Below are 144,179 nucleotides of genomic sequence, written 5' to 3'. Positions count from 1 at the left end.
AGTTGTACTTTGTAACCTCTCATTTTCATATGAAATATAGGATCTTTCTTCTAACAATATATTTTCAGAACAATAGAATTGTGTGTGTGTAAGGAAACAGAAACCATGAACTACAGATAACCCAAACCATCCTCCACACTGAATCCCTGCTCTTCCTTTCCCCCACCTTTCTTCTGAGATTTTGCCTATAAGCCGGTTTTCCCATTGTCATCCATGGTCTGCTACTTTGTTCTTTACAAACTTATGTCTGGGAGGCCAAATTCACTAAAGCATACACAAGAGGGATTACAGCTATTCTGGCTTCAAAAAGTTTCATTTGTTTTATCCTTTCATTCAAACATGCTGGATCAGACTCCCACTGCTCCTTAGCCTTATCAGCTACCATGTCTGTCATGGATTTTCAGGCAGTGGAGGAAATAAAGGCGGTGGGGGAAGGGGGGAGCTTACAGTTGGCTGCATTCTTACCATCCTCATCACATATACAGACAGATTGTCTTTCCAATGAACTATCTAAGCTCCTTCCCACTTACACTTTCTTACATGGTGACCTATGGAAATATACCATATGGTTGTATCTTCATATGCATTTAAACATAATGATTAGCCTTTAGCACTCAAAAGTGTTGAAGCTTTATAATTCATTACTCTTTAGATAAATGGGAAAGAGTACTGAACTTGGATTGAGGGTAGAATTCTGAATTTCTTTCTGTTCCTGCCAGTAACTGTCTGCAGTCTATGTGATCTTGGGACAATGTCTCCTTGCTGCCTCCAAGTTTTCAATATACAAAGTTAAAGAGGGGAATTCACTTGTGAGAGATATGTTGCATATGTGTTGCTACTTCCTACCTCCAAACCCATAGAAGCCAATCTAATATCAGAAATTTTCTATGTTTGCTAGACATTTTGGATTAAATGTTTGCATCCCGCAAAATTTATGTTGAAGGCCTAACTCCCAGTATGATGGTATTAGAAGGTGGGGAATTTGGGAAATGATTAGGTCATGAGGGTAAAACCCTCATGAATGGGATTAGTGCCCTTATAAAAGAGACCACAGAGAGCTCTCTAACCTTTTGTCATGTGACAACACAGTGAGAATACAGCAATTGTGACCCTGAGGAACTATGGCAAAAAAATATTTAAACCATTTAGGCTTTGGAATTTTTGTTATTGTAGCCCAAATGGACTAAGACACTAACACAGTATTGATCGCTTCAGGCTGATAATTTAAGAATTGAATGGCTTTTTAACTGGACCTTGAATATTAAGTAGGAGTCATATAGGTACAAATGAATGTAAGGCATTCCAGATGATGTCCAGAGGTAGGATAGAACAGCATATTCATTTACTCACTTCTCCCGCAGTGGTTGAATGTCTACTCTGAGACAGTTGCTAGGGGATTCTGTAATGAATAAGACTGGCAAAAGTCTCTGAGCTCTCGTGGCATTTGCATTCTAGTTGGGAGAGAACTTGCAGTTCCATTCAGCTAAAGCAGAGAATGAATTAAAGAGTAGTTGTGTAGAATTATACTAGAGTTGGACAATTGGAAAACCTTCCATTCCAGCCTAAGTTTGAATTTCATGGTGACCCATTAGTGCTATTCTTAAAACCTGCTAATGGGCCATGGGATTCTTAAAACCTACTAATGGGCCATAGAGATTTTCCTAACTAGAGTAACGGTGCAGGGAAGAATGTGCCTTATAATGATATGACCTCTGAAAGTGATCATAAAAAATGAAGCTATAGATGTGGGTTGGTTGAAGAAGAGAAAGTGGTCCATCTGTAGTGGAAATAACTCAGGCTTTGGGGTCTGATTGATCCTTACTAGTGGTGGGACTCTGGAGGAGTTATTAATCTCTCTGGTTTCTTCTTTTGTAAAATAATGCCCAATTTATATACTTACTGTGAGGATTAACTCAAGGGACTGATTTGCTCAAATCTATCAACGTGCCCGGTACCTAACTGCTTAATAAAATGGTAATGGAATATTTTAGGGCCAATTTCTCCTATGTTGGTTAAGAACATAGTTGAGAACTTGGAAGAGGGGAAAATCTTGGCAGATACTGCTGAAGGAAGAATGTAAAGATGGTATTACACTAAGAAACAAAAGAAGGGTCCTCTTCCTTAGCTGAGAAGACTTGCAGGTTGCGCCTTGCTTTGCCAAAAAGAAATGAGAGAAGTGGTCTGTTAAAATATGGCAGACACAGAATTTAGACCACAAGTACATCTTTTAAAATATTTCCATTGTGAGCTATGAAAATTTTAATTGAAACCTCTGCCAGCAGATCACATTCTCTTTTTCAAGAGTCTGTTCACGAAATGTGATCTTTTCCTCACTGGAAACTTGTGAGAAAGGCAGAGATAGATGGTAGACTCTCTCCTACAAATTAAGAAACAGAGAATAGGTTCACATTTCAGCCTGTGGCCAGCCAGTAAAACATGGTAGGCCCAAGAATGTTAAGATTTCTGATTTGGATTCCAAAATTCCTTCTACTAGATCCATCCACATTTTTGCTGAGAAGCCTTGTCTAATGAGGAATAAGAATCCTTTATGCCATTTCATTAAAACAAACAATTGGAGAACATCAACACGCAGAAGCTATGAATAAGGGACTCATGGATGCCATAAGCTGGAAGATTTCAAATAAAGCCTGCTTCAAACCCTAGCTCTGAATATTGCTAGTTATATGAAGTAGATAGGAATCTCATAAATTTGCTGTGAGCTATGATAATTATGTATGTGAAATCATTTAGCTCTGTGCCTGGCTGGTAAGTATTAATCTATGGAAGGTACAAATAACTCTGCTAAAGTTTCATCTAGTGAATTATACTGTACACTACCCCTCTCCATCTCCCAAAGCTATGCAGTTGGCATTGGTTTGATCAAGCCAAAGATAGATGGCTTCGTTCTTCTAGGGCAACTTACTCAGTTGCTGGAGAGCACTCATTAGGAATGGCCTTCCTACAATGAGTTTAAATATGCTAGTGCTTATAGGTACTCCCTGTTCTATGGAAAATAGATTCTAGACTCCATTTCGACACACGGTATTTCCTTTAAATTTCAGTTCTTAATGTATCTGAAATATATATCATATTGTACCTAGTCTTCTTTAAGCTTAACATTTTAAGCTTCCTCAACTGGTTTATTAAGTAACATAATCTTGAGATTGTTTTCTAGGCCTGTGACTCATTGGGATAGCACAGCCCTTTCAAAAACTAAAAACTGGTTTGCTTGTTTGTTTTTAATTTATCGATCCTGCCAGTTCCTTTTTTTAAAATAAATTGTATTTAAAATTTTCTCAGTGTTCCAAAATTCATTGTTTATGCACCACACCCAGTGCTCCATGAAACACTGCCCTCCGTAATAGCCACCGCCAGTTCTGTGTGCCGGTAGCCACATACACATTTTTCTTCTAGACATACTTACTAAATACAATCTTCTTCTTTATTGTCTCACTTCCATATTGTCCTCTTTCTCCTCTCCCAGCCCCTCTGTCTCTCTCTCAGCTTAATCATGTGTGCTCTGGGCCTCTTAGAGTCCAACTCTTCCTGTAGTTCGTGTAGTTGAATGAATTTACTCTGTGTAACATCTTTACTTGGTTCTAAACCTTTCAAACATGTCATCCTTTCAGAGGTTATATCAATGGGTACAAAGGTCATATCTTTAATTTTTATCCTTGATGCAAGTCTGAGTTTTAATCAGCCTTTACTACCCAAAAGCCTTCTCAATTTTATTCTTTGCCATTTGGTATTGAGAAGTAATTTCCTTTTCCAGTTCTAAAAATCCCTGAATTAATGAATTCTCTCTATTCCCTTCTAGTTTCACTTACAAGCTGGGCAATACTTTTCTGAAACCATCTCTTTATTAATACATTGCCAGATGGATTCAGAAGTACTAAATTCTTTCTCATGGTTAGTTCTCTTAAACTCATGAGTTCATAAGATACATGATTTTTCCCCCCCAAGTTACCACAGATTTTTTTTTTTTTTTTTTTTTTTTTTTTTGCCAAATGTTTTGCCTTTGCAAAGCTGATCATTTTTCTTGCCACCTATCAGACATTACTAGGTCAGGCCAGTGCCCCATATTTCAGAGTTTCACTGCAGGAGTGTCTGCTTTCTAGATATCCTCTGCTACATCAGTCAGGATAAGGTAAGTTGTGCTTCAGGAATCAACAATATAAAACTCACAGTGAATTAAGCCAGAAACTTATTTTCATTCATTTTCCATGTCCACCTCAGGTCACCTGAGGGCTCAATTCCATGTCCCCCTCAATCCAAGGCTTAGTATGATGGACACTGCTGCCCGGATTTTGCCCACTGCTATGGCAGGGTGTTAAAAGCTGCTTGCTACAAGATATACAAATCACATCCATTCAAATTGTGTTGGCCAAACCAAGTCAGATGATCATAGATGACTCCAAAATTGGATAGAAGCAAAAGAATCATAATGCAAAATAAGGAGAGGCAAGAAAGGGAAACTAGCAATCAAGAGAGTTTAATGTCCTAGGAATTAAAGAGTGAAAATATTTCATCCAGGAGAATGTCATCAGCAACAACAAACAAGAGTAGGAAGTGAAGTAAGAGGAGGACTTGCAGATAAAATGGTGACAAGATTGGCAATATCTGAGGAACATGATTCTAAGGACAAGATCATTGAGACCCTCATTAATACAAATTTAAATTTACCTAAATTGCCTGAACGTTTGCCTATATCCAGTAAGAAGTTTTCTATAGACTCAGGATTCCAATGTGTGGAAATCACTTTTAATTTTCAAATAAATAGACTCAGACCCCTATTGAAAATTGGCAGCAAGTTCCATATTTTCTGTTCAGAGCTTTCTGACTTCACCTGGATTGTGGAGGAAATGTAGAGGCCCACACAGCTCAAAAGTCTAACTTCCTGAGCAGAAAGTCAACCACTGCCAGTTCCAGTCACTACCACACACAGTCTTGTAAGAATAAAGAGACTCAGCCCCACAAATGATGTCCGTCAACTGCTGATCCAGTTCCCTGAGCAGATTCTCAGACTTTCAAGGAAGGCTCGTTCTACTTAATCCTTCAGTGCTACAACCAACTATGGGGACCCCTCACTAGAGTTCTTAGATCTGCACATCTTGTATTTGCTTCTTTCACTCGCATATGCGCTCATGCCTTGGAAGCCTGGTCTTCTCAATAATGATGTCCTAATTGGTTTCTGTCTTCATCCCTTGCAGACTAAGAAATACTTCCCCATTTTTCCCCGGGGGGTCCACACAGCAGGTCTTGTGATGTATCACCTTTCCAACCCTTGAAATCCTAACAGTCCTGTTTCATCCCCTTTCTCAGATAATAGGAATCCACACACATCCTCCTAGGGGCTGTTCAGACCTCTCTAAGGTGTTGTATGTGGGGAGATTGGGAGAATCCTGCTTTCATGAACTCAAAATGATTTTATTCTTATAAATGTGACTGTGTTGACTTTCTGTCACCATCCTCTCCTAGGTAAAGCAAAACAAAACAGAAACCAATCAATAAACAAGCAAAAACTACATAATCCTGGTCTCATGCAGAGCCTCCCACTAATTGTTCGGAGAAGGATTCTCCATCAGTGACCATTTCTTATCTTCTAAGTCATGTTTTTAAGAGGCAGTATTTTTCTAATGGGAAAGTAAGTTTAAATATTCAGATGCATCTGGCAATCAATGTTTGTTGAATGAATGCATGAAAGAAATGTAGTGTATCCATTATTACAGACTGTTTATAGCTCAGATGGCATCAGTAACATGTAGAAGTGCCTGAACTACCTGGGAGCATTACAGCAGCTGCTGGGTCAGCAGTTATTTTGCCAGTTGTTTAGAGGCTGTGAAAATTAACACAAATTGGCAGAAAGACTGGCAATATATCTGGGAACCATGTTTGCCTAAAATAAAGGTGATTTCTTTTTTTTTTTTCCATTTCATTTTCTTTTCTTTTCAGTGTTCCAAAATTCATTGTTTATGCACCACACCCAGTGCTCCATGCAATACGTGCCCTCCATATTAAAGTGATTTCTTTAGATTAAAACACTGCAGGATCACAGACCATGAAAGGCACCCTGAGCAGAGATCAGCATCAGACAAGTAGCAAGAACAAAAAGCACCATAGGAGAACTCCACACCATGTGGACTGTGAAGAAGCTCTGTTATCATAGAGGCAAATATATAATTTGCTTTCCTGTAACAATGGGGCATATAAATATCGAGGCAGTTTTAAAAAAATGTTAAAGAGAGGGCTCCTGGGCTGATGGGGGAGTGGGCACACCCAGCCCTCTTGAAACACACGATTCTGTATTTAGTGCACACTTGATAAGAAATTCCCTTGAGGAAAGCTAGCAGAGGGTAAAGAAAAATCAGAATGACTTCAGTCCCATGAAACACTCTACTCTTAGACCAAAAACCTGAAGTCAGATGTTACCCCATATTCACCAATACCAGTTCACCTCCCATATTAGAGCCTTCTCACCCCTTTTACATGGGGGCGCACATACCTTCATGGGCTCACTTTTGGTGACCGGTGGACACCCCAATAGCCTTTGTGCCCATTCCCTGCTGGGTCTCCAGTCTCCTTTTTCCTCCTCCCTTCCCAAACTTAGTTACTCTGGGATCGCTCACCCACGTCTCCCTGAGGCACTTTTAATCTAATCTTTTTTGTAACACTGAGGTGAGGGTCATTTATAGATATTTTTCATAAAAACAATATTTCAGAGAAAATGAAAACTAGACCTCAGTGGTCAAAAAGCCCATCAGGGCAATCTCTGAGGTTTGTCTCCCTCCGCTGTTCAACCAGAGAATCATCAAGACGTTTCTCTGCTTGCTTAGTCCCAGCTGCATTGAAGGGTGCCTGATTGCCTCTTCAAATAGGGCAAAACCTGGGAGAAGGACTAAATGGGAGAAACACCGTGCTTTGGGTTGTCCCTTTGATAACCCTAAAACTGCTACCACTGATGCAAAATTTCAGCTCTAAAGAGCTGAAAACATGCATTTTGCTTTCACAAACTAAACCTTTACCCAAACCCTTCCCCTTGGTAACAATCTCAGAATCCATCCGGGGGGATGACTGGCTAAGTGATGGAGGAGGAAGGCAGAGTTAGCAGAAGGAAAGTCCCCATTCAGACTCTGTCACCCTGTAGTCATGTGGCTTGCTTGCCTTTAGGGAGGTCACAGTCCCTACCTAAATCTCAGCATCTTCACCTGTAAAAGGATAGAGGAATCTGCAAAAAAAAAAAAAATGAACAGAGCGATAAAATTTAGGAACTAGTTGTGACTTTAAACATCATGTACCTTGACTTCCGTGCCACCTTAGCAAGCAAACCAAAACACAGTGTTCACAAACCTGCGGCTCCTTAGAATCACTTGGGAAGCTTTTTATAAAAGTACCCATGCCTGAGCCCAGTTTACTACAATCCTCATTTAATTGATCTGGAATAAGGCTCCATATTGTTGTTTTTAAAGGCTCCCTAAGTGATGCTAATGTGTAACCTGAGATCAGAACAACAGAGTATCAAAAACTCAACACAAAATCACTGGCTTATGGAGAAGGGACACACTGCTATGTATCTGCTGTAGGAGCTCCGAATGAACTGGGATATGAATGCATATTTAATATATTCTTAAACAGTGCTGTTTCTTTCTCTTCAATGGGCAGATGACCTACAGTGTATTCTGACCAGCTGGGTGCAGTTTTTCCCTCCAGTAAGCTACCAGTACAGTTGTCACGTCAAGTGATTTATTTACATCTTTATTTAGACTTTATAAGAATGTAAGCTTCTTAAGAATGGAGACCCACATCTACATCATTCTATACATTCCCTGTTTCTAGGGACAATTGCTACTGTGCTGTGCACAAAGAAATATATGCTCAATGCCAGGCTCCAGCAACCCCTCTCTCCCCACCCCTTTTGTACATCTCCTACATGTACATCTATATGCCCCCCCTTCTTTTCCCTACCTTCCCTCCCTACCTTCTTTACCCCACACTGTCTTGTCTCTAGTATAATTCACCCAGATTTTTTCCCCTCCCTATTGCTTTAATCTCTACAAACATTGTTCTTTTCTTTTTCTTAAGGAATCCAATCCTTTGAGCATACCCCCAAATTATCAGCTACAATGACTCAAACAATTAGCATCTCTTCAGTATCTTGGGATTAGTTTCACTCTTACTATTCTTGGGATTGTGGTTAAAGGGCCATGAATGGGTAAATTCTTTTCTCCAAGGAAGCAAATGAAATTCCCCCAAGTCAGCCCCATATCTGTTGTACATTCTGATATTTGCTCATGTTCCATTGTCCAGTTACGTTTTGCTCTTTCCTATGAATATTACCTGTCTTCCACCTGCCGCTCCATTTCACACACACCCCTAACTTACAGTACGTTGATTTTAAATTCCGTTGCTCTTACTATGTATCCACTACCCCCTTTCCTTTTTTCATTAGCATCCTTCTTGCCCATATTTTCAAAGCAGGTAAGATTCCATCTCCCTTTTTTTTTTAATTAGTTAACTTATGTATTTATTTGACAGAGATCCCAAGTAGGCAGAGAGGCAGGCAGAGAGAGAGAGGAAGGGAAGCAGGCTCCCTGCCAAGTAGAGAGCCCGATGTGGGGCTCGATCCCAGGACCCTGGGATCATGACCTGAGCTGAAAGCAGAGGCTTTAACTCACTGAGCCACCCAGGCGCCCCACTCCTTTTTTTTTTTTTTTTTTTTTTAAAGAGCTGACCTCTCTAGCCCCTATTGATAGCTGTCATCTCAACACAGCTGACTCAAAATCACCTGTCTCATCAGGTGAGCACTTACAGTTTTAGTAAGAAACTATTTTCTTAACTGTTTTTCCAACCAGAATGTAAGCTCAAGATATGAGCTCTTTCTTCTGCTGCTTCTCTGTTCTGTGTCTTCCCAATCCTGTTCTGGGAAAACATGGTTGTCTGAAGCCAGAAGTACTGTGCACTGACCCTGTGCTAGATTTTAGTTGGAGCACTTTTCAAGATTGACAAGTGTAATCCCAGCAACCCTAGGATGTTATCTTCCTATTACAGAAAAAATGATGCACAGGGAAAGCAACTAACCCAAGTTTACACAACTAGTAAGTGGCAGAGACCGTACTGGGCCATCTAAATTCAGAGCTCGTGCTTTAAGTCACTGTGTGGTGCTTTCGTGCTCATTGTGTGGTTATGAGGAACAAAGAAGGTGGTAATGTAAGCCTCTTAGTCTAGGGCCTGACACACAATTCCTTAGGAAACAGTAGATGTCGTTATTACATGGAATCGTCCTGGCTCGGCTCCCTACAGTGTGGTCTTGCACAGACGCCAATAATCTTGCAAATCACCAATAATCTCTGACACCACGGGTTACACACAGGATGGAGTTAGACAGCTGGGGACATCTCAAATGCACGGTGGACTCACTTTCACATGAGCATTTCTGGTTGCTGTAATGACCGACTAATGCTGTAACGACCGACTGAAATGCTGTAATTCCTCCCCTTGAGAGGGGAGGAATGGCAAGGACTCTAAATATTAGTCCCTTTTCAGACCTACACAACAGAGGTCATTCTTGCCCAAACCTCAAACGGCCTCTAAGTAACACGGGGCCAAGTATTTTTATGGTCCCTTCAAGATTTTAAATACCACAGTATTAATATTGGACATTTTGCTAAGAGATGATTGCCTGTCAAAGGTTCTAACCTTTATCACTTACTAAAAAATCAGCTCAGCACTACTCATCAACTAGCCAGTATTTAAAAACACAGGGCTATGTATTTATAATTAATATGGATTAGATACTATTTTCCATGCAGCCTGGAAGGCAAATCAATTTGGAGAGCCACAAAGCTGCTCAATAATGCAAATGATGCCTATTTAAAATAGTGTATTACTTAGGGTGCCTGGGTGGCTCAGTGGGTTAAAGCCTCTGCCTTTGGCTCAGGTCATGATCCCAGGGTCCTGGGATTGAGCCCTACATCAGGCTCTCTACTCAGCAGGGAGCCTGCTTCTTCCTCTCTCTCTCTGCCTACTTGGAATCTCTGTCAAATAAATAAATAAACTCTTTTAAAAGATAATAAAAAATAAAATAGTATATTACATTGCTTTTCAAGCTGTGGGAAGCAGGATGGCATAGTTGGAAAAGTACAGTCCGGAAGCAGAGAAACCATTTCCCAATTCTGGATCTATCAGTTATTAGCTATGTAAATGTGGACGTATCATTTACCTTTGTGGGACACGTGTTTTCCGAAAAGGGAAACTGGAGAACAGAATCTGTTTTAAGGATGTCGTACGAATTAAAGTGACTGTATTTAGAAAGTCTGACACATATTAGTGGCTCAATGAACAGTATCCATACACATTTCTACTACTAAAGATATTTGTTGGTTTTCTCTACTGTACTTAGGGAATGTGATTTTGGACCTGGGTCTTAGAAGACAATTAAGCTTTTGTTTGGCGATAAGTGGGCAACTTTGTGACCACAGAATACAATGGCCCTAATGTATATCTTCATTCATTCCATAAATATTTCTTGAGTTGCTGTGACTGACGAAACGCTGTGATAGGCCCCTAACAATAGAATGAAGGTGCTAGAGCTGGCACTGTGGAGAACTTTATTTACCTTGTGTCTCCACAGGAAGGGTTGACCGTGTGCTCTAGGTTCAAAACGTGTTTTCCAACTTTCAGAAACATCACCCTAGACCTATTGAAATGTTTCTGTTCATCAGTCTTGTGACTTATGCAAGGAAAGAATGAATCCCCAAATTCATTTAATCTAGAAATTTCACTTTCTATAACATAGCACACGCATGTATGCACACATGTGTGTGTTAACCATGTACCTCACTAGCATGAATATCAATGGACACATTACTTATGGTTGCCTTGATTTTTTTTCTCATTATTAAGCATGGTTTGTGAAACTCCTTGGTCTATTACTTGAAAAAAACTGATGTAGCAGTAAAAAATGCTTAGGAAATGCAGTCACCGGGTCTTTAATGTGCATCTGGATTCTCTAAGAAGTTGAAACACTCTATTTAGCATTTCACAAATGAATTTGACCTGGGGGTCCTTTTAAAAATATTTTCCCCATTACATCTGACTTGATAACAAATGCTGGTAAATTCTTATATACCTATTATTCTTATCTCATGGCTTTCACTGACATATTTAGTGAACATTGTTTTGAACGCACAGTATATAAGATTATGTTTCTCTTCCTGGAAAAATGGGAAATAATTTTAGCTTTTAAATCTGTAGCTAGAGCAAGCTAATTTTATTTTCAATTTAAGGATATCAGGAGATATTGCAGCCAATATTCAATGTTTGAATTATTTCATTTAGGTCTCTTATTTGTGTCTGCCACAAAATGTCAGTGATCTTTGAGTGATAGCTAACAAATGAACCCCATAAATTTGCATTCATCAAATAAGATTTGGGTGTCTATTATAATACATGTGTTATATATTGTAGGCATTGAAGAAAATTAAATTATGGCTCGTGCCTCAAGGAGCTTATAGTCTAATAGAGAGGACAGTTATGTTAATAGGCAATTATATTATAATTATATATTAGAAATATGTCACAGGGAAGGGAGTGATTATCTGGTTGGGGAAATATCTGGGGGGGGAAAGTGCTTATGATCAAGGCAGATGATTTATTACAAACAAGTAGATACTATTTAAACCAAATCCCCTCTACTTGGAGCTTAGAAAGGAACAAGAGAACATCATAACAGCAATAGGTCAGGATACTTGAACTTCTCTTATCCACCTTCAAACCTTTCCAGGAATGGCTGGATGAAGACTTATTGCTTAATAGAACCTATGAGAGCAATTGTACTTTGAGAAAAGATTATGACCACCTAAAATGAGAAATGTCTACAAACACACTTTGAATTCCACCTGCACAGAGCAGCACTGAATGACATATCCTCACTCTAAATTACCTCCCCATCTAATAACTATCAAAACCTCTTCTCCCACAAAACCCTCTAACTTTGCTTCCCTTAGTTAAGCCCAATTCATGGAAAATGTCTCTGAAAAACACTGATGCTATTGGTAAGATAGTAATACTCCATAACATTTTGCAGTGTCCCATACTCTCATATTTAATTTGAACCCAAATCCATAATCTACATTTTATAATTAAGAGTAGTAAGGCTCAGTGACCTCAGATCAGTAACTCCAGGTCACACAGCTACAAATCAATGGCACGAAAATGCAGTTCCCATCATTTGACCTAAGTTTGGTGTTTTGTTTAACCAAATTTTGTGAAGTTGATCTGTGTAAATACTAAATACTAAATCTGTCTAAATACCATGAAATCATCTTAAATAGGAATTGTGACTTAGGGCTGTTATTATTTGTAAGCTAGAAGTTACTTCTCTTCTGAAACTATTGTTATGCAGAAGGGGACATGAAAACTATTCTCAGACAAAACCTGCCCATCAGCCTAATAGACCCATTAGATTTTTTATAGTGTTATAATTGAAACTAATAATCTTCAAAGTTATATAACTCACTTAACTGACTAGATCATGAATTCTGAATGTTAACATGAAACAGATTCTTGAGATCTTACTCAAGGTTGTGTGAAATTGCCACCCAATTAACTATAAATCCACCTCTTCCTCACTGAGAAAAGCATATCAGAATTCAAGTGACAGTGGTAACGCATAAACATAAATGTACATGATCATAAAAAGTAAGCTATTGCAAACTTCTATAGTTTAATTATTATATTTAAGACACAAATACTCTTCACAACAGATCAAGTCTCACTAGCGTGCAACAATATGATCATTTAGGAGATTGATTTATTCACTTATCACATAATATTTGTGGGGTTTGTTCTGTCTTTATAAAGTAATAATTTAAAAGTACCTTCAAATATCAACATAGTTATTTAATCCTTGGCTTTCACTCAATCCCATTTAAAATTCACCCCCAAATCTGATAGTAATTATAAAAATAAAATGACCAGATAACTAGTCTTGCTTTAGTGCTTTATAATTCACCAAGTATTTTCATGCCTATTACACTCAATCCTCAATAATCTGTAATGTGCTCAGCAATTCCCATTTTACAGATAAAGAAGCTGAGAATCATAAAGGAAATGCAGGAGATAAGAGAAATTGTGCTTATTGGCAATTTTATCATTCTAAGGTTATTGCACCTAGAAAAGAAAGAGAAAAAATTAGAAACATACAAATCCAGGGAGAATTATCTCAGCCACCAAATCAAAAAAACTAGCATTAACCTGGGATTCTTAATTCCAATTGGTTTGTTCTGCATCAATACAGTTAATTAATATACAACTCCAAATTAGCTTTTGCAGGCAGGGAAATGTCAGCGGGTTTCTTCTTGTCCTCCTGCTAAGTGGAGGACATTAAATCATTATTACACATAATAGTTCCTAATTTGCAGGTGGAAATATTAGCTCCCAAATGCATAAAAATCTTTAGAAGCCTGAAGGTCAACAGTTGCATATCAGATTGTTTTGGTTTCCTGCTGGTCACTACAGCATGGTTTAATGGTTAACATAGTACCTTTCTTCCAAAGTGAATTATGACCTGAACTTTAATTTTTCATTTTTGCTTACCTATGAGGTAGCTAGGAGACCAGATTATCAACTGCATTTTTCTAACATGGGAAAAGAAGCCCAGAGAGGTTAAGTGACTCACCAAAGGTCACACAGAAAATCTGACTGTTCCGTGAATCTTCCACATTGGTGCAAGCTTTAGAAGGAACTGGTCCATCTATTTCTCCTGCTTATCGAAGTATCTCTTCTCTGCCCTTATAATTCTGCATCCCATGACATTCAAGGAGACAGTGGAAAATGCATGGCTTTACCAGCAGCAAAAACACCCTGTAAATAAGACCTGTTACTAGCTGCAAAGATGGGAATTCACTATTGCAGTATTTTATCTGCTGGGTGGCCAATTCATTAAAACAGATATCTAGTGTTTTAATCACTATGCCAAACCACCATCTGTTTTCATCCCTGCCTCCCCCAATTCTAAACATCCCCCCACACCTTCTGCCACAGTCCCAATCAGGTTTTTGTATAGGAATGGACAGCTTGCAAGTGGAATGTCGGGGGCCTGTATAATAATTCATCTTTTGGGCATGACAGAACAAGCTGTTGGGTGCTGTGAATATGCATAGCAGGTCTTGCTGGGCAAAATCCTGGATCTGAAAGGAGAATGCTCCCACTTGGTGGAAATAAATGTTCTGTTCCTCTCTTCACTCTACTCAAAATGCTTACCAATCCTTGTAGAAAGCCTGAGGAATATTTCAGAGGCCAGGAATAAGCCTCCTGGATGAAGGGGTTTTGAAATCCAATACTTAGGAGATGAATCAAGATCAAATGCCAATTTATTATTAGTCATATGGCTATCATTTCATAGATTCTTACTATGAGTTAGGACCAAGCCAAGCATTTGACATAAACTATCTCATTTTAATTCTTAAAAATAACCTTTCTGGGTAGTAACTTGTATTCCCATTTTACCGGTGAATCAACTAAATGAGACTCAGGCTGCTTGGGTATTAACCCAAGGTCACAGTGATTAGATGACAGAGTCTGTATTTGAACTTGTGTTTCTTTGCCCCTGAGTCCTGTGCCCTTAATGACTATGTTAACTGTCAAGTTTCACAATTCCACAGAAATATTAATAATGGGATGATTTGGTGATAATTTTGTTATATGCTATGGCTTACAAGATGGTTGCCTTTTTATTTTCATTGCAACTGTTTTTTTTTTTTTTTCTTAATTATGTCTTTTATAAAACAACAAAAACCAACCCTCAAACAATAAAAACCAACTCTGGATCAGAAGGTTAATTTATTTTGTACAAAATTATTCAGCAGAATCTCAGTAGGATAGATCTTTTGATGCTCCCGCTCAAAGCTTTTTCTAAGCAGTGTTCAGCCGTGAATACCCATTCAAGACCGTGATAAAATGGACAGATCTTTTCTAAGTTAGGAATAAGCCTCAGCCTTGCTGCCTCCCCACTTTCCTAATCTGTAGGGGCCAGGTGCATGTATTTACGGTCAACAGTGTGCTGGAGCTATCTCTTATTGGTTCAGCATTCTGCATCCCATAAAGTCAAAATGGTAGATCAGGCAGGTCCAGCAGCATAATTTGCAGGATCCAAAGAAAAATAAAAATGCAAGGCACTTAGTTACAGAATCACTGAGAATGTCACCGGAGCAACGATGGTGCATTAAACATAGCATGAGAGGCTTTTGAGTGTGGGGTCCTGTGCACCTGCACGAGTCACATGTCCATGAAGCTGGCCCTGACCTTCTAAATCTCCTAAGAATGGTCCTGTTTTCCTCTACCTTATTCCTCTCATATAACCCAGAGTAGAAAGAATGTTGGAGACAGAGGATCTAGCCCTTGGTTCTGGTTTAGGGTATATGGTTAACTAGCTTTTTGACTTTAGTTTTGTCATTTAATCTCTGAAGCTGATAGTGCTCATAATTTGTGAAGTCCTTCGAAATGGCCCAGCCTGCAATGCTTCGGCCATGTGGTTGCCTCCCTTGCTCCACTTTACTCCGTGTATCTTTCCCATTTCCCTTTCTACCAAAGCAACTCTGAAAATAGTCAGCTTTCCTAACCTGCAGCACAATCAATGTGCTCTTTACTTTCCCTCGTCTCCTAGCCATGCTGGAGACACACTCCTCCCAGTTCAATTAGCAGGTCACCATTGTTCATGGCGTATCTTCTCATTGGCTCAGATACCTACCCTGGGCCATTTAGACAAAGATATTTTAAGATTGTTAAAAAGAAAAAAAATCATGCATTTTTTTTTTTAAACAAAGATTTCTGCATCATGAAGATAAGCGAAGCCATACTAAAATTTCTTACACAGGTATACTTCAATATAAAAGTCGTTCTTCAAACCATAACCTCTAGGCTGTGAAAAATTATAGTGATACCTATCTTTTCTCCATCTCCAGTTTTCCTCCACATGCCCTCTCTACCAAAAATAAACAAAATTCTTCTGCTTTTATCTCACTCCCATTCCTGAGCCCTGACTAAACTTATTTCATTGTTACTTTAAAACTCTTTCTGAGTCTTCTTCAGATCCCTCCACCCCCCAACCACTACAGCCTACCCCCATCACCTCCTACCCATAAACTTCAGTAGCTTTTCTCTTCTCCCTGCCCTGGGGAGTATATTTCCATAGCTCTGCATTAACAAGTCCTTGCATTTTGTTTGAGCCAGATTTGGTAGTTTTATAAAATGTACTATTCTTTCAAAGAAGAGCTCAGATTTCTACTTTTTGACTAAACTTTCCTGCTTTCCATCCATCCAAATGGATGTGATCTTTTGCTTTGCACCACCCTTTTAGAATATTTATCACTTTTTAAGGTTGGTTAAGAGTATATATGCACATGCCTCATCACCCGTCTGGCTTGTAAGCAATTTGAGGACAAGGAATAAGCCTCCAGTGGTGAAAAGCTTGGCTTGATTAGATTCAAGTCACAGTGAGTGTTTGTTGAGTGAATGACTGTGAACTCTTATCAGAGAGACAAGTTAGAACAGGAACAACTGGATTAGAGTCTTATCTCAGCTGACCTCTCCCCCTTGACGTTCCTTGTTCATGTTTCTCAACTTCTGAGTCTATCAAAAGCCAAGTGAAGAGGCTGTTTCTCTGAGATCATTCATCTGTCCTGTTAATTTGTGTTAAGTGGTACTTTATCAGAGCCAAGCTTTTAAGTCCATTAAAAGTCTTACAGCTTCTCTCAAAGCTGGGAACACTATACAAGACAACATCAATCCTGTGGCTCTGCTCTACAGTCAGGACAAGCTGGTGCTTTCAGCCCAAGTCTCCAGATCAGGACCTCCAGAATGACCCCGTGGAATGACAGCAGGCATTGGAGTGTCACTTCTTTTGAGATAATAAGCATGCTCTCCTGAATTCAGGAATCCCTTATAAAGATATCAGCTGGAGAAGAAACAAACTTGCATGTTATTATCCTCAAATAACCTCATCTCTCAAGCGTTATAATGCACTTTTTAAAATCCTCTTTAAAAACAACAAATTTGACAGGCCAGACACAGCTCACTAACCTGGGAGATTTGTTTTAAAAATATAGATTTCCACATACCATCTGGAGAGAATTTCCGGGGTGAGGCTCAAAATTGTGTATTTTTAAAAGCTCCCTATGTGAGTCTTATTTGTAGCTAGGGTTTAGAACTTGTAGAAGCCTATAGCAGACTGCAAAGCAATTTAACATGAGTTATTATTTCATTTGGTGTTTACAGAAATAGCTAGGAATATTATTCCCATTTTTGGAATGAGAAACCAAAGCTTGGAGAGATCTGATGACTTAACCTAGTATGAGTCCTAACTTTGATCTTCAGTTGGAACATAAGCTCAGGTCCTAGTCCAGGACCTGCACACTGTTCACCTTGAGATCTGACGACTACAGTTACCAACTTATTAGCTTGAACCGATCTATCAGGTTGCACTACAGAGGATGAGAAAACTAGGGTAGTACATTTTCATCAGAAAAAGAACCATATGAGCAAGAAAAATTTATACATGGGGAAAGCCCTTCAAAAGCCTCTGCAATCTGTGAACCAAGGAAGGAAAAATATCTTAGTTCCACTGAAGGTCAAGCCTTCTTCTATTTCTTTTTCTCATCTTTCTTTCTCATCTCCATCACAACTTTTCTTCATTCTTCCCAGTTAATGACTTAGACCCATTACCAACACAAAAAGTGTTAGATTGCATAGTCTCATAAAAAATGAGAGGATGGGAATGATTACGCCCACAAGTTCCAAGGTTGTTGGTTCTGAGATATTACTGTCATATGGAGGGTGCCTCATTGCTCCTATTCTCATTTTTGTTGTTCCTATCCTTGTAATAGTCATCTCCTTTCCCAAAGAGAGAAGGAAGTGCTGATTTGATTGATCAGAGTTCAGGGCTTTTACTGAGCCATACTTTACTGGTGGATGAGTTTTCTTTGCCCCAAAGGCGATCACCTGTATGCATCTCTTATCTTAATAAGAATTGAATGTATACAATATACAAATATATGTGGAACTTCAGCATTTAAAACTACAAAATGCTTAAAAATATACATATGTACAGAATATGGTAAACAATGCAGAGAAAAAGTTGAAGGACTGAACCATGGGTAACTCTAAAATTTCCTGATCAGGGCAAAGAGGAAACTAAAAAAGAAATGGCCAGTGAGATAGGTGGGAAACAAGAGAAAGCAGTGCTCCAGAATCCAAAGGGAGAACATATATCAAAAGGAAAGGGTGGTCAACTCTGTCCAGGTAAAAGAATAAGACAAAGATTGAGAAATTACTATGTCATTTAGTAGTCATGTGGATGTTCTTAGAAGACTTGACGGAAGTGGTTACAGTGCATTTTGGTGAATGAAGTTTGAACAGAGTGGCTAGAACAGTGAAGCTAGAAGACGGGGAAATTATGAACAATTCTTGTGAGGAAGGGTTTTATTCTTAAATTTTGTTCTCATTTTTAAAAAAATTATTTTTAAAGATTTTATTTATTCATTTGACAAAGAGACACAGTGAGAGAGGGAACACAAGCAGGGGGCGTGGGAGAGGGGGAAGCAGGCTTCATGCCGAGCAGGGAGCCCAACACGGGGCTCAATCCCAGGACCCTGGGATCATGACCTGAGCTAAAGGCAGCCGCTTAACCGACTGAGCCACCTAGGCGCCCCTTGTTTTAACTTATACCACAGCATGACTGTATACTGATGGGAAGGCCCTAGTAGAAAGGAAAAATTTGACAATGAGGAAGTTATGTCCTTTGTTGAGTAAGCCACGAAGGGTTAACGTAAGATGGGAAAAAGCACAGCTAGACTATTAGAACTGAAAATAAAAGAGCATACATGGATATAGAAGCAGATATGTTAGTATATTTAGGGAGGGAGACTTTCATATTATCCTCTGACTTTCCAGATCTCAAATTCTATGATTATACCCTAGTACCCTTTTATAGCTGATCCCACTAATAATGGAGGGTGTGATCTCCCAATGTCATTAAAAAATTATAGATACATTCAGGACCAGAACTTGAGTTTTCTGGTGACTATATCTGCAATGTTTAGTTTATTCATAGATTTATTAGATAGTTATTGAAATCCACTTGCCAAGAACTCTTCTAGACACTAGGAATGAGTCATGAATGATATTTCTTTCTTTCAGTATATTTTAATCTAGAGTATGAGACAGACATATTTACATAATTAATTTGAGTTGCTATAAGTTCTACAAAAAACAAGATGAGTTTGCAATGAGAACAAACTATGGGAACTGACCTAAGATAGCTGGAGAAAGATAAATAATTGATGATCTGAGATTTGAAGGATAAATAGGATTCACATGTGTGAATTAAAATATATAAAGTATGAATAAGGACATTAGAGGAAGTACAAATACCATACAAGAACACCTCAAAATATTCAGGTGTGGCAAAGGAAATAAGAACAAGGGAGAAAGAAGTATAAGTTGAAGGAATAGGCTGGGGCCATATTACACAGGGATGTGATTAAAAATTCATATCTTATCTGGAGTATACTGAGAATCTGTGAATCGGCTAGAATAGATCTGTGTTACAAAAGGATAACTGTACCATATGAAGAAAGGAATTGAAGAAAAATAATACCTAGGGAAACTGGTTGGAATATTACTAAATGAGTTCACATGTGAAATGATAGCATAGACTAAGTTGGTTTGTAGAGAGATGGGGAGGATTGAATGGATTTGAGAGATATCCAGGAGTGCGGATTAATAGGATATGATGGTAAGTGGTTGGTAAGAGCGAAAGATGCTTTGGAGGATGACTTCCGGGGTTTGCATTAGAAGATATAGGTTGATAGTAGTATCCTCGCAAAGAAAAGAAGGCTTTGGACTTGGAAAAATAACTAGTTAGTATTGGACCAATACAATGTCAATTAGATGTCACTGAGATTTCCAGCTGAACATGACAAACATAATGCACCAGAAATGCCTGCCAAGTGCTATGCTGTGTTCTGTCAATAGAGAAATAAATGAAAGTCACTTTCTACACTCAAAAAGCTCATAGTTTAGCAGCTCATACTCTACATTGCTATAATACCTTTCTCTTTCTGAATTGTCTACCAGATTTGAAAGTCAAAATTTGCCCAGGAATGGCCAGAAGGAAGCAAAAACAACAGCAACAACAACAAAAACAAGTTGATATGCTTTAACTAGGCAACAGTTTCTCCTAAAAAAGATCAGAATGTGGCGTGAAATATGCTAATAACATTTATGCAAATGAAGGTTCACTGTATTAACTACAAGATCAAGGGATAACTGCAAGTAATTTGGTAATGGGCTATAATTACCCTTCCATTTATAGTATGGGGGGTGAGGAGATGCATGAATCAAACACTGTTACTAAATACTTTCCCATTTCATCAGTGCCTTTTCTTTATCATTGTACTTGAACATACCTGGAAAGCTATCACAAAATAAACATGTCATTTTTAATATTAGACTAAAGATGTTAGAATATTAGATATTAGAGTAGTTTATTCTTATTCCTTTACCTTTTTTTTTCCTTCTTATTTTTGACTTGCTAATGCCTGACAGAGAAGTCTTAAAGTATTAGACAATTCCATGTCTTCCAAGAACTAGTTACCAATCTTTGCAACTTGGTGTCCCCATTATTTATACAGAGATGTTAACATACATAATGACCTCTTCAAAATCATCAGAAATGAACATTTTTTATTTACTTAGAAATACTTAAGTCCATTTTTTTCTTTTTTTACTTTTTATTTTGAAGTATTTTTGAAACTTGCACAACAAAGAGCTTTTCTCCCAACTATCCCTCCCACCCCCACCCTGAATCAAGTGAAAGCAAGTTCGAGACATGGTGTCCAATTACTGCCCAATACTTCAAGATGTCTTCCTTCAAATATGGTCAAGGTATGGCTATCAACATTAAGAAGTTAATACCAATACGGTCTGCTTCCTACTGTTGAATATAAAAAACACATTAGATGTGTGTCAGTTGCCCCAGTAACATGTTTTGTAGCAGAAGAATTCAGTGTAGGAACACATGTTCCATTCAACCCACATGTCCCTTCAATGTGGAACCATTCAGTCTTCCTTTGACTTTTATAATCTTGGTAGTTTTGAAGAACAAAGTCAGTTGTTTCATGGAACATCCCTCAATTTGGATTTGTCTGATCTTTTCAAATACTTAGATTTAAATTAAGCCCTTTTAGTTTGGGGGGAAAGAGACAGAGATATGACAGAATTAATGTGGTCTTATTGCTTTCTATTGGGTGGTACACAGTTTCAATTTGAACCATTGATTAATGTGATTTTTGCCAAGTTTCTCTTCTGCAGAATTATTCGTTTCCTCTTTAAAATAAATATTTGTGCAGAGATATTTAAGATGTGTAAATATCCCATTTATTTTCAGAATTTTATCCAGTTTTAGCATTCATTTATTTTTATTTGCCTGACTTCATTATTACTCAGATGCTTTAAGTAGTGTTTTTTGAAATTCCATCATTTATTTGAAGTTTATTACTTGGCATTTTACTGTAAAGAAAAGCTTTCTTATCTTCTAGTTTGTTAATTTAAGTTCTATCAGTATGAACTTATTGATCCCTATTATTATTCAAAGTGTAATAATCAGTTATTTTATTTGACTTATATTGGATTTGGCTAGTAAGACCTCCTTGAGATGGGTTCTCCTCTGTTTCTGTTTTTTATTTTGTTTTTAATATGTTTCCAAGGTTCTCTGGGCCTACTTTACTGTTGGCACAGTAAGACATTCTAGGCACTTCTTGTACTTCTTGGACCCTGGCTTTGGAGTCAGCCAATTTTTCAAAGATTCCTCCTCCTCTTTAGTTGAGGCTAGTAGTTTGAAACCAAGATCTGGATACAAGATGCACTTATTGTGCTGGGTGATGTGATACAGCTGCTATAGAAATGCTGCACTCAAATAACCCTTGACTCTCAACCCCCTTTGGAGACCACCTGAAGAAAGCTATCTTGCCTAAAGTCATTTAACTATTAGAGATACCCCCACAGTATGCTTCAAGTCAGGAATATTCTGAATTATGATCTCAGTTCCAGAGCTTCTGTGAGGCTAGCTAAAGCCTTCATTGTGTCTGCATACTAGGTTAACTTCTTTCTTTGTCCAGTTTTGCTTTTCCCTTCCTTTCACAATTGTGATTTCTCAAAGCACTCCCTTCTAAATGTCCTATTTCAAAGTCTGCTTTCTAGGGAATACAACCCTAGGAGGTGTGGGATGTCACTGTGCTCATGCCCTCTTAATGGACAGCTCAGAAATATGTGTGTGCATTTCCTCTGTGTATATGTTTAGCTCTCTTCTCTTTATATTATCTCTATATTGAACATCACAAATGTGGTAAGGAGAAAATGGCCCTCCAAAGAAATCCATATTTCTGGAAACTATAAATATGTTAGGTTATATGGCAAAGGGGAATTAAGATCGTAGAAAGATTAAAATTGCTATTTGGCTGATCTTAAAATGCGGATGTTAACCTGGAGAATCTGGGTAGACCCAATGTAGTAACAATTCAGGTGTTTTTTTTTTTTTTTTAAGTTTTTTATTCTAATTCCCGTATATTTAACATACCGTGTTAAATTAGTTTCAGGTGTACAATATAGTGGTCCAGCAGTTTTACACATAACTCAGGGTTCAACTTGACAAGTGTGCTCTTTAATCACCATCACCTATTTCACACATTCTCCCACCCACCTACCCTCTGGTAACCATCTGTTCTCTACAGTTAAGAATCTCTTTGATTTGTCTCTCTTTTTCCTTTGTTCATTTGTTTTGTTTCTTATATTCCACATATGAGAGAAATCATGTGGTATTTCTCTTCCTCTGACTGACTTATGCATTGCAAATGGCAAGATTTAATTCTTTTTTAATCACTAAATAATATGCCACTGTGTATATATACCACATCTTCTTTATCCATTCATCTGTAATGGACACTTGGTCTGTAAATAATGCTATGACAAACCTAAGGATTATGTATCCCTTAGTATTTTTTGTATTTGGGGGGTAAGTAGCCAATAGTGCTATTACTGTATTGTATGGTAGTTCTATTTTTGCCTTTTGAGGAAACTCCCTACTGTTTTCCACAGTGTCTGTACCAGCTCATATTCCACTAATAGTGCATGAGGGTTCCTTTTTCTCCACATCTTCACCAACACTGTCTCTTGTGTTGCTGACGTTAGCCATTCTGACAGGTGTGAGGTAGTAACTCATTGAAGTCTTGATTTAACGTTTCCCTGATGATGAGTGATGTTGAGTATCTTTTCATGTGTTCCTTGGCTCTCTGGATGTCTTCTTTGGAGAAGTGTCTGTTTTTGTGTTCTTTCAGTATTTTAGTTGGGTTTTGTTTTGGGGATATTGAGTTGTATGAGTTCTTTATGTTTTGGATACTAACCCTTTATCGGATATGTCATTTGCAAATACATTCTCTCATTAAGTGTGTTGCCTTTTTAGTTTTGACGGTTGTTTCCTTTGTTGTGCAGAGCTTTTTATTTTAATGTAGTCTCAATAGTTTCTTTTTGCTTTTGTTTCCTTTGCCTTAGGAGATATATCTAGAAAAATGTTACTACAGTCAATGTTAAAGAAATTACTGCTTGTGTTCTCTTCTAGGATTTTATGGTTTCAGGTCCCAATTTAGGTCTTTAATCCATTTTGAGTTTAAATTTTTTTGTATGGTGAAAGAAGTGGTCCAGGTTCATTCTTTAGCATGTTCATTTTTCCAATCTTTGTTGAAGATTAATTAACCATATAACTGTGGATTTATTTCTGGGATTTTTATTCTGTTTCATTGATCTATGTATCTATTGTGTCTGGTTGCATTCCTGTGCCATTACTGTTTTAATTACTACCACTTCACAATATAACTCGCAGTCTAGAATAGTGATACCTCCAATTTTTTTTTTCTTTTTTCAAGATAGCTTTGGCTATTCAGGGTCTTTTGTGATTCTATACAAATTTTAGGATTGCTCATTCTAATTCTGTGAAAAATGTTGGCATTTTGATAGGGATTGCATTAAATCTGTAGATAGCTTTGTGTAGTACAGACATTTTAACAATATTTGTTCTTTCAGCCATGAGCATAGAATGTCTTAGAATGTCTTTCCGTTTCTTTGTGTCATCTTGAATTTCTTTCATTAATGTTTTAGTTTTCAGATACAAGTCTTTCACCTCTTCAGTTAAGTTTATTCCTAGGTAAAAAAAAATTTTTTCAGGGTCAATTGTAAATGGGATTGGTTTCTTAATTTCTCTTTCTGTTGCTTCATTATTAATGTATAGAAATGCAATGTATTTCTCTACTTGATTTACTGAATTCATTTATCATTTATAGTAGTTTTTCGGTGGATTCTTTAGGGTTTTCTATATATAGTATCATGTCATCTGCAAATAGTGAAATTTTTACTCCTTCTTTACTAGTTTGGATGCATTTTAGGTCTTTTTGTTGTCCAGTTGCCACGTCTGGGACTTCTAGCACTATGTTGATAAAATTGGTTTTCCTTCCTGTTTTACTTTGTAAAATAGCTTGAGAAAAATGGATATTAACTCCTCTATAAATGTTTGGTAGAGAGGTTCTTGGGTGACTCACTCATTTAAGTTTCTATCTTCAGCTCAGGTCATGCTCTCGAGGCCCCAGGATCAATCCCAACTTTGGGTCAAAGCTCAGTGGGGAGTCTGCTTCTCACTCTCCCTCGGCCCCTACCCCTAGCTCGTGCCCCATTCCTTCTCTCAAATAAATAATAAAATCTTTAAAAATCAATAAATAAAGTAAATGTGAAACCGTCTGGCCCTGGACTTTTGTTCGTTTTTTTTGTTTGGTTTTTGTTTTTGTTTTTGTTTTTTTTGATTATTGATTCAATCTTATTGCTTATAATCAGTCTGTTCAAATTTTCTGTTTCTTCCTGATTCCGCTCAGTAGGTATATGTTTCTAGGAATTTATCTGCTGTTATGACTACTATTATTACTACTACTGCTACTACTACTTTATCTCCTTCTCCTCCTTCTTCTACCCCTCCCTCAGCTAGAGGTTTATCAATTTCTATTGTAATTTTTATTATTTCCTTCCTTCTGCTGGTTTAGGGTTTATTGCTGCTGCTGTTGTTCTTTTTCTAGTTCCTTTAGGTTTAAGGTTAGGCTGTTCGTGGTGTTTCTTTCTTCTTGCTGTATTGTTATAAAATTCCCTCTTAGAACCCCTTTTGCTGCCTCCCAAAGGTTTTCAATCATTGCATTTTCATTTTCATTTGTTTCCATGTAATTTTTTAAAGTTTCTTCTTTGATTTCTTGGTTGACTTATTCGTTGTTTAGTAGCATGTTATTTAACCTTCATGTATTTTTGCTCTTTCTAGGTTTTTTTTTTTCCCCCTTGTGGTTGATTTCTAGTTTCATAACATTGTGATCAGAAAAGATGCATGGTATGACAATATTTTTTTTTTAATTTTTGAGACTTGTTTTATGGCCTAATATGTCATCTATTCGGAGAATGTTCTGTGTACACTTGAAAGAATGTGTATCCTGCTGTTCTGGGGTAGAATGTTCTGAATAAATCTATTAGATTTATCTGATCCAGTGTGTCATTCAAAGCCATTGTTGCCTTGTTGATTTTCTGTTTGGATGATCTGTCTATTGATTTAAGTAGGGTATTAAAGTCTCCTAATATTATTGTATTACTATCAATTAGTTACTTTATGTTTGTTATTAACTATGTTATATATTTTGGTGTTCCCATATTGGGTAAATAAATATTTATAATTTTCATATCTTCCTTTTGGATTGTCCCTTTTATTATTATATAGTGCCCTTCTTTATCTGTTGTTACAGTCTTTGTTTTAAAGTCTGTTTTTTCTGATAAGTATTATTACTCTGGCTTTCTTTTGACATAAATTTGAAAGGTAAATGTTTCTCCATCTCCTCACTTTGAATCTGCAGGTGTCTCTAGGTCTGAAATTGGTCTCTTATAGGCCAACCTATAGATCGGTCTTGTTTTTTATCTATTCTGTCATCCTATGTTTTTTGACTAAAGTGTCCGATCCATTTACATTTAGAATAATTATTGCTAGGGGTGCCTGGGTGGCTCTGTCAGTTAAGCTATCCAGCTCTTGATTTTGACTCAAGTCAGATCTCAAGGTTATGAGATTAAGCCCTACATGAGGCTCAGTGCAGAGTATGGAGCCTTCTTAAGTTTCTCTCTCTACCTCTCCCTCTGCCCCTCCCTACTCAATGGTCTCTCTCCCAAAATAAATAAGTAAATAAATAATAAATTATTTTAAAAAACAACAAAGTAGTTATTGTTAGATATATATTTATGGCCATTTTGTTACTTGTTTTGTGGTTGTATTTGTAGTTTTTCTCTGATCCTTTCTTGCTCTCTTTCATGGTTTGCTTGCTTTCTTTGGTGATGTTTGGATTCCTTTCTCTTTACTCTGTGCATATCTATTACTGGGTTTTTGATTTGTTACCATTAGGTAACAATTAGGTTCATATATAACATCCTCTATATATAGTAATCTCTATTAAGTCAATGGTCACTTAAGCTTGAACCCATGCTTTACTTCTCTTCCCATATGTTTTAGGTATATGGAGTCATATTTTACATCTTTTTATTTTGTGAATCTGTTGACTGATATTTACAGATATACTTATTTGTATTGCTTTTCTATTTCCTAGTTTTCATACTCTCACAATCTTTCCTTTCCTCTCAAAGATTACCCTTTAATATTTCTTTTGGAGCTGGTTTAGTGGTCTTCATCTCCCCTAGTTTTTGTTTGTCTGAGAAACTTTTTATCTCTCCTTTTATTCTGAATGTTAGCCTTGAAGAATAGAGTATTCTCGGCTGCAGATTATTTCCCCTTCACCGTGTTGAATATATAATGCTTTGTTCTTCTGGGCTGTGAAGTTTCTTCTGAAAAATCTGCTGATAGCTTATGGGGTTTCCCTTGTATGTAACTTCCTTCTTTTATCTTGCTGCTTTTAATTTTTTTTCTTTATTAGTACTATCTACCATTTTAATTAGTATGTGTCTTGGTGTTCCCCTCCTTGGGCTGATTTTGGTGGTGGATCTCTCTATTTTCTGGATCCGGATGTCTGTTTCTTTCCCCAGATTAGGGGAGGTTTCAGCTATTAATTCTCCAAATCAATTTTCTGCCCCCCTTTTTTTCTGTGTGGGAGGGAAGGACAGGGCTTTGTGTAAGTAAATTAGGTAGGGAGTGTTGACCCTTTACTCATTCCTGCCCATGTATTTGTGTTCATACTTGGGGGCAGGGGATGGAAATGATGCCTGCTAGCTACTTTGTTCCTGAAGAGGTCTTCATGCAATACATGCCTTTCTGGGACATGGTCTGAGATGAGTAAATAACTCTCCCTCCTATGTGCCCCGGGCATTTTCGAAACAGCTACCTCTAGGCTGTATTTCTGCTACCTGCTTGTCATGTTAGCTCCTTAAGAATGAAGCCTCAACTTCCTAAAGCCCTTGAGGCTCTCCCAGAGCTGAACCTACTGATCTTTGAATTCTAGGTTTTAAGTCCCACTAGTTGTAAGAACTCACAAGATTCTATGTCAAGCTATGTATTATGGAGATTTGTCTTTCCCTTGTAGGCTCTACAGTCTGATAGTCTGTATTTGCCCTTCACCATGCTCCCCACCCCTGCTCACTCCTGATAGCCTACAGCCTGCTCCCCTTCACTCCCAACTTTGTCTCCACCATTCCTACCTTCTTCAGTGTGGCCTCTTCTCTACCTCTAGTTGTGGAGTTTGTTTTGCCAGTCTTTGGATCATTTTCTAGGTTATTTAAACTAATGTGAGTGTTACTTAGTTTTATCCTTCAGAGGAGGTGAGCTTAGGGTCCTTCTACTCTGCCATATTCCCAGCCTCTCCTTCAGTAACAAGGATTCTTAAAAATGGAAGTTGGAGGCAGAAGATGGAAGTTAGAAGGAGATGTAACAACAGAAGGGGGAATTGAAGCAGAGTAAAGACTTGACCCACAGATGCTGGCTTAGAAGGTGAAGAATAGAGGCCATAATCCAAAGAATGTTGGTGTTCTCTAGTAGTTGGAAAAGGTAGGGGAAGTAATTCCCCCTTGAAGCTCCAGAAGAAACCTAGTTCTATGGACACCTTAATTTTTGCCCAATGAGAACTCATGATGGACTTCCTACTTACAGAAGTATAAGATAATAAATTTGCATTGTTTTAAGTTAGTGAGGTTGTATAATTTGTTACAGCAATAATAGACAAGTAATATAATAGCTTATACTGATTCTACTCATTTCTAATCCAATATCACAGGGGTTATTATAATTCCCACTTTCCATATTTATAACTCCCTTTCCAGCAGTTAGAAACATGACCCCCCATTATGTTCAATATATTTATTTATTTGATTAATCCTAAATCCACTGGGCCACTGCCCTGTGTGGTATTCACTGGGACTCTACTCCTCTGCCCAGCTACCACTGCTAATGACATTTAACAAGTTATTTTGGAAGGAAGGAAGGGAAGGGATGTAAGGAGGTGGGGAGGGAAGGAGTGGGGGAGATGAAGGGAAAGAATAGCAGCCAAGTCATAGATTTTTTTTTTTTTTTTCCCAGTGTCTATGGATAGACCTTGAGGAGTTGTATTATATACCCTACCTCTGGAATTTTCTGAAAAACCAGTACTTATGTTTGCTGACCCAGGGTATAGACCCATGGTTTTTATCAATTTCTCAAAAGAGATGCCTGAACTCTAAATAAGTAAAAAAGCATGGATTTCATAACTATTTATTCAAAAAGGAGAGTGATGACCTAAATGTCCTCCTTAAAATCCATTTACAGACCTTATAATAGACCATAATAGATCTTCAAAATACTCACAGCATGTCCACTCTTATTAGGACTTCTTAGGAGTTCTTGTTCCTTATCTCAGTTTCATCTGACTTGCTTAGGATCAGAGAACTTACCTACAGGTGCCCAGAATCCTCACATTTCAAAGAGAAATAGTAGACCAATTGGGGGGAATGCTAAAAGATTATGAGTTTTTTTCATGCTAGTGTTACCAACTCTGGCTTCTACAAGTACTTAGACCAAAGAGACCCCAAAGGATGAATTTATTGAGAATTATTGTTATATGTATTTACCTGTCCCTCCCAATCCCTGCAACTCTCAACTATGGGCCAGTTGTAGAAGAAGTTTCCAACTAGAGGTCCTAAAACTCCCCATGAACGAAAAAGACAGCTCTCAGTATCAGCCAAGAACAGATTACAATGGACCTGGCCACCAAAAAATCATGCTTTCATTGTTTTCCTGAGGTTTACTACAGAGGGATCAAAAACCAAGGCTTTAAAGAGAAAGATGAGAAGCAGCAAAAAGAAGGAGAATCGGTTGACCACAATGCTGTTGCCTACTATAGGTGTATAAGCTGAAAACCTGTGTGTGTGTGTGTGTGTGTGTGTGTGTGTGTGTGTGTGTGTGTGTGTATAAATAAAATAATAAAATTTCACAGGGAAAATTTCTAAATTAAGATTTGGCAGCTTTGGGATTATTGTGTTAAGCTGTAGATTTTACTGAAAATAGATTAATTTTGCAACTGAAAGTTACCAAAGGACTACTCTATTTTCTTAAAAAAAAAAAAAAGGATGAAAAATCTGGTACCTTCCCCAAATTGCATACAAGAAGTGGGGGTGGGGTTATGTCCACGGATTGTGTTTGAATGGTCTGTGGAGGAAAAATAAAGCTGTTTTCTGTTTATTTTCTTGGGTCAGCTCCTGCCAAAATGGCTCCTTTTTAAAAAATACGGTATCAAAACAGCAGTATATGTTGAAAAACTTACTTTTTTTTTTTTTTTTTTTTTATCATCTGGTAGAAAAAGCCCTTAGAAGCTTATTTATTCTTTCTTGTTTTTCATCTGACACATGGGTGGGCATGTTACCTTAACTCTAAATCTAGTATCCAGCTGTGACATTCTGTAGTCCTGAAAGCTGTTTTTTGAACAGTCTTTAAACATCCTAAAGGAGGGAGTTTGAGTAAGATGATGTTTCTAGAACTTTGAGAGCTGATTATGTATACATCCACCTTAGGATATTTTAGTAAACTTATTTTCCCCCTTATCTGAAAAACACTTAAACACTTTTAAAGTTTCTGAGATTGATTTTTTTCTTATTCAAATTTACTTTCTTTCTAATAGCCCAGGCCATTCCATGAGTGCACTGCCCCCCATACCTGCCTACCCAGTCACCCAGCTGGTTATTTTTTTTAAGATTTTATTTATCAACTTTAGAGAGAGAGAGAGCCTGAGCAGGGAGAGAGGTAGAGGGAGAGGTGGATGGAAGGAATCCCAAGAAGATTCTGCACTGAGAGTGGAGTCTGACATGGAGCTCCATCTCATAAACCTGAGATCTTTACCTGAGTCAAAACCAAGAGTCAAATGCCTAACTTACTGAGCTACCCAGGCACCCACCCAGTTATCTTTTGTTCCATGGAAATACAATGATTATTATTAGGAAGAGTAAATGAGTTAAAGATTCTAAAAGTCATAAGAAACCATTAATCCTCTGGAGGGATTGTTTTAGTAGTTCCATTACCTTTCAGCTTGGTGGTCTTAATGGACCCCCATAAAAAGGATTTAGTTATTGAATAAGTAAGTATTTTGGGAACATCTATTTTGAGCAATGTCTTGAGCTAGGGACTCAGTAGCCAACCTTTCTAATTGAAATTATCACCATCATCATCTAAAGAAATTCTACAAACTTTGTCACATTCCTTTCATGGTCTGACAACTTACTGTAAGGAACCCATTTCTAAGTTCTCCATATCATGCTCCAGACCTGTATTCACAGAACATTGCTACCCATTACCTTAAATCACCAATGTGTAGATTTGTCAGATATGTATGTCTATATATATATGTTTATATACATACCCATACATACACATATGCATTCACACATATGGATTGTACTATCTATAGCCTAGCGAAGGAACAAAGTATGGGTGGTCTGAAATAAGCTTTACTTTACAAGTGGGTAGAAGAAGGAGAGCTTCCTTTTACAATATTATTTAGAAGTACAGTGGCAAGTTCCCTGCCTTTTAAGTCAGACTGACTTAAGATGAGTCTTAACCTGTGTCTACTTTCTGAATTAACACAAGTCATTTATTTTCTGTCAGCCTCACTATTCTCATCTGAAAAGGGGGAAATATAACAACCTCCCTCACTGAGTGTTAAAAGTTATTAAATGAGAGGATACACAAATGCTAGTAGTATCTGGCACATAATTGATATTCAAGCAATAGAAGCTTTTTAGTGCTTGTGATCACGATAATCTTATACAGTTACATGAGTTCATTTGTCATCATCTTTTTTTCCCATATGAATATACTTAGACTGAGAAAATTTAGATGGTATCTATGTATATGCAGCTAGTAAGTGACAGGATTCAGTCCCACCTCTAGCCCTGACATTCTGCTGACTCCCTTCCTCTCCCTGGTATACATGTTTTGCACTCACAAACACACAAGGACAAATGAGCTTAGACCCTCATCTTCTTGTGATGTTTTAGAACTGAGGAATCCTGGAATTACAGAGATGTAAGAAACCATTACTGATAATATTGGAACTGTAATTCTAAATCCTTAATACTCCCATTGAAATTTATAGGTCTAACAGATTTTTGCATATTTTATGTATTTCAGTTCTGGAGCTCACCAATGTATCTGGAGCTGGACAGAGCATACTCTATGAATGCCAGTTTACAAAAGAAGAAAAAATAAGGATTTAGCATTTTCTTTGACTTTGCTTCGTTCTCAACAGAGTGACTTCTTCAAGGCCACACATTTGGTAAGTGGTAAAATTCAGACTTGCGCCCTTCAGACTTCAAGTGCAGTATTCACATTACTTAACAAATGAATTACAATACCTCTCATTTACTGACAATTTCAGTATCTGTTCAACACTCCTCTACAGTGTTGTTATGTGCCACAACTAACTGAAGCTTTGAAACACACTTAAGGTGTTTGTGTATGTATGTGTGTGTCTTGGTAAAGAAAAAAAAAAAGAGCCTGGAAAATTAAGTAAATTACTCAAGATCTGGCAGAAAAGAAGTTTAAAAATAGACACATAAATTCAGGTTATTGTATTGTGGAAGTTAATTCTTTGCCCCTCTACCACAATGCCTGAACACTAAGACCAGAAAGCTTCACCATCAAAGATTTTCCTAAGTCCCCACTGAAAACCATTGCTGTTTCCATGTATGAATTGTTTTCCAGCTTGAGTATGTTGTTCAAGGTCAAAGAGCTATTTGGTAGATTCTATCTCTTTTCTATTTAGAGTCAAGCCATCACCTAATGTGCATAATAATTGGGTTTAACTTTCATGAAATAATGCAGTGTTCCTTCTCTCTGTCCCTACATCCTTTTCTTCATCTCTACCCTCAATTAAAGATGGTTCAGGGCAGTGGAAATAACGTTTTAAAAAGCATGGTGTCCCAAATGCCTAGAGCTTTATTTTCTTGCTCTCTAGATTCTAAGAGGCCACTAGCTGAACCTGAAATATATAATAACTTCCTGTGGGACTTCTCTAGGTTGTTGTTTTAAAGGGACAAACTGAAAGGAAAGACATTGCTTTTAACATCCACTTATCCTCTAACCCATTGGGTCTTTTTGCTGTGATACATGATAAAGCAGAAAGTGTTTAAAATGGCAGTGGGTGTTGGTGGGAGGATAAATGAGAGCCCTGTTTCTGGAGGGCAGTTTGGAAACATAGATCAAACTGAAGATGTGCATATCCTTTAACCCAGTGATTCTACTCTAGAGATAAATTATAAGGAACAGTTTGCATAAGAGTAGGAGGGAGGGAGAGGGAAAAAGGAGGGGTGGAAGGAGATTGAAATAGTGACAAACTGGAAGCAAGCTAAATAGTACTCAGGAAACTAGTTGAATACACTGTGACATATCAATTCAGTGGATTTTTATGGTTTTTAAAAAATAATGGTGTAAACCTATATGTAAATGCAAGAAGAGGTTTAAGAATTTTTGATAAGTGAAAAATTAGGTATGGGTAAGTATGCCTATGTATTTATGAATGCAACAAATGTTTATTGAGCAATGATTAAATTCCAAGCATTACTCTGGTGTGATCACATTTGTATCATGGGTGTTTTGTGTGCCCTTCTGTTTCATACACATACAATAGGATAAATATCTCAAGGGTTGTTCATATAATGATAATGGCATGGGATTCAGGGGAACAGATTTTGCTTTTATTCCATTTTCTTGTCAGAATTCTTTGCATTTCAAAAATAGTTAGCATGTATTGTTTTTTTAATTAGACAAGTCACATTCACTTAGAGAAAAGGTGAAATGCCTGTCCACTGGCACATGGGATTTCTGCTTTAACAAGCCCAGAGGAGAAGGCAAGGGATAAAAATGCCAGTGACGCTCTATTCTCCCAGGAAGTGAAGAGATAAATAAACCCCCTCCCAGTTCTACTCTGTGGAGGGGTCATCTTATAGGTATAGAGAAGGAATCTAGGAAAGATTGTACTCACTGGTGAGGCAGTGCAGCTCTGAAGTTCTCCGAGTTAGAGAGCAGTTGCATTAATTTTAGCTAATGAAGTTTGCAAAAGGAGGCCAGAGGAGGGCTGTGTCCACAACTGTCCCTAGAACTCAAAGTCACTTCATTATGCTGGACCTTAGCCAGAGCTGAGATCTGTTCATCTGGCCTCTGCCAGAGACCATGTGTTTGGGTTCATGAAGAAAATCCCTGCTCTTGAATATTAGGCATATATGTACATGGGTGTATATGTACATGTATATCATCTAAATTCTGGTAATTCTCACTTCTGGTCTTAAAATCATTTGGAGGAAGACTTTTAGAAAACACCAAAGCATGAGTAAAACATGTCTGTGATTCAGTCGTCTGTTTTGAGCATAGGCATGAGCATATTTCAAAAGCTCATTAGGGAATCCTGAACATCCTGCCAACATTGACAACTGGCCTTAGAGAAAGAACTCTTCTTGCTTTCTTATCTCCAATACTTACTGGTTGTATGTCCTTGAGCATAGTATTTCATCTGAGTTGTCATTTGAAAAATGAAATGAAGATACAAATATTCATTTTATGAAACTTGTGGTTGATGAATTATGTGAGAGAATGTATACTAAAGTACTTTGTGGGGCACCTGGATGGCTCAGTGGTTTAAGCGTCTGCCTTCAGCTCAGGTCATGTTGTCAGGGTCCTGGGATCAAGCCCTGTATCAGGCTCCTCACCCAACGGGGAGTCTGATTCTCCCTCTGCCCCTCCCCTTCCCCCAACTTGTGCTCTCTTTCACCATCTCTCTCTCTCTCTTTCTCTCTCAAATAAAATCTTTTTAAAAAGGTACTTTGTAAAGTGCCAAGTAAATAATACTTCATAAGTTTAGCAAGCTTTCTCCTGCCCTGTCCAAATATGTCACATAATTCAAGGTCGGTAAACAGTGCATTGTTTCTCAATATGCAGAATGTGAATTATCTACATCAAAATCACCTGAGCTGTTTGTTAGAAATATAAAGTAAAACTTTTTAAATGTCTGGAAATAGGGTCCAATATCTGCATTTTACATGGGCAACCCAATTTGCCTCTGTGAAATAAGATTGAGAACCAGTGTTAAATTTTTGCAAGACTTGTAGCAGACTATGGTAACTCTCAGTAACAGGGCACAGATGGGCAGCAGTTCAAAAGTAGGAATGAATGAAACTGGACTGTTCTTTTACACCATATACATAAAGATAAACTCAAAGTTGATGAAAGACCTAATGTGAGACAGGAATCATCAAAATCCTAGAGGAGAACACATGCAGCAACTCTTCAACCTTGGCCACAGCAACTTCTTGCAAGACAAGTCTCTAAAGGCAAGGGAAAATAAATCAAAAATGAACTATCTGGACTTCATCAAGATAAAAAGTTTCTGCACAGCAAAATAAAACAAACAAAAAACAGCAAAACTAAAAGGCAAACTATGGAATGGGAGAAGATATTTACAAATGACATATCAGGTAAAAAGCTGGTATCCAAGATCTATAATGAACTTATCAAACTCAACACCCCCAAAACAATCCAGTCAAGAAATTGGGCAGAAGACATGAACAGACACTTCTCCGAAGAAGACACACAAATGACCAACAGACACAAGAATAAATGCTCAGTATCACTCGGCATCAGGGAAATACAAATCCAAACCACAATGAGATACTATCTTATACCAGTTGGAACAGCTAAAATTAACAAGGTAGGAAATAATAAATGTTGGCAAGGATTTGGAGAAAGGGGAACCCTCCTACACTGTTGGTGGGAACGCAAGCTGGTACATCCATTCTGGAAAACAGCATGGAGGCTCCTCAAGAAGTTAAGAATAGACCCAGCAATTGCACTACTAGGTATTTACACAAAAATACAAATGTAGAGAAATGAAGGGGCATCCGTACCCCAGTGTTCATAGCAGCAGTGTCCACAATAGCCAGACTGTGGAAGGGGCCAAGATGTGTTTCAATAGGTGAATGGATAAAGAAGATGTGGTTTATATATCACTCAGCCATCAGAAAGGATGGCTACCTACAATTTACATTGACATGGATGGAACTGGAGGGTATTATGCTAAGTGAAGTAAGTCAGGCAGAGAAAGACAATTATCATATGTTTCACTCATATGTGGAATATAAGAAATAATGCAGAGGATTGTGGGGGGAGGGAGGGAAAACTGAATGGGAAGAAATCAGGAGACCAACCACGAGAGATTCTTGACTCTGGGAAACAAACTGAAGGTTGCAGAAGGGGAGGTGGCTGGGAAGTTGAGGCAACTGGGTGATGGGCATTAACTAGGGCAGGTGATGTGATGAGCATGGGGTGTTTTATGCAATTGATGAATTTTTGAACACTATGTCTGAAACTAATGATGTACTACTGTATGTTGTTTAATTGAATTTACATTAAAAAAAAAAAAAAAAACAAAGTAGCAGCCCTACCAGCATTTGTTTAAAATTAACAACAAAAGCAGATCAGAAGATAGAAATTAACTCTCAGCCTTGACCGTGTCATGGATTTCCCTAGTATTCTCCTGATTTTCTGTACTGTGTTTTGCAAAAAGGGCTTATCTCATTCCTGTTTGACCTCAGACAAGAGTAGCTTACCATTAGTGAAACCTCATGAGTTAAATGCATGGTCTTGGTTGCTCTTACAGCATTCCACCATTACACTAAAAGTACACCCTACCGGCTCTTGTGAGTAGTTGACCTTTAGAGGTTTCTAAGTCCAAGGACTGATTCAGCACCTTGTCCAACATGATGCTTTCCTCATATATGGTCTCATTACCTCTTGTGGTATAGAGAAATGTCTACACTTGGGTTACAAATTCTCTGAGATCTTATTTAGGAAATATTAAATTCTGAAGTGTTATATCCTGCCTCCAGCACCACAAACAGAACCCCTAGACAGAAGAAGAGCTTAGGATGCTTGATTATAGCATGACCGATTCTTATTTTTATAGTACTTAGAACAATTGCCTAGGAAATAGCTCAAAGGACACAAGGTAACCCTGTCAATGATACCATGCTGTGGAAATAAAGAGCACTGAACATGGTAGCTAAAGACTTGGGATCATGTCCTTGTCCTTATCACTTATGAGCTGACCTGAGCCCCGATTTATAAATCTGTAAAGTAGGGAAAGCAAAACTTTTCAAGGATTTCTTCAGAAACAAAAGACTGTGTGAGATTACATTGAATAACTGATAGGATAACACTTGGAACACCGCTAAATGTTGTACAAAGTTCTGTAGGATTTAATCTGATGGTAGACAATGATGTGACAGTTAATTGTCCCTCAATCAATTCTCTCCTACCCAAATAGTACCCTTTGCAAGTGCTCAGTGCTTCTTGAAACTTCTTTAGAAGAGACAAATGCCCATCTGGCCATAAATTGAAGTTGTATTTTGGAGCACAAATGCCTTGTGCTCCTGCTATCAAGGGGGCATAGTAGTATGAGGCATTAAGAGCAGAACATATATTCCCCAGCAGTTCCAGGGAGAGTATACAGACTCATGGGCCCCAAAGTAAAGTTGATAAAGAAAGCAAGAAGAAGAAGGGCAAGCAAAGTGGGAAGAGTCAAGATATCTGAGTGCAAGCACGTTAGAGATGTTCTTGGGTACAAAATCCATGGAAGTTTTGAAATTGAGAATAACCTTCCTTTTCAAAACCTCCTCTGACTTGGGAAAAACTGAATATGACACAGGAGCTGGAGAGAGCCCTGTCTGGAACAGAGAGAACATCTTCTCCATGGGGGGCGTGAACGATGGGTGCTGGGCCTGACTAGCAAAGCAGATTAGTGGCAGGTCAGCCCTTTTACAAGGATAAGCTCTTTCTCTGTAAAAGTATGCTGCCTAACAGACAAGGGCAGGAAACACTAATTCACAGGCTTTTAGTGGCTGACATACATTTTGCATTCGTAATTCGCTCTCTGCTTGCCACAGCCATTAAAGCAGTGGCAGGAGGCTTGAGCCTCCAAAGAGAGCAGGATGAGCTTGGTCAGGGTTGGTGGGGAAGAGGAGAAAGGAGGAGCACAGAGAGATACTGAGATCTACTCTTATAATGGTAAAAATAGAATTAAAATAGTCTAAGACCATTGCCACTTAACCCTAAAAACTCTCACCCAGATCACCTGATTTTCAGTACAGACTCAGATGGTCATAGTCAGAATAAAACAAAAATAGAACCTAGTTTTTCCCTCTCCTTTCTAACAGTCTAGGCAGGGTAAGTGGTCTTTCCTTAGACATAATATGTTAGATAACAATCTGTTCAGTTGCATATTCAGACTGGAGATGGTAGTGTGGAGTTATTTCTTGCAATAGATCATTTAGCAGACCTGAAATTTCTACAGAGTAATTTATCAATCTATATTTTGAATGTACTTTGTGTTTTTTAAATGCTAAAAAAAGGTAAAATGTTTTGCTTAGCTATTTCAATTATAGGCAAAATACAACACATAGTTGTAATAATGCTAGTATTAAAAAATGTGTGTTGGGTACTTATTATAATAAGTGACTCATGCAGATTCTCTCATTTAGCCCTCACAAGAACTCTGTAAGTCTGGGTGCTTTGTTTTGCAATTTCTCAGAAATAAAATTAAAGTGTAGTAAGGTTAAGACACATGTGTATGATCACACAGTTAGTGGGAGGCAGAGCTCATATTTAAGCTCAACTTACAGGCCCTCAACAATCATGCGTTCAGACTTTAGAGAAAAGCAGCCACATGTCATGGCTTGAACATAAACCTTGGAAGCCAAAGTGTCTGGGTTCAACATGGGCTTTATCATTTACTAGCTATGAAGCCCCAGCAAGTTATATCATTTCTTTGCTTGAGTTTACTCATCGGCAAGATGGGGTTATTTTTGTGACCTATGCCAGAAAATTGTTAGGAGAATAAGTACACAAAGGATGTGGAACTGTATCTTTCATGGTGTAAGAGTTATACACATTAGCTAGAATTACTATTCAATAAAAAATTGGAAGGTTTTAAGAAGTGAAATCGAATCTAAAATCCAAGCATATTTCCAATGGTTCAACCAACAAATACTAAAGGCCTACAATGTGCCAGGCATTGTGACACCTGTTGGAAAATAATGATGAAAAATCCTAATAGGGAAACATAACAAAAGTACAAGTTCAATTTGTTTCTTCAATTGAACATATGAGTGAAATCATATGGTATTTGTCTTTCTCTAACCCATTTCACTTAGCATTATATTCTCTACCCTCATCCACATCATTGCAAGATTTCATTCTTTAAATGAAAAAAAAGTGATATTCTATTGTGTGTGTGTGTGTGTGTATATATATATATATATATATATATATATATATATATATATCTTCCTTATCAGTTCGTCCTTTGATGGACACTTGGGCTGTTTCCATAATTTGGTTATTGTTCATAATATTGCTATAAACATAGGGATGCATGTATCTTTTGAATTAGTATTTTTGTATTCTTTGGGTAGATACCCAGTATTGCAGTTGCTCAATTGAGGGTAGTTCTATTTTTAACTTTTTGAGGATCCTTCATACTGTTTTCCAGAGTGGCTGTACCAGATTGAATTCCCACCAACAGTGCAAAAGTTTTCTTCTTTCTCCACATCTTTGCCAACACCTGTTGTTTCTTAGGTTGTTGATTTTAGCCATTCTGACAGGTATGAGGTGATAGCTCATTGTAGTTTTGATTACTGACTGGAAAGTGAGTAACAGTTTCAAAAGAAGAAGAAGGTGCGTGTGTGTGTGTGTGTGTGTGTGTGTGTCTGTGTCTGTGTCTATGTCTGTGTGTGTGTTTGTATGTGTGAATGTTACTTAACTATAAAGTTACAAATAACAGTCTTGTTATTTGCAACAACGTGGATGGAGCTAGAGAATATTATGCTAAGAGAAATAAGTCAGAGAAAGACAAATACCATATGGTTTTACCCATTTATGGACTTTAAGAAACAAAACAAGCAAGCAAAGGGGAAGAAAAAAAAAAGAGAGAGAGGCAAACCAAGAAAAGAACTCTTTAAGTTTGGAGAACAAATGAATGGTTACCAGAAGGGAGATGGGTGGGGGGATGGGTTAAATAGGTGATGGGGGATTAAGGACTGCACTTGTGATGAGCACTGGGGGTTGTATGGACAAATCACTATATTATACACCTGGAACTAATATGCTGTATGTTAACTAAGTGGAATTTAATACAATCTTTTTTAAAAATTGCAAGTTCAATAATGAGTAAAGCTTGTTCACCTTTTATAAACCAGTCTAAGTGTTTCATAGCTAGTTTACAGATGAGGAAATTGAGGCTTAAGAGGAATACTTACCAAGGGTTATGGGAATAATGAGGGACTGAATTAGAATTAAAATTAGTTTTTATTGTTCTGATTCTAAAAATCTGTGTTCTTATCTGCTCCATTATCTTGTATCCTAGAAGTGTGTGTCCTAACTTTAAAAAACAAAAAACAAACAAACAAAAAAAGACAGCTAGTGGCCAAGGTAATGCAGAGAACTAGATCCTTGACTTTCAATTAAAAGTTCCTTTTGTCGACATGATTGGTTAGAGATATAAAAATACTAAAAATTATAAAGAAAACCCTGAAATTGTTAGAGCTTTTTGGATATCATAATGGAATTAGACCAGATTAAGTTACAGAAATAAATTTCACCCATACCTGATGGATATCCTATCTGCCCACCGTGCACCTCTTTCTACAACCAGAGGAATAAAATCAATGACTTTAATGACGTAAAAAGGTAGCTTGACTTCATAACATTCCCTATACATGAATGACCTCTGGAGGGATTGCATTCCTAAATGAGAAGGATATGTAATACAAGTTTAAAAGGGGGATATCTTTATGACTTTAACATTTCTAAAATCAAGACCTAAAAGTCATAAACCACAAAGGAAAACATTGGTAGATTTTAATATACCAAAAATTAAATATAACTTTTTAACAAAAGATAGCATATACAGAGTTAACAGATAGGTGCGAGTCTCAGAGAAGATAATTACTAAATTAATAGCTGACAAAGAATTAATTAAAATTCCTATAAAACAACAAGAAAAGCTTACAAAACCCAAAAGAAAAATAGACTAATTATGTGAATAGCACATGAGGAAAAACTTGAAAGACTGCTTACTTGGAAGAAATGTTCAACATCCATACTGATCAGAGTAATTCAAATTACAACAGTAACAAGATGGGATTTTACACAATCAGGATGGAAGCAATTAGAAAAACTGATGCAGCATGCCTGTGATGAAAGGTCAAAATGGGAACTCTCATGAACTCCTGATAGGACATAAGCTAATAAGCCACTTAGGGGGGAAAAAAAAAAAAAAGTCATGTTGTACGCATCCCATATGGAACTCTTCCCATCCCAAAATGCTAAGTAAAATATTTTACTTTTTTAGCATTTCATCCCATGAGTTTTGTCCCTACTTTGAAGTACAGCAGTTGTGTTCTTATGTGTACATCTCAGAAAAGCTTTTACAGGTACACTAAGAGCTGTGTGTTTTATTGTACATGGCCCTATTTTCACATGAGGTGGTAAAGAGTTGGGTACTATCTATGGTGTATCAATAAAAAGGCAGATTAATAAAATGAATTACATACCTTAGATTTATACTATGCAGTGATCGGAAGAACTGAACTGTATATGTGGTGATGTGGTTTGTTTCTCAAAATATATTAAAGGAAAAATATGAAAACAATATTTATTATGTAATATGACTTGTCAGAATTTAAATGCCATATACTTACTCCACAAACCATATACTATAAGACTTTCATATATGTAAATAGATATATGAAAGTGTATTGGAAGGGATTAATTGAATAGAAAATTTATAGGTTCCCATCAAGAGAAGAAAACAAGATTATAAATGTAAAATGCAGGGGAAATAATAAAATATGTGATGACTCTTTACTGTGAATATTAGAGTGGCAAAGACTGTCTTAACAAAGAGAAAAAATGATAAAGGAGTCATATATAATTTTTTACCATTTGTTGAGCACTTATTATATGCCTCACCCTGCACTTTTCATTAATTATCATTTAATACATTTAACTGTCACAAGACACTATAAAGTGGTTATTGCACAGCTGTTTCACAGAGGAGGAAATTGAGGCATCAGGAGACAAAACTGCCAAAGCTTACAAGGATAATGTGAGGTTGAGGCAGAGTTGATACTTCAGCGTTGAAACAGTAGGACACTGAGTCCAAATCCTGTGTTCTCATCTCCATTTTCCTGCCTCATGATTAAAGAGATAATCCTATATTAAAGTGTACAGAAGAGGATAATAAAGTAAAAGCTTATTTCAGCCTACAGTGTCATGAATCAGTTTAGTTTTGAATTTCCAAATACTAATCACCTTGGAAAATCAGGTGGCAAAACAAAAGCTAATCTTGAATATGTTGTGCTCAGTTTTGAACAAGGGAGCAATGGATGGGGCTAGGTCCAAACCCTAGCATTGTTTGACACATGGTAGGTACGAAGCTATGGTTTCCAGATGATAAAATGGCCCCATCAAGAGATATGCTCAAATTGGGGCTAAACTGGGGTATAAAGTGGCTCAAATTTCAAACAATAGGCATGTCTAGACTAAGAGGATTTGAATCAGAAACTAGATTAAAGCCTTCATCACAGAGGATGGACTGGCAAAGGGTTTAATTTATTTGGACATTTGAAAAGTAATTATAAGCAAATGTCAACACAGAATCAGTATAAAAGTTACTGTGCTTCCATTGATAGATAGAATTCAAGACCACAAGTCAGATACCAGGGATGATGTTCAATCAGAACCCTAGATGCCACACAGGTTTGACTGACCATTACCCTTTGTTCACCATATTACATATTTTCTGCCAGTCTCATCCACGATGCCATCCCCTGGGCTGGAAATAGTCCATGCTTCTTAAGTCAGACCCTATTCCTCAGTGTTAGAGTTTGCAGGCTCTTTCTTCTAAGGATCCACAGTCTGTGTTAAGGCTAGACTCCAAAGGTAGGTATACATTTTAGCTCGAGAAGATTTATGAAACAGGTAGAAGCTGATTGTAGGTAGTATCTGAGGATCATTCTCATCAGTGCACCCTGACTTCAGGACCTACCCATTTATCCTTCTCCATTAGATCGAAGGCAAGCCATCCTGATGCCTAGGATGAAAATTTCATCCACCACTTAGGACAGAAAAACTATTTGCATTAAAGCCAGGCCTTGTAAAAGAAATGCCCAGATTATCAATCAGGGTGTCAAGTTTGTCTCTGTTTTCATTTACCTGCCAATATACAGTGTTTCCCAAATGAAAGGACAATAGAAGGGAAGAAAAGAAAGAACCTTTATGAGGGAATAAGCAGAGGCAAGGCATGCCATCAGGAAGCATGGAGATGAAAGGAAAGAGACCCTAGAAGACACCCTGCAGATGGAGAAAGCACAGGGACAAGAATGTTAAGGTGGATTCTATTTCTCTAACTTCCAGAAATAAGGTGGTTCACATTAGATTAGTCATTTCAGCTCAGTCTGCTTCAGTTTTCTCATCTGTCCAAAAGAAACAGTTAGACTTAACTGTGTGACTCATAGGACTATTGAAGGCAAATAAGATAATATTTATTGAGGCTCTTTGGAAAATGTTATATAATTGCTGTTGGAGCCCAAGGATTATTAATAGCAATATGTGACCAGAGAAGGTGCATTTTAATTGATGATAGCTTAGATATGTCAAGAGGAAAACTTATTCTCACCTATGTGGGGATGCAGTAGTACGGGAAGTAAAAGTATCAACATGAGAAATTTAGGAAATATTTATTAAAAATAGAATGCAAGGGGCACCTGGGTGGCTCAGTGGGTTAAGGCCTCTGCCTTCAGCTCAGGTCATGATCCTGGGTCCTGTGATCGAGCCCCACATCGGATTACCTGCTCGGGCGGGGAGCCTGCTTCCCCTCTGTCTCTGCCTGCCTCTCTGCCTACTTGTGATCTCTGTCTTTCAAATAAATAAATAAAATCTTAAAAAAAAAAAAACAACAGAATGCAAATGTATTTTGTGACACAGAGCATCATTACAGTATGAGAAGTCCTAACAGCAGATGTCTTATGCCAAGAAAACATGTAGAAAAACACTGAAGACATTCAAGAAATAATTAGATGTCTTCCTTGGGGAAAGAGGCCTGTATGTGGTGAGAAAGACAAAATGGAGCACAAAATAGAACATAAGTTAATAATAAGACAATCTAGCAAGATCCAGTGGAAGATTTCTTGCTTTCCCCAAGAGGAGTTTGTTGGATGTTGTTAATGAACACCTCAGTTGTGGAGCATGCGGGAAAGAATCACATTCCACATGTCCATCCATGTTTCTTTTATGAAATGACACTTCGTATCAAAATGTTGAGAGAATTTTAGAGCCAAAAGAGTCTCAGAAATTAACAATTCCCCACTTCATGTAGAAGTTATGGATATGCATTTACTTGCTTTCAGAAAAGAGGGGCTCATACCTTGTAACCTGCCCTATGCCATACAACACTTTTTCTTCAACATCTCTACGAGGAGATGACATTTGCTCTTGTGAACAAATGGCTTTATCTTACACATTAAAAATAAACTCAGCCCACCTGTTAACGTTTTCTGAGTCCCTCTCTGTGCCAGACACTCTATAAAGCAGTAGGGACTTATGAAAAACAGATCTTTAAATGATTCAGAGATCCTGAAGTGTCAAAATGATTATAACTCTAGGGAAGGCAGAAATGCACCCTCCCCTGTGGGCCTTCAAATATTTATTAGAGTCTTTTCTTTACCTTTTATTCTGCTACACAAATAGATACAGTTTACCACAAATTACTTATTTCATTTGTTTCCAGATCTTCTCTTTTTTTTTTTTTTTCTTTTCTGGTATGATCTAGTTTTTCAAAGTCCTTAATACATAGTATCCCAAAAGTTAAGTGTTAATTTCTTTAGAACTGTGCATACTTCTAAAACAAGAAGTGCACTATTAGGAACTTATGAAGGATATCTAATGATTGTAAGGAAGAAAAAGCTTGGGAACTCACAGCCCAGAGTTTGCGGGCATCATAGTTAAACCTTCAACAGTAGAGAACGGTTGTGGATTTTAGTGATTTGGGCAGCATGGTGTAATGAGATAAACCTTGAACTTAGAGTTTAAACAAAACTGGATTTGAATCTGGTTTCTAACATTTATTAGCTGTAATACCTTAACCATAACATAACACTCTCTGAGCACATTTGATCATATTTAAAATAGGAATATTATCTACCTATTTTGTATGGTACTTAGAAGAAAAAAATGAAAACAAAATGAGATCATATCTATGTAAGTGTTTCATAAACAATAAAATATAATGCAAATGTAATATGGTATTGCTATTCATATAATCAGATGGGTTGACAGAAAGCAAAATGTTCCATTCTGTAATTACCTGGATTCAGTAAAAATGCATCATAATCTTACAAATTAAAATCCCAGTAGCAGTAATAGCTACCATTTATTGAAGTTTTGTTATGTGCCAGGAAGTGCCAGGTACTTTACAAACATCATACCATTTGGTTCCTGGGATATAGACAATTCTGAGTTTACCCAACCTGTTTTATTTTCCTTTTGGGCACAAACAAAACTACTTTTCCCAGCCTAACCTGTAGTTAACTGGGCTATGTGACAATACTGCCCTTCCCTAGAATACCCATAAAATGTCGTACATGATCTCCCACTCTGTCTTGTTCTCTATTGGTTGGAAGGATATAAATGCTCAGGTCACTCTCTGGTGCAATGAACTAAAGATCGCTGACTATTACAATTCCTTTGTCAGCCCTTGGTTCCCAAATTATGTTATGGACCAGAACCTTCTCTCCAAAGCCCTCATGCTAACCTCACATGTTGGAATGTGTTGTGAGCAAGAAATAAACTTTTGGTGTGTTAAGCTAATAAAGTTTTGGACCTGTTCATTATAGAACCTAGCATTAATTATCCTGTCTACTGGAATTCTTTAAAACATTCACTTTTTTTGCCAGAGTCAGGAACCAATGTCCATAATATCCCACTCCTTCATCTATCAACCTACTGGCAGCTGGGTTTATGAATTTCATTTCCTCCTTTCCTGACGATAGGGATATTTGTCTGCTTTGTTCATTGCTTTATCTTAATTTCCTAGAAGATGACTCAATCAGTATTTGTTGAATAAATACATAAACTTATAAAAGTCTTTTAATGTTGATGGTTGCTTTTAATCCCAGTTTTCCAGATAAAGAAGTGGTACTGCTGATGTGTATCTGTCTTATTCCAGAATCTTACACACTATGCTCAACTGCCCCATTTGACCAGTCTAAACTTGTAGTTAAAGATGATGGTTATGTTTTATCACCTGAAACTTCCTATTATCAGGATGTTCTCTGTTTGAGAACAAATTCTGTGGCTCATAATGTTGGGCCTCAAGAACCAGTAAGTTGCTTCCAGATCGCCCAGTGAAGTTATGGGATCAACATAGGTTTAACATTAATAAAATTTCATTCCTTTCTCTTTAGCCAGCCTGATATAATTTGATGTCTCATGGGCAGTCATTTCCAGGAAACTAAACAAAAAACTCAGAGAGAAAAATAAATAAGGAAATAAAATGTTTGAAGGAGGGCAGAAAACCTTACTGGTTTTCATTTTCTCTAAGCTATGATAAGGAATAAAAGGAAAGAACATTACTAACTAAATGCAGTAAATCACATTTCATCCTAATTAAGAAGATAAAGGTGTTATTTCCCTTATTTTTATTCAGATTCAACAAGTTGAAGTTCAACAAGTTAAAGGCTGCTGTGTAATTTCACAGAGCTGTTGCATGGTATAGCTCGATTCTAACCTAGTTCTTTGGTCTTAAAAACTTCAGCTGCTTCAATTAATAATCTTTCAGTAGCTTATTATCATGCATTTGCCACTACCAACTAGCAACAGAAACACTGTTGTACAGGGTGATGGTTAAGGGCAGAGTTTGTGGAAATCGGAATTGAGATTGAAATCTGGTTCTGCTATTAATTGGGTGTAAAATCTTGAGCAGTTCCATTAACTTCTCTGGACTTCAGTTTCAAGTGTGTGTTGGGGGCTTTGTTAGTGCTAATTGAGTTAGTGTAGTACAACTCTTCCATGGTGATTTTCGCATATTAAATGCTCAAATAGGTGAAACTATTTGTATCATTGTTGTTAGTATTTGAGTCAGTATCCCATTGAAAGCTTATTGATGCTAAAGATTTGTTCTTCCCTCACTAGGACTTTGAGTTCAATAATAAATAGTTATCTTCTGGATTTAGTTCATTAATATAGTTTTCCCAAGCATTTACTAAGTTCCATGTACTGTATTAGATATTAGGAATAGACATAAAATATGCTTCTGTCATCAAATCTTACTGAAATCACATACCATCAGTAGTGTTTAATAACAAACAGGGAAGAATAACAAAAAAAAAATACCTGATATAAATAACTGATTAAATAAATAAGTAAACTGGACAAATAGATCTTTGATGCAGAAGAATTCAAAATAATTTCTGTACAGACTCCGAGGTGATAAAGCATAACTCCCAACTCCTTAAGTGTGGGCTGCACACAGTGTTGTTGTTTTGTTTTATGTTGTTGTTTTTTTTTTCCAGAGTACAATGTTAAAAAGGGAGAGGATAATCTCACCATGGAGAAACATACCTCAGCTAGGTGATCAAAATTAACATCAGTAGTGATAAATCATGTTGGTGTATATTCTCAATATGATGTGATGAGAATGGTGCTTTACCCTTGTGGTCTTCCTCCTCAAAATCCACAGTTCTACTTTAATCATGAATTGCCACTTTAGCTCATCTTGAAAGTACAAGACAAATCCCAAATGAAGAACATTCTACAAAATTCCTGATACTACTGAGAACTGTCAAGGTCAAAAACAAAGTCTGAGGAACTGTTACTGCCAAGATAAGCCTAAGTAGATACATTAACTAAATATAATATGATATCCTTAAATAGATCCTGGAGCACTTGCAAAACAAACGAAAGATGTTCGGTGAAAAAGAATCTAAAGTATGGCCTTTATTTTTAAATGAGATATTAATAACAGAGTAGCTAAACCTAAAAAGAACGATAATGCTAAGTATTGATGAATGTGTGGAGCAACTGTAGCTCCCATAAACTGTTAGCGGCGTAAAGTGGTACAACCACCATGGAAACAGGTTTTTGGTTCTTACAAAGTTAAATGTACACCTGCCATGAGACCCTGATATTCACATTCTCTATATTTATCTCAAGTAGATGAAAACATATGTCCATTCAGATATTTGTACATGAATGTGTCTAGCAGTCTTTTTTTCGTAATGGTCAAAAAACTGAAAATCCAAATGTCCCTTTGCCGGTCAATGAATAAACAGATTCCTGTATATTCATATAGCAGAATACTTTCTCTGTGATACAAAGGAACAAACTAATGATGTGTATCAAAAATACGGATGAATCTCAAAAATATTACGCTGACTGAAAAATCAGGAAAAAAATGTACAGTGGCTATGATTTCATTTATGTAATAGCATTCTAGAAAATGCAAACGAATGCATCATAGCAGAAATCAGATCAGGGGTTTCCTGGGAGTAGGTGTAGAACAACAATGGATTACGAAGGGCACAGGAAAGTTTTTGAAAGCAGTGGGAATATTTGTTATCTGAATCATTGTGGCGATTTCATGGATACAGAAAACAAACTGTAAATGCAGCTGATTGTATGCTGTCTACTCCTCATAGTTTGTCCCCAAAAAGGAGAAAAGTTTTAAAAAATGTGTTCCCTACTCTGTTGTCAATCACGTCTACTACTGCAAGTGACATTACCCAATCAGTACAAAAGTTTGAAACATATTTTAATCCATTTTATCTATTTTTAATGACATATTAAAAGGAAACTATGTACATATACCAAACGAAGCTGTTCTGCTTGAGTGAGGTTGGATGTTCTGGAAGCCTTTTACTTTTTTTTTTTTAAAGGAGGACTCATTCTTAAAGATTTTTTATTTATTTTCAGACAGAGATCACAAGTAGGCAGAGAGGCAGGCAGAGAGAGAGGAGGAAGCAGGCTCCCTGCTGAGCAGAGAGCCCAATGCGGGGCTCGATCCCAGGACACTGGGATCATGACCTGAGCCGAAGGCAGAGGTTTTAACCCACTGAGCCACCCAGGTGCCCCAGGCCTTTTCCTCTTACTGCCCCCTACTCCATCCCAGTCCCAGCTTTCCTTCATTGCCCTCAACAGAACCTGGACCATTATTAAATGAATACCCGACTCCATGTTTTATTCTAAGTTGTAAGTTTGGAGGTCTGATTATGCCAATCAATGACCATAGCAACTTCATCTCTGACAGTTAATCATGATTGACTTGGATAAGTCATTTCATTTCTCTGGATCTCAGTTTACCCATTTTTTTTAAATCAAAGTAATGAACCATATTACTTACAGTTACTTACCTGACAAATATCATCTCTAAATAATTAAATTATATATATATATTTTTTTAAAGAATATATTGGAAAACCTCTCAAGGTACAGTGTGGGAAGTGGGAACCAGCTAGATATTTCAAACAGGAAGGGATTTAATACAGGGAATTAAATTCTGACAAAAATTCTGACAAAAGCTTTGGACAGAGGTAGAACTGGTCAGGGAAGATGTTGATACCACTTGGAAATCAAGAAGTACAAGAATCTCAGATAATTTCTGTCAATTATATCAGCTACTAAGACCACTGAATTGAGCAGTGTATAGGAGAATATATGCAAGTCACCAACAAAATGTCACACTTGCTTTGTATTTAAGTCCAGCACCAACTACTGTTGGAGTGATAATGGTTCCTCTTTCTTTTACACTTTCTAAATATCTTGCCAGTACTTTTCACTGGTAACCTAAATTTGAATGGGCTGACAAAAAAGTTTAGGAAATGTGGATTTTTGCTTTCCAGTTGCTATGATACAGGAAATGGCCTAATATGATAAAACACTAATGGATAAGCTAGAGCAGGCAGTATTTAATGGGATAAATTACCAAAATTTATTACCAGTAAAATACTAAGGAAAAATCACTAAGTATTTGTTCAACAAATAAATATGTTCAATGTAGCCTAAAATTATGAGAGTAGTCTTTATGGAAGAAACAGAATCCAACCAAGTCTTGAACTATGTGTAAAGAGCTTCATAAAATAAAAGTCATGTAGGAAGCTCCATGTATCAGTTGGCTTTTGCTGCATAACCATTCTAAAAAGATGAGCTTTAAAAATTGTTATTTTAGCTCATAATTCTCTGGGTCAACAGTTAAGTCCAGACTCAGCTCAGATTTCTTTCTGGTCTCATCCTAGCATACTCGTGCGATTGTGGCTGGCTGTCATTTCAACTGAGGAGGTTTATCTCTTTAGCTATAATGACTCAGTTCTTCCCCATGTGGATTTTCACCCTCCAGCACATTACACTGAGCTTGTTTTTGTTATTTTTTGTTTGTTTGTTTGTTTGTTTGGTAGCTTCTCAGTTTTCGGAGAGAGATGAGTAGAAAGATATAAAACATTTTGATGTCCAGGCTATGGGACTTACACCATGTCAATTCCATGACAATCTTTTGGTCAGAACAGGTCATAAGGCCAGTTCAGGTTTAAGGAGTAGAGAGACAGTAATATTGTGGAAGGTGTGGGTACAGAAAGTCTGAATATGACTTTTTTTTTTTGCATACTACTGCAGTATGCTAATTGTTTCAGCCAATATTCTAAAGCTGTGTATATAGGAATGTTATTGATAGATTGGAGGATCAGGTTGGAGATTACTTAGGTGGACATAGTCCAATTCTCTAGTATTAGATAGTACTAGGTTTACAGACTCCTATGCTCACAACATTAAACATAACAGGAAGCAAAGTTAATCTTTCTCAGTGACCTTGTTTTACAGATGACAGATATTTGACCCAGAAATATGTGAATTTCTCAAGGTCTCACATCTATCAGGTGTATTCAGATTGGACTGAAACTCTACAGATAAGTCTATTAGTCCACTGTCTTGAATGACAAGGAAACACTGTTTTGACTTCTTTGGAGTACAGAGTAGATTTATAAGACATATGTTGGGGATGTATTTGCATAGGTATGTGTGTGTGCCCATGTGTGTATTCAGTACATGCATACACATACATACAGTAGGAAGAGGCATAAGAGTACAATTTTGCAAGGCCTGGTGCCTAATTTTAATTTGGCTCACCTCCTAATTTCTTTTATACCCTCAGCAGAAGTTATTCCCAGAGCTAATTCGTACAAACATTGTTTAGCGCAGGCCATCTGCTTGTAAAACCTGTGGCTGCACACAACACGTGTCCTGTAAGGTAACTAGGTTCTAAGATTGTCCTAGAATAAATACAGTTCCTGTGTTCCTTTTGGAAAAGTAAAGAAATAAGTGATGATAATCCTTTCACGTAGCCATTTCCTCTGGCTTTTGAAAGACCTTTAAGACGTCCCCTCACAAAACAAACAAACAAACAAAAACTTCATCAGTGTATTCTCCAGAATGTTTATTGATTTGCACTGAAGGATGTGGAATCTTCAGCCTAAAAAATAATAAAGTCTGAATTAAGGGAAAGTACTATAGGAAAAATTTAAGAGAAGTATAATATTTTGAGGGCTATCAGAAAATGAATCATAGTTCATACAACTTTGCTGATTCAAAGCGCTATAGTTTTCAGTCCATTCAATCCCATTCTCTGGAATTTTTTTAGTTTTGTGATCTTAGATAATTAACATCTCTGAGACCCAGTGATCTCATCTTTAAAAGGAGGTGGTGAGTGATAATAGCAGTTATAGATCCTCTGATTATTGTAATCATTACTAGTGAGGAATGCATGCAGAACATTTAGTGCAGTGACTGGCACAGAGTAAATAATCAACAAATGTTAGCCAATTATATTTTTATATTATAAAACCTATGGAAAAAATAGAAAAGTTTATAACCAGGCCATTATCATTTCTATAATTCATGAATTAATTATTGGAGATAAATAAAATGAATATTGGACAGCAGAGATCATCGAGTCAAAGTGCTGGTAAACAGGAAAAAAAAAAACAGTGCCCATTATTTCTCAAGGTATGTGCTAGATATTAGGGACTTCATATAAATTGTTTTATTGATTCCTTTTCATTAACTCTGTTTTATAGATGGGAAAACTGAGGCTCAGAGAAGTTAGATAAGTTGCCTGTAACCTTTGGGTTAAGAAGTGGGATTTGAACCCAGATATGGCTGACTTCAAAGCATTTGATTTTAAAGAAGTTTGGAGGGGAGCCTGGGTGGCTCAGTTGAGTAAGTGTCTCCCTTTGGTTCAGGTCATGATTCCAGAATCCTGGGATCGAACATCACATTGAACCTCACATCAAACCCTGCATCAAGCTCCCTGCTTGGCAGGGAGTCTGCTTCTCCCTCTCCCACTCGCCCAGCTCATACTTACTATCTCTCACTCACTCTCTCAAATAAATAAATAAATAATCTTTAGAAAAAAATAAAGAAGTTTAGAGGTTTATCATATGTTTTCATACCCTTACATCACTTCCTGTTCTTTTCCATCATATTTACTCTAGATATGCATGTAGAACATGGGTCCTGGATCAGGACTACCATACTTTGCTCGCTGAAGTGTTAAGCTATAATAACATTTGATGAGTTTCCCTTATATATTGACAGTGAAGTTTAAGAGGTTATAAACCTAAGGCTGATGCAATCTTTTTCTCAGATAGAGGCCAGATAAGGAAACTAGAGCTCAGACATGCTGGAGAGTTAAGTATTAATGAAAAATGTCAGGGAAGGTCTAGAAACGTAGAGAATGCTGTTGGGGTCAGTAGCCTAAAAATCAGATTTCTCTGTGCCAGTCCATGAGTGATAGGTAAAGATAGGGCCACTGGAATGTCCCAGCAGCATGAGTAAATTATGTCACACTGTTTTGAGGATGGGATTGTAAGACCATAATTGCCACTTTCTGGAATTCTTACTCCAGGAAGACTTGCCTGTTTCATGTTATTGTAGGAGATATGAAAGGCACAAATGATTGCTCCAATGTAGTCCCTCTCAAGAGCATGTTTGTCTCCTGAGCTTTGAAGACTAATCAGCTGATGAAATCTTGGATTTGACAAGACTAAACTTCAAGGTCATAGTAGATCTGCATACATGGTCAGTGTTCCTTAAATATCTGTCACCAATGATGTAAGTTCATGTTCTGTGGAAAGAGCAGAGGATTCAAATGAAGAAGACTGGTTTAACCCTTTGTTTGTCCCAAATAATTTTAACTCTAATTTCTGTTTACTCATCTCTGAATCAAATTTAGAGCATTTTTTAGGATGAGAAAAGGAAGTAAGAATTATGAAATTATTTATATTTTCTAGATAAATCCCATGAGTTATTCATATATGTTCATATATGTTATATATTACTAAACAGACAACTAAGGTTTATATGAAATTGTTCCAATACATTAGCTCAATTTGAAGAATATCAGAGAAGACTCTGGCCCCTTGATCCATTTGACAGACCTGTAATAAGTGACAGCCACCTCCCTTTTAAGGAACTCCGCTACCTTTTTTGGGGGGATCCTTTTCCAAGGATAACATGTTGTGCATGTACTTTGTAACTCAAACCAGGAAGCTAGTAGTCATTTCTTAAAATTTAATTTAAAAATTTTTGTTGGGTTTTTTTAAGATATAATTGATTCATAACTTTGTATAAGTTTAAGGTGTACCTCATACTGATTTGATATATGTATATACTAAGAAATGATCACCATAATAGTTTTAGTTAACACCCATCATCTCACATAATACATTTTTTTCCTTGTGATGACAACTCTTAAGATCTACTCTTTTAGCAATTTCGAATATACAGTATAGATGGTTTTTTTTTTAATAATTTTATTTTTTATAAACATATATATATTTTTTTTCCCCCAGGGGTACAGGTCTGTGAATCTCCACGTAAACACACTTCACAGCACTCACCATAGCACATACCCTACCCAATGTCCATAACCCACCCCCCTCCCAACCCCCCTCCACCCAGCAACCCTCAGTTTGTTTTGTGAGTTTAAGAGTCACTTATGGTTTGTCTCCCTCCCAATCCCAACTTGTTTCATTTACTTTTCTCCTACCACATTAACCCCCCATGTTGCTTCTCCTCTCCCTCATATCAGGGAGATCATATGATAGTTGTCTTTCTCTGATTGACTTGTTTCGCTAAGCATAATACCCTCTAGTTCCATCCACGTTGTCGCAAATGGCAAGATTTCATTTCTTTTGATGGCTGCATAGTATTCCATTGTATATATATACCACATCTTCTTTATCCATTCGTCTGTTGATGGACATCTAGGTTCTTTCCATAGTTTGGCTATTGTAGACATTGCTGCTATAAACATTCGGGTGCACGTGCCCCTTCGGATCACTACGTTTGTATCTTTAGGGTAAATACCCAGCAGTGCAATTGCTGGGTCATAGGGTAGTTCTATTTTCAACATTTTGAGGAACCTCCATGCTGTTTTCCAGAGTGGTTGCACCAGCTTGCATTCCCACCAACAGTGTAGGAGGGTTCCCCTTTCTCCGCATCCTCACCAGCATCTGTCATTTCCGGACTTGTTAATTTTAGCCATTCTGACTGGTGTGAGGTGGTAGATGTTGTTTTTTTAATGATGTGTTTGTCACCGTACAGTACATCATTAGTTTTTGATGTAGTGTTCCATGATTCATTGTTTGTGTATAACACCCAGTGCTCCATGCAATCTATGCCCTCCTTAATACCCTTCACTGGGCTAACCTATTTCCCCATTCTCCTCTCCTCTGAAACCCTCAGTTTGTTTCCCAGAGTCCATAGTTTCTCAAGGTCCGTCTCCCCCTCTGATTTCCCCACTTCATTTTTCCCTTCCTTCTCCTAATGCCTTCCTTGTAATTCCTTATGTTCCACATATAAATGAAACCATATGATAATTGTCTTTCCCTGCTTGACTTATTTCACTTAGCTTAATCCCCTCCAGTTCCAACCATGTCAATGCAAATGGTGGCTATTCTATTCATAGCTTTCTGGTGGCTGAGTAATATTCCATTGTATATATAAAACACAGCTTCTTTATCCATATTTCTCTGGAAGGGCATCTTGGCTCTTTCCCCAGTCTGGCTATTGTGGATAGCGTTGCTATAAACACTGAGATGCATGCCCCCTTCTTTTCACTACACCTGTATCTTTGGGGTAAATATCCAGTAGTGCAATTCCTGGGTCTTAGGGTAGCTTTATTTTTAACTTTTTTGAGGAACCTCCATACTGTTTTCCAAACTGGCTGTACCAACTTGCATTCCCACCAACAGTGTAAGAGGGTTCCCCTTTCTCCACATCCTCTCCAACATTAGTTTCATGCCTTGTTAATTTTTGCCATTCTAACTGGTATCTCAATGTGGTTTCAATCCCCAGAATGTATTTATAATTGGTAGTTTGTACATTTTGACTACTTTCACCCATCCTCTACCTCTGGCAACCACAAATCTGTGTTTTTGTTTTTTGAACCTTTTTTAAAAAAAAATTCCCCATATAAGTGAGCTCATACAGTGTTTGTCTTTTTCTGACTTATTTTATTTAGAAAACATTTAAAAATACTCCCCTCCTCACCATGCACTCCCCTCAGTCACCCACTCTGTGACTCTGCAGTTCAATCTATCTCCACTGTCCTTTTTCTAGTCCTCTTGAACTTTCATAGGAATTTTCAAACCTGTCTTTCCATTTCCAGTCTTACCGCCTCTACAAGGAGGATGTTTTTGTAAAGATAATGTGAAAAATACCACGACCATCAAGGGTCACAAAAACTCTTAGCTTAATATCTTACACAGCTTCTCTTAGCTTTTCAGACAAAATGCAAATCTCCTACAAGCCATTACAGGACCCTCAATAGTGTGAGCCTTTCTTATCTCATCACATCAACTCTCCATTTCAGGCTATGCTCCAGCTCAAGCTCTGTTCCATGAACTTTCCGTGTACCCCTGCCTGCAATGTTATTCTCTTCCTATGACCTTTGTCCTTGTCTTCCATGCCCACAGGTACCAGTATAAATGCCACTTCTTGGAATGACTCACTAAGCTCTGGACTCCCTATCCTCTTAAATCTTCCTGTACTTCCCTTATAATCTTCAGTACTGCACTGCATATGTTAAAAGCAGAAAAATTGTCAGCTAGATGAAGAATGAATGAATATACATGTGAACTCAATGTTTTTTAAACCAAAGTTTGAATTTTTTTTCATGACAGAGATGGCCCATTCCTCCCACAGCATCATTTCTTTTATCCCTATAAAATGTTCTTGCTCTCAAAAATTTAATGAATGAATGAATTCATCTGAACTAGACTCAACAGACTGCATTAGTTCACTCCTCCTTTTCAGCAGGTCGTGAGATATGCTCAAATATGGTTCACACTGATTATCAGTTACACAAAAAACAATATTTTTGCTTCTCATGGCCAAGCTGAGAGGGAAGAGACTCAGGTCCTTCTGGGACAAGCAAAAGTGAGTCCTACATTTGAAATGAGGCCCAACATTCAGCCTCCCTGACCTCACTCTTTATCTTTGGCCTCTTAGGTTTAAGGCTTGAAAAGCTCTGGCTCCCTAGAAAGACGTAAGGCTATGAGTTAATTTATAAGATCATAGACAGCTAGAGAGTTGGTTTAATTGAAAGATATAATTACCAGGTGTTGAAGGTGAAGGGGTTCATTAATTTCTCAGACACTCTGTTGACTGAACTGTCCTCATTTTAATTTTTCATGACACATCAAGGAGGGGGACACCTGTGGGTCCTGAGCACAGACCAATCCTGGGCTTGCAGGCATTTAAAATTCTACTCCAGGGGCAAGCAATCTTTCAGAAGTGGAAGGCCAAGTTGTTTTCTCCTATTTAAAACGTCTCTCTCTAAAATTCTGAAAAGATTCTCCATTGCCCCCTTGGGCTCTGCAAAACTCTTTATAACCTGGCTTTTGCTTGCTTCTCCTGCCTCAGTTTTCAATACACTCTCCCATCCCTGTGCTGTCTGCTTCAGACACTTCAAATGGATAACACAAATAATTATTGTTATTAGAATCATTTTTCATTATTACTACTGCCGTTAATATTTACTACACTCTTACTGTGTACAAATCACCGCTCGAAGCATTCATTTCCATTTGTTCATGAGGTCCTCCCAGTAACCCATGACAGGTACTGTTCCCATTTTAAAACAGAAGCCTGGGAACCTTACAATTACTAGCCCAAATCAAACAACTTGACCAAAGACCTCGGTTAGATAGTAAATCTGTCTGACTTCAAAATCTGTCTCTTAAATACAGATTTTTGTTTGTTGCATCCTGTTGTTTCCCACCTTCCCTTTTGTATTCTTTGAGGGTGAATACTATGTCTTGGTAACTGGTGTGTCCCCAACAAATAATAGGGTGCTGGGCACTTCTCAGGAAATCTAATGAATGAAGAAGTGGACAAATGAATTTTTCTATTCCCACTCAGTGATAGGAGCAGCAGTATCTGGAAAGGAAAGGTTGGTTGTGCCATTGTCATCGCCCAGGTGGAGATGTAAACGACAGCACCTCCTAAAGAAAGTGGCTCAAAGGTCCAGGGCCCTTAACGGTGGAGTCCTCAGAGATCCCAGGGAGTCTTATTTGAGGAGATACTGAGGAGCAGGTTGGAATGTGCACACATCACCTTGCTTGTCTTGATTGTATAAGTCAGATGTTCTCTGCTCTGTACTATACCTCCTAAACATGGGCATGCCAGGATCTGTGAGAGTCATGAGATCATCTCATATGCATGAAATTTTGAGGATTTTTTTTTTGACATTTGACTACAATCTAGAAGACTAAGAATAAATGTAATGACAATAATAGAAATAAAAATAATAGCAACTAATTATTAAATATCTACTATATGTCTGGTGCTATCCAAACATCATTGCTTTTGGTATCTCTCAACAATACTATGAAGTAATTAATATCAGTTCCATTTGACAGAAACTAAGAACTAACTTTCCCATAGTTATTACCTGAAAGAGGAGAGATTCCAGTTTAGATATTTTCTGTAAGATTTTGTTTATTTGAGAGAGAGAAAGAAAGTGGTGCGGGGCGAGCAGCAGAGGGGGAGGTAGAAGCAGACTCCAGCCCCCCAGGGGCTCCATCCCACGACCCTGAGATCAGGACCAGAGTGGAAATCAAGAGTCAGATGCTTGACCAACTGAACTATCCAGGAGCCCCTTAGATATTTCTAACTGCAAAATTCTTTGATATTTTTTCAACAAATATTTAATTATTTCAGCATCTTAATTTTTAAATATATTTTTTACATGTGGCTATTGACTCAAAGTGTATTTCATATAGAGTATGAGAGTGTATAGCCAAATTAGAGAGCTATTTTATTAGGAAATATTTTATTATTTTATTAGGGAAAAAAAAAAACTGACCTTGAATTTGAATATCTGCGGTGTTACTGGGCCAAATTGTCTGTGGGCCCCAGACCACAGTAGAGACTGACAGTTCAATTAACCATATATTGGGGAAATAGCATTGGTTAAGTAGGAATCTTAGGAAGTAGTTAATTATATTTCCTGGATAACTGAAGACATTTTGTGTTTCAACCCATGTTAATGAAAATCTAAATATATCAGACCCTTTGCAGAGAACAGATCACAATGCATTTATTTATGTGTCCTTGAAGCTTACTTAATCAGGCTTTGCAGAACCTACACACTGTCTTCTTCAGTGTCTCTGCAATTGCTGTAGTGCTTAGTAATGATTTCTGGTTCTAGAGAAGAGATTGGTTCCTAATGTTTGCAATAAGACTATACTATGACATCATAACCCCTGTAACTGTGTATCACATCAGAGAATCTCTATTTAATAATTGGCAGTTCATAGATCTTCAGTTTCATTTTCTTTTTTTTTTTTTTAAGATTTTATTTATTGATTTGACAGAGAGAGATCACAAGTAGACAGAGAGGCAGGCAGAGAGAGAAAGAGAGAGAGAGTGGGAAGCAGGCTCCCCACTGAGCAGAGAGCCCAATGCAGGACTCGATCCCAGGACCCTGAGATCATGACCCGAGCCGAAGGCAGCGGCTTAACCCACTGAGCCACCCAGGCGCCCCCAGTTTCATTTTCTGAGTCTCATATATGTCTTCTTTTGAACTTTGTTTTTATATTATTCTAACCCTCGGTTAAGTCAGGTACAAGTTTCCTTTTTTAAAGGTTTTATTTATTAGAGAGAGAGAGAGAGAGAAAGAGAACAATCAGGAGAGGGGCAGAGGGAGAAGAAGCAGCAGACTCCCCATTTAGCAGGGAGCCTGATGTGGGGCTTGATCCCAGGACCCTGGGATCATGACTTGTTTTCTCAGGGAGACAACAAAACCAAAAACAAATCCTTCCTTATTCATATAGCCCTGTCACTACTTCTACAGATAGAGATGATGAGAGAGTTTGGGGCAGCATAATCTTTCTTAGGAATCAACACCTGTGAAAGTTAAACAGAGTAGAAACAGAACTGGGTATAGGAAGAAGCGGAGTGCAGTATAGGCCCAACAAAGCCTCTATCAACATGGTAGAAATCTCTGAAGCGAGCATTGCCCATGAGAGTTCCAATATTGGTCTGAAATGGTCAGGTCTTTTTACCCCTAACTGAGTCAGTCACCTGTGAACTGACTTCAGAAGGGCATGGCTCCAGTGAAGTGGTACTCTGCAGTTAAAGTCGACTCTGAAGATGATAGCTGGAAGGTGTTGTAGGAAGACAGCTTTTACTACAACATGGCAACCCTCCTTTCTTGCATTGAAGGAGGATCTGGGCTTTGTCTATCACAGCTTCTAAGCAAAATGACTTTTTTCTTTCTTTTTTAAGATTTTATTTATTGATTTGACAGAGAGAGACACAACGAGAGAAGGAACACAAGCAGGGGGAGGAGGAGAGGGAGAAACAGGCTTCCTGCCAAGGAGGGTGCTCAATGCAGGGCTCGATCCCAGGACCCTGGGATCATGGCATGAGCTGAAGGCAGACGCTTAAACAACTAAGCCATCCAGGTGCCCCCCCAAACAAAATGACTTTCACAGCTCTTTAATGGAAATAAATATGTGGGCATTGAGATGACATCTAACTCTTTTCCCAGAGACATCTGAGCTCTAGCTCCCCCCAGGGGTTTTTGCCCTTATATTAGATTTAAGTATGTACCCATTTGAGGACATATCTGTGAAGAACTTGAAGATTATACAGGATTCTTAATATGTGTAAAGTGAAATGCGTCAGCCCATTTCACTGAGTAACTGTGAATGTTCATGCTCCACCCAGATTTGGGGTAGGGCCAGAAAGGATTGTCCACTCACCAGGCTTGAGTTAGATGCACAGAGATCAAGTTCAAAATTTAAGAACATACAAAACAAAGACGGAATGCTTGGCAGCTTTAAGTGATCAAAGCCAGATTGCGTTATCAAGGCCATACACACATATGATCTCACTCTTTCCAAGATGGAGACTCATTACTGAAAGCAACTCAAGGCTAGGAAAGAACTTTTTTTTTTTTTAAATGAGGGAAGAATTTTTTTTTTTATTCTTCACATGTTAACAATAAAATTTGCTACTGCCAAATGCCAAATTACTCTTTGATATGCCTAAATGGAACATGTGTGCTAGAAATGGCAATTACTCAGAACCAAGACCAGAAGTAGAATCTAGGTCAGAGTGAGACACAAGGGGCCACTGGATTAGCCTTTTCTTTTCCTTTTCCTTTTTCTTTTTTTTTTTTAAATTTGATTTTGTTTGTGTATGTGTGTGTGTGTTCCAAAAATTCATTGTTCATGCGCCACACCCAGTGCTCCATGCAATACATGCCCTCCTTAATACCCACCACTAGGCTCACCCAACCTCCCACTCCTCTCCTCTCCAAAATCCTCAGCAGAAAAGTACATTTTGACAGGAAAGAGATAACCTGGAATCCTTTGGCATTGATCATGACTTTCTACTAATATTTGCATAAGGAACATTGATACAGTTTTTTGAAACATTTTTTGGGATCATACTATGTATAAGACACTTTATTGAATCCATTCTACATATTATCCTATTAATCCTTATACCTATGATTTAGGAATTATCCTTCCTATTGTATAAATGCAGAAATTCTTACTCATATTACAAATTTGCCCTAGGTCAATAGTTAGTAAGTGGTGGAGTCTCAGCCAGGTTCTACTCTACCCAGAGGGTAGAAGGAAGACCAATAATTGTGAGTCACAGAGAACAAATTTGGGTTAAATACAAGAAACATTATAATGATAAGAATTGTCCAAACACAGAATTGGCTGCCCTGGTGGAGATCTCTCCATTACTAGAAGGGGTCCAGCAAAGGTTAGGTAGCCCTCTGTCATGCTCATTGCAGAGGCAAATCTAACTGGCTAGGAGGTTGAACTTAATGATTTTACAATGCCTTTTCCAAACCTGAGGCTCTAATTTTAAATCCCTGGTAACCCCTGCAATTTCCATTCCAATTCTGTTTCTGAATCTTTATACAGCTGACTTGCTTCTCTAATATTTAGACTTTCTCTTGATTTAGAGTGAACACTTCCAGTTAAGAATGGAACTTGGATAATTTATACTTTAATATAATTCTTATTGGAAAAAGATAGATGCTCAACTATATACTATGCCAGCATAACCAAGATAAAGCTAGGCTATTCTAGGGCTTGCCTCAGCACAATGTCACATTTAGAAGAAACTCTAATTTTGTATGAACAAATATTTGAAAATTGAAAAGGCTATTTAAATCTTTAATAAAGTTTCTAAAAAAATAGATGCCAAGCATAATACTCAGAGAAAAAGAAACTCCTTAATGTAATTTTTCTCAATATATTTTTCTTATATGTAAAACGAGTAGCCACTGCCCCTAAATGTTCCCTCTTGTCAAAAGCCTCAAGTGCTTCATATTCTAACCCCTGTTGATCTATCACTTTATCTTAAAACAAAAAACAAACGAACAAAAAAAAACCCCTTCTCTGCCCTTTCTTATTTAAAACAAGTGTTCTCTCCTTTACCCTCCAATTCTTCATTTTACCCATTACGCTTGAACATCACTTTCTTAGAAGGCAAGAAAGGAGCCTCTGAATACTCACATTTTATAACAAACCTTCAGTGAAATGTTTAAGAAGCTCCTCAAAGAAGGGAGCATGCCTATTTGCACCACCCATAGGTCCTTCTCCTCCACAGCCTAAACCCCTATTTCCTTCTCTTTTTCTATCTCACAGAGTCCAGTGGGATCTTCCAAGGGCTGAACATACAGTCCATTAAAGTTATGTCTAACAAACCTAGGGGGTGAGTGACTTAGACAAGTCCAGAGGAGCAGCCATGTTGGTTTTCAGATTCAGTCACCTCCAAATCTTAGTTGTATTTCTCCTGAGAAGGAAGGAAGGTGAAAAGTTTATCTAGTTTTTGCCCCAAGGTTATTTGATGTTTCTCTTAATCTTTGGTTTTCCTCTGATATTTCCCCTTCCATTTGTGGGTCTACAGGGAACATTTTCTTTTGGAGCCCACTTTCTCATAGTGGAAGTGATTTAGGAGATGCAGTCTCTGGCTATCTCTGAAGCATCAGCTGATGGAATTCAAACTACTCATCTCTGTCTACCTGGGTCACATTTTGGGGTATCCAAATTCAGGAGTCTGTAGAATCTCTAGATTCTTATGTATTATCTGGAGTTTCAGTCTGAATTCTGTTATTTGATTTGTTCCAAGAGAGATATCAGGCTCACCCTTATTTTTTTCTTTTTTCTCCCTTCCTCTAATTAGCTTTACTAACAACAAGAATTCAGACATTTCGTATAGGTGGTGAAATCTGAAATAGTTTTGTAACTCTTGGCTATAAATTGATACTGTACTGACCTGATCTAGGAGTTTATGATCCTCCAAGCCACCTTCTACCACCTGCAGCCCAATTATCAGCTGCAGAAGTCCCTCCAGTCTGAATGAGTATGCAACTCATGAGTCCCTTTCCTGACCATGTGCAGCTATCAACTAGACACAAACACTGTAGCCTCTTTTTACCTTTTCTAGGAGATTCAGTCAAGCAGCCCATGACAAAATAGATTGCACTGAGTGCATAAATAAATCCTAATCCTGGACCCTGTAGACTTACTTAATTGCCAGTATTTCTCCTCTTTCCTCCACCTCTTGGTTCTCTGCAAGTTTTACCCACAACTCAGTGTTCCATTTGTTTGCTTTTTCTTCTTATGTTGCCGTTATAGTTATCTTTGCACATCATCATGTTGCTTAGAGTAAGAGAAGATTCATGCATTTTTTCGTATAAGGATTGTAACTGTAAAAACATTACATAATTAAAGACTGATCCTGACACAGGACGTCAGGCCTTTCTCTTTAACAGCCTTTGTGACCCTATCAAAGACACAGTTTATAACTCACAGAGCCCACTTTGAAATTATGAAATTCTTGATGAATTGTTTTTAATTTGAATGAGTGACATAGTTTAAATATTATGTACAAAGTGAGACATTGATATTTTATATGGTGGTATTTCTAATTTGCAGAATCCAAATTCACATAAAAGGCTATCACACTGTAGCCTGTAATATTTGTTCCAAAGTGCGATTGATGGAATACCACAGAGCTGGAGGTTAATTCTCAGGGATTTTGTCTTAAAAATTCAGTCTAGGACAAAGCCTTGAACTGGTCCATCATGCCTACCGCTGACCACCCGTCCCTTTTGAGAAAGGTCTACAATTCTTTAAGATTTGAATCTCCATTAGAGCCAGGTTAACACAATAAATGCATCCAGTCTAAAATCACGATGGTAGCCATGGAAATGCATGGCTCCTGCTATGGGGGACATAGTTGACACATGACTCCCAGTTATTAACCCATTAGATCTGTCACCCCTGAGACCTTACTTCCTACGGGATGCTTCTAGCCAAGGACTGAACGACTAATGCCAGCTCATTCCTGTGGGATGCAGCATTCCTCTAATGAGTGATTTTGACCCATCTTGAAGCCTTTCTAAACAAATGCAGTCTGAGAATGTTCTTACCTAGTCTTCCTTCCTTCCTGTTGTCCTTCCCTGGAGTCAGACCTGCATCCCAGTCTGAAGGTTCTCCCTGCCTTCTGCTTGCTCCCTTTGATCCCGCATAGGCATTTCTACCCCAGTAATCTCTTGCACATCTAATCGTGTCTTTGTATCCACTGCTACACAATAGTCTTCCTTAGACTTACTCAGTTCAGTGAACATTTACTTCTGTTTGCCCAATTATATTGCCTAAATACCATAATTCTGACCTCAAAGTGGAGTCCATGGTACCTCTCCGGCAATGAGGAGGCATTCCTAGGACCACTGTTGCTCAGGTTGTATCAGCATCTATCCTGTGTGTCGAAAGTCCATTAATTTGGCAGCCGTGAAGAAAATACCCTCTGGGCTCAGTTGAAGGATGGTGATTTTAAATGAGTTGAATCTGAATATCATAGTTTTTATACCAAACCCCAGACGTATCTTCCAGAATGAACTCAGCTAATGTTTAGCTACTCCATTTTGGTACAATACATTTGTAAGGAACATTTGTAAGGAACTCTGGTCTCTTTGTAAGGAACATTTGTAAGGAACTCTGGTCTGACAGCCAAGAAATTTATAAAGAAGTTAACATCTTATTTATAGTCCAGGGGGTCTGTTTTTAAAATACAACAAAATTTCTTGAAACTTAATTCACTTTTCCAACGATTATTATATACCTCCTTCTCTGTACAAGCTTGCTAAAATTCTTCTCTCATACTTCCCCAGACTGCAATAGTTCATACTGTTCTTAATCCCTGTTCACAGCCACCTAGAATTCCTTTTCTCCCAAGAGCAGCCATGTCCACTCCGGTGTGCATAAAACCAACATTTTCGTTCTCCATTTCACACTTCATTGACTATTTCTCTTCAAAAACAGAAAATGAGGAAAAGCACCAGCATTCTGCATTAATAATTTTCTTTGTTCCTGTTACACTCTCACACAAGAATATGATTATTCCATATCCAAGTGCTTTAACTATAGCATCTTCTCATGCTCCAGCAGGCTTTAGGTCCATGAGAAACTCTTAGCTAACTTCTGAGTCCTTCCAAGTGATGGACTCAAGAAAGTAGCCTAAACATTAGCTGTTCAGCACCTTTCATGATGAAAAATCCCTTCATCTGAGAAAATTTAGGAGGCAACAGAATGCCTGGCCTTGTGGCTAATTCAGCAGTGATCTCTCATTCGCACTACTGAGGTCTGGCAGCTCAGTTGGAGGCTGGCTAAGGCTTAAAGAGAAAGAAGTACATCCCTGCAGGCTGGTCACGGTCCTCCTCCTGTCAGTGCTTCCTGCTTCACACCCCATCATCATTCCCGGCCACCATTGCCTGCTTGCTACTCCTTGGCCTGAATTGGTATTCTTTCTGCCTTACCAGTCTGCACTTAGATTTATGATTTATTTAGAATTGGATTACATCAAGGCTCAAGGCCAAGGCTCCATAATCCGTCACCGTCTCCACCGTGGCCAAACACAAATATTTGTTTTAGCCGCATCAGCATCCCTAGACCCTGCTGAAGGATACCCATGGTTAATCGCTATAGCAACTGCATCTTCTTGTGCTTTTTTCTCTGCCTCACTCCTTCCTTGTTCCAAATAAAAGCATTGACTCCATCAGGTGATAGATACTCATAATTGAACAGAATGGTGGCAAGTCTAAGTTATGCTGTTGAAATACATCACAGCCAGAGTTGCATTGCTGTTTGTTTTTGTGCTGAATAGCAGCAGGTGTTTTAAGTTATGGGTCTTACACACACATAAGAAGAAGAGAGGAGGTATATGTAATTGTCGCCAGTATTGATGATGGCTTCTTGCTCACCAAGTAAAGTCTCAAGAAGCAAAATGAGGGTGCTGCTGCCCTTACTGGTGCTAATATTTTTATCCTTTATTATTGTTTATTAATAATTGTGGAAAAACCTATATTCGATATTCAGTAGCTCATCACAGTTAAGAAAGGGCACAATTCATCCAAACTCATCTAAACATTACAGGTTTTTTTTGCTTGGTTTTATGAATGAGGAAGTGTAATTGTAGAGGAGTGAAGTAGAAAGCCTATGCTCATAGAGCTCCTAAGGCACAGAAAACTGAAGGCAGATCTTCAGATTCTAAGCTGAAATCTCCTTCTCTGAAACCATCATTGACTCCTTCACAAAGGAGACATCTATGAGGACTAATTAGCACATTAAAATTGACTTAGAGAAGGACATCAGGAGTGTAGCTGGATGAAATATATCTCTGTGAAACTGTACAGAAGTGGAAGTACAATGGTTCAGTGACCAATGCTTTTGAGGATCCGGGGCATGCTTAGGTACTGGAAAAATAAACAGCAAATGATATAAAAAATGAAATGGACTGAGGAGACCTAGCTTTTAGTCAAGTTCATCCATTAACCCTCTTGGAGTCATTTTTCTTCTCTAAGAGTTTTTTTTGTGTATAAATTGTGAGAATTGAGAGAGATTATTTTTAAGTTGAAAAACTTGTAATATTCTCAAATTCTATCTTAAGTGCACATTGCATGCTTTATTTTGAGCTTGACACCCTGAGGAGTGAAAACATAAGAAAATAATGAAACGTCTATCCTCCAGCATCTTATAAATAATGTTCAGAGGCTCAGACGTACTACACCGAACAATGCCAAACAAAGGGATAAAAACTGTATTTAAATGTTACGTGTTAAGGTTCAGATGGAAATGGTGTAGTTGGCCAAAGAAAAGAATTCAAGGAGGTTTTGAATGATCAAGGAAGATGTCCATGGTGTAAGAGAGACCTGACTACAAGAGGAAGGACAAGAGAGATTTGGAGGAGTGAGAAAACGGACATCCACACTTAATGGGGAAGGTGAAGTACCTGGAATCCCAATAAAAGGAGTGAGCTAGAAGAATTCCATTTAGCTGTGAGTGTTGACTTTTCTGTGCCACAGCCTTCTGCTTAGTTGTGAACCTTAGAAGTTGGACCAAAAGTAGGTACAAAAGGAACTGAAATTATTATACTCCATTTATTCAAAATCCAACTTTCAAAAATTTATACAGAGCAAGATGGTAAAGGAGAGGGAAGAAGAATAGAAAATTAAAATATATATATATATATATATATATATTAAAAACCAGAATATAATTAGTATTGAAAGGGAGATTGGATCCAATCAACTAAATATGGAGGGAAAAGGAGGCCCAAGAAATGAAGTGACTCTTCCAATGTCATACAATGACCACAAACACCATGATCCACCCACCCTTTGTATCCTCATTCTGGTGCTCTAGGGCTCTATGGAAGCAGTGAAAGGAAACCAGAAAGGAAGACAGAGAAAAGTAACTAAGAGGGTTACTTAGAGAAGGCTGAAGGGAGAAGGCTGAAGGAAGAAGAACCAGAAAAATACACGAGTAGGATTCCTACTGGTGTGTGCCCCTACTCAGGTGTTGGAGGGCTGATTCAAAGCTGCCAAAATGTAGTGAGAAACTGGAATGCTGCTCATGCTCGTCCCTCATCACCTTAACACTTCTATGAGTCTCTTGATGGCTGATAAATACAGGGGATCACCAAAGTTAGATCTTTAGTTGGTCTGTTTCTGTCTGCATTGGATCCCCACTTTGGGTAATTCTACATGCACAGGCAATTGAGTCAGAATTAAGTTGGCTTTCAACAAATGGCAGTCTGAACCAGTGGTTCTGAACTGAAGCATATTAGGAAATATAAAAAGTACTCAAGTCAGTACCTGAAAATATTCTTAGTTAATCAGATACAGTAGGAATCAAGATTAGTAGGTTTTTGTTCATTTATTTACCCAGATTTAAAAACATGAAATTTAGTAATCTTAATCAGAACCAATATCTGATTATCCCAGATAATTGCATCTGGAACATGAGCCAGCAGCCGAAATGAATGGATGTGAAGATCAGAATTACGAAAGATCACTGATGATTCACTCCTACAGTAGTATTGAGGTAGGGAACTGTTTATATAGACTATCTATAGTCTATATAACCCTTTCCCATCAGCATTTAATGCCCTTCCTGAGGTGATGGGTCTCCTAAGCAAAGATCATAAGAAATTAATACCAAAGCCTCTAGAATACATCACCAAAGGTAACAAAATCCTTATTTTAAAGGATTATCAGGGTCACTCATAATCTGTAAGGTATCCGAATTGGGAGATTTGTAGCCCACTGAAGGTCACTTACCGCTGGCACTGACTGTTGTGAGATTAAAAAAAAAAAAAAAATAAGATGACTCAAGGAGGAAGTAGAGGTCCCTCAGCTGTTCATACGCTTAATTTCCCCAGGCTTACTTTGCACTTGTAGAGTGGTGGACTTTTCTAGAGCCCGGATCCTGGGACTGAATTATACCTGCCTTCTAATAAGAATGGACATGGGAAAAGAGACATTTATCTCAGCAACAGAGTGAAACAGAGTCCTAGGGATCAGTGGGGCTCCCCTTCCTATATTTTAAGCTGAGAATACCAGCACCTTGAGAAGAGCAATCAATGACTCTGACCCTTTATGAACCCAGGAATGTTGAGTCTCCACCTCTCTTCTGGGGAATGCCGACCTCAGTCAGCCCTGCTCTTCCCTGAGGGAAAGCAATACAGAATCTCTTGTCCCATAAAGTGAATGGGTTGCCAAACGACTAAGGAGAATTATGAATGTGCTTGAGGACATTCTGAAGGCAAAACATCTCAACTTCTGCCACAGTACTTCCACTGAAAAAACGCTTATGATATTGGTAAAATTGATGATGATTATAAAAAGCTATTTGTGTTTGCTGACATCTTGCTGAGATGTATATACACTAACTTGAAAACAAAGCTTTTACTATTAACATGCATTAGAATAAATACTGTTGAATTAGAGAGTTGCATATATAATATACATTTATATGGTTGCATTATTAAATGCATATGTAAATATATGCATGGTATAAGTTAAACTAGAGAGTTGAACAAAATGTTTTAGAAGCACAGATTAGAAGGCAATCTAGTCTTATAAGGCAGTGGTAGTGGTACTAAACACATTTTAGAGAGTCTGTGACTTCTGAACTGTGTTTTGAAGTTGAGGTATTTAGTTGGGTTGAGAATTTGGGAAAGAACCTCCTTACTGGAGGAGATTTTGGGAACATAGACGCAAGAGTTTTTGAATTACCCAACTATCTGGGAGGACAGTTTCCAGACCAACCTGAATTTATTCCTACCTTCTCTTTTGTAACATTCATCATCCATAAATTTACTTTTTCAGGTTTCTATCCCTATTAGATTTTGAAATAGACTGTCTTGTTTACCAGCATGCCCTTGTTACCTAATATTTTCTTTCGCATATAGTAGGTTAAACAAAAACAAAAACAAACAACAACAACAAAAACAAAAACCAAAAACAACAACAAAAAAACAACTTGTTAAAAGAGAGAATAAGGCCAGATTTTGAAGGACCATGAACAGCAGAATCAGAGCCTTACCCTGCAGGTAACAGGGATTCACTGTAGACTTTTTTAAAAGATTTTATTTATTTATTTATTCTAGAGGTGGGGAGGAACAGAGGGACAGAGGGACAGGCTGACTCCACTCTGAGCACAGAGCCTAGCATAGGGCTCAATCTCATGACCCTGAGATCATGACCTAAGCCAAAATCAAGAGTTGGATGCTTTACCAACTGAGGCACCCAGGTGCGCCTCTGTAGATTTTTTAAACCAGGGAGCAGCACTGTCAAAGCCGAGCCACTGAGAGCTCTCTTTGTTTAGTTGGTGCTGAAATCAGCAAAAGCTGAGGCTTCCAGCATGGTGACTCCCCAGTTGCATTTCTTAAGACGCCATGTTAGCCAATCTATTTCCAGACCAGAATTCCTGTATTGTCATTGCTGTTTTTACTGTAGAAGGTGATTCTTCTCCAGCCCCCCTCCCTGTCATAATCCCAACTGATGAAAAGCACAGTCCATCAGGTAAAGCAGGGATGAAGGAGAAAGAGGAAAACCCTTTCTTCAGTTGCTTCCCAAATGTCCCCAGTGCTTTGATTTGCTTTTAGAGAACTCTTTAGCTCAACAAACAATTGCAAACTACCCAGTTGCAAGGTAAAATGAAAAGCCCACAGGCATTAATTATATATAGAGATATTTAAAAAGAAGCTACTGCTTAATTATTGTTTGCAAATCTCAGTATTTAAATTGACTTATTTGCAAATGTCTGTTTAGAAATTGACTTTGTAATTATAAAGTCAGTGCAGGGATGTCTCAGGCCCTGGAGGAGTCTCTAACGAGGAATGATAATGTAACAGCCAGAGTGAGACATCCTGAGCTGCATTTTAATAACTAGAGGTGGTTGGCAGGGGGTTGTGATGCTTAAAGGAAAATCCCTAAACTGTCAAATAAAGGGGCCAGGGTCTCCCACTTTGGCAACGGATCACTGGAACAGACATGAAGGGACAGTCGGGGCATAGAATTCTGAGAACCTGGGAAGGGTGGGGTTGGAGCTCAGGGAGAGGTTAAGAGTGTGCTGTGTTGAGCATGAGAATGGGTACCCCTTCGGAACCAGACATGGAAGTTTCAAGACGTCACCTGCCATAATCCATGTCCTTCCCAATTACCGCAATCCAGGTACTGGTTTTATGAGTTGGATTGCATCCCCCCATAATCCACATGCTGATTTTCAAACCTCAGTACCTAAGCTTGTGAACATATTTACAAATAGTCACTGCAGACATTATTGGTTAAGATGTGGCCATGCTGGAGTAAAGTGGACCCTAAATCTAACTGGCATCCTTATAAAAAAGGGGAAATTGAGACAAAGACACGCACACAGGGACAATGCGTAGGAAGATGAAGGCAGAGATTGGGATGATGATTCTATAAGCCAAGGGATGCCAGATTGCCAGGAAGCTGCCAGAACCAAGGGAAAGGCAGGGAGCAGATTCTCCCTCATAGCCTTCAGAAGGAGCCAACCCTCTGACACCTTAACCTCAGACTTCAAGCCCCCAGACCAGGAAGACAATACATTTCTGTTTAAACCACCCTGTTTGTGGTACTTTATTATGGCAGCCCTGGGAAGCTAATATAGTTGGTATGTGCAATTCTCAATGACGTTACCTAACTCTACTAAGGAATTGGAGATGGACCAATCTGGAAGTAACCAGAAGTTCTCTCCAAACACTAGAATATTAGACATTGAAGGGCCCTGACCTTAAAAGGATTAAGATGATCAATGATTCTCAAACACGGTTGTGTTTTGGAATCACCTGGGACGTTTCAAAAATAATGATGCCTGTGTCATATCTCAGTGATCCGGGTTAATTAATCTTGGGCGCCTTCTGGGCATCAGTCTTTCAGAAGCACCCAAGGAGAGTCTTATTTGTAGGTAAGGTTGAACACCAGTCTTGTCGATTTTAGATTATCTTCTCCATTTAACAAATGAGGAAAATAAGCCTCAGAGAGGTAAAGGAATAATTGCCCAGGTCACATTGTTAATAACTGAAAGAGGTGAGAAGTAGCCCAGACACCTTGACTTTCAGTTCACTGTTATCACAGGGCAGCACTGTGTCCTTTTGTCTCTAGATACAGAGTGTAAATACTGATTTGCATTTCCCTGGGCACCCTCTAGTTCTAGGCAAATGGGGACCTTGGTCTTTGGTATTAAGGAAAAGTGCCAACCTCAACATGGGCACAGTGAGATTACAAAATTATATCACACACTCCTCATTCTATTACTTCACAGCAACCATATGATATTAACCAGAGCAGTTATATTTTACCTTTTAATGATTTATTGATTTATTTATTTTGGAGAAAGAGCATGAGCAGGAAGCAGGGAGGAGGGAGAGAATCACAAACAGATTCTGTGCTGAGTGTAGATCCTGACACGGGGCTCAATCTCACAACCTTGAGATCATGACCTCAGTAGAAAACAAGAGTCAGATGTCCAACTGACTGTGCCACCCAGGTGCCCCTGTTCTACCTTTTAAAGAAGAGAATAAGTACAAAGAAATGAGACAGGGCCCCAAACCACATCACTGGTTATAAAGCAGAACCAGGATTTAAACTCAGGTCTTTTAAAATTATTCAAGTATCCTTTCATCACTTGCCCACTGAAAATGAAGTTAAACTGTCTTGATTCAGTTTTAGTTTAAAATCTTTCTAAATACCCTTTATCTCTTCTCTGTCTTCAAGGGGAGAATTTGTAAATAGAAATGTACTGAATTCAATTTAAATGAATGTAATCCATTCTTTCCCAAGAGATAAAAACACTGCATGAACTCTGCGCCTTTGTTTCAAATATGATTGCTCAAGACTTAGAGTAATGGTGGAGAGTCTGTCTGTCACAATGTAGAGGAGTAGCCAAAGAAGGGTAATGCTGCCATTTTCCATCTACAGATAGGCTTGTTAACCTGCTGTAAGCTGACCATCCGGGCTCTCATTTTAGTCAACTCCACTACCACTTCACAAGGGGATTTAACTAGTGCTACTTGGTTCCTATTTGTAATGCTATAGTACTCTAAGCCTAATCTTGATAGTGGAGAGAATCCAGACTTTGTACTTTTGCAGGTATAGATCCAAAGTCCAAGCCCTGGCTTCTGTGTTCACTGATTATGGAACTGTGAGGAATCAAGTAATTTGAGGTTTCATTTTCTCAGCTGGATCATGGAAAGAGTAATGCCTATTCCAAATAATCTGGTGAATAAATTGAGATCATGTAAATATCCCATATAGCATGTAAATATTCATATTTATTGAGTCTTCAACCAAGTCAGTTTGAATCCTTTTCCCCAGATGAGAAGCTAAACACAATGGATATAAGACAGTCATAGTGGGTCCTGCTTTGCACCATTCCATTAATTGACCACATTCCCAAGACCTATCTTGTAATTTCTTGCTTGCTTGCTTGCTTGCTTCCCGGTTCCAGGATTTGCTTTCTTTGCCCCAGATCTAGATTTTTCACTAATACTTCTAATGGCTTAAATTTTGCCCATGATCCAGCTTTCAGCTCTTCTCTCTTACCCTTCTGGAACATCACCTACCGTATTTCATGTTCTTCCTCCTTTCTGTGATATTTCCTGTTCCTTCATAGTAGATGCTCCCTGGTCATAACAATTTGACTAGGCCTAAGTTTTAGTTATTTCTCAAAGAAGAAGAATATGAATGGGGCAACATTGACAGGATGAAGATCCCCTAGTTCTTGAGGAAGTAGACTTCACAACAAAGGGCAAATAGTAAGGTAAGCATGGTGGGACTCAGAAAACCAAAAGGGATTAATTCTCATATTGTTGAGGATCGAGTACCTAGAACAACATTCTGGCTCATGTTATTAATTATGGTAAAAGTTGCCTTTAATCTCTGTTGCTAGATACCCTTCTCCTCCTAAGGAGCCTCTGGAACTCTCTTTTATTCTGTTAAACTAACCTGGAGAAAGTAATCATGGTGGCTTACTCTCGGGGATTGCAGAACTAGAAGGCGATGCTAGTTGTAGAAGATAATCATTTTTGATATCTTGCAATTAGACTTGATTCATTGAACAAAACTAAGCAACTCTTTCTAAGTAAAGCTCATAATTTGGGTAAACAGCCTCAATAATATCCACAGATTCTTTTTCTGCTTGGTATACAGACCATAACATTGAGAATCTGCATATAAAATAAAGAATGTTAAAACTGCATTTTATATGGCATATCCTATGGGCCAAGCATTTTTTGAATCCTGATAATACCTATGACAAAACGCATGCTAGTCCTGTCTTACAGATGAGAAAACTGGGGCTTAGAGAAAATAAGTAATTTATTCAGTGCAAGTTAGGTCCCACCCAGGACCCTTTCAGAATAACATAGGGATTCAGCACTATTTTTATGTATATATCTGCAATCTTCCCCATTCTGTTACCCCATTTGTAAAAGTAAGAAGTCTGCATCCATCTAAAAAACCTCTTTAAGTCCCAGTGTTTTATTATTCTGATGCAAATACTTCCAGTCAAAGCAAGCAACTACTGCTGAAGGGAAGGAATTAACACTCCACAATTAATACTCCATTTCATTAACAATTAGATATGTTAAATGCCATTCAGTTTGTTTGCACCATCAAGTCCTGGGAAGGTGCCCATGCTTCTTGCAAGTTTCCAATAACTTTCTGTCACCAACTGAGTTAATTTCCCAAGCAGACAGGCATCAGATTTTAATTCCCAGTCTTTAATATTCTCTAGCCCTTGGGCCACTGGTGGACCTACATGAGCTGATATTGTCAGTTGTTGTCTGAATCCAAGTTAAGACTCTTCCTTTGGGTTAAGGGTGTGCCCTCCCTGTACCAGGAAGACCAAACTTAGCACACTCCAGGTATGGAGCTGTTCTTCTCCATGCCCCCCTCTGCCACACACCCAGTGATTTTCAAGTGGCAGGCACCATAAATTTATGAGGGTAGATTTTCAGATCCAACACTAACATCACCTCCACACTGAAGCTTATACCCACCACTGTAGCCTGAAGTGAAGGGATCTTAGAATGCCAAATTTGGAAGAAATGGCAAAAGCAACAGTAACACTAACAGCAGGAGCAGCAGGAAAAGCATTCATTTATGCATTTACCACATGCCCAACACACTAGTCAGTGCCTTATATATAGTTGTGCCCTTAATCTTGACAACAACCCAACAAGGTGGGTATAATAGTTACCCTCATTTTACTTTTTAGGAAATTAATTTGTTATTTATTGTATCAGTTATTGGTTATTTAACCCTACATACCAAATCACCCCCAATTTAGAAACTGAAAACAATAAATATTACCTCACACAGTTTCTGAGGGTTAAGAATCTGAAAGTAGCTTCATTGGGTGGTTCAGTCTCTGAGTCTAATGAGTTTACAGAAAGGACTAAAGTATAATGTACAAGTACAATGGCAGAGTGAAGTCATTTGAAGGCTCACCTGGTGCTGGAGAATCGACTTGGAAATTCAGTCACATGGTTGTTAATAACTGGGTATCCTCACAACATGGCAGCTGGTTTTGTCCAAGCAAATAAACCAAGAGAGGGAGAGGCAGAAACTGCGGTATTTTTTAGGACCTTGACTCAGAAGTGACCCACCATCACTTGTGCAGTATTCTGTTGATCATACTCACCAACCCTGATATAATATGGGAGGGGACTATACAGGGCAGAGGAGGTGAAGGTCATGGGGGCCATCCTGGAGGCTTCCTATAACACAAGCTAAGGATAAACGACTCCTGAGTGGCAGTAAGGAAGCAGGTTTACAAATTCAAGTTATGTCTGACTCTATACACCATGCTTTTAATCTAGTGCTGGCTCCCTCCTTAAAGGTCATATGCAATTTATCTTCTAGGGTCTATCAGTACCAATCAGAGATTGATTGGGGAAGCTGAACCACTAAGAGTGACTTGGAATTAGGGATTTATTATAGGAACTTGACCTTACATAGTTTTGGATGCTGGTTGTACAGTCTGTAAGGTGGTTCCGTTGGTATTGGTCGTGAGGCCTGAAGGGCTGTCTGCATGGCATTCAGTCATAAAGAAAAAATAGACCTGACCAGAGGGAGAATAAGGATACAGTGGACCCTGCAAAGACAAACTGGAACCCACAAGGATGAAATGGAACCTCTATTTCACTCTCAGTGTTTCCAAACCTTCAAATTTAATAGAGTATTTGGGTGGCCAGCAGGAGAAGCTGGTAGCCTTCATCATGGGAAGCTGGAAAAGCTTAAGGAGATCAGATGGGAGCTGGAGGAGCTGCAAGCCTACCACTGACCCATGCCTCATGGTAGACTGGGAGATCCGCAACACTGTGTTTGATCCACAGCAGCACCTGGCACCCTGCATAGACCATCCAAGTCCAAACAGGATGTAGTTACTGCTTCACTTCCTTCTTTCGGATGTTGTATGAAATGACTCTTGTGGCCCAAAGTGTCCTGAATTATCCAGGGAAAGGTATCCTTGGAAAATGAGTATTTATGTAGCTAGATGAACATAGTATAAACTCACCATGCTATTAATTCTGCTTCATTCCCCATCTCCATCTACAAACCCACTTATACATTATACCCATATACCATAATCTAACAAGACTCCAAAAACATCAAGGTTCTGCATACTAATTCCTCTCTTTGGAGTAGCTTACCCCCAGCAGGACCAACTTTAGGGGCATGAGACATGTGCACCAAGCCCAGAGCTTGAGTTAATGTTCAGCACATTTGAACCCTTCAATAAATATCACTTGAGTTGGACACTTTACAGCAGCTTTGTCACCCCTCTTTCCAGCCTCAGCATCATCATCCCAACCAAGGGACAGCTCATTGTTACATCCAGAAGCCAACTCTGGACAGCTTTGAACAGCTGTGGTTGTTAAAAAATTCTTCCTCATGAAGAAATCTAAGTTCGTTTACATTTGTCTTCTTATAGAGTCTACGCATTGGTCATAATTACACCCAGCTAGCGTAGAAAAAATGAATCTGCTCTCTTCTAATGATATTTTTCAGGTATGCAAAGGCAAAAATCATGTGCTACTTATTATACTGCTTATATTTGCATATTTAAGTGTTTCCATAGCCTGGATTCATCTCTAACATATTTTTGTATTATTCACAGGGCCTGTGAGTTTTTAGGTTAGTGGCGGTTGTAGGCTGTCCCGGTTAGGACACTTAAATGATTTGGTACTCCCTATCTCCATGTGTTTCTCATTCTACTGAAGGCTATCCTGGGCTTTTTATCATAGTGATGAAGGAAGCACAAAAGAGAAGACAAGCCCACTTAACAAGTTCTTTCTTACTCTCTGATTGTGTCTTGTCCCATTGGCCAAGAGGGTGATCAACCCTCCTGCTATTTCTGATTGAGTGATGTGTGAGATCTTTAGTACTAAAACCAAGACAATCCAGGGCAAACCAAGATCACCTACCCAGTCATGTAGCTTGGTTCAGAGTCAAGGCACTACAAAGCAATGGGGCAAAGGGTATGGATTTGAGGGGCAAAGAATTGGGGCCACTAGTGTAATCAGTCTTACTGCTGATGGGCTACATATTTCCCACATCACTTCTAACAGTGCCTAGATCAAATTGGTGCATTTTGTCTTCATTCTTTGTTTTAAACTAAAACGATACCAAACTCAGCCAAGAAAAATGGAAAGGCATGCTGCTAAAAAACAGAGTGAGTTTTTATTTTTTTTTTAAATTGTCCTATGGCTGTATTTCAAGTTGATGGCATAGGTCTGGTGGCCAGCTGCTCCCTAGAGCATTCTCCAAACAAGCCTATGTACTTTCCAATTAAGTGAAGGTGAACCTAGGCCCGACCTGTAGCTCTGAGTGTCAGTGCAACGCCAAAACCACTAGATGAAAAATGTAAATTGCAACAAGCCGAATTTTGTTTTTGTTTTTGTGTTTTGTCTCCACTATTTCAAGCAATGTTTGATTGGGCTTTCTCTCAAATCAGGTCAAACTCGTGTATGATGACCTGGTGGGCAGAGCCTTCAAGCCTTCTTCACATACTGCTTCCCACCTCTCTTATTTCTCTCTTATCCATGCAGCTCTTAACAGGAAGTGCTGTTCAGCCCATCATTCACTCATCGTCCCCATACTGAGCACCTGCAATTGACTAGATATGTAGATATGTGTTAAACTCAGGGAATGTGTGGATGAGTAAGTCTACACCAGTGACTTAAAAGGACCAGAGATTTCTAAACAGATGAGTGCAAATGTTTATATAAGGTAAATGCAAAAGGTACCACCACAGAGATATGTGTAACGTAAATGTAAGGGACAGGGCTATTCTCTTTGCCCAGAAAAAACAGAAAGGATTTCAGAGATTAAATGCCCTTGGACTAGGTCTTGAAGGATGATTAGAAGCTCACTTGTCATAAAGCAGAGCAGTTAAGAACATGGGCTTTAAAGTCAAACCAGGTTTGGAATGATACTCTGCCATTGGCTATCTGTATGACCTTGGATAAGTTAATTAACTTCCCATTTTCCATTTTCATTTTCTCATAAGTAAAATGGTCTTTTAAGAATTATACAAGGGGTAATTATGTGTGTGGTTATATATACACACACCCACATACAGTGCTTAGCGCTATGCCTCTTGGAAAGAGATCACTCATGGCATAGCTGTTTTCATTGCAGTTACTTCTGATTGAGAAGTGACAAGAATGGTTTGAGCAGAACATTCCAGATAGAGAAAACACTAAGCTCAGGAGCACGGAAACCCAGGGTATATTCTTAGAATTAAAAAAACAAAAGTCTGAGTATGGCCTTGAGGTTCATGTGTCAAGATGCATGGCAGAAAGCCTAATAGATTGCTAAAGCAATGAGGTTGAAGAGGTAACCGAGTGAAGGACTGTAATGCCACATCAAGGGGTTGGTCAATAGATAATAGCAAGGGGGTCACCTAATAAGCCACTAGAATAAAAGAAGATACATAAGTGCAAGAGTCATAACTGGTTTACCACTTTTTCTGGGGACATAACAGAGTGCCTTTCTCAGTGTAGATGTCCCATAAATATTTGCAGAATGAGCAAGTGAGGGAGTGCAGTGGCATGTGGAAGATTATCAGACAACAGAGCTTGCTGTAGCCATTCCAGTACATACGAGCCTTTTGACTTGTGTCAGTGGCAACAGTGATACTTTAAGAAAAAGTGCAAGGCAGAATTAAGATGTGGTCACTCATTGTTTGTGGGTGGTGAGAAGAAGGATGGCATTAAGGGTGATCCATCTAGGCAGTATTCCAAGGCAATAGGATTATAGTGAACTGACCCTCATCTGCTTGTCCATTTAGAATGTTTTGTCATATTCGTGTACAACACTGTTGAGGGGATCATATGAGATCATAGATTTGCAAGATCTTTATAAGTTGTAAGGAAGTATGCAATGGTGAAAGGTATTCATTCACAGATAGTTTGTTCATTATGTACGTGGCATAATTATAGGTGCAAGGGATATAGCATTAAGCAGACAATGATTCATTGCTCGTGGAATTTGCATTGTATTATAATAACTGCTCAGATTTTAAGTTTGCTGAGAATCACCTATGCTCCTCCACTTCATAAGAGCTAACATGAACTCTTTAATTGTAAAAGGAGTTTTCTAGAAAGAATTCTACGTACTTCTGGGACAACCCTCAAAATAAGTATATAATTCCTATTTTGAAGATGAGAAAATTGAGACTGCAGATATTTAAGTAGTATATCAAGGTTCATAATGTTACGAAGTGGTAAAAACCAAGATTTGAAACCAGGTTGGGAGGAGGGTCGGAAAACTGTATAATTTGGAAAGCTTTCATATTACAAATGCATATTTGGAAACCAAAATAAAGTTATTTTATTTTCATAATATAAGCTATAAATATAAGGCTCAACTAATCTTGGGGACATGGGTTTAAAAGACTAGGGAGTACTCCTAGATAAGAGGCTGATGGGGCTTTCATAAGGACCCTTCCTGATTAAGAACCTCTGCCACTTATATTTCAACCTAAAACTATTAAAAACAGCATCTCAACAACCCCATGAAGTTAAATACTCTTGTTAAAGTGATCACATACATTTCAGTTAAATAATAACCGTAGGAGAGGGCAATTAGCAGATGCGGTCAGGAGAGAAAAAGATATGTTTTCAGATGAGATTGGAAATGAGAAGGGGAGTCAATGAGGCAGAAATATACAAGACACTTTTTTTTTCCCCCTGAAGTTTCTTGAATTCTGTTACTAATGATACCTTAAGATTCTGAGGGCTGTGACCGGAAAAGACACATCATGATCAAGGAGGTTCAAGGAGACTGGCGCAGAGCCTAACCACCATTGCTTTCTGCTTAGTTCTTTCTTGGGAATGGTTTTCTTGCTTCATCCTTCTTGCATTTGTCTATCACTTGAACAGAAAAGGAAACAGGTGCTATGTTTGGGTGCCTAATCCAAAGGGAAGAAGGCACAAGTCTGCCCCCGCCGAAGATAAGGAAGACATCAACGCAGGGACAACAAATAAGGCACTCAGCTCAAATTCTTTCCCCTGATTCCTGCAAGTGAGATTTCCACTGTTTTGCCATCATTTAGGATTTAGACATTGTTTGGTCTTCTCTCTGGCTGCAGAAATGCAAATATCCATTTGTGGTCTTTCATATGGTATGCTGTGCTTTTAAGTAAGAAAGGCAGAAAGAAGATAGTGGTAATCTCTGTGCGCCCATGAGGGAAAAATAGTTCATGTTCATATGAACAAGGTGTAAATTCTGACCCTTACATTTACTCATACTTGTCCATCTTGTTCATCACTATTTCCAGTGACCCAAGAATAGTTGATGGCAATTCAATAAATATTTGTTAGAAGATAAATGTGTGACCTTGGATAACTCTCTCTCATTTTCCTTTCAGCACTCACTTGCTCTCTCTCTTTGTTCTCATGACTGAAGCCCATTAGTAATATAATTTGAAGCATTGGATGAAATAACATGTAAAAATCTGACCCAGGCCCTGATCCACAATAAATATTTTAAAAAATCTCATTTCCTTTCCTCTAATAATTGCAAAAGTTCAAGTCAAGCTATCATATGTACTAGCCCTACCCTTGACCAGATCAATCACTATCTCCGAGACTTGATTTCCTCCTTGCTACAAAGGAAAGGACAAAGGTGTTTCATCTACCTTTCAGAGTTGCTTTAAAGATTACAAGAGTTTATGGAATTGGATGCATTAGTAAGTAGTAAATTGCTATTTAATTTTTATTAGCACTATTCCTATCGTGATTGTAATAATTTGGGTCAAATTGTCTCACAGGAGATAAGTCTTCCTTTAGTTGTGGGAGTATCTGTTTAGAGTCATTATTTTAAAAATGCACTATATTTTTCTTAACTAAGTCTATCTTTAAGAGGCTGGATTCTTTCCACTACATCTAATTGCATAAAGCAAAAGATCCTAAATGAATTTATGTGGCCTCAAGGAGCATTATTAATGGGGTACCTTCTGGGACCCCTTTTGAGGGTCCTATCTGAAGATATAATTTTAGAAGCAATTTTCCATGAAATTGCTGATGGTATATATCCATAGAAATTTGAGCCTATCTGGTACAATTTTCATTTAGTCCAATGACTGCATTTTATATTTCAATAAATAAATTTGTTTTAGAGGAAGAGATGTATTTATCTATTAAATGTGTCTGGAAAACATACTTCAAACTGGATTATCAGATAAACATTTCTATGAGGGTTTCCATTTTTATATTTGCCTTCACTGATACACTACCAGCGAGACTTTTACAACTGAGTAAAGAAAAGGTCTGGGTCACTGTGTTGTCTTCAGTTAGTGCTGAAACATAAGTCAACAATAGGAGTTACATTTCATCCCATTTTATGACCTGATGGACTAACATAGCAAGTGGTTTGAAAGATGGATTTGGAACCAGGCAGACCCAGTTTTGAATTCCAGATCTTCCCTACACAGAAGATTACCCCAAGCTTTAGTTTTTCATATTTTTAAAAAGAGGTATAGTAATATTTATCTCCAAAGTCCTCCCAGGGCTGTTGTCAGAATGAAAAAGAAACTAAAAACATAGGTAAAGTGCTTAGCAAAATGCTGGGCATAAAATCCACTCATTAAATGACTGATGGTGATATCCTCATAGGATATTGATGCTGAATGGAACCAAAATAAAGTGTGTGCTTGTTTGTGTGTGTGAGTGAGACCTGAAGTCCAAAATAGTTATATGATAGGTTCAAATGAATCCAGAGCTACACAATGAATTAAGTAGTTATGCAGGAAGCAAAATGAACTTCAAAGGACTTCGAACATGACACAGGCTAGTCTCTTCTAATTCAAGTGAGGAAACTAAAGTATAAATAAGTGTCTTGCCATAACTAGTAGAAGTAACAAGACTAGACTACTAGACTTTTTATACTCATGCAGTATAATTTCATTAAAGCATTCCTTCTCCCAGAGTTCCACCTGTCTGCCTTTGGCTTATCCTCACCCCATACATAGAGGTTTTTTGGGCAGCTGTTTTCAGAAATGAAACCCGTCATCACAAACCGTATGTCTTTTTTTCCTATTTTTTCCCAAGACAGAAAGGAGGTCTTGGAGAGCATTTTTCATGTCTTCCACTTTCAGAAAGTCAAAATACCTCTCTCTCTGCACCTTAGTGTGTATGTGTGTTCACATATGTCATGTCCCCTCCCAATTAGTGTAGGTCAGCAGCAGCAATTTACAGGCTGCCATGTCTGTCCATTATCCTCAAAGATAGTATCAGTGGTGACCATGATGATGGTATTGATCCTATCAATATTGGGTGTTTGTAGTTAGTCTACTATCTTAACCCTGCAGATAATCTCTCGACCTTTGTCAGCAATCCCCATGGCCACACTGCTATTGGTTCCCACAACATGGTTCTCTTTTATGTCTCTCACAGTCATTAAGGCAGTCTATACCTTCACTGGTTCCTTCCATCTCCAGATGCTTCCAAATTAAACCAGTCTATCCTATCTTCTCCCTCATCCTTCAAAGTTACACAAGTCATTTTATAATTTTCAGAAGAATTTATTTGATCTCATTATAACCTAAGTTACCATCTTATTCCATTATCCATTCTTTGGCCTAACTTTTCCAACAAAATTAATCCATCAGTCTGCCTGTATGTCCTCCCCAATTAGTTCCTCTAACTCCCCAAGGCATGGTTTATGCCCCTCTTCTCTGGTGTTGATTTTTCTCTCCAAGATAGCAATGGTTCTCTGGTGGTAAAGGCAATTGTTTTTTTTATCCTTTATTTATTTTGCTTTTTAGAACATATGACATTGTCGATCACCTTGACTCTACTGTTTTCTCAATTTGAGCCTTATGTGGGAAAAAGTACCCATGAAGGAAAAAAGTAAGAATGAGCATTTACTGGTATGACTTACCATGAAGCCTAACAAGGAAAAATACCAGCTTTCATAGCATTGCAGACTGGCAAAATGATCCTTTGACTTAACCATAAACACTCTAGCTTCATAGCCCCTTTCCATTATCCAGGATTATCCCACAAATATGGTGACTTTTTTCCTCAAGTTTCAGTCTTCTTCCAGACTTCTTGACATTCATTTTGAAATCAAAGGATTCCACATTAGAAAAACACAGCACTGATAACTGAATCAGGATCTTCTCACTTAATTTCACTTTATTTTACCCTTATACAATTTATATTAAATATATTTTTCTCTAGAGGCGCCTGGCTGACTTAGTCAATGGAGCATGCAACTATTGATCAGGGTAATGAGTTCAAGCCAATGTTGGCCTTAGAGCTTACTTCAAAAAAAAAAAAAAATTTCTCCAGTTTGATTTTGTTGATAGTAATTTCAGCAGCCGGATTTTTTTCTGTCTTGTTTGGGTTCGCATACCTCGGTTCTGTTATTACGTCACAAGGCCCTGTCCAAACCACTTTAGTGTGTATAGTTCTCAGTGGCCCTCGCCTATAACATGGATTCAAATCATTGGTTTTCATAGTTCTTAAAAAACAGAATCACTTTTTAAAAAAAATATATCTTTTATTTATTTATTTGAAACACAGCAAGAGAGGGAACACAGGCAGGGGGTGTGGGAGAGGGAGGTGCATGCTTCCCACCAAGCAGGGAGCCTGATATGGGGCTGGATCCCAGGATACTGGGATCATAACCCGAGCTGAAGGCAGATGCCCAACGACTGAGCCACCCAGGCACCCTAAAACAGAATCACTTTTTATAACAATAATTTTTGTCTATGATAGAGAATATATTCAGTGTAATGCACAATTATTTGGAATTTTCTGAAATTCCATTTGACCTTTATCCATGTTGGGTAGAGACAAAGTTCATAAATGTTTCACCTTCTTGGTATACTGTTAGGTTTATTAATGTGAAATATTCTCTTTTTTCCCCTTGTTAGCCCTAAATTTAGTTTATCTGATATTAGTATTGATTTATAAGTCCTGGTATATATATATTTTTTTGTCTTGAAAGAAATATTTCTTGTAAGTGCATATTACTGGTTTTTAAGATTAATTTATTTCCTTTATCTACTGTTGTCTTCAAAAAAAAAAAATTCCCTCCCTGTTTCTGTTAAATTGATGCTGTTTCTATTATTTTAGTGGTTTCTCTAAATAGTGCCTAAACTTTCTTCCTAGAAAAATCTGAGTTTAATCAGTATTTATAGCTTTTATCCATCAAGACACAAAATTTAGTTATGCTCTTGTCTCTGAGTTTTATCACCTGGTAGGTGGCATTTTAATTCCAGATTGTTATAGAAACTATGTATATATTTGCTATGTCTAATCTGGACCCCAATATGTTATTATTCTCTTTATTTGTAAGTACTTATTACCTAGCATTACTTCCTTCTGTAGTCATTATTCTTTAAGAATATGATCTAATCATTACTTTGAAATATTTTTGCTGATGATTTCCTAAGTAGTTGTCCATCTGCAAATATCATTATTCTCTCTCATATTTAAATTATAACTTGGTTGGACATAGAATTACTTTTTTCCATTGAAGTGTACTTGACATACAATATTATATTAGTGTCAGGTGAACAACATAGTGATTTGACAATTATATACATTACAAAGTGATCACCATAGTAAGTGTAGTTACCATCTGTCACCATACAAATTTTATACAATATTGTTGACTATATTCCCTGTGCTGTACTTTTCATTCCCATGACTTATATTTTTTAAGGATTTTATTTATGTATTTGAGAGAGAGTATGAGGGGGAAAAGATCAGAGAAAGAAGCAGACTCCCTGCAGAGCTGGGAGGTCAATGAGGGACTTGATCCCAGGACTCTAGGATCCCAACCTGAGCCGAAGGCAGTGGCTCAACCAACTGAGCCACCAAGGTGCCTGTGACTTATATATTTTATAACTGGAAGCTTGTACCTCTTAATCCCTTTCACCTGGTTCGTACATCTCCCCATCTCCCACCCCTTGAATACAGAATTCTTATTTTAAATTCATTTTGTCATAGTCACATGGTCTGCCTTCCACACCTGTGTGTCCATGCTCCATGTTTCTTAGCTTCTCTTTAATACTTTCCACATATTTACAACTTTCTGATGTTGTGACAGCTTTGGTTTTAGGAGTGCAGACACTTTATGGGGCATCTGGGTGGCTTAGTTAAATGTCTGGCTGTTGATTTCGGCTCAGGTCATGATTTGAAGATTGTGAGATCAACCCCCACGTGGGGCTCTGTGCCTGGCACAGAGAGCCTGCTAAAGATTCTCTCTCTCTCCCTTTCCCTCTGCCCTTCCCCACCCTGCTCACATGCTCACTTGTTCACTCTCACTCGCTCTCAAAAATAAATAAATTAATAATAATTTTTAAAAGGGTAGAAACACTTTAAAAAGGATAAATACCTATGATATCACAAGGGAGTGGCATACTAACCTGACAGTCCCCGCCATCCCAAACGGGGACACCAGAACAAAGACTGCTTATCAGAGGAGCCCCACATTCTCACCCTTGCTATGCCATTGACTGGGAGCTGTCCTGAGAATAGCATGACTCTGTCTCAAAAGCCACAGTAGCCACTTATAAAACTGACAGCTGAAGACTTTCAGGTAAACCTGCCCCATGTAGCTGGACTTGGAATCCTTATTCGAAGGGGATATGGGTGTGTATCTCATGTAGCAGAGATACATTCTGGGAGATTTTTATCACTTGGTCTTCTAGATCATCAGTTTCTCTTTGACTCTGTCTGTTCCACTCAGTCCATCTCTTCTGCTGTTCCTATCATGACCCCCATTAGGTAACTATTTCCATTTCACTCCTAAGATCCCCTGCTCCCTCTTTTATCCAAGCCTGTGGGTGTGCTTCTTAGAAGTTCCACCTTCCATTTCCACTGACAGTGTTCATCATGCTTATTATAAATTTCTTTCCTGATCATATCAGCTCTGTTCTTTTCTTTCTGTTGTTTCTCTTCCATAGCGCTAGTACTCACATATCTTATAACTCCAGCTGATCAGCTTGTTACCAGTTGGCGTTGCCTTCAAGGCCACACAAGCTTCTACTCTCCTAAGAGTAGAAGCTTCTGATGATGTCTTTGCTGTTTCAGTTGCTGTTGAGAAGTGGATTGGATGTAGCATCAGGAGAAGAGGTTCTTCCCCCTGGTTTCTCCCAGAATTATTGGCTACTTAGGTTCTGCCTGTCTCCCACCTCAGAATGGTCCCCCTGATCATAACTGCTTATTCAGAAGGCCTAGAATAATGGTGGCTCACAGATTCTGGTCACCCCCCAATCCCTAGCAATTTCCTCCTTCCCACGTATGCTTGACATTCACATTCAGGGGTATGAAACACCCATAGTGCTGCCCCTGTGTCTGCTAGTACTATCCATAGCTACCAACCAGTCTGGAGCTTCTGTTTCCTTTGATCAAGTCCCACCCCCTCTCAGCCTGTCTTGTATTTCTCTCAGTGTCTAGTTTGAATATGCCTCTGTGCTCACTCAATAAAAACCTGTTTTTTGCCATTTCATGTGTAGATACAGATCCCGGAGTTAGTGGTGTGAACTCCAAATACCATGTTAACTAGAAGTCACGCCTTAATGACTTTTTCAATTTTTTTCCATAGTAGGGACATGGAAGTGAAAGATGGGGGCCTGGAGGCTTTTTCTCCAGAGGATCCTTTGCATCTTTCCTAAGGCTCCGTGAAACACAGTGTTTAAAATCATTGTATTGGATCATATTCAGGGTCACTTTTCTCATGGGTTTTATGTTTCCTGGGGTCCTTGAGTCACTGTGTTTTCTGTAAGAACGCTGAAGATAGAAAGGACAGGGTGAATAGAATTACCCCTCTTTATCTTCTTTTGTTTTGCAAGCGTAGACTTACAGATTAGGAAAATCCCATAGGCTGTTTGCTATGTCCAGTATTAAAGACAGGACCCTCACTTTCTTGTAATACTTTGATCCTCTTCTACACATCTGTCAGAAAACAACTCCATTTTTCCACATTCAATCAATCCTTCTCCCATATCATTATCGATTATGTCCATGATGGTAATTGCTGATAGATTGAGGGGAATGCAGACAGAATCGGGTCGTGAATATCAACTGTATGTTTGGTCCAGTTCAAGGAAATAGCTTTAGAAATGGTTGGCCACTTGCGAGAACTTGGTAACGTTTTTTTCCTCATTTTGGGGAAAATTATTAAGTTAAATCTTGTTTTGCTTCTTTGGTTTGTTTGGTGGGGGGGTTGATGTGTTTTTGTTCATTTGTTTTGTTTTTGATAAATTTTTCACACACTTCAGGTTTGAAACTTGAGTTTAAGGAAAGGACTCTGAAAGATACCAGGTGAGTGGCTGTGTTAAATATCTCTGATTGAATAGAAATGGCCCTATAGTGTTTGAGGGGAGAAAAAAAGTGAGAGAGTCATGAAATTTCTTGGAGAAGAAAGTGTGAGTGCCGTTAACATTCCCCATACAACATGGAGTGATGTGAAGATGGGTTTCTTCCAGATGTTCTGTGACACAGCATATGCAGGCAGAAATCTGGACAGAATAATATTCTATAAAGGGGTCGATTATTTGAAGTTGCCCATGATGAGTACCTATGTTTTGGCAATAATAATTAAGTAGAGATTATTCCACTGAAATGTCAATCTATAAAAACATTTCCCAGTATGCTTTCCACAGTATAGTTGTCTTGGGACAAGTGCTATAAAAAATGATCCTGTAGTCAAATACATTTGGGAAATGCCTGCCTTTGGGAAATCTCTCATGCATATTTTCATATGAAGCAGCTTAATTATATTAATTGTATTAATCTGGCATTCCTCAAAACTGTTTACCATATCACCTGTTCTGTTAAAGTTGCTTGACATCCGTTGATGTGCATAGGGCTTTATATCCTCATGGTTAAGAGTGTGGGTCATAGAAAGAAGGACCTGATTTTCAGTCCTCATCCTTCCACTTACATGTTAACCTCTTTTGACTTCACTTTCCTCATCTATAAATGTGGAACAGTGACAGTTGTTGTACAGAACTGGTATGTTCACAGACACTGACAGGTCTAAAGACTCTAGTCTGTACGAAGCAAGTGCAAGGGGCTCAGAAAACAGGAGTTGAATCAGTAAGTAGTGATTATCATGATGAAATTATTAATAGCAGTAGAAACTCAGCAGAAAGAAAGACCTGGAAGACTATAGAATTGTAAATGCCTGGGTAGTTCACTCTTCCTTCTTTTGCTCCTTGATTTAGATACAGAAAAGAGACCCAGAAAAAGGTTTGCTATGGAAGAAAACGAAGGGAAAGATAAAGTCCTTAAAGTCATTTCTCATTATTACTTCCTCAGTGGAGCCCTCTGTGGACCCAGTGGCCCTCCTAGCAATGACCTATAATGCTTTTTCCTTTCTGTCCCTTATTTTTATTTTTACCCCAACAAGGAAGTTGTTTTTCACAATGGCTACATTCTTCTTGCCCACTGTTTCTTTCTCAGCAATGAACTCTTCACGTCCTTAAACATAACCACTAGACTGTGTAGCTGAGGAGGTCTCAGAAGAGCCTGGGAAAGATGCATTTTTGCCATAAGTTGAACTTCGGGTCAAATTTGAATCGAGAGTTTCCAGCAGCTCTGCTTTAAATAGGACAGCTAACCCTAGTAGGAAGTGGTAGGTTTGAATTGTCCTTTTTTTTTTCTTTTTTTTTTTAATTTATTTATTTATTTTCAGCATAACAGTATTCATTGTTTTTGCACCACACCCAGTGCTCCATGCAATCCGTGCCCTCTCCAATACCCACCACCTGGTTCCCCCACCTCCCACCCCCTGCCCCTTCAAACCCCTCAGATTGTTTTTCAGAGTCCATAGTCTCTCATGGTTCCCCTCCCCTTCCAATTTCCCCCAACTCCCTTCTCCTAACTCCCCTTGTCCTCCATGCTATTTGTTATGTTCCACAAATAAGTGAAACCATATGAATTGTCCTTTTAGTTTCTGTTGTTTATTCCTGGATTAGGTAAAAATAAAATAAAGCAATAAACATTCAAATTCTTTGTCAACTAGTGTTTTAACTCCTTGGAATTTCAACACTAAGCATTATTAAACATTAATCATGATTGAGAATTCAAGGAAAAGTATGTAGTATAATGTAATGATTGAATACATGAGCTTTGGTGTTGAAGACTGGGATATTTTTGTTTGGATAGGCGTCACTTTCTTTATCTGTAAAATGTGGGAAAAAAATACCTAATTATGAGGGTGATTGCTAAGATTAAATGGATTGCCAAGATTAAAATTCTGCCTAAGATTAAATTATAGTTGCTCTTCTTTTGATTTAAGAGACCTAGATTTCAGAAATGTATGAAATATGACAGAGCTTAGTAGCTTTTGCATGAGTTACATTGTTATTGTAGAATGGCAGATTTTACTGACCATCAAGTGTGTCTATGTAGATTTTAATGCATATTCTGTCCACTAAAGAGGTTGCAGATCAGTCCAGCAACAAGGAGGTATTATCTCCCAAAGTCAGAAAAGTGAGACCAAAACAAAATGTCTGATCTGCTCCAAAACAGATCTTAACATTTCAGGGTCTGTTAATACGTGTGCATTAGTTTCTGAGGATAAAGTTATAGAGCTGTTCTTCTTCACAAAGCATATGAGGGCTGTGCTGCTAATTGGATGGCTTAGAGGGGTTTTATAAGAAAGTGCACAGGAAGTTGCATTCCCTCTGATCTAGGTCTCCTTGGCCCAGGTTATGTTCAAGCATGTGGGAGAATGTGAGATAGCATCACTAGGCTTGGTTCACAGTTTAAAGGTAAGGAGTCAGGGTCCTGTTCATCAATTCTCTCTTTGGCTGTGTTTAAACTGCTGTTCTACCAGGTGATAAGTATTTGATATCAAATGAGTATATTGATATTTATTTTCTATCATTGTATTTTAATCACTTATTTTTTTAATTCCATTTGTAGGTTCTTATTTTTAAAAATATGCTTCTTTTATAGTTTATATCATATGGTTCTATTAACTGAAGTGGGAGCAGATCTGTATCAGCTGTTTTTTGCATATATTGCCTCTTGCTCATGCTGGATCATTTCTTCTTGCATTTTATGATTTGAGGTTTTAGGCTCCTGTGAAGCCTGAGTTGAGGACATATCTCTCTAGAGAAGAACTGTGTTGGGATTTTCCAGGTGCCTAAAGTTGGCCCACAGACCAGGGATCATTAGTATGTTAATAGCAAAGCCCGTGACTTAACAAACCATAGGATATATTTATATTCAAACCCTATACCTTAAAGTGAAATAGGATTATGATTTTAATTTCATAGATTCTTAAAGGATTTTTTTCCACTGAGAGACTAACAACAGATGGTCATGTTTTCTTGAATCTAAACCATGCTAAAGGGTGGTTTTATATACCTTCTTCTTTCTATAAGGGAGTCCCACCTTAATCTTAGAACCAATTGGATCTTAGAATCCAGTTCTCATTTTTACCACTGTTGAGCCCAAGGTCATGACTCCTGTCTCTGAATATGTGCTAACTCCCTAGTCCCAAGTGTACGGGCTACTCTCATTCCCAGCTATTTGTTAGCTCATGCATATCTGCTCTCATTTACAGTTCCATTTTTATTCATGGCAGTGGCATGTTTCCCTTTGTTGTGGCAAGCTAGGCTATGCACTTAGAAGAAAGTTTGCATCATTTTGTAGAGAATGTCTAAGCTTTTATAGTAGGAGGGTTTTGAGTTTTTGTAGTTGACCATGTTGCCCCAACACAAAGTCGGCAGGGTTGTTTCACTTTGGGGTCCTTTGGTGATTCTGAGTAGTTAGCAACACTGAGGGGCAATCCACTGTGTTGGCTCTTAGTCCTTGTCCTGCTTTCAGCAGAGAGGGTTTGCTTTTTTTCTGTTTTATACACAGGGCTTCTGAATATGAACTGGTTGCACATAAAGGTTCAGTATTTTTTTTTTCAAAGATTTTATTTAGTTATTTGTCAGAGAGAGTTAGAGAAAGTGCACACAACCAGGGGGAGCAGCAGGCATAGGGAGAAGCAAGCTCCCCGCTGAGCAAGGAGCCTGATGTAGGACTTGGTCCCAGGACCCTGGAATCATTACATAAGCCAAAGGCAGACACTTAACCAACTGAGCCACCCAGGCACCCAAGGTTCAGTATTTTAAAATGAAGTTTTAAAATCCTGCCTTAAACTTTGTAATAGAAAACATTGAGGTGTGGCATGAAGAGAATTAATGTCATTGCCGAATGGCACGGACATCTAATAAATTCCAAACTGCTACAATCGTTCTACAAACAACCGTCCACACTCTTTATGTTCCTGAACAGGAATCACCTCCAAACTTGAGATGGAGTTGAGGAAGTCACACTTCCCCGGGGAGTAAACTGCTCCAGGAATAGAGTGAGCAAGGCCAGAGGCTCATTAACTCTGTGAACTAGGAAAAATTCCTTCATTAATGCTGGCAACAGTGGGGACCTTATTCTGGAAAGAGTCAATAATGCATGTGGTTACTTAAGCTGTAGAAAGAGTTCATTTCCTGTATTCTTTCAAAGTCTGTCTTCGAGGGACTAAAACCAGGACGGCAAGAATTCCTCCAGTCCCCAAAAAGCTCCTAAGTAAGGTGGAAAATTGGTGGTAGGGGCCCTGTCCTAAATAAAGTATAGCAGAGAAAACAGAACAAACATGGGAGTGTGTAAAGTTTGGTAAAATAAGGGGGAAAAAAAAAGGGTGAAAGTGTAGAGAAGAGAAGAGATGGCTACAAAAGAGAGAAAAAAAGGAAGTGCTAACATGGACAAAATCATCACATGTTGAGTGTGATGTGCTGTATGTAAGACAGAGACTTGCTGGAACCAGTTGAACAGCCTGTACCAACTAATGTACAAGTGTAAATACTTCCTCAGTCTGAAAGTCCGATTAACACCTGCCTACACAACCTCTAGTGAAACTCCCTTGTGCTCTCTGCGGTTACACTGGATCGGCCCTCACTCTTGTCCCTTTTCACACCAAAGCAAGCCCTAAACAATGCTGAAGCATTAGACATGCTCTTTCTTCTGTCAGTGACACCTTTCCACTTGGACGACTTCTTTACTTGGAATGTTACTTGCTTGCGGATGTTGTCCACGTTCTTCAATACACACCTCCGTGCAAAGCTAAAATAGGTTCCCCTTTGACAAGCTTTCTTGGCCCTTCGTAGCTTTTCTTTAACACCCTTACCACAAGAGTAGTGACATAATTGTTCTCCTCATTTAAAAAAAGAAAAAATTATCTCTCTCCTTCCTAGAATGTATATTCCACGAAGGCAGGGAGATCTGTTTTCAGTATCTAGGACAGTTCCTGGCACCCAGCGATATTTCTTGGGGAAATGAACGAAAAGATGAAAGAGTGGAAAACACATTTTTAAACGTGAAATACAATTAGTCTTGTAATAAAGTACTTCATGGAGTCAACTGCTAATTCCCCAAAAGACTACCAGAAAAGTCTATTGATCAAGAAAAACTAAGCTTAATAGATTTTGTGCAGAAAAGGACACAGAGACTTAATAGTGTCTCAAAATAGAAATATATAAGGTTTGGGGGCCTAGGATGGATGAATTAAGGGTAGGTCTTGCAAGATAGAAACTCATTGGAATTGGACAGAGATTGTAACATAACACTTTTAGATTGATGTGTGCAGCAAGGAGAGGGTCTTGAAGTAATTCCTGATAAGTAGGGTATCTATCTTGAAAAATGAGCTGTTTATTTGGTTCACTGTCTTATCTACCAGGTGCAGATATTTCCTAGAGCAAACAGTTAAATTATTTTTATTTTAAATTATTTTCTTTATTCTTAACATTGTTTAACAAAGAAACAGGTAAGTATACATCCTAGAGTTGTTCAATCCAGCAAGAGGAAAGTCTGCCTGTTTCCAGGATTGTAAACAAAGGGACTGGAAACTATTTTGGTTTAATTGCTGAGTCCTCCCTTTCAGTTATACTTTGGTCCGAGCTCAAGGATAGGCCATACTTGTCTAGAGGTTTTATTGATCCAGATTTCCACTCGCTGTTCAACTATTGTGTTATCATATAGAGCTTCAGATATTGAAAATCATCCGATTCTCTTATTCTTTTTCGCTGGAAGACTGTCAGATCATTTGATGGGACAGTGGCTTCACATGGGCACCTCAGAACAACTGCTAAGAAGATTATAACCACGTTGTGCAGACCGCTTTTCAGCCTGGACCCAAAGGGCTCAAACCAAGAGTAGAGATACAACGTATCTAATTTCATCTCTTTCTTTCTTTATGCTTACTGTCCATGAAGGACATTCATTCCTTTCAGCCCTACCTCTGAAAACAAAACTACAAAGAATCCAAGAATCTGTATTTATGTTTGCTCGCTTATCCATATTTAAAACCCTTCAGCCTTGAGGATTGTCTCTGAAGGTAAATATCGAGGGAAGGGAGAAAAGTTAGAAGGAAAGGAAGTTTGCCTTTTGAGAACCTCATAGGTGCTGGCATAGCAGTCTTGTGAGTTCTCACAATAAAACCTTGAGATGTAGGAAAAGGGAGTAATTTGCTAAAAATGGGATAAGTAATAAATACTGAATACTGGATATAAATAGGGATTCCCTTCAATTCCAGAGTCCGTGTTCAATCTCCCATTTCGTACACACTCACTTTGAGGCATAACAAGGAATGCAATGAAGTTAACACTATATATTTTTTCTATTAATATAGTTATAATCATATCACTCTCACTTGATATTTATCTTTTGAAGGATAAATGAGCTTGGGTTTTTCCTGGAGACATTGGGAAGCCATAAGATGGGTTAGGAAGGGACTCACAGGATTAATTTTTGTCATGAGGGGGATGCTAACAAACACAGCTGGAGTCACAGAGATCCCGGTTTATAAACCATAGAGGGTTAAAAATAAATGTCTCCTTAGAGATAAGGGTATCTGCATAGATCTACTGTCAGATGGGAAGGGCTGTTGTTTTCCAGCTTTAGGAAGGATGCATAATTTAGGCCAAGATAATCACCAGTGATGCATACAGTAGAGATTAATTTCAAAATTTAATATCAAAAGATTGGAGGACTTGCTTATGAAGCCACAGCTTCTAAATTATATTGAGGCATTGGTTGGTAACAAGTGCTCAGGAGCCTCAATGTGCAGAAGAATATTAAAAGATACCACATGTCCTCTAATTAAAATCACAGCAAAATGGAGTAATGATTGCAGATATGTTATTAGCAAAGGGTAGGGGGAGGACTGCAGAGCAGTGCCAGGATGCCAACAGGGGCTGGAAACCATGGCCTCCGTGGGGAGAGGCCTTTCTCCAAATTGCAGTAAAATCCCTGGAAATTAGCAGGAGCCAGAGGGAAAGCTAATGCTCATTGCTGGCATTATAGGAAATGAAAATGTTGCTCTATCACACATGATTTGGACAAAGGTTTGGTCTGTTTGTTTAGAGCAAAGTGACAACTGGGAGCAATTAAAAACCAAGCCTGAGTTTGCAAGTGACTCACACCCAACAGTAGCATCAGATGTTCCCAAACACTTGACGCTTTAGGAATTTCTGGTTTGGTTTATAGTATTGTCTTTCTTTGTTTGCTTGCTTGTTTTCTTCGTGATTTTTTTTTCCCCTTTTGAGGAGAAGGTTAGTAGGACAAAGCTAGCAAAATGGACAGTTTCCATTCATTCCTAACAGGATAGTATCAGGTCTATTCAAGAAGTCTGGCAGAACTTTTATATACAAATCTTTCCATGAAGTTGACATAAGAAAGTGTGTCATTAAGAACATATCCAGCATTTCAGAGGCATGGGTTTCTAAGGCAGTGGTATATATTTGAGATGAAGTCAGACTGTGAGCCTTCTTGATAGTTTCTTTCCAATTTGGAGAAAGCTGGTTGGAATTAGCAGGAACCATAATGGCAAATGAGACAATACAAAGGCAAATGAGAATAATCATTCTCTCTTCATCATCCCAACCCTATTAAACCCTCCTAACCAGATCCTACTCCTCTGTAGGTTGTACTTCTCAGGTCCTAACCAAAGAATGGAATGAAGGGGAGATATTCCCATATATTGCATAGATAATGCTACCTCCTATTTGGCTCTCGCAGCAGACATCACTGATCTATCACAGCACTCTTTCCTGTGACTCCAGAAGCATGCTCAGAAGCCTCAATAGAGGGTTCTAAAAATCACTGTTCATCTTTACAGATGACATGCATGCAAAGTGCTAGCTACATGCTAGGGAAACCCTGGAAATTTAGTAGATTCCTAAATACTGAAAGATTAACCATCAGAAGTCAAGGGCTTCTATTTCCTCTCTGCTTGCAGCAGGTCTTGTGATTTTGAACAATAGTACCTCTTTGATACTCAGTTGCTTCATTTGTCGAATAAAAGTAACATGTAATACTTTTGCAAATGACATGTTGATAAAATTCAATAGTTGAATATTTTGTGAGTCATGCAATGATATGAAAGTGACGTCTACTATTGGTATTAAAATCTGGTAATTACTAAGACTCAATTGTTTGACACACAGCTGCAGCAGAATGGCTGGCAAACACATCTTTGGCCCAACTTCTGTTACCTTGCTTTATACCACATTTTCTACTTCAGTTACCCTCAAACTTGAATAGCCATCAAGAATCTTCTAGGAGGGGGCTTCCTCAAACACAGAGTGCTGGACCCGACCCCCAGAGTTCCTGATCCAGAAGGACGGGGGTGGATAAGACCCAAGAATTTACAGTTCTAACAAGTTCCTAGGTGACTTCGATGTTGCAGGTCCCAGGACAATAATTTGGGAGCCACTGCCTCTAAGATCATGTACAACTAAATTCTATATTAGAATGCTTAGCTCAGGGGCACCTGGGTGGCTCAGTGGATTAAGCCTCTGCCTTCTGCTCAGGTCATGATCTCAGAGTCCTGGGATCAAGTCCTGCATCAGGCTCTGCTCAGTGGGGAACCTGCTTCCCCTCTCTCTCTCTGCCTGCCTCTGCTTACTTGTGATCTCTGTCAAATAAACAAATAAAAATCTTTAAAATTAAAAAAAAAAAGAATGCTTAGCTCATTTCCCATATCTTCCAGGTGTCATCTGCAATGAGTCTAACCTAAGAGATCTTTCATTTCCCAGAGCTGCTACCACAGAGAGTTTTCTACCTTCCTGTGAGGTTTTGCATCTTTACATTTTTCAGGAAGCACCTTTTTGTTGGTGGATGCCTCACATTAATGGAGAGACTGGGAAGTTCCTCGGGGTTTTGGATTTATGAACATTTATATATTTCTCTATAGCTAGTGACACTGGACTAAGATCCACCTGCTTTCTTGCTCCCAAAGTACACCCCTCAAAACATCTCATGGGTGCTTCTGAAGGTACCCTGGGTTGCTGCCTGAAGAGTGCTAAGGAAAACCTCCCAAACATCCTTTTCCCCTAGCCACCACACCTGCCACAACATTGCTTCTTTGTCCCAGAGAACTTAACTACCTTTTGTTGGTGACCCTTCTGCTACCATCACTCTGCCTTCGGGAAGAGACAGGTCCCCAAATTCCAGGCTGCTTTTCCTTGAAAGCCCCTTAATGAGGCCTGGCCTTTCCTTAATTTTCTGTAGTAGTAGAGATAAGGCTATGTTGTAATTGGAGGTCTGTCTAAAGGACAATGCATATAGAAAGAAGTAACCACAGAGATTAATTTGCAATTATAGCCCAGGCCTGGACCCACACTATGGTCCTGATATTCTGACTTGTCCCTAGTGATCTTCTTCATGGCCATCCCTGCCATGGGAAGAAATCCAGTTTTCTCTGCAGTTTGGTCTCCTACATCCAGAGAAAGACCATCACCACCACCCACCTCCCCGCAACCAGCCCACCTCCTGAGTCCTTCTGTTCCTGTCTCCACCTCTTCCCAGGACTCTCCGAGAGTGGAGATAGCCAGTTCATCCAGGGAAAGCCTTGCCACAACCCAAAAGGAACAGTCTGGTTCCAGGGCCCTAGTGATCGTAATCATACAGTAGCTGGACCTCAGTATGTTCCTAGGTACCTATCAATTAGTCTTAAAACAAACAAACAAAAAAAACCCTATTTTTTTCTTAAAATATCAATGGTTCCATTCTGTTTTAAGTTTCTATTTATCCAAAATTCAAAATACCACATGGTATAGTGTCACCTACAGTTACCTTATTACATATGTAGAGGAGTATTGGGGACGTATTAATAAACAGATGTATATAAATAAGTGCATATGAATTTGACCTCTTAGTCTGCGTCTAAAGGCCACTGTGACCTGGGCAACACATTCACTGCTCCAACAGAGCTGGAGACTCCTCAGCTTCTCTGCTGCTTGTAATGACATTTCTCTTCCCATTTTGTGAACCCCCACTGCATCCAGGTACTTTGGCAACAGATGAAAGTCCTTGAGTCTCTTTGTCCACACAATAGGCCATCCTTCTATCAATTCCCTCCCCTCCTGAATAATTCTGTGCTTTGCATCTGCCCATGTTTTTATTTTTTTTTTCATTTTTTTTTTCTGCCCATGTTTTTAACCAGGCCCCTGCAGGTGCTTGCTTTGAAGGCCCTGCCTTGAGCAAAGATCACCAGTTTGAGACAACGCAGTTTGTCCCCATTGCTTATTTGTGAAGATGAGCCCGTCCATCTGTCCCTGTGCCACAGACCCTGGGTGGCAAAAAGTAATAAAAGAAAACCACTCTTTGACAGCCCTCCTGGCATAATGCCGGCATGAGCAGAGGTTATTATCTTGTAATGTCACTGCTATTTCCAACAGCCCTCGATGGATCTGCTGACTGGGGAGACAAAGGGGGAGACACTGTTAACACAGTCCCTGTGCTTTGTAAGGAGCAGCTTTGTGCCCGGCTTTCAGAGTGGCTTTTACTGCCTATTGATTGGTGTTTTGACTGCAAGTTGACGCTCCTTCTCCCTCTGAAGTTGTCACTGGTGTATTTATTTAATAAATCCCGTCTTGGGCCAGGACTACGGCAGGGCTGACTTGGTTTCCATGCTTCTGGATGGACTGGGGAGAAAAACAGCCGGAAAGTGTGAACACGTTTTGCAAGTCCCTGGTCTGCCACTAAATTGCCCTGTGACCTTGGATGAATCCCTTCCCCCTCTGAGCCTCACATCCTTCCTTTACATCCCAAGTCTGACCCAAGAGGAGTTGATTCTGTGATTCTTATTTCAAGCCGTCCAGCTCCCGTGGGTTGCAGCATGAACTGCTCGAGAAAGTCCCCAAAGTAGCAGCCAAGTGATTGCGATGTATATTCTAATACCAGTAGCCGGAGGAACAGAGCCGCCCCCTCCCCGGGTTTTCCTCTTTAGGGGTGATATGCCAGAATGAGAAACAAAATTACTGTGTCTGTTCAGCAAATTCCTCCTGACAAAATCTTTAAGCGTTGACAAGAGTAATATACTGAAAATTAGTTTAGAAGTGTTTCAAGTTTCAAAAATCAATCAAAATCAAATTAGGTTCTGAAGACGCTGTCTGTTGAGTTTTAGGAAAAAATAAAGATTCGCTTCAGCAGCTCAGGAAAGTGGCTTTGACCCCAAAGGAGGTGACTCTCACACAGAAAGTGAGTGTCCTTCCTTACAGCTCTCTGTTAGGCCCTCTCCAAGGACTCGGCTGAGTATCCCTGTGTTCTGTCATTCCAGGCATTTGTAAATAACTTACCAGCTGACCTACATTTTAATCCCATTTCTTTCCCCTCTATCTCCCAAGCCCCAAGTCCCATCCAAACCAAATAAGGGGGAAAAAATGAGTAAAAAAATTAGTCTTCTCTCTCAGAATGGTAAAAGTGGTGGTGGTGAGGAGGAAAAGGAATTAATAACAGAAAACTCCCCTAATATGGTCTGATGGCCAAGTGCAAAAGAGCAGATGGAGAGCCAAACTGAGGGTGCAGGAATGCAGGCCTCTGTGGGGGCACAGAAGAGTCAGGAGTTCCGGTATGGCTTCATTTTTTCTCCAGATACATAGCTCACAAGTTAGGGTCTTCCCAGCCTTGGAGGACAACAGTGATGACGTCGATGTCTCTGCTCAAACCAGACTGGCAGCTACCATCACCACAAAGAGGCCTCCTGCCTTCTCTTTTCTGCTTGCCAATGCCTGTCATCCGTGAAGCTGCCATCATGGACAGGCCCCTTGGAAGGCATCAGCGCCAGGCTACGATGTTATTAGCCAGTGTTTCCAAGTCTTTCATGCTCTGTGTGGAGCTGAGACAATGGCTTCCTCCTCCTCTCCGTAGACAGGGCCTCTAAACATCTCTGCTTGGACCTAGAATCCCTTTGTTCACAAAATATGTTATTAAAACATTAAATCCAGTTTCTGGCAAAGCCCCTCCAATCATCAAGGCTTGGACCCAGACAAGAGGCTGACTGTGTGTGTGTGTGTGTGTGTGTGTGTGTGTGTGTGTGTGCGTGCGCGCGCACGCACGCCGAGGGTCTATACCTGATGCTGTGTTTTGTCATTATTTCTTAACTAATCTCAAAGCTTATCTTTGGGCATCTTAGCATGGATTATCTCCTCAATTATATCCCCATTATTAATGGGTGGGGTACTTATCAACAAATACTACATAGGCATCTGGAAAATTCAATGATACACAAAGCTAAAAGTTATAGTTAAATCCATATCTGAATAAAAATACTGTAAAAATATTGTTATGTTTCTCAATTTTTTTTTTTTTTTAAGAGACAGAGCACACCCAAGTGTTGGGGGAGAGGCAGAAAGAGAAGGAGAGAGAATTTCAAGTGGACTCCATACTCAGTCTGGAGCCTGCTATAGGGTTCGACCTAGGGCTATCTCATGACCCTGACATCATGACCAGAGCTGAAATCAAGAGTGGAACACTTAACTAGCTGAGCCACCCAAGCACCCCTTTTATGGTTGTTTTCTGTGCATATGATGCAATTGTATTTTCCTTGTTAAAATTCTTGTTAGTATAGTCTGCTTTAAAACCTCCCTTCTCTCTTTTTATTTTTTTTTTCAACACTTCAGTTATACCATGGGAGGATTTTTCTTCTATATGTTTTGAATTTTCTTGTAAGACATGATTTTTAATGGCTTCACAATATTCTACTGTATTGATATACTCCAATGTTTAATTTTCTATTCTTTGACATTTGAGGTTTTTTATTTTGTTTTGTTTGTCAAGAGAGATTACATGCACACTACTGAGGGAGGATGAGGACAGAGAGAAAGGGAGAGAAAACTCCACACCCAGAGCACAGCCAGATGTGGGGCTCGATCTCATGACCCTGAAATCATGACCTGAGCCAAAATCAAGAGTCAGACACTTAACCGACGGAGACACCTAGGCTCCCCTGACGTTTGGGGTTTTAAAAATGTCTTTATTAATTATAAAAAAAAAAATACCGTAACAACCTTAAGCATTTAGTACATATTTTAAGAAATATTAGGATAGGGGTACCGGGCTGGCTCAGTTGGTTAAGCATCTGCCTTCAGCTCAGGTCATGATTTCAAGGTTCTGGGATCCACTCCTGTTTGGGGTTCCAGTGCTCAGCTGCATCTTCTTCTCACTCACCTCTGTGCTCTCTTTCTCTTTCTCTCTCTCTCTCTCTCTCAAAATAAATAAATAAATAATTAATTAAATCTTTTAAAAAAGAAAAATAATAAATATTAAGATATATATGTGCATGTATATATACACATGTATCTATGCCATGTCTATCTATCATCTATCTAAATATCTACCTACCATCTATTTATCTATTTTCTATCTGTCCGTATCGATGCCATTCAGGTGAGTGCTGGTTTCACAGCACCCTCCCTTTTCTTACTTTCAGGTGCTTCTTGAAAGCGATGAGAAAAGGGAAGGCTTCATTCACTTCTAATAGATTTTCATAAATACTTTATTAAATTATAAAACAGGACAAGAGTACAGTTTTTCTAAAATTAAAAGCCAGGAATCATTCTGATTCTTCCATCTCCTTCTCTCCTGACATCCAGTGAACCATTTTGTCTTCTCTGCACTGCCTTCATAGGGTATTCCCTAAGCTTTCCTTCTTCTCCCACCCATCTGACACTGGTTCAGGCACCATGTGGCTCTCCTGAGTTATCTAAATTGCTTCTTGCCTACAATCTCTTTTTTAATCCAACATTTTCCATGGGTTTTCCATGGAACACTGGTCCCCATGGGATGATGAAGAGAAATTCCATGACAAATAAAATTATAAAAACTCACCTGTTTTCTTTATTCTCTCTCTTTTTGAGATTAGATGTTCTGGGAAGTCCTATAATTAAATAATCAAAAGAGAAAATAATCAATAAAAATATTAATTAGCTTGGTGGAAACTAAAATTTACTAACCTTAAATTCATTCATTTTTTCAGCAAATATTTGTTGTATAATTATAATGTATGGTAGTATTTTGTATGTGTGTGTGTGTGTGTGTGTGTGTGTAGGTATGAACTTATATATGAGAACACCTTTTAATCACCAGTTGAACTTGTGCCTTAATATATTTGGGGGGTACTTTTATGTTCCATTTTTCACACAGCTGGTGAAGTAATTTTCTTAAGACTAGTTATAATTATACTTCTAAACTTTAGAAAGAAGTTAAAAAGAGAGTTAAACTCTTTAAGAGAGTTACATTTTTAAAAACTCTTAAAAGAGAGAGCTCTACAGGATAGTATAAATTCCATACCCCTAACCAAGCTTTCGAGACCCTTCATAGTTTGTCTTAATCACAGTTTCTCAGACTCCAGTTTCTCTCCCAAATCACTAGAACATCCAACCATATCAGAGTTCTCTCTCTTCCCTGAAACTGCCATAGATTTTTATCTTCTCATGCCTTGACTTCTGCTGTTTCTTCTGTTGATGTTCTCCTAGTGGTGACATCTGATTTACCTCCAAAAGCAAGTATCAGAAACTTGCAAACTCTCCCACTTTCTCCAATGGTCACTTCTTTCTTATCTTTCAAATTTCAACTAAAATGGTATATCTATGAAGCATTTTCTAATGCCCTGGAAAAAACTACTCATTCTTCCTTAATAGGTTCCAGATTGGCAGGCCAGTAACCATCATCCTCCTATTTTATGATGAGAAAACTAAGATCGGAAGAGAGATTTCCTGAAAAGATGGACTAAGCAGGGAGAATAGCACATTTACCTGTTGGCATAGTTGTGGGTTCTCTGCATACTCTGTAGTCTTTGCTGACCTCCTAATTACATGTCAAGGAGATCAGAGATGAGAGAATGGAGGGCTGAGGAAGTAAGTGTCCAGGGACTGCGTGGAATCGCAAAGAGGATGAACACTTAGCTCAGACATAGGAAGCATTAGCTAAATCCTGAGGTTGTTTATGACCATCAGAATTATGCCTGGCATGCTCAGTTCAGATTTTCAGGGATTTAGGTTTTAACTGGCAAAGGAAGTTGTTTAAACCCAGAAAATGGGAAGGGGAAAACAGAGAGAAAGCCAGCTAATCAGAAGCTATTAAGCTCATAAAAAAAATGTTGGCTTGAGTTACAGTTTGAGGGGAAAATGTTAGTTTCAGCTCACTATTCAGCAACTATTGCCCTTTTGGGTCTCCAGATCAGCTGTTGACTGACTCCTTTAAGCCAAGAATTAAAATTTTCCAGGCTCTGACAAGCTATGAGCATCCTGGGGTATGCTTGATAAATACTGTTTTTCATAGCCTACATTTTATTGACATGTAACATGTTGAATGATTTTGCATCCGTCTGCTTGTTTGCTGGGATACCTGTCATTATACCCATTTTTGGAGAGTGGAAAAATGAAATACAGACATGGTAAGTAATTCTCTGGCATTGACATAAACAGGAAGGGCAGTGTTAGGACTTGAACCCAAATATTCTAAATTCTAGTGATACAGAGAGGGCTCTCTTAGCAGAGTGAATTAAGGAGATCGTGAGTCAGCAGCTATTTCTCAGTTTTTAGAACTTCTCAGGCAATGAGGGAACAGAGGCATCTATGAGACAGAGAGAAGAGGGATAGTCTAGGGGGGTTGCAGCTCCCACTGCCAGGCTACACAGAAGTTTTGCAGACAGCCACCTTCTGGGCAGAGGGCAGGGGCCAAAACCTCTCCCCCCAGCTTGCTGTCTCCTCTTCTCTGACTCTTGAATCTTGCACTCTTTATCAGGAATGATGGTTGTTATCTCTGTTATCTGTACGATGGTCTAATATTTTCCAGTCACTGGTGCTAAGATAAATTGGACTAGGATAGAATGGGTTTAATGTAAGACTTGAGTTGCTATTAACTATAACTTGTTATTTTTTTTTTAAACAATGATACTCATTCTCCACTTTAACTGAAAAGAATATTATATGTGTTCATTATCTAATTACTGATTTCACATATATTTATTAAAATTTTACTTTGTGTCAGACACTATGCAAAGCTCTGAGGTATAAAAAAAGACAAAGTTCCCTGTATTGAAGGAACACGGAGTCTGGCAGACATAGTAGTAAGGTAGGTCTTAACTTCTCCAAGGGATCCTGGAACTCTTTAATAGGTAACAAAAGTAGAGTATTCCTGTCTTCTAGAAACACCCACACACCAACACACACACACCCCCCACACACACACACACTCTTCCAGTGATGGGAGGGGAATATCAGCACCTGTTCAGGCTCTTTCCTGCTCTGTCAAAGATTAATTGACCATGTAAATGTGGGTTTATTTCTGGGTTTTCTACTCTGTTCCATTGATCTTTGTGTCTATTTGGGGGCAAGTGCCATACTGTTTTAATTACTATAGCTTTGTAATATAACCTGAAGTCTGGAATTGTGATGCCTCCACCTTTGCTTTTCTTTTTCAAGATTGCTTTGGCTATTCAGGGTCTTTTGTGGTTCCATAGAGATGTTAGATTTGCTTATAATTCTGTGAAAAGTGTTGTTGGTATTTTGATAGGCATTGCATTGGATATGTAGATTTCTTTGGGTAGTATAGAAATTTTAACAACATTTGTTCTTCCAATCCATGAGCATGGAATGTCTTCATGTCTTCGTGTAATCTTTAATTTCTTTCATTGGTGTTTTATAGTTTCCAGAGTACCAGTCTTTCCCCCATTTGGTTAGGTTTATTCTTGGGCATCTTATCATTTTTTTGTGCTTTAACAGTCTTTAGTAGTCTTTGTTATTGTAATGCATTTATCTGTTTCATTATTTTTAACTGATGGAAAATACTCCATGGTGATCGATATTAGTAACGTCCATCTGCATCAGGTTCTTATTCCCTGGAACATCAAATGATCACTGCTGCCCTGGAGAGTTTATCTAGACACCCACTGCCCTCTGCAGGAGTGAAAAGTAAAGATCTATTGGTGTTCATTTATTACCATCTCATCACCTAGCTTATCCTAGCATATTGCTTTTTAGTACTGAACAAGCACCCATGATATACATCGAAAACCTGACATGGGTCCACTGTCCTGTTAATGGATCACTGACTTGCTTGGGTAACCTTACACAGTGATTAAAATCACAGGTTTCTAGAACCCAAGTGCCTGGGTTCAAAATCTGGTGCTATAACTTAGTAAATATGTAATTTGGGGCAAGTTTTTATTAACCTTTTTGCCTTTGATTTTTCATCTATAATATGGAGACATTGCTAATACATACTTTTCCCAGCTATCAGTAAGAATACATTATTAGGATAGTATTTTTAAAATTAAAGTACTTTTTAGCATTGAAAAAGTACTCCATATGTCTTTTTAAATTAAAATCAAACCACTTGACACTAAAATTTTCAAATACAGACATCTACAGCCTGTCTGTCATAAATCCTCCATACTTGAAGGAGGATTCTCAATTTGCAGAAAAGGAAACCAAGGCTCGGATAGGTGAAATCAGTTCTCTGATATCATGGTGCTTATTATAACGAAGCAAGATTCAAACCTGTGTCTTCTGGCTCAAAGAGAGTAATTCCTTGGCTTCTTTAGTCCATAGCAATAGGGAACTCTGTATTTGGGAAAAGCCATCTAGCAGAACACGTTATGATGGATATTAACACAGGCACTCCAGAAGGAGGACATGCTGAATTCTAACTATCAGCAGGGAAGGGGCTTGGGGGATGGAAGAATGAAAGACAGGAGTGTGGGAAGGCAGTAACTGCCAGTAAGGTAAGAAGAGACATTTCCCCCAAGGATAGAGGAAAGGAAGGTTAAAGGCATATTGATCTTGAGTGGGAAAACATTCTCCTGACTTTTCATCCTGCTTTCAGATCATCTGGCATCAAAAAAGGGTCTGTTACTGAGCTCAGCTTTGGAGATGGCATGAGAGATACAACAGAGGAACGACCATATGCTGACATGGAGGGCACAAGAGTGGTTTTTGATGATAGGAACTGAGCTGCAAAGTAGAAGCGATGTGGAACCTGATAAAACATGCATCCAGTGATAGACAGGCAGCAGCCAAGCACACACATCCTCTCAAAAAAATAATCCATCTCCTGACCTGAAAGAAGGCTGACTTTCTTTTCAAAAAAGGATTTGCAGAACTAACCAGATCAAACTCGGGGAGGGGGGCACCAGAGCAGAATACAGTGGCCAAGGTGCTTCCCCAACAATTATCTTGTAGAATTCTCAACACTACCCCATAAGAGTAGGCTAGGTGCTATTTCTGATTCTCATTTCACAGATGACGAAACTGACAATGAGAACAGGCAAGGACATGGGGCCAGAGAAGTGGTAGAAGAGGTAGGAGCAGATCATGGCTTCCCCATAATTGTCAAATTATCCTCACACCAAGGCACAGTATATCTGGCCAAATTGACTTTTCACAAAATGGAGTTGGTAGCATCCCTATAGGAATATATATGAACATATCTATCAATCAAATGCAATTATATATTCACATATCTTCATTTCCCATTCATGTTTATATTCTATCATCTATGATCAGTCCTCATACCTTTAAACACTTTTATAATTATCTGAGTCAATGTATCAATAACTGATCTGCCTATATCCTTCCTGATTGGTCATCTGTATGCAGATACTCTGATGTGATGTCTGTAAGATTAATTACACCATAGGGGAAACGACATGGACGTTGAAAATGCCAATGAATGCTTATAAATCTCGCATTCATTGCTTGCATTGTCTTACTAATTTATTAATCTCTTTGAACCTCAGTTTTGTACCTTGCCAAGTAAAGATAAAAATGCCCACCTCCCAGGACACCCGGGTAGCTCAGTGGGTTAAGCATCTGCCTTCCGCCCATCATGATCGCAGTGCCCATCCTAGAGTCCTGCATCTGGCTCCTTGCTCAGCAGGGAGCTTGCATCTCCCTCTGCCTGCCACTCCTGCTGCTTGTGTCCTCCTCTTTCTCTCATACAAATAAATAAATGAAATCTGTATTTTAAAAAAAGCCCACCTCCCAGTGCTGTGAGAGCTGTAAGACAGTGGTTGTAAGGTGCATCGTGTCTGGCTCAGTGATAGTTTCTACTTGCTTGCATTCACCAGAGCACTGTATTCCCTTCTGGTCATCTAGCTTCTCCACTGTTTCCTCATGGTGTCCATTTATCTTTTCTCTGACCCGCAATATCATACATCCCATGAATGGATTATTTAAACATTTGATACGTGGTTCTAAAGATTATCCATTTTGCATCAGATGCCATGGTTTGGCAATCTGGCTGTAAGGTTCTTTAGGTAGAGCTTCTCATTTATCATTTAAGAAGGCAAGAAGTAATTCTGAAACCACTCTTTTGGATTGTCTGAAGGACTTTGCATACAGTATTGCTCATAATTGATACAAGTAAATATTTGATAGATTAGATAGAGAAAAAGTTCCTAAGTAGCACTCTTGAGCCTGGGAGAGTTTGAGAGTGGATCTTCCATGTACGTAAAAACTGGAGAGCAGAGTCCTCCACAGTTTAAGAAATTCACATATCCATTCCTTCAACCTGTGTTTATTGAGCAACGGATCTATGTTACCTATGGTACACACTGGTACTACACAAATGCATCAGACACATGTATGCAATCTGGAAGAGTAAAGAAACAATTCCATTCTAATATAATCAACACTGTGATAGAGAGATGTATGCTGAGCTTTTGGAAGCACAGAGATGGTAGACATTTGATATTTGTCTTTGTCAATATCCCAGAGTTTCTTTGCCCCTTTGGTAACAACACTCCCTTACTTTGAAGAGCTGAATATTGATCATTCTGTGCAGTTCATGGCATTCATGTGACCAGATCTACAAACCCCTCTCCTCGGCCATAGTAATTGACTCCGATATGGGTGTGATCCAATTAGAATTGTTTCCTAGAGTTTATTAGCAGAAGCTGATAGAAGATCTCTCTTTCCTGTACATGACTATTGAAAATGTAAGCCAAGATTTGATGCTATTTGCCACCTTCCTTCTACCCATTGTGTGGAAAAACTCTTTAAGGTATAAGAAAAAAGAAGTCAAACCATGGAGTGACACAGGTAATAGAATAAAGGAAAAACAGATTCTGGATAATTTTTAAGTACATAATACTCTCTGGGGTCATTTGTGTCTTTGGATTTCCCAGTTACATGAGACAATAAACTCTAATTTTTGCTCAAAATTCAAATTTTTTTATACAGACTTTTTCATACAGCATTCTATTACTCTAAGTCTAAACAGAATTTTATACCATTTCAAAACCATTTTGTGTATGTCATCTTGTGGGAGTCTTAGAACAATATTGTAATATAGTTTTCTGTTGTTTTATGATTCCACCTGGTGAGAAAACTAAAATCAGAAAAGGGGGATGTGGCTGGGGTTGGCCAAGTGAATTGTAGGTAAAGTTGAGAGAGAAATTAAACTTTCTGATATTTAGGGCTGAATTCTCACCACATTTATCCTAAGGCCTCATTACCAGACCACCTATTTAAGTGTTCAGTCCTAAACTTAACTGGCCATATGAAGCCTATCATAACATCCTACTGTTCTCTGTACAGCAAGGTGGGATAGAGTTCATTCCATCCTTCAACAGTGCTGAGCTATATATGGGTTTAATCTCTCTCTCTCTCTCTCTCTCTCTCTCCCTCCCTCTCCCTGTGTGCGTGGTGTGTGTGTGTGTACTATATCTATCACTCTTACTCAGAAAATTTGATCAAGAAGTATATTTGGGGGTGCTGATCAGAGTCTCCTGGGGAGGTTCCTATGCAAATGCCACTTGGTAATGAGGCTTTCTTTCATTGCTAAAATGGAACCTGTCAGCCTTAAATTGAAACTGGCTGATGCAACTTGATCACACTGTATCAGATTGACTTAGGTATGATGCTGTCTTTGAAATGTAAGAGGATGACACTAGTTGCAGCAATGTATTTTAAAGGTGTAGTGAGTCACTTGTTTCTGGGCATTGCAATCTCTGAATTCCTGGGCATCCTTGTAGTGCATGGTCAGCCCATGCTCGACCTCTGTTGTAAAGAAGCCAATTACCTGATAGCAAATGATGTCAAAGTACTTTCAACTGACCTTGGTCCTGGAAGTAAGCTAGTTGAAAATCTTATTATTGATCCATTCTTCCAAATATTGTTTGAATCTTTTATCAATCAGAATATCAGAATCTTGTTAATTTGGACCCCAGCCACATAAACTGACATAGTCTTTTACAGTGTTTTTTTTTTTAATGCATTTTTTAAAAATTTCAACACCATTACCTGTGTTGTTGTTATGTGGATGTAAGGTGGAATATTTGCTGGTTTGCAAGGCGCGCATATAAAAAAGAAACACTCTTAAAAATATTGATTTTTTTTCCAGCCAAAACCATTTCTAATTCATCATTTAAAGTACTGTTCATTGACCCCTTTGAACTGTCCACATGGTAACTATCTAAAATTGAATACAAGAAGAAGTTTGTGTTGTCTCAAGATTGGGTATGCTCATCTGCATTGAGCCAAGTTTTACCTGTTCTTTAACACCTTAAAGTTACAGTCCAAATTTAATGGTAAATCACAGACTTTTTCCTAAACTTATTTCTGCAACAATTATTATACCAAAACTACCACTCACTGAATGATAATTATCTGCCCAATACTTAACTGATTTCTTCCATTCTTTATCTCATTTATCTCCCCAATGGAAGTTTTATTTTTGGCTTTTTATTTTACAGTTTAATCAAAATGTATACATGCCTAGGTTTTGAAGAAAATGATCAGAAAGTTTTGTAATAAATCTTGGCAGTATCATCCCTGATTCTTTGTTTTTGTTGCTTGAAAGAAACTTCATTCCTCAGAATCAACATTGATGTTCCTTTCTAGTATGGAGTGCTGTATTTCTAAGTAATGTTGTTTGGGTTTTCAGCTTTACACATTATTTTTCCTGTACTTATGTCCTTCCATAAGCAAACATAATTATAATAATTTTAATTTGAAAAAAACATCTGTGTTAATATTATCATACTTATATAAATAAACATGAAATTTGTTTTTCCTTTCTTGCATATTTTTGGGGTATATTTTTCTAGAGTTAGTAATTACCTATCTTTACTTTCATAACATTCTATAAACTTAACATCACTGTTACATTGATGCATTCTAATTCTTTTTGATTTTTACAGATGATCTTTCCCACTCATAATGGAAGATTTTAGAATCTTCTATTTGCTACTGATAATGTTCAAGTTATGAGAGTTTATGATTATGTGGTTTATTGGAGGGTTTTTTTTTTTAAATCTGGTCACTTACTGGGAACTTTCAAAATTTTATCTTTTAATTTAAGGAATTTTCTTTTAAAAAAGTAGAATTTCTATTATCTGTATATTGTTCTTTCTAAATTGTTTCTTTAATGCTCTTACCTTTTATCTCCTACCATAACCATTAGGTCCAGTTAAGAGACCAAAATCACACAGTACTTTTAACATAAAAAGTTTAATATAAAAATTATTAATTACAGCATAGTATTGTAGTAATGGGGACTTGGGGGCACCTACGGGGTTCAGTTGTTTAAGTGTCTGCCTTCTGTTCAGGTCATGATCTCAGGGTCCTGCTATCCAGCACCACATCAGGCTCCCTGCTCAGCAGGGTGTCTTCTTCCCCTCCCCTCCCCCTCTGCTCCCTCTGCTTGTGCTCTCCTGTGCTCTCTCTCTGTCAAATAAATAAACCTGGAAAAAAAAATAATGGGGAACTGACCAGAAAAGGGTAAAGACAACTCTAAAAAAATATAGGGATAGCAGATACAAGTAGGGCCCACTATCCCTAGTGATATGACAGCAGGCCAAGGAAGAGTCCCTCCTGTAGCCCCAGGGTGAGCTGTAGGTCTTATTGGAGGGGATGTGCCATAGCTTAGTGGATAATAGGGAAATTCACTGAAGTGCTTCACCAGCAGGACTCATTTCAGGAGGAGCCCTCCATGGTAGGGGGTGGGAGGAGAACACATCACAAAACCACATAAGAGGATCCTGGGCGAGGTTTGATGTACTGCTAACCACTGGGTTCTGTTGGCTGCCAAACTCTACAAACACTGGGTTTGGCAGAAACTGCCTACAGGAACCTTGGGTGGGAGCAAACTAGAACATGAAAGTCTATTTATCCATTCACCAACTGAAGGATATCTACTCAGTTTTTGGTCATTGTGAATAAAGCCGCTATAAACGTGTGTGTGCAGGTTTTGCATGGACATAAGTTTTCAACACCTTTGGATAAACACCAAGTGATGTGGTTGTTAGTTTGTATGATGGTAAGAATGTGCTTTGTTTTGAAACAGCCAAATTGTCTTTCAATGTGGCTGTACCATTTTGAATTTCAGCCAGAAATAAATGAGAGTTTCTGTTGCTCCAAATGCCCATCAGCGTTTGGTGTTGCCAGTGGTCTGGATTGGGCCCTTCTAATAGCTGTGTAGTAAGTATCTTCTTGTTGTTTTAATTTGCATTTCCCCAGTGACATATGATGTGGAGCATCTTTTTATAAACTTCTTTGCCATTTCTCTATCTTCTTTGGTAAAGTTTGTGTTAAGGTCTTTGAATCATTTTTTCATCAGCTTCATTGTTTACTTATTGATGAGTTATAAGAGTTCTTTGTGTACTTTAGATAACAGTTTTTAAGAGATAAGTGTTTTGCAAATATTTTCTCTCTATGCTTTATTTTATTTTATTTACATTTCCTTGACAGTATCTTTTTGCAGGGCAGGCCTCGACACTTTATTTTTTGTCTTTTTCTATTCTCCAAATATTTTTTCAACTTTATCTTATAACTCTTTTATTGGATATATATGTCTATAATTTATAAGACTTGTTATCCACTATTATTTTTTATTATACTGTTTTCCTTTTTATAGATACAACATGCAGTTTATATGAATAATAAGTTTTGGTCCTGAAGTTTTACTCTCTTCCCTGCCTTGTGTATTTTCTCCCAGCTCTCCCCCTTCCTGTTTGTTTGTTTCAGATTTTCTCCCTTGTTTTAGAAGCTTCTCTCAACTGTCAGTTGATCCTTTACTGCCTGTTATTCTTCTAGACACATAAAACATATAGAAGCTTTGTATACATGGGAGAGGCTTATCACTGGGCTTTAGATCAGATTGAAGGGGTTGGTGGTCACTAATTTTATTGATTGATCACAAAAACCATATTTGAAATTCCTTTTTCTAGAATCACTCAGCTTCCCTCCAATCTCCTATCCTTGGTCTGTGTTCACAACTGCTGATTGATGAAATCTCCAGGCATGGAGTGATGTTCAGCTCCTTTGTACACAGACATTCAATCAGCCTCCCAATCTTCCCCATCCTCTGTGATATCTTTCGCCTTTATCTATTGACTTCGTAGAACTAATTGGTTTGTTTTTCATCACTGTCTCCCTCTGTAGGCACTTATTTTGTAGGTTCTGTTCTTTGTTGACTCTTCCATCTTCAATTTCTGAAACTTGTTGAAGTCTCTCATGGAGTGCCGAATCTCTTCTTCTTCAATTCTCTCGGTTCTTATGGATTCATATGACTTTTTTATTCCTTGATGAGCCACTTGAGAGATCCAGTTGGGAAGGAAAAGATAAATGGATTCCACTATTGTGTTTCATTTTCTAATTCATCAGCCTTGCTGGTCAGTCATTTATGGAAGCCAGACTTCTTAGGAATGATCTGGTCACAACTGGTAAATAGTTGTGAAATTTCATATTGAAGAAATGATAGTGTGGGACAGTGAGAAACAATGCGTGGATGATAAGCTAAGTGAATGAGGAAACAGATGAAACAAAGAAATGATTATCTTATTAGTGGACAGGAGGTTGTGTAGGAAGGGACACCAAGCTGGCAGAATATTTGTCCTGAGTTTATGTCTCACGTGTCATAAAGCCCCAGGCAAGGCATCTCTCCAACTTGGTCTGAATCTCATTTAGATAGTGGATTAGGAAGGTTGGGAGTAGAAATATGAAAAGTCCCTTTAGGACTTAAACACATCTCTATTCCTTATTCCATATCTTCTTTTTTTTTTTTTTAGATTGATTGATTGATTTGACAGAGATCACAAGTAGTCAGAGAGGCAGGCAGAGAGAGACAGTGGGGGAAACAGGCTCCCTGCCCATTGAGCTACCCAGGTGTCCCTCATATCTTCTTATTTAAAAGTTAACAAATTCAGGAGTGTCTTGCTGGCTTAGTGAGTAGAGCATGTGACCCTTGATCTCAGGGTTGTGAGTTCAAGTCCCATGTTGGGTGTGGAACCTACTTAATTAAAAAGAAAAAAAAATGCAAAGATGAGAAAATCCTGGATTTCCTTAGATTTCTAGCTTTCAACTATTGGGGTGATACAGACTCCAGTGAGAACCTGATCTTTAATTTTTTTTCCTAGAATAGTATGCAAACATACAATACTATGCAATTTCTGAGTGTTCTCAGGGATCGTGAAGCTCACATGCGGATCCCATTGAAGTAATGTTGATCTCAGAATCTTCATCCTCCGCAAAGCTGACCTCTGGTCTTTGCCTTCTTGAGGGGACTGCTGATGTGTATTTCCTTAGGAATTTTAGACTTCTCAGAACACAGCTAGAAAATTGCAAAGAAGAACATTCCTTCACATACAAACCTTGTCATGCAGGTGAACCAATTTTCTCTTTGTAAATCAGGACTTTTGCAAATGTTTCATTAGCTTTGGCCCAGATAGCTCTCTAACAAATGCATTTGCTGTGTGGTGCAGATGATGTATCAGCATAAACAGCTCACTGGGCCTCCATTAATTATACAAAGAGAATGAGGGGTTATTTAAATGGAGCCACGGAAATTCCATTTGGGGGCATATTTACCTGGGAGAGGAAAGCACTCCCATGTTGCAAGAATCCTATATGCTTTCTGATCTATTTCTTTTCAACAACCATGACATTGACTCATTCATTCATTCTTTCATTTATGTACCACTTACTGAGTAGTAGGCAAGGATGCCAGATCCTGGAGATAAAATAATAAACAAAAGACCTATAGCCCCTGCCGTCACAAAACTAACTTGTGGAGCCAACAATAATCACAAGTGACAATATAAAATTACCTTAAGTATCAGGAGCCATGAGAATAAATAAAAAGGTGGGGGAGGGTACCTAACTAACAAGGAGCGGTCACAGAAATTTGCTCAAAAGGAAGTGACCTAGGGGCACTTAGGCGGCTCAGTTGTTAAAGCAGCGGCTGCCTTTGGCTCAGGTTATGATCCCGGGGTCCTGGGATTGAGCCTCTGGCTCTCTGCTCAGCGGGAAGCCTGCTTCTACCTCTCCCACTCACCCTGTTTGTGCTCCCTCTCTCGCTGTGTGTGTTTCTCTCTCTGTGTCAAATAAATAAATAAAATATTAAAAAAAAAAAAAAAGGAAAAAAAGGAAGTGACCCTAGAGTTGAATTTTGAGGAAAAGTAGGAAGGAGGTTAGCTGACCAGGGGGAGTGAAGAGTAATAGTACTCTGGGCTGAGGCATGTGTGCAATATTTGCTGAACAGATAGAAATCCAGTGTGGCAGGAGTACAAAAGGGTGTAATTAGGAGAGGTTAAAGAGGTACGTGGGTCACCCATGTAAAGCTTATAACCATCTGAAAATTTTGATTTTTATTACAAGGGCAATATTAAGCCTGTGGGAATGGAAGGAATACAGAATTAATCTGAAACCCATGCAAGGAACTTCAGACTAAGAATTGGTATGTGAAAAGCATTTATTGAAGGCTTTCTATGTCTACATGTTCCATTAGACCAGGGACAGGTAAACTCTTGCAAAAAAGCCAGGTAGTTAATGTTTTAGGCTCTGTGAGCTACATACAAATCTTTGTCACATTCACTTTTTTAAAAAATGTTAACACCATCTTTGCTCAAAGACTATAAAAAAGGTCAAGGCAGGATTTAGGTCAGAGACTGTGTAGTAAGTTTACCAATGCCTACACCAGACAAACAGCTCTATGAGGGTACAGACAATATTTCTCTAGCTCATTGCAGGATCTTTACTGCCCATCCCAATGCCAGGCACATAGTAAGTTCTTAATATACACTCATTAAGTGACTCATTAATGACCAAAGTAGGTTTTTTTAAAATATCTAGTATCTATTCATGACAAAACCAGTGCTAGCATTGTTATTGACTTTGTGTTGTTACCATTATTAATGCTATTATTATCAATATATCCAGAAAAGGAAAACTTAAATTTTCCCGAGATTATGTAAGTGACAGAGCCAGGATTTAAACCAGTTCTGTAAAATTTTTAAGCCCATTCTCTTCCTTCTGATCATTCTGTCTCTTATGTAAAGAATAAACAACTACATGTAGGTAAACATCAAATGATAGAAGCACAACCCAATATTATGGGAGGGATCTGCCATTCAAAATAGGGGACAGAAACCACATATCAACCTCCCCTTCTGTCTCAGCCAGTTTGGGCTGCAGTAATAAATTACCATCGCCTGGGTTGCTTCCACAACAAATATTTATTTCTCAAAGTTCTGGAGATTGGAAAGCTGAAATCAAGAGATCAGGGAGCCAGCACAGTTGGGTTCTCAGTGAGGGACCCCTTTCTAGTTATGTCTTCATGTGACCTTTCCTTGGTGTGTACACACAGGAAGATCCTGTATCTCCTCTTACTTCTTTTTCTCTTTCTTTCTTTCTTTCTTTTTTTTTGAACATATAATGTATTATTAGTTTCAAAGGCAGAGGTCAGTGATTCATCAGTCTTATATAATACCCAGTGCTCATAACATCACGTGCATTAAGGAGGGCACAGGATCGCCTCTCCTTTTTATAAGGACAGTAATGCTAACATGAGTGCCCTGCCTTCAATGACATAATCTAACCCTAATTATCTCCCAAAGGTCCCACCTCCAAATATCATCTTACTAGAGGTTAGCGTTTCAACACATTAATTATGGGAGATACATATCACCTTCCTCCAGAGATCCCTGTTATAATAAAAGGGAGTGTTTAAATGCAGAACACCTAAGCAAAGATAAGGAAGAAAGAGAGGGAAGAGAAAACAAGACGGGCATGATGGCTAAAAGAAGTTAAACACTGTTCAGGATCAGATGGGACTGTTCACTGAGACAAATTGAATCATAAGCTAGGGTGTGCAGAGATGTATGGAGGACACTTTCACTGAAGAAAGAATTGTCCTGCCCAATAGGACACAGATATGAATCCCTCTCCAAATCCCTTATGACCAGGTGTTCATACAGGTTCTGTGTCCTTTATCTATTGGGTTAGGAATAGGCCAGTCTTCTCTTGTAGGCATTCCAAATATTTATTTGTTTGTTTGTTTATTTAATCAGTCTGTCTGTCGTCTAGGGGATACTGAGAATTTCCTTTGCCTTTCCTTCTTAAGGTTTTCCTTTTCCTTGGTAGGGAAAAACTATGTATCAAGAAAATAATATTTTTCACAAGGCCAACAATAACTCAGATAACTCTGATTACCCCCATCACTTTTACTACCATAGTCCTCTTCTCATGTAGTCTATGGAATAAGGAAGAGGGATGCTGGTCTCTGTGATAAGGGGATTGGTTGTTGCTTCTTGGAAAGCCTTAGGGGTCATTGGACAACACTGTCCCCAAAGTTGGTGACTTTAAGATTTCTCTTTAGACTATAAGTGACTTAGGGTGTTTTAACTAAAGCTTTCAGACTTAGATACAATTTACAGATGATAAGAAATAAGTCACTTATAGTCTAAAGCTCAGTTTGGAAAATAAGATATTTATGGTGGGCTTAATTTGATACTACTGCATAACTATAAGCTTGGAAAAACTTGAAGACATAATAAAAGGATAGAACAAAAGATAAACAATTAGAAATTCTGGAAATAAACACCTAAACCAAAAATTAATGATAATCTATTTCAGATGGAAAGCTAACTGAAACATGGCATGATTTTGAACTTTTTTTTTTCTGATTAGAAAAGAATATGTATTTATACTGTTGTTAAGAACATCTTCCTTGGAATAGCCTGATGGTGGTCAGTGACATTAGAACTGATGCGAAGTTAAAATACAAGGACACTCTTGGGCTGTGTCTTAGCTCAGTTTTCAAACTGAGTTAAAATCAACCTAGAAACAAATTATAGCAGATTAAACTAGGAGGCTCTCACTCTCGGCGTTCTTGGCACACAAGATCAACACTTGCTCTGTTTTGCCTTCTTAAATTTTAGGTCCCTAATGCCTTGCTCACCTGACCCTAGCCCCAGTGCTGTCTATATATTCTGAACTGCCGTGCAATACTACTTGATTTCACCTTTCTGTCATCACCATGGAGAGCTAACGGGCATCCCCCAAGCTCGCTGCCCAAAGAGTGGTCCAAGCACCAGCAACAGGAGCTTCATCTGGAACCTTGTTTGAAATGCAGAATCTCAGGGACTCCTGGGTGGCTCTTCTGGTTAAGCATCTGTCTTCAGCTCAGGTCATGATCCCAGAGTCCTGGGATTAAGTCCAGCATCTGGCTCCTTGCTCAGCAGGGAGCCTGGTTCTCCCTCTGCCTGTCTCTCCCCCTGCTTGTTCTCTCTCTCTCTGACAAATAAATAAAATCTTTAAAAAAGGGGTGGGGGGAGAAATGCAGAATCTCAGGTCCTACCCCTGACGTACTAGGTTAGTATTTTCATTTTAACAAAATTTCCCAGATGAATTGTATGTTCACTGAAATTACACATCACTGCCCTAACCAACCCACTTCCCTTCCTGAGGAACTTGCCACCCTTCAATGTATTAAAATTAGCTGTTGTTGTTTTAAAGCAGTCACTGTAAAATATAGAAAAGTTGTATGGAACCTGAACTACAGAGGAAGAGTAATACAGTGGTCAAGGTCACAAAATTTATAGTCAGACGCAGCTGACCTCAAGTTTCGGCTTTACTACTCAGTAGTTGGGCACCTACTTAACCTCTCTTAACTTCATCCCCCCACCCTTTCTTTCTTTTCTTTTTTTTTTTCTTTCAGAACAAAACAACTTTTATTTCTACAAGTAGAAAAAAGTGAAAGCTATCTGCAGTAGCTTACAATAACCAAGCAAAATAATTATTACATGGCAACCTGTGTAGGCTCCATCTAGCTACGTTCCAATTCTTGTGGGAAGGTTTGGAATCCCATCAACACACAATTCAGATTGTGAAATAGGAAATGGCATGACAAATTAATGTAGGCCACTGAACTGCTGACCAGTGTTCATTTCCTTTAAATGGTACATTAGTTGGTTTAGGCTAGGCTACCCTGTGTAACAAGTCATCCCTAAATCTCAGGGTTCTTTTCTAATATGTCAGCATATGGCTCTGACTCTCCACTGTATTGTCTTTACTTTGAGACCCGGGTTGACTGGGCATCTAGATCGGGGATTTTGTTGGTCTAATGGTAAAGAAAAAAAGGATATGATATGATAGAGCAGACAGAATCTTAAAGCTTCTGCTTCGCAGTGACACCTGTCAGTCCCACTCACCTGCTACATTGCTATGTCTGCCTTCAGTGAACACAGGGCCTAATCCTCTGACTGGGAGAGGCACTGCAAGGAGGGAAACAGGGAAGAACTGTAATGCAACTCACAGGGAAAAGAATCATAGTAGTTTGAGAATTTAATGAATGGAAGACATGAGCTGTCCTTGATACTTTGGTAGCTGGTTGGCTATTTTGCCTTTCTGAACTTGAGTTTCTTATTTGTAAAATAGGGACAGTAATACCAACACCTAATAAAACTTTGAAAGGAATGACTGAATAGCACATAATAGGCACCTAATGAAAAGAAACTCTGAATGTAATAGGAGTAATTACCCCCTTTTAAACTCTCAGAGGTAGAAACCACCTAATCCTTCCAGAAAGCCCAGAATTGGAGATGCTGGAGAATACGGAAACAGCCATGAGTTCCTTTATTCTCTGTTTCCTCTGGGTTTGCATCCTTCCTTGCCCTAGCTTGACAGGAAGCCTGCTCTCCTATGGAGGCATAGGATGGAAGAGGGTGTGTGTTCTCAGAGATAACGTGGGGCAAGTTCAGGGGTTACAATTGAGTTTCTGCTTACTTTTCATATTCAGACTCCCAACCAGAACAAGGGTGAGTTACAGCAGCTCCCTTTCTCTCCCTCAACCTCCTCCATCCTCCGCTGACTGCACTCACGTCTCTTCCAAAGTCGCTTCACCACTCAAATTGTAACTCTGATCAGAAACTGATGTGACAGCAAAATTGGGGAAAAACAAATATGTGGCCTATGAGGATAGTTCAAGATTGGATTTGCTAGCATGTTATAAGCTCATAGAAGGGATTTTAAAGCCTCTCCCAGAAATGGAATCTGCTGGAGCCCCAACCCTCTATTTGTCCATAGAGATACTACTTGTGGTTTGAGAGTGGTTCAGAGAATCCAGAATACAATGCCTAATTATAAATATCTTTAAAGTTTACAGATTGCTTCACTATGGTGTGACTGATTCAACTCTCCCATGAACTCTGAGGAAATGAATGTAGCTGTCACGGTCCCACTCTATAGTCAAGGACACAACAGGTCAGCAAGGTAAAGCAACATGTCCACAGGGCACAATTTGAAAGTGGTGAAGGCAGGGCAAAAATCCATATCATCTGCCCCCTTGTTTTACTTTCATTCCTTACACCATGTTTCTTTCAGAACCCCATAACCTTTTGAGGGTAGAGGTAAGGTAGTGTTTCTGGAGCCAAGAAACTGAGAAGCCAGTTAGAATGCAGGGACCCCTCCAAGGCTACCCTTTCATCTCCATATTCTAATTGATAAGGTTTTCATTTCCTCATCACATCTCTCACTGCTATCGCCTAGCCTCTTGGTTTCCAAACTCTTTCAACAACCATCATTATCCAGAGGAAATTTCAGGTGCAAATCTGGCCATGTCTCTTCTTCCATATATCCCTTCAAGAGATTGCCTTCAAAACAAAAGGCTCTTTGATATGGCCTTTGATGCCCATCATCCCCTACTACCCTCTATAACCACAAACCTCTACATTTCTCCCTTCTCAGGTTTGTGCTCAAGCTAGACCACATCACTTCAAGAAACTGGGATCAGCCCAAGTTTCCTCCACCCTTCTGCCTATATGTTTCTTTTCCCATTTCTCTTCCTCTCTAATCACCATTCACTTGTAGAGGTCACTTTTAGAAGTACCTCCTTATAAGAGCAGATGTTTTGATAGCACTCTTTTCCCCCTTTAATTCAGTACTTTTTACTGAACTAGAACTGTCTCTTTGTAATCCCTCCTTCCTCAACCCCATCATACACACTAAACTAGATTGCTTTGAAGACAGAAACTTTCTTGTCCCCTTTTGTATCCAGAGCTCCTAGTGCAAAGTCCACTGGGAGCCTGGAAAAATGCCTAGAATGAATGAATGAATGAGAAGATCTAGAGCCAACGGAATTTGTTTTTCTAAACTTCACACTCCCCACTACATCTACAAAAATCTGAGGACAGATTTCAGATCCCCTTTTCCCTCACCTTTTGGAGGGAGCTGGAACCAGATATTTGACCAGAGAATCCCTATAATAGTTTGAAGGAAGTTAGAGACAGGTTGAAGATAAAATTCATACCACCTAGTCTTTCAGGCGTTGGTGATAGGCAGAATGGGCGGAAGGTGGGGATACTGAGCATCTCCCTCTTAGAAACTCTCTATATATCCAAAACCTGTTCTCCTGTTACAGGTAGTGATCTCCATTCATATAGCTGTGTGGCCTTCAGCACCTGACTTGACCACTCTGTATCTTAACTTCCTTATCTGTTATATGAAGTGAGAATTATACTCTTTCAGACTATTGCAGGAAAAGAGAAACTTAAGAGATATGAGCCAATTCATTCAAACAGACAGACAGTAAAAAAGATATCTTTGAGGCAATTGAGGAAATCTTAATATGATCAAGTCCTTGATATTAAGGAATTATTGTTGATTTCATTCAGTGTAATAATAGCATTGTGGCAGATAGCTAGATAGATGATAGATATCCATAGGTAGATAGATAGAGAGATAGACTCTCCGCCATTAGAGAATGATACTAAAATATTTATAGGTAAAATGGCACGATGTCTTAAAATTTGTCTTAACATATTACAGAAAAATAAAATTCCATAGATAAAACAAGATTGGTCAAATTTTGATAATTGCTGAGGATGGGAGATAGGTATGTGGACATTCATTATAAATCACAAATATTCTCTAAAATGTTTTCTATAATAAAGTGTAAAAATATATAGTACCCTCACAGAGTTTATGAGAAGTTAATATTTATAAAAATGTGGAAAAGTGCTTCCCATATAGTGTTATTATAGTATATTCAATGCATGTATCTCATTTACTTGCACTCACATATTCACTAGTCACATTCCTTATTTGAACGCATTTACTTATATACAAAGTTATGCACTAATAACAAAAAAATGAGGTAATAAGACTGACAGCTAATATTAAGGGGGCACTTATTCTAAGCCAGAAAAGTCAGTACATTGTCCTCTTCGACCTTGATGGGAACTTCAGAAAGTGGATAGTATTTTAATCCCCACGTTACAAATGGGGAAGCTGAAGCACTGAAAGATGACATTATTTGCTCAAGGTCACCCAGTTAGTCAAACCTAAACTGCAGCTCAAACCCAGATCTGTCTGATTCCAAAGCCTTGACTAGCATCAACACAATGAAAGTCATGGTATGAATGAGAGCAAAACTGGAAGACATTTAAAGATGCTCACTTGGTCCTCTGTGTTGGTTTGATCTAGTGTGAAATCCAACTTCTTAATAAGATTATGGAGAAAATTCTCAAATCTCCTTCCCATCCTCTTTTGACCCAGTCCCCTGAAGGTGAACTGATGTGAAATAAATGAATGACCCCTAGTCTCAGAAAAGTAAGTCTAACCGTGCCTCAGTCAATCTGATTAAAACTCTCACTTAGGATGGTGAATCCCTCTAACTCAGCCCAGATCGCAGAAATGTAGAATGTGAAGGTACCCCAGTTTTTATGTCCTCCCTCTCTTTCAAATCCTTTGAATTTAAGGCCCAAGATTATTTATTGTGCAATCTGGCCATTCCAGCCTCATCTTCCTCTTTCCTGGGTTATCTACCACTTTTTTCACCTCAACAACAAGGATGTATGTCTTATGAAGACCTTGAGTGCTTTTTCTCCCCTTTGTTTGCTCTTGTATCTCTGGAGTCTGGAAGAGTGTTTTTCACCTCTGGCTACATAGTACAAAAGCCCAGGAGGTTTTTAAAATATAGTGATTCTGGGGTCCCATCCTATGTCAATTAAATAGAATTTGTTAGATGATACAGGGATTTTTTTTCTTAAGTCCTCTAGGTTACTCTTATTTTTTTAAAGATTTATTTATTTATTAGAGAGGCCACATGAGTGGAGGGATGGGCAGAGGTAGAGGGAAAGAATCTCAAGCAGACTCCCCCTGAGTGTGGATCCTAATAACATGGGGCTCGCTCTCACAACCCTGAGATCACGACCTGAGCTGAAACCAAGAGCGAGACGTTCAACTGACTGAGCCAGTCATGCCCCCCTTAAGTGCATTAGGTTATTCTAAAATGCAGCCAGGATTGATAGACACTGGCACAGAATAAAGCCTGGCATAAAATAGTTATTTAATAAACATTTGATGAAAGAAAGAATAAATGAATGAATAAACATTCTATCTTAAGATGTACTTAGTAATACATTCTTTATCTGTCCAAAGCCCCAAGCATACATATATATGTATACTAACTGTGAGCTGCTTGAGAGTAGGCACTCCATTCCAATTTTTTTGATTTTTTAAATTTTAGCACATAATAGAATCTCAGTGTTTATTACATAAATATGCTGTCATGTATACCCAGGACAAGGGGCAAGGAGATCTATTGGACAGGAGAAGAAGAGTGGTGATGTAAATGAGGATACATGGAAAGAGCACACTTGGGGAGTCAGATGGAGCTGAGTTTGAATTCTAGTCTTATTACGTACCAACTTCTTCAACTCTGGACAAATTTCTTCATTTGCCTATGAGGGTAAACTCCCCCTAACAGCGTTATTGTGCAGCTTAAATGAAAAGACAAATATTTGGCCCAGTGCCTGGTGTATTAAAGTTACCTAAATAATGTCACCCTCCCTTCTATTCCCTTATCTTTGAGGTCCAGGTAGGTTGGTTAGCAGGGATCTTTGGAAGTTAATCAGAGAAGAGAGAGACAGATTGAGGAAAGCAATGTGTAAAGAGTAGAAATGAGTTAGCAGGAAATCTAATTGTGGTTATAGAAAAGAGAGATAATTACTATTAGCTAAAGCCAAAGAAAGCCAAATCTTCAGGCCTTCTATTTGGCCTTCTTCCTCTGTCCAATCCAGACATGTAACAGCCATAAATTACTGTCCTTTTGCATAAGCACTGGATGGTAAGTGCCATGGACACAGCATTCATCACCAGGTAAGCAGCTCCATATTGAGGTAGCTTGGGCCAAGCTTCCAACCATTTGGAAAAACTCCAAACACCATGTCTCATGCCTTATGTCCTAGCCTTTCTTGGAAGCAGGGATATGGTACTGTTGAGACAACCCTGGCCAGGGAATCTGAAGCAGCTGGGTTCTAATTCTGTTCTAACATGATCACAAATGTTTTCACCTGCAAAATGGAGGCAGGGACTCAATGAAATTGCCTCTTGATGTTCTTTCCAGCATTCCATAAATCTGGGGCCCCAGTGCTGGTTGAAAGTCTTCCTTATGCCATTTTAGCATTTACTGATATATTCAACTAGTAATAATAATTAATAATTTAAAGAAATTTTACTTGTTCTTATCTTTGATGATACTAAAACTGGACAAGTTCTTTTTTTGTAATGGGTTCATCTACAAACTTATCTTTAATTTTCCTAATGATTTGTATAAGCTCTCATCTGCCTTAATAGCATGAATTCTAGTATTTGCCTCTTGAGTATTCCTTCATCCTCTGATTTGATGAAAACTACAAGGCCCAAGTATTTCCAAAGGGAAAGTTAGACCAAGATATGAGATGGCTCTAGAGCTGCTTCTAAGGGGTTATTGGTTATTAACCTCATCCTTGGAGGCCTGGGATGAGCATTGTTCTCTGTGATCTGGGGAGCAAATGTTTTCTTTCTCTTATCTACCCTATTTCTTCCCTCTTCCATTTTTTTTCTATCTTCCTTCCATAAAAAGGTAAAGTTTAAATTGCCCAACTCTCACCCAGAAAGTAGACAGAACCAAGGAAATTCCATATGCTGACAAATTAGATCAGCTAAGCTCTCAGCCTTAAGAAGAATTTATTTTAATTATGATATATTGTTTCTTGATTTTCTCCTTGGACTTGCCTTTTCTCATCATAGTAGTGATAACCTTGGCACAGACAAAAGTAGTCACCTCTGTGGCCCAGCTTAGCCCATCCTGGAACCCCTTGGAGTTTTGAATAAAGAAAATCAGGAGTGCACTTTCCTCCCTCTTTGTTCTTTGGGGAAATACATTTCCTTGGAGCTCCCATGGGCACTGGCTGGGTCAAGACTGGATTTGAGCATTCAAGGATTCTCAGTAACATCAATTGCCACCAACTCCTACCACAATTTACAGACACTGAAGAATAAGAAGTGTAAGTGATAAGAACTTAGACATCCAGTTGGTGTGCAAATACCTTTCCAAAGGAATTTATTCTGCCCTGCCAAAGAAATGCTTCATGGATCTTTAGTTTTTAGTTTGTTTGTTTCCACTGCAACATGCTATTTCTCACATACCTGCTAGTTTGCGAGATCCCCCATGGTCTCTGGCTCCTGCTTCCTTTTTAGACTCCTTTCCCACCACTCTTCACTTGCCCACTCCATTCCAGCCACATATGTCTCCCAATTTCAGGTCCAGGTAGGTCAGGTAGGACAACAAGATTTTTTCCCTATTAGGACCTACACACATGCTTTACCCACTATCATGGGATGATGTAACACTGTTTATGCCTCCCCTCAAACACCTACCCTGAACAAACACACATTTTTGTCTGGATCTTTCATTCCATGAATGTAAGTTTTCGTGTCTGTTTTGTTACTGCTGTATCTCTAGTATTTAGAACAGCTCTTGGCACATAGTATTCCATTATTGAACGGATAGATGCTTGCACATTTCCAGCCTCCAGGAAAGAGGGCAATTGGGTAATTGGAGAGGAAGAAATTTATAAATACAATAATAGGCAGGGACAGGTGGGAAAGGGAAGGCAAGGAGACAAGCTTAGAGGTCTCCTGGTCAGCAGAAAGGCCATTTTCAGGCATGGAAGTTCCTCCCACCAATCTGGCACCAGTCAGAGTGATGAGGCTTCTCTTCACAAGCAGCAAATACATTTGCAAATGAAAATAAATAAAACTTTATTGAAATATGAAATTGCAAATGGAAATGGCTGGTTGGGGCCCTTTGTAGCAATTATGCAAAAGACATTCATTTGCTTGTTTTTATATGCAAGTAAAAAAAGATACTTTATTTTTGCAATTTATTTATACAGGGAAGCTTAGCTCAGCCCAGAGGTTTGCAGGCATCTTGGCAGCCGGTTTCGCTCAATTTTTCAGTCAGCTAGAAGACAGCGCAGTTTCATGAAGCAGCAGGGCTCTTCCCGTATAGGACGCAGTTGACTCTTTAACTTCGGACTCAGGATCCTTGTGGATTCCGTGAACTTGATAAATTTCATGGTCAACTACCAAAATATGGTCTCATTCATGCCACTGGAGGGACTATGTTGGTGCTGTGGTAACAGAGGCAGCACGTCCTTTTATACATTCTGCCTTATTGCCCCCAATTTATTTCATCCCAACATGTAGGTAGTTAACAATAGACATACATATCTTAAAAGATGGGGTTTGGATAGGGTGACAGTGTTGGTTTTTAGTGGCAGCTGTAGCTGGGTATAGCAGTGGCTAAGATAATCATCCAAAGAGTCGGGCAGAACTGGTCTTGAGTTCCAGTCCTGCCACTTGCTCAGGATGAGGCTTGGGGCACATTACTTACCCATACTACATGCGAATTTCCTCATTGATAAAATGAGCACAGTAGTGATAAGACACAGACACTGTGCCTGGCATATAGTAAACTCTAAATTGGTGATAACAGTGAAGAGTCACAGTAGAAGCCATGTCACAGAAGCACTGGAAGGAGCAGAGATTGCAAAGTCCATACAGTCCCTATTTATAATCTCGGAGCCAAGACCTTACTACATGATCTTGGACAAGTCACTTGATCTCCCTGAGTCCCAAATTTCTCATGTGTAAAATAAAGGTGATAAAACCTAACTTTACCATATTGCTTTTAGGATTAACTTTGGTGCTTGTATAGTTTCCTACTTAGGGGTTGGCTCATAGAAAGTACTAAACAAAAAGGCAATTGTTGTTTTTGCTGCTATTATCTTATTAGTCTCTGTGCCTTCCCTTTCTTTTTTTTTTTTTTAAGATTTTATTTATTTATTTGACAGAGATCACAAGTAGGCAGAGAGGCAGGCAGGGGTGGGGGTGGGGTGGGAAGCAGGCTCCCCGCTGAGTAGAGAGCCCAATGAGGGACTTGATCCCAGGACCCCAAGATCATGACCTGAGCCAAAGGCAGAGGCTCAACCACTGAGCCACCCAGGCGCCCCTGCTTTCTTATTGACAAATATGATGATGATGAAAATCCCATTCCAATGCTGCAATTTGTCCACTCTGTGCTTCATCCCCACCCCCCACCCCTGGTGTCACTTCCTTGCTGAGAGCACTGGCCTTCAGCCCAGACCTCAGCTCCTATTTCACCCTCTTCCCCTGTGCTCTCATTAACTACTACTCTTTACAATTAAATTGTGCAATGAATGTCAAGTACCTGGGTTGGAAGAATTCTCGCTTACTGCTCTGAGTATAAATTTCCACCAACAGTCTTTCTGGTTGGATCATAATTCAGGAGCCATTAATCACCTACGTTGCCTCCAGGACCCAGCAGAGGCAGAGGAGTTAATAAAAACCTCTTAGAGAAAAGAAAAAGCATCACAGCCAGTGTTGGGGGATCTTTTGATGGTCATGGAGTGGGCTGGAGATGGCTAGAGAAAGCCCTGGGTAATTAGAGACCTTACAGCCAGAAGTGGTATTGAATCTACCATATGTAGCAAAGGTTACTGTCTTATATGGAGACAGATACAGTGTCTGTCTATGTGGTCTAAATTAAGTGTCATTTGGCAGGAACATCCTCCTCTAGCTGCAAATCCCCACTCCAGCACCACCTGTTATGACAGCTAAAATTCTACCAATAGAGATTATTTCTCCTGAATCATTAGTAACTTTAATTATGATGAAAATACAGATCCTATATAATATTTGAAGTACTTAATGGTTTATAATTTTCTTTTACTTTATCATATTTAACTGTCAAATCAGGTAAGCAGGAAATTTTTTTTTCTCATTTTATAAAGGAAGAATGTTTAAGTAGTTTTCCAGAGGTCTCACAACCACAAGATGGGAGATTAGGGATTCAAAGTCATGCTGTCCAATAGCACATCTACTACTTTCTCAAGGAACACCACATTGTTCAGACTGAGAAAGAATTTTTTTAGGACTAAGGATAAAGACTGACAACAATTGAAGTTGAAGGAGGATGTAGGAGAGAGTTAAAACAAGCAATAGATGTTGGATCTCAGAAAGAAATGAATTTCATCTTTGTCTGGAGACAGAGAAATATTGTAAATGCCTTTGGTGCCATGTTTTGTTGATTTTCTCATGAGCAAAAACATGAGAAATTGGGAAAAAGTATAGGTCCTGGTTTTGAAAGACCTAGGTTTGCTTCTTGAGTCTGTCTTTTTCATGAGACAATGAATCTTGTTTTTTGTTTTTTGTTTTTTGTTTTTGTTTTGTTTTTTGTTTTTTTTTCATGGAAAGCCTAGTATATAATACCAACTTGGCTGAATATGATTGAGGCTTAAGTGAAATAATTAATGTGAAGCAACCGGTACACAGTCAGTGCTCAACTAATGATAGATATGATTTATTTTACTGAACTCTGCTCTTTGATAGTCATTGTTCTGCATGATTTTTTTTAAGATTCTATCCATTTATTTGACAGAGATCACAAATAGGCAGAAAGACAGGCAGAGAAAGAGAGAGAGAGGAGGAAGCAGGCTCCCCGCCGAGCAGAGAGCTCGATGTGGGGCTCGATCCCAGGACTCCAGGATCATGACCTGAGCCGAAGGCAGAGGCCTTAACCCACTGAGCCACCTAGGCACCCCTGTTCTGCATGATTTTTAATAGTAAGGATACTTTTGGCTCACGTGAGAGAAATCTAACTCAGACAGGGCTGAGTAAATAAAATGTGTTGGCTGTCAAAACAGAAACTTACAATTATCATTGGATCCAAGTGCACATCTGAAGTCCTTAGCATGGGCACAAGTTCATGTGTGAAAACAAAGAACCTCCAGGTATGTGAGTGGCTTAATATTCAAAGGTTTGTTTGTTGGTGTATGGTACATCTATGTGATTGTGTAAGTTATTGTTAGATAAATCTTGACTTCTTTTCCTCTCCCATTGTGACTGAGTCTGTTTTCTGCCCCACGGAAGTTGGACTTGACCATGACTTGCTTTGGCCAGTGAAACATTGGCAGACGTCACATGAGCAGAGGTCATACATAGGGTTATCCATTTTGGCTTAGGCTCCCACACCCATGTGACCCTCCATGAAAATAATATGGCTTAGGTAGCTATTATCAATCCATCTGGCCCCAGACTGGGACACATAGAGCAGACATCCTGGCCTGTACAACTACTGCTCTAAGAAGAGTAAAATATACATGGAACAGACATGAACCCAACCTTTAGCCAGGATGTTGAAGTCTAGGCTACCCCATCCAAACTGCTTCAATACACAGACCTGTGAATGTGACAGTAACTGGTTAATGCCTAAAGCACTGAACTTTGGAATGATTTATTATATACAGCATTACTGCAGCAAAACTTCTTTCTAATACAGGTTAGTTACTACTGGGAGAGGTCTTCTGCCCTGCTAGCGGACTCAGGCCAATATAGGCTTTATTTCTCTTGTTTTTCTCAACTTTACTGCAGCAAATTGACTTACAATAAACTACATATATATAAATTGTACAACTTGATGCATTTTGACCATGCATCACCACAGTCACCATCACCACAATCAAGAAAACAAATCCCCAAAAGCCTAATCATACCCATCTATAATCCCTCCTAACTCAATCCATGTCCTTCACCTCTGTCCTTAAGCAACTGTTGACCTACTTTCTTGTTACTATTGATCATTTTGCATTTTCTAGAAGTTTTTACAAATGGAATCATTCCTTTTGCATTTTTTGTCTGCCTTCTTTAACTCAGCATAATTATTTTGAGATTCATCGCTGTTGTATGTATTAATAACCTTTTTCCTTTAAATTGCTAGGTAATATTCCATCTTAAAAACACATTACAATATTTTTAAGTCATTTATTTATTGATAAACATTTGGATTGTTTTGGGGCTGTTATGAATAAAGGTGCTACGAATATTTGGGTCCAAGTCTTTGTATGGACATACGCCTTCATTTCTCCTGGGTAATACCTGGGATTAGAATGACTGGGTCATATGGTAGTTGTATATTTAACTTTTAGCTACTTTTTTTTTTTTTTTTTTTTTAGGATTTATCTATTTTAGAGAGAGCATGTGCAAATGGGGAGGGGCAAAGGGAGTGGGAAAGAGAGAATCCCAAACAGGCTCCACTCCCAGCATGGAGCCCGACATGGGGTTTGATCTCACCACCCTGAGATCATGACCTAAACCAAGATCAAGAGTCTCACCTTAACCAACTGAGCCACCCAGGTGAACCTTAACTACCTCCATTTTAGATCTGTACCCTCAGAAGGTACATCACTTCTACTCAGAGAGCATTGACCTGACCTTGCCGCACATAGTGAGCCCTGCCTTACCATGGGAGGTGAGGACTATGGAGTATCCCTATCTCTGCCTCCCCAGGCTTTGTCTTTCAGCATCTTGGTTTTGCTTTTCTCCCTGGTAACATTATTCTCAATCAGGCTTTTATTTTAAGATGGCCAGAAGGTTATTACTATGTCAGGCTAGCGTCTCATTAGATCAGCAGCTCAAGGAAAAAGATAGTACTTCTTTGCTACATGTTTAGCAAAGTCCAGTGTTCACTCTCATTTGATTAACTGGGGTCCCATGCTTATTCATGAACTATGACTGGGGAAATGAAATAAGCCAATTGTCAGACTGGGGCCAGGGGTTTTGATCAACCCTCTTAGATAGTATCAGAGTGTTGAGGAGGGATGATTCTCAAAAGGAAAAGCAAAGGCCTTCTGCCAAAATAAGGAAATACAGACAAAGACAACCTTAAACAACAACCTGCTATAGTGATTACGATGAATCATGTCCTATTTATGACTTTGTTTTTAGTACCAAGTGCCTCTCAGTGAAATTGAATTACGCTACTTTATCCATCTCTTCTTCTCTTTCTGTCTTCCAATGGGATGCCATTAAGATAATGCCAGATTTTTAATTCATCCATCCCTAAATATCAACACCATATAAAAGGAAACTAAGGTTATGAAGCTGGGGGGAGTGGCAGAAAGACAAAAACAACAGAAGACAGGATGAGCCCTAAGGTTCCATCCACTTCTGAGAGAATATTAGTCTATGGTTCTACAAGTCTTGTTCTATTATTGTAAGATTCTTTGATATTAGGATTCCAGCATGCCTTGATTCTTGAGGTAGTGTGTGCTCTTGAGCAGTTCATACTCTAATCTTGTTACTGAGTTCAGATCATGAGGTTGATACACCCCTCAGGACAGATTGACATTTCGATGCTCCAAGTTAGCAAAAACAGGAACTGGGGAAGCTGCATTAACAAGCAAATAAATTTATGGTAGGCTGGCGCTAAAACGAATCTTGCCATTTGTCAGCAGCTTTTAAGAAGTGAATTATGTATATGGCCGATAGAACTGAGGGAGCTCTCTGTTCAAAACTGTCTTTCTCTCTGTTTCCCTAAGATGCAAAGAGAAGGAAGAGAATGTGGCAGATAATGTGTGCTCATGAGATTATTAATGAGGGGCCACTATAAAGAATTAAAAGACCTTTTATTATTATCTTTCCTGCTCTTAACCCAGCTTCTGTAGTATATCCTACATCACTAGGTACTCCCTCTGTTCTTCCCATAGATCCCAAAGTTTTGTCTGATTTATTTCTGGTCACAGTGACCAAAATATGCTCAAATCTTTTGAATTTCTTTTCTACAAGAATTTCTTCTATCTTGCAGTTTTATATTTTTCTGAGAAGTGGTATTCTCAGAATGTACATTAATATAGGGCTTTCTTATTAAGAGATCCAAATTTGACCCTGTGATCTGACACCAACTAGCTGAGTCTTGGAGCAAGTGGTGACAAGCCTAGGAATGCCCATCCATAACTGAGAAGATTTAGTGATCCATCATATACAGGGTGTTGGAGAGAAAGGAGAGGTGTGATAAGTGATAATTCTCCCTTGCTACTCCTTGCTGTTCCTGAAATTAGTTCCCTGCTGTATTTAAAAATTCTTTAAAGAATTTTGGTATACAGAACAGAAAGCAGGTAAGTAGACAAATCATAAAGACATGTTTTGAGATTTAAACAATATCTCCATGTTCTCAGCCCATTTGATTTTGGTTGACGCAGAATTAAATGGAGGTTTTCTTTCTACCACAGCATGGAATTAAACCAACTAGATTTTGTGGACAGTCTTAATGTCATTTATCCATTCTTTTGTCTAACAAACCAATACAATATCCTGGAAAATCCAGTATTTTAAAATCTAAACTGTACCCAGGACTCCTACATTGATGTAGTTCATTTTTTTTTTTTTTTTTTTTGAGAATTTGGCATTCAGGAGATATGATCTGCTAGAGTTTCCTTTCTTAATGCAAGAAGTCACCAAAATCTCATAATATTGTTAACCATTTAAATCTCATAATATTGTTCATCTCATACTGTTAACCATTCTTATATTATCCCACTGGATTTTAAGTAATCCTAAAACATATCAAGAGTTAAAACATTTTCCATTTTTGGGATGAGGAATCAAAAGCTAAAATTCCAAAACAATGTGCCTTAAGTCAGTCATTTAGTAGGAGATATTGCTATGAGAATCAAGGAAAGAGAAAGTGAATATTAAAGAACTCTGGAAACTTGAAAAATATGCATTAGTATAGCATAAGTGATAATTATTTTGATTGGTACAAGGTCAGCATGAGTTTAGGTAAGATGCTAAAGAAATAACCCTTCTAAAGTATGTGACTGGTTACAAAATATGGTCACAAATTCCTTCCTTCCCTTTGTGCATGTACTTTTGCAATATGACATTTCTCATCCTCTCATTAGGACTTTTTCTACCCATGTGAGATGTTAAGCTTCTAAATATGAGCTAGCTTGTAACAGGCTTGGACCTAGCTGTTGTACAGTTTCTGAAGGATCTCCCAAGAAGGCTTGCAGCTTCCTTTCACAGTCCCTTGTAACCCAAGCACCATATGAGGAAGCCTGAACTAGCCATGTGGGGTGTTTCATGGAAGAGAATCACGGTGGCTATGTCAACAACTGCAAATAGCTGTCAGAGAGATGAGATGAGGGTGGCCATTAGACACCCTCCAACCAACTTGTCAACAGATTAGTCAAAGAAAATATATATTTAAAGGTCCACAAAGCTCTTAGAATAGCTCCTATTTTACTTATTTCTAGCCAACTGTTCAAAACTCATTATCCACAATATCGTTAGAAGTTGCTAACTTAATTTCACATAATAATGGATTCTTAGAATTGAAAGGAAACTGAAAAATCATTAAGTGTGTACGTAAGAAGACCCTAGATCATTTGGTATGTCTACTATACACACAAGATTATTTATATGCCTTTTTATTATTTATATGCCATAACTGATTTATAAACTATGTTCTTATATTAAGAAAAGACCTCTGTCCTTCTATCTCCCACTTATCAGTCTCTGATATTCGAAGATTGCCATCATGACTAACTTCTGTCAAAAACTCACAAAGCCTTACGTAAGAATGTGTGTGTGTGTGCACATACATACACGTACACAAAGCCAGTCATTTCCCTGAGTCAATGATCCTGAACTCCCCTAAAATGTCCTCAGTGAATGAGCAGAAGGACTCCTTTTTTTTTTTTTCTTTGTCACCTCTTCTCTGAATATAAGTTTGTATTAAAACTTGAGAATTAACTTTTGGACAGAGATGGTAGGTCCATTATCTCTGCTTCACTCATTACCCAGAAAGTTCCTACTTTATGGAATTCTTAGGAAAACTTTCAGATTTTTTGACAGCCACATTCAAGAGTCATAGCTTTTGTTTATAAGAATACCTAACAGGGAAAAAAAAAAATCTATGGAGAATGGAATAAGAGCAAATGAGTTCATCTTTAAATTTAAACAGCAAAACCTTGGGTAGAGTAAAGGAATAATTGTTTGGTGCAAAGGAACTTACTGAACCTTTGCAAAAGTACATGAGACAAGTTGCTGATGAGGAATGTGGATTCCAGAACCCAAGAGAACCAAGTTGAATCTAGGCTTTACTATATTCTCTTTGCATGTCTTTATTTGAGTTCTTTAGCCTCTCTTAGACCATGGTGATGTGTTTGTAAAATATGTATTATAAAAATATCCGAATAGTATAGTTGTGGTATAAACCCTTATTACAGCTTTGTGGCAGTTAAAGAGTACTTAATGAGTGCTTACTTTTGTTACCTGGAATTGATAACTGGAATCAAATTATAGGCATTATCTAATAGCTGGTATCATTTGAGTAAATTTCTTAACCTCTTTAAATATTAATTCTTTATTTGTATGAACTGATTAATACAGCTTACCTCATAGGGATGTTGATTTAATTAGGAGAGTCAAAGGTTGACAAAGCATGGAAGAGTTCTGTAAACTAGGAAAACACATAACTTTGACACAGATCTACGACAGATATGGTCCTTTCTCTCATGGATTAATACCTAGTGCAGGAAATGGCCAATAAAATTGTGATTTTAATAATCTCTGTAACAGGGAAGAACAGATTGCTGTGAGAGTGTAGAGAGGGATCTCCCATCTAGGTTTAAGGAAATGATCAAGCAAGATCTCCCAGAGGAAATGATGCATAAACTTACATGGGCAAGTTGAATAAATGAGAGTCAGCTGAAGAAATGTGGTGGACAGTGAGAAGCAGAAAGCAGCAGTATAGAAGTAAGGAAAGTCTTGGATGCCAAAACAGCCTGGAAAATCTGAGAATTAAAAGAAATCCAATATGACTAGGGTTACCAGTCATATTGGTACCAGAAACAATTTGAGGCACCTTAAAATTAGTATTGTAATTGACCCTTCTACAGCCCTGTGAACTAAAGCCATAATCTCTGTTTCAGGAATAAGAAAACGGAATCCAAGAAAAAGTCATTACTTATGCAAGGTTTAGATAAAAGAGCCAATGGGAACTTGGGTATTCTGGTTCCAAAGCCATTGTTCTTTCCAATGACCAAGAGAAGAGCTCAGAGACAGAAGACAGTTTTGATGAGTTGATGCTCTTGACACCAATGTTTCCAACCATCCGTCTTGAGGGAGAGGATGGGTAGGTAGGCATGGGCCCTTGATGCATCCTTGTTGAGGCTGGCATGATGGAGGCAGGTGTTGTCCTCCCCAGGGATCACTTAAAGCTTAATTCTTCTGGGAGAAAAGGATAGTCTTTGACAACCATGATTTTCAGATGGTCCAGGTGCTTAGTAAACTCTAAAGAAGCTGTGAGAACAGCACAGGCAGGCTGCGCAGTGAGAAACACGTCTTTAGACAGAGTCCTGAACATTTAGACCTGATCAGCAACTGCAGTCTCACTGGGAATCTGTGTCCCGCTGTGAGCGATTAGAGCTTTCTGTAAGCACAAGTGGCCTTCCTGATACAATTCAGCTCCAAGGAATTAAGGAAGAGGCCCTCATTTGGTTAGTTTTCAAGGCCTTTCCTATCTCAGGCCCGCAGCTTTATTGTTCTATGGCTGCTTCAAAGGACCCCTCTCTGGAAAGACTCGCACATTCTCTCCCTGAGCCTTATCAGCCTCCCTCAGACCAGCTCATTTGCCTAATGGTGTCACCACGAAGGCAGCACAAAGCTCCAAATCTGAGCTGAGCAACTTCTCACTTTGGGCCAGCTGCAGGAACTTTCCTGGCCTCTGTGTTAGAGGCTCAGAACTCATTGGATATCCTGTTTCTCCAAATCTTGACCTGGTTGCAGTCAGCTACAAACCTGAGAACTTGGACTCAGATGCTCAGGGCCACTGGGTTCTCCAACATGTGTCTTCTGTCACTTTCAGGCTGGCATTGCACCTACTAATGCCATGGACAGCCTGCTGACTCTCTCCTGAATGGACTACAAAAGGGTATCAGGGTGGATAGAAACAATATTGTGTGATACACAACAGTCTTCTTGTCAGACCAAGCTACAGAACTTTGTGATACCTAGATGTCTGAACTTTATATAAATTTTCAAAACCTTGCCTCATTTATAAAACAGGAATAATAAAACCTACTTTATAGGGAAGCTATTAATATTGAATGATAGTATGCCAGAAAAAAAATGTGAGGCATTCGACTATTTTAGTCAAGAGATACTTATTTTTAGTTACTATCAATATGATTTTCCTCCAAAGGAGAGTACTCAGAGAGATACCTTGGGTTGCAATAACTGTAGCTTATTTATCTTCTCCTTAGTATTGTTATTTGAGAAAGTTGATATTTGGGGAATGTTTACTTAAACTGAGCTAAATAAGGATACCTGGGTGGCTCAGTCCGTTAAGTGTCTGCCTTTGGCTCAGCTCATGATCTCAGAGTCCTGGAATCAAGTCCCATATTGGGCGTCTTCCTCAGCAGAGAGTGTGCTTCTCCCTCTGCCTGCCGCTACCCCTGCTTGTGCACTCTCCCTCTCTTTTTCTCTCTCTCTCTCTCTCTCTCTAACAAATAAATAAATAAAACCTTTATACTGAACTAAACATCTAGAGATCTTGGAAACATGGAGAGGAAGGTTTGGAGTTAAGACACCAGGGTTTACATTATATGACATTAAGAGACTTGGATTGGGTTCTAGCATTTGCAACAATATTGGACATTGAGCAAATTACTTCACTTCTTCAAGTGCCAGTCCTGCAAAATGGGTGTAATGATGTTCTCAGATAGCTGGGAATAGTAATCACTGACACAATATAATTGGAAGTCCTCTACAAAAGAGATTATTTCTAATTCACTAATGAAAAACAAGTATATATTAAGATATTGAATTTCTCCCGTCTTAGGCACTCCCACCTACAGTATCTCTGACCTCATAACAGAACTCCATAAAGCAAAATTTAGCACCTTTATAACAGAGATAAAAAAATTGAAAATTAGAAAAAACTAAGTGCCTTGCTGAATGCCAGACAGTGGTACTTCATCCTTCCAGTTGTTTGAGCCAACATGGGAGACATCCCTGATGACTGTTTTTCTTATCCCCCATATTACATTCTGTAAATTCATTCTGCCTTCAGAATACACCCAGAATCTGACTGTGTCCCACCACTTCCATTTAAATCCGTCCTATCTTCCCTAGATCATTACAAAAGCTTTCCATGTGTTTTCTCTACCCACATCTAGTATCTTCTCCACAATAAACTTTTGAAACCTTAGTCAACCTGTATCAGTCCTCAAGTCAAAACATCCTCGTGGTTTTTGATCACAGAACAAAACCCAAAGTCCAAGCAATGGTCTCAAAGACCTGATGTGTCTGAATTTTTTTTCTCCTCAAAAACCTGAGTCAGTCCCCACCATTCCCTACTTTGTCCACTCTGCTCAGCCATTCAGGCCTCACCTCTGTGCCTCTCGTTGAGGCACTATTTCAAGGCTTTGCTCTTCCCTTGGTCTGGAATGCCTTTCTTTACACAGCTCACTTTTTTACTTTAGGTCTTCTCGATTATCAGCTTACAGAGTGGCTGTCTATGCTCACACCACATAAAAAACAACTCTCTCTCTCTCCTGCCACTCGCTAAGGCCTACTTTTCCATCTTAACACGTATTGCCCCCTGCTATTCTCTTAAGTACATTTATTTATTTATTTATTTATTATTTTTTAAAGGTTTTTGTTTATTTATTTGACACAGAGAGAGGCACGGCAAGAGAGGGAACACAAGCAGTGGGGAGTGGGAGAAGGAGAAGCAGGCTTCCCACGGAGCAGGGAGCCCAATGTGGGGCTCGATCCCAGGACCCTGGAGTCATGACCTGAGCTGAAAGCAGATGCTTAATGACTGAACCACCCAGGCGCCCCTATTACGTATGTTTTGAATTTGCTGACTTAATTTCCACACCAGAACAAAGCTTTGTGTGGCCCGCAATAAATCTCTCTTTCCCCCCACTTTATTACATTATACTTTATGTGAAATTAAATGTATTTGTTTTAATGTATGGTGTGATGAGTTTTGACAAGTAATACTATAATCAGATATAGAACATTTTTGTTACTCCAAAAAAGATCCCCTCCCTGTCCTATGCAGCAAACTGATTTGATTTCTAGAACTATAGATTAGTCTTCCTCTTCTGGAACCCATTCAAATAGAATCACACAGTATGTGCCCTTTTGTATCTGGCTACTTCTACTAACATAATGTTTTCAATTCTTTCAACATAATGCTTTTCAATGCTTTCAATTCATTTATATTCTTCTGAATATCAGTAGTTTCTTTTATTACTAAATAGTATTCCACTGAAATGAGGATGTGACTGTTTTTCTGTTGACCTAATTATGGAGATTTAGCTCGCTGCTGGTTTTGGGGTTATTATGAATGAAGTGGCTAGGAGCATTCATGTACAAGTCTTTTTATGAAAATATTATCTTAGCTAAACATGTAGGAATGGGATTGCTAGATAACAGGCTAAGTGTATGTTTAACTTGACACTCTCTATTTTTGATGATATATCTCTACTGTCTAGAACGAGTGTCTGGCAGGCAGTAGATACTCAATATTTATTAATTGAAAGGCACCAACAATTAATATTGAGAGTAGTTACATGTTCAGATCTGTCTGAAACCCAAGTTAGAGCTCTATCCATGGCCCCAAACTGACTGATCAGTGGAAAATTATGGATATGTGTGACCCATCATGGACTGTGTGAGTCATGCTGGTGTGAGCAATCCCTGTGAGTCCCTTGGAGAAACTGTTTACTACGGAGCATGAGTGGAGAAAATCCTGACATGAGGGAATGTTTCTCTGGCCTTTATATTTAACAGGACTTGCTTGACTGTTTCCTTCTCACCAGGGAGCCACTGTTATAATCCCCAGAGTCCTCTCTTCCCCCTCTTCCCCCATCTCCAGGCTTGCAGTCCCATTATCCTCCTGCCTGGAGAGACAAGCTCCTCTGACAACACTGCCAGCCCAGAAACTCATGTGGATGTATTGAATTCACCACCTGGTGACTAAATTAAAATTCCTCTCCTTTGATTTATTTTAGTTGGAGGTAAGAAACTACTTAAGTTCTTGCAGATGCAGATAAGAGATGATACATGTCCCATCCATTTCCCTGATAACAATACTTCCTGCTGCTAACACAGATGGAAAAGAAACTTCAGTCATACCCCCACTTGACTACCTGTAAGGGAGGAGTGTTGAGGTGATTGAGGGAGAATAAGGAAGAGTAGAGAAGGAAGAGTCCAGAGGAAGGAGATAATGAGAAACATGTGTGGTATTTCAAGGAAGAGGATTTAAACCAAGGAGAGATGTATGTTTGCTTGATTCACAATTGTATTTTCCCCTAAGAATGCAGCTCCTCTTTTCAACCCATTGAATGGAGTCAGATATCATCTCAAGGGCAATATAATCCAGAAGTTCTTATTGTGGGGTCTATAGAGAGACTTGAGAGGATTCATGGATCTCTTGACTTTGAGGGGGACAGTAAAGGCATCTATCTTTCCTCAGACTCCCAGAGGGGGTCTAACGACCACAAAAACCTTGAAAAATATACTGACCTAGTAATCCTCTATATATTACATGTATATTTTATAGTTAAGGATACTTAAATCTAGCAAGATAAGGAACTTACTCAAAATTTTTATTGCTGGTTATATTTATGTCTGAGTCAAAACTAACATCCAAGATGCCTCACTCATATTCTATCTGTTTCTTGATGCTCATCTGTATAACTATTACAGGAAGTGTGATTTGCTCCAAGTTTCATGCAGACCACCATGACTCCTGGAGGGGGTCAAGGCAGGTGTAACTGATGATGGACAGATGAGGAAAGGAGCTCAAAGTAACATTCAACTTCCTTTAAGATGTACTTTGTAGACCTAACTTGCTGTGACTTCAGGGATCATGACTGTAACCCCTCATTCTGCCAGTAGATACCCCCATGTTTTCATCCATCCACATCTCTGCCTACACAGGAGTGGGCATGTTATTCAGGCTGAGCCAATCAGAATATGTCACTGCCCTGATGAATATGGTTGGCCCAAGGCAGGTGGATACCTGAGCCAACCTGAGCCCATCAGAAACCTCAAAAACTGAAATGGGATGCTTATCGCCCCCCGCCCACATCTTTCTCTCTGGTAAAAGACTGATTGATGGAGAGACCTCAGAGGAAATGGGGTCTGCGTAGAGGCTGGGAAAATAGACCTACTCAGCAGGGGTGAGAAGAGAAAGACAAAACCGAAAAAATGGTGTTCCAACATCAGTCCGTTGTTGTTTATTTTCTAAGGCTCACTTTTCCATTGGTGCCTTATCTGGGGAGGTAAAATGGTGGAAGATATTAGAGTAAGATTGTTGCCTTTAGATACACGATGGGTAACTGAGTGAGTTCTGCTAACGTGTGCACTAGATGGCCAAGAACAGGCTCTGTCCCTTGGACTCTTTATCTTTGTGTAAGTCTTTGATATCATTTAAAACAACTACGTCCACACTTACAGTGTTTATGTGGGACAGGAAGATGCTTGGGAAGCTATCCATACCATTGAATGCAGGTTCCCAGAGAGAGAACTATTCACTGTTCTTCCTAGTTTCAAGTTACAAGAAGGAGGTCTCACCCTTTTTCTCTATGTCTTATTTCTCTCACACACAATTTTTTCTGATACTCTTTTCCTCTCTCAATTACCTTATAATATCCGTGGAGTTCTGATGCCCCCTGCTGCTGGCTGCCAGTTGGTAGCTGCAAGAACCACACATTTCCTGAGTTGTTTGCCTCTCCTTTTTTTAAAAAAAATACATATTTTATTTTTTTAATTTTTTATTGAAGTATAGTTGGCATACAATATTAGTTTCAGGTGTATAACATAATGCTTCAGTATTTATATACATTATGAAATGGTCACCACGGTAAGTCTAATCTGTCACCATACTGACATGGTATTGACTACATTCTCTGTTCTGAAAGTTTGCATCTCTTAATCCCCTTCCCATTCTTGGTTTCCCTTCTGTCTACATCATCTGTGCTGATTCTTCCTACTCTCATTATGTTTTCCTTTAATCTAAGTGTCTCGCTCGACTTCCTCACCATCTTTCTGTGTCACATGTGTCTTAAGCCCCATATCTTTGTTTCAACATCCTTCTCTTCACTTTTTTTCCTCTCAATTTCAATTTCTGATGGAGTTCTCCATACCTTAGTCTATATCCAAAATCTCTGAATTCCTGAGTTCCTAAAACATGATTTATTTGACTGGTTCCATTTTTGTTGCACACTCTGACCCACTCATTGGTAAAACGAGTGGAGAAACACATCAGATGTTCCTCACCGTTGTAAGTTTGATGAGAAGTTGATGTAAGTTGTAAATTTGATGAGAAGGTGGTCAGCCTTACCCAACTGCTGGGTTAGTTAGTTCTTTTCACACAAAGTCCCTCTAACTCAGGGGCAAATTTCTTGTACTGTGTTCTAGGAAGTTAGATTTCTTCTGTAGTCTTCATCACTAACTTGCTGTGTGATATTGAACAAGTTATTCTGTTTCTGAGCTGCATGTTTTAAAAATAGATGCTTGGTGAGGTTGGGGCAGGGGGGGTAATAAGTCTTAGAAGACACTGGGCCATCTTCTAGATCAGAGAAGGGAGTTACGGTTCTCAGGCTCCCCATGAGAGGGCAGTGGTTTTCTCATCTGTGCCTCTGGAGCTCTGTGTGTGTGATGCCTGCTCAGGAGGTCCTGACAGATAGATTCTCTTGTTAACAGATTGGACTAATATTCCAAGAACCCCACTGGACTGAGTTTGTTTTTCTGCCAAAGTGAACTATCATTAGCATTTGAGACAAACACCCAAACAACCTAACCAAAGTGTATCTCCATCCATCTGGGTTCACAGGAGGGAGGATGTACACTATTAAATGGAGGGCACATGATTTACAGTAGTCCCCATGAATTTCCAAAAGAGAATGCTGGCTTGGGGGTACCACTAAAGGTTGTGTCCTGAACACTACCATATCGGACACACCATATACCTGATTTCATCATAATGCTCACAATTAGTTGGCGAGGTGTTAATTTATGGATCAGAAAACTGAGATTCAAGGAAGTTAGCTATGTGGATGGCCAGTAAGTAGCAGATCCAGGGCTTAGAGCTGGGTTTTTCAGGTTCAAAAACCTGAAGAATGTGAATCAACAATAGACCTAGTCACATGGAAAAAACTCTTTGCTTCCCTGGGCTCAAGTTTCTCCATTTTTAAGATGAGGGGAACTCACCTTATGGTGTTGTGGGACCTCTTGAAATTGTAACACATTGAGGTTCTGATACTCTGTCGGTTACTCACTACCTTCCCTGACTTCCTACCATTGTTCTTCCCTCCCTCAGCTGAGAACACAACCATCCAGGTCTGCCTATTCTGAGGGATTGCAGTGGTGTTTCGGGCAAGAACATGAAATTACAATCAGGGCACATTTTTTTTTTTCTTTTCAGGGTAACAGTATTCATTGTTTTTTCACCACACCCAGTGCTCCATGCAATACGTGCCCTCCCTAATACCCACCACCTGGCTCCCCCAACCTCCCACCCCCCCGCCCCTTCAAAACCCTCAGATTGTTTTTCAGAGTCCATAGTCTCTCATGGTTCACCTCCCCTTCCAATTTCCCTCAACTCCCTTCTCCTCCCCATGTCCTCCATGTTATTTGTTATGCTCCACAAATAAGTGAAACCATATGATAATTGACTCTTTCTGCTTGACTTAATTCACTTAGCATAATCTCTTCCAGTTCCGTCCATGTTGCTACAAAAGTTGGGTATTCATCCTTTCTGATGGAGGCATAATACTCCATAGTGTATATGGACCACATCTTCCTTATCCATTCGTCCGTTGAAGGGCATCTTGGTTCTTTCCACAGTTTGGCGACCGTGGCCATTGCTGCTATAAACATTGGGGTACAGATGGCCCTTCTTTTCACTACATCTGTATCTTTGGGGTAAATACCCAGTAGTGCAATTGCAGGGTCATAGGGAAGCTCTATTTTTTAATTTCTTGAGGAATCTCCATACTGTTTTCCAAAGTGGCTGCACCAACTTGGATTCCCACCAACAGTGTAAGAGGGTTCCCCTTTCTCCACATCCCCTCCAACAACACGTTGTTTCTTGTCTTGCTAATTTTGGCCATTCTAACTGGTGTAAGGTGGTATCTCAATGTGGTTTTAATTTGAATCTCCCTGATGGCTAATGATGATGAACATTTTTTCATGTGTCTGATAGCCATTTATATGTCTTCATTGGAGAATTATCTGTTCATATCTTCTGCCCATTTTTTGATATGATTATCTGTTTTGTGTGTGTTGAGTTTGAGAAGTTCTTTATAGATCCTGGATATCAACCTTTTGTCTGTACTGTCATTTGCAAATATCTTCTCCCATTCCGTGGGTTGCCTCTTTGTTTTGTTGACTGTTTCCTTTGCTGTGCAGAAGCTTTTGATCTTGATGAAGCAGGACACTTCTTTCTCTGTCCTACCTATGGAGAACCTACCTACTCTACAATCCCAGTTTGATTTGTCTGCCAGTGACTCCTAAATCCCTACCTCTGTTCCGGTTCTGAGCACCAGAGCTCTAATGTTTGACCAGCCATTTCTACTCTGGTGACAGAATTGATTTTCTCTTATGATGGAAACACTCTCTTTCTTTCCATCAGTGGTCAAATATAACTTTAAGTCTTACTTCTCAGTCATCTCAGACTCTTCCTTCTGCTCAACTTTTCATATGTAGTCATCTTCTTTTAGTTTGTTCTCTAAATATATCCCCTCTACTCTATTACCTTCACCTCCACTCTGGACTAAGACCCTTGCTTATGAGAACGTATATATGCCTACACATTCTACCTCAGTGGGTTTCTCTGATGGCAAAGACTATGTCATAATCAACTTTTGGTTTCTCACAAGGCTTAACGTCTCATCTTTATACGTGTGGTAGACACTTTTTGTCTTTTGAAGGTCAACAACGTGGTAAGGGGAAAAATTCAAGCATGGAAGGGAAAGGAAGGAAATATGAAAGACAGAAAGTGAAGAGGGAAGATAAATATTTAAATGTTTTATTATGTTACAAGAATCAGCTAAGATATAAAATGTGCTTCACATTGCTTCACTTTTTCCATTTCAGTGCTGATTGCAGAGAAGAAAGACCAAAAATATTGAAAGATAAGTAAAAGGAGCCAACCTGAATATCAAATTGGGAATGACAGTTTCAATCCTCTGAAATCAGAAAGTACTCCAGTAAGGAACCAGTACTTGCTTTACAGGGTTATGCTTCTGAAAACACCTTTTGTGGGTGTACACTTATCTTGCAAAGCAAGATACTTCCATAGCCCAAATATACTCTCTCTCTTCAAGCTTTAGGGAAACCACTCAGCCTGCAGTAGCCCCTGGCGATGCCGTTCCCACCATTATCATTGCTTTCCTCACAGCACAGCCTCCCCAGGACAGATGCTAGCAATCGATACCAAACACCTTACACTTAAATCCATCAATGAAAAGGCTGTTACAATAACAGCAGCTATTTTATGTGGCTACTGATTTCTTTCAGGCCTCTCAGACCCAAAGGTAGGAAATAATAACTGGTCATTTTTCATCAAGACAGACAATACAGGAGGACAGTCAGAGCAGAGTTGCTTCCTGTGAACTGTACCGCCCATGCAAGCACTCTGCTTGCAGAAATGATTAAAAAAACCTACTTCCTGCGGGGGGGCCTGTACATGGACCCATAGAGAACAGTAACAGGAATCTTCACCAACACAACAGTCAAGGCAGCACCAGGAAATTCTGCGATCCTGGGCAAACCCATCACTGTGGCTCCATGGGAGCCTCCAAACGAGGCTGGGTGATTGGTTAAAAGGGTACTATCATCCTCATTTTACAGAGAGGCAAATGGAGACACGTGAGGGACAGGCTCATGAAGTTGCAGAATTGGGGGTAGAACACAGAGCTTCTTTTTTACCCAGTTGTTTTTTGTTTCCTTTTTTCCCCCTCAAATGGAATAGCAGATGATCCGGTGATACACATTCAGACATTACTGGAATCACACCAAGTTGTGTTTTTGAAGAATATTTAATTACATGGAGAAATACTTATGGTATCAAGTTCAGTGAAACAAGAACTGTATGGGCATGATTTTGTGAAAGTTTTATGTAGATGCATACACACATTATATAGCAACCAAAAATATCCCTAAATGGCAATATAAGGCGTGACTTCAGGTTCTTCCTTATGCTTCCCGGTGTTTCATAGATGCCTTACAATATGTATATGTTCTGAATATTTTGAAAGTTCATTTGAATTAATAATATATAGGTTTACACACACACACTGAAAGCAGATAATCTTAAAAGAAAAATTTTTTTTTTTTATACTTTCTCTTATTTTCCCCCATGGAGGCAGTAAAACCACGACTGGAGTCAAATGTCTTATCTTTCTGAGCTGCACAGTCTTCATCAATCAAAAGAAAAAAAAAAATTCTACTGCTTGTCTGATTTACACAGCTTTTGAAAAACAAATGAAGAAGCAAGATTTTGTGCCTTAAACTCAAGTGTACAGGCAAACGGGAAGCAGGGGTGTGATGTAAGAGGGAGATCCCTACTCCTGAAACCAAAAATTTATTCAGTTTCTTTCTGTCTTTGCCAAGCTGTAGACTGTAGCAGCCCCTGTGATTATCTCTCCACAATCAAATGGGTGCAAATCTAGGGCAACAGATGCATTTCCAGCGAAGGGGGTGGGAGCCTCTAATTACAGGATTTATGTGAGCTGAGATTTCTACGGAGGCAGAGAGACAGACTGCACTGACGAAGGTGCAGGAATAAGGAGGCTTTGAGAAGAGGCTGCTCTGTTTGTGCCCCTCAGTGTCTGCAGAAAAAAAGAAAAAAGACA

The sequence above is a fragment of the Lontra canadensis genome, unplaced genomic scaffold (genome assembly GCF_010015895.1).
Source record: "Lontra canadensis isolate GAN:19392208 unplaced genomic scaffold, GSC_riverotter_1.0 scaffold30, whole genome shotgun sequence".
Classification (NCBI taxonomy): Eukaryota; Metazoa; Chordata; class Mammalia; order Carnivora; family Mustelidae; genus Lontra; species Lontra canadensis.
This window is presented reverse-complemented; position numbering follows the sequence as displayed.